At 41.1% G+C, this 117,585-nt stretch overlaps 1 protein-coding gene across 4 annotated transcripts; it reads right to left on the bottom strand.

Moving 5' to 3' along the window:
- Positions 1-2,766: 2,766 nt before the first annotated feature.
- Positions 2,767-117,077, bottom strand: stxbp5l (syntaxin binding protein 5L). 4 transcript variants are annotated; one of them, XM_053439368.1, is made up of 29 exons: positions 116,910-117,077; positions 97,226-97,323; positions 63,132-63,213; positions 58,548-58,648; positions 51,545-51,679; positions 43,555-43,618; positions 41,490-41,573; positions 40,216-40,339; positions 36,821-36,896; positions 35,963-36,117; positions 35,366-35,438; positions 34,324-34,471; positions 33,759-33,826; positions 33,555-33,595; positions 32,169-32,383; positions 31,832-32,001; positions 31,296-31,421; positions 29,673-29,824; positions 26,228-26,293; positions 21,349-21,369; positions 18,003-18,023; positions 16,005-16,073; positions 7,873-7,876; positions 7,261-7,496; positions 5,188-5,551; positions 4,755-4,920; positions 3,877-3,988; positions 3,467-3,687; positions 2,767-3,134 (listed from the first exon to the last, which is right to left on the bottom strand). In XM_053439368.1, the coding sequence occupies exons 1-29, from the start codon at positions 117,075-117,077 to the stop codon at positions 3,093-3,095; spliced, it is 3,402 nt and encodes a 1,133-aa protein (XP_053295343.1). In that variant the 3' UTR covers positions 2,767-3,092. The 4 variants fall into 4 exon arrangements, with proteins under 4 accessions (XP_053295343.1, XP_053295341.1, XP_053295344.1 ...); XM_053439366.1 differs by lacking the exons at positions 7,873-7,876; positions 16,005-16,073; positions 18,003-18,023; positions 21,349-21,369 and adding exons at positions 13,355-13,536; positions 27,475-27,543 and having other exon boundaries at positions 7,261-7,498; XM_053439369.1 differs by lacking the exons at positions 18,003-18,023; positions 21,349-21,369 and having other exon boundaries at positions 16,005-16,058.
- Between the last annotated feature and the right edge of the window lie 508 nt (positions 117,078-117,585).

The following is a 117,585-nucleotide window of genomic DNA, read 5'->3' as shown; positions in this document are numbered from 1 at the left end:
GTTCCATAATGTAATCTATTACAATAGATAACATTCATTTAGCTCATATGTCGTGTTAATGAAATCCTAATTTGAAAAATTCATTAAGCAGCAACTTCTTTACACCAACCAGGTGGATGCAAAATAACTTTTTCTACCCTTCAATATTTAGAAATAAAACTTCCTGTGCACTGCTGGTAAACAAGAAGATAAAAATCCCCACATGAAACACTGTGTTGCACTTTTCACACACATCTCTATTCATAGCGATCAGTGAAACTCAGCTCTCAGCCGTGTACATCAATCAATGTTTATTTCAGCTTTTGCATCAACATATTTTCAGTTCTTTTTTTTTTTGCCAAGTAATTTTCTAATACACTAGTATAATATCAATAAGAACAAAAAGTGGTAGAATCCATTTAAATAAGACAAACTTTGCTGCCATCATTGAGAAAACCAGAGAAATGTCTTTTTCAGGATACGACAGTGTGAAGAAGAACTACAGAGTCCCAGTGATTTAGACAGAGCCAGAATACCAGATACAGTACCAGCAGTAACAGGTACAACATATACAGAGAAAAATATCTCAAGAGTGTCTTCTTCTTTTTTTGTTTGTTTCACCTTTCACCCAAGATTGAACTGTACAGTCAATATAAAAAAACAAAAAACATACTAACAAAACACCCTGTCAGTAGAAGTCAGATTTTTTTCTTTTTTAAATCAATTTTCTTTTGGTTTTTGTGATTTTTGTTTTTATGTGTTTTCTCCGCCATAGACAGAACTGCACTGATCACGAATCTCATTGACGGACAGCGATAGAAGTGAAATGTATCATATCTGGTGTCAAGTTGAAGACATCTCATTCAATCAGGTCATGTGTAATGACTGAAATCCCAGAGGCTCTGCTTCTGGATTTCAGGCGAAAGCAAATGGGTTTGAAGGCCTTTTATTGAAGCCTCAGCTGACAGGAAGTAGACTGAAACGACGAGGCGGATTCGTCCAGGTCTGTTTTTCTTCTGAGTATAAGTGTCGCTGCGCGTTTTTAACGTGGGATTGACGTCAACAGGATCAAGACACAATGCGTCACACAGGTTAATGCTTGTGCGCATAAAGGCCTGAAGTGTGAGAGATAAGATATCAGTAATCCCCGTTCAGCTTTTCAGATCGATTCAAAATACAGACGAATACATGTAGTACAAAATATCCCCTTCAGTTAATGCTGTTTTAACATGTCGTGTGGCTACCCATTGACATGTACAACACAATCACAATATGATACACAACAATGTATCATGGAACATTTGTCGTTTTTCACATACAACAGCCCCCTGGTTGAGAGGCCTTTCACCATCAAATATAAGACTGTGACAAGAGGATATAGTCATCAAGAACAATATTGAACGGAAATGAAAAAATCTAACATTTCTGCCCTCGGTTGAAATTGTTGCAAATGTTTTACACATGTACATAGTTTCTTCACTGACTCAACATCTGAACAGCACTGGAAAAAAAACAAATAATACTCTAACTTCTCCTGAAACTCACGAGTGTTTAAACCGACGTGAGTCCAGGTCTGCGCTCCGTGTTCCCCGAGGACCAATCAGGTTCAACGCTGGGAGACGCACACGCCACCACTTTAAGGACCGAGGGAGAGATAGACAGGAGGGTGTCATTCATTTTTGATTGCTTTGGCAGAGAAAGAGTCTGCTTGAACACTTGTTGGCGCTCTTTCTCACTGTTACACACACACACACACACACTCACACACACAACCTAATGGCTCACTAAACTTGAACACCCGTCGAAGGCAGCTAATGACTCAAATGGCGAACGATTGACAACCCAAGAAATAATAAAAAAACACCCTCATATATATATATATTTAGAATTGTTTTTTTCACAAAGGAAAAAGGACTCTGATAAATGCCCTTATGGCCAAGAACTTTCTCTCATCCGCTCTGATCAACAGGAAACACATGTTGAATACTCACTAGTCTTTAGCTCTTTGTTTGTTTACAGTAAGGAGATTCACCCATCTTGTTTTTTTTTTCTTATGGCACGTGAATAGTACATATGTTGGTATAGATATAAACACACTGTGTCCAGAATACAGGTTAACTGTCTTTCAGCCGTCGCGTACGCCTCATATCAATCTGCTCTCTGCTCTTTTCATACAATTATAGTTGGGGAGCGATATATTCGTCATTATCGATTAATGCTTTTATTATGTAGCAGCAGCCATAAAGTGAAATTAAATGTGTGTGATCAGACAGTGCGCAGTTAAGTGTAAATACTACTGATTCGTGTTTGCACTGTGCAGCCCAGAGTAATTGGTTATAACAAAGTTGTAGCGCTATGCTAATCGTGTGTAGAGAAAGCTTAGTATGTGCATCTACATTGTGTCAAGTAATATTTGCTGAAACTGAGAACATAAAATTAAAATGAACCAAAGAGGAAAAATAATTAAAGGGAAAGGAACACAACTTTTGGCTTAATAGCAATGCAGGTATACATTTCCCTTTTTATATATATATATATATATTTTTTTTTTGTCAGTATTTCAAAAAATATAAAGTTTTTTATAGTTTCTGTTGTTGGCTTATATTATTAAATAAAACTTTTTTTGTATCTCCTGTTAAAGTAGCATGCTGCTTTTTAATATGGCAGTTGGATATTTTTAATAGTCATCCATTTTTGTTTCATGCATTTGTTGTTGGTTTCGTAACTTTTGAGTATCTACACAGTGAGGTCCAGAAAATCCAACCATACACACGCACACGCACACGCACACACACACACACACACACACACACACACACACACACACACACACACGCTTTGCCGGATATTCCCACTTTCTTCATTCCGTTAAATGTCGCCACCGTCTTTCTATCCCCATCACAGCGTGTCTAGACAAGGAACTCAGGAACTAGCCCGTCCCGGTCATTCAACAAGGTGACAGTGCCGCCAACATAGCCAGTCCACAAGCCGTAAAGACAAAGTCACTCTTGAGTCTCTCTTTTTGATTGCTCCCATCTGCAGAGGGAAAGTCCCTGTCCCGGCATAAAGCTCTCAGCAGTCTCAGGGCAGCTCCGCCCTCTGTCCTGCTGCTGTTAGAACTGGTACCACTTCTTGTCCTTGCACTTAAGCATCAGCTGTGAAAAGACAAAAAGGAAAAGGTTTGCGGGATGAAGAATAAACAAAACCTTGTCTGTTTCTGAAACAAACAAACATCAGTGGAGGAGTAAATGAAAGAGACTGTAATGGTGAACTGTCACGATCATTTAGGTTTTGAGGCATTAACCAATGATTATTAATGAAACGATTTAAAACTGATTAAAAAATGAGCGTAATTGAGAAAATTATCCTAAAACTTGTATCCTTATCAAGCTTCAGTATTCATAAACACATATTCAGACCAAGATTAATATCAAATTTGAAGATCATAAATATTTTGTCTATGAATTACTACCATAAAAGTGTTCACCTCATGAGCGTGTTTGGAGAAGCCCTCTGCACTGGACATCATGAGAGCGGTTCGGTCCTCCAGCTCCCCCAGTCTCTGTCCTCTTTCATCCAGAGCGATACGGGCCCGAGCCAGATCCCCCACGACTCCCCCCGCTGCCGCCTTCATGCCCTCCATCCCCCCCTGGCCAGGGATGTGCTGCGCCAGACTGCGGGACGCCTTCCCAGATGCTGCCTCACCGACTGTCAACAACACCAGGTAACAAAATAAAGAGAGAAAAGCGATGGTGAAATGTAAAGCACATTCACATAACCCTCAGATAATTACAGAGTTAACCCTTGAAAAGTTGAGACTTATTTTCTGGATGAATTAGCACACACGGAAATTAAGCACTTTACAATGAGAAAAATAGAAACAGGAAATAAACGCACAGAGCTCCTCTCTGTCGAAGGTGTTGGCGTTTCCTCCAAAGAAGCCCTTCAGGAAGCCTCTGTTCTGGGCCTCCGGCGTTTCTATTGGTGTAAACAGCTCTCCGAGCATTTCCTGCAAATAATGGACATGAACAAAATCGAAGAATTCTCAGCAATTGATAGTTTTTTATCAAAAAATCATTTCCAGTTGTGCACCAGGGACATAGCCCCAACATTTGTTGATCTATATCTATATATATATGTATAATAATGTTGTTCTTACTGTACATTGACAGTGAGAACTAGACCATAATGTGAGTAACCAACCACTGTTTGCCTGCAGGTGGCAGTATTGCAGCACAGCATCATTTTCACAGCTCCACTGACATATGTTATCATTAGTGAGAGTGCAGTGATGGTTGTTGAGAATAAACACCTCTAGGAATGTGATCGGGTTTATATACACACACACACACACACACACACACACACACACACACACACACACACACACACACACACACACACACACACACACACACACACACACACACACACACACACACACACACACACACACACACACAAACACACACACACACGGTACTTCAGACCACATATGACAAGTGTGACATTTCTCTTCAATAGCTGCTGTCAGCTCTGGGCTTTATAAACAGTGGGGACAAAGGCGTCTGCTTAATAACTGCACAAACACTTTTCTGAACTCAGAACCACAAAGTGAGATGACACAAATTGTCAAAGTGGATGCCCACACACTCTATCTGTACATAATGTCTTTAATAACACTAAAATCTGAGATGTTGCATGTCATAGAAACAGCACAGACACAAATACACACTCAAACCCACACACACACACACACCAACTGCAGTGCTGACCTGCAGGTTGTCACATATCTCCTGGCTGTAAGTAATTCTCTGGATCTCTGTCGGGGAGCTGAGATAGAGAGCCTGCCCCCCGTTGGTGAAGCAAAAGGTTCTTGCGATGCGCATGTCTGTCAGAGGCAGGTAGTTGACATCCATCAGCGGTCTTAGACTGGGGAGACTAGGCAAGAAGAAAGAGACCAGTAAGAAAACCTGCAGGAACATGCGTGTAATAAAAACTCTAGTCTGCACAGTGAACCACTCGCACAGCTAAATGTAGACAGCACGATAACAGAAATGTAATAGTTATGATTATCAAATCTAAATGAATCAAATATCAGGATGCAACACAAATCTGATAATGTGCGAAAAATAGTGGCACTGATTCAGGGCTTTCCTGTTTTCAGACCCCTTCAGTATTCTCACACTGTGGCAGCTGTCTTTGTACCTGAGTGTCATGACGTGACCGTTGGCACAGAAGCAGGCGAGGCACACGCTGTTACACGCCGACACCACGTCGGCGCGCAGCACAAACGACGACTCTGTGATGTTGTGGACGAAGAGGCAGGACTGTGAGGGCATCAGGAACACTTTGGCCTGCCTCTCGGAGCACACCACGGCCAGATGTCCGTCCCCGCAGGCGTCCTGGGACGACGACGGGGAAAAGTTGACCAGCTTGCGCCTCCGCGGTCGGTCGGGGTCCTCGGGGGCGTTGGGGTCCCGCCAGGCCTCGTAAGGGCTCTGGATGACCGCCCCCATGCAGTCCAAGAAGCCAAAGCGCAGCACTGAGCCCTTCAGCATCAGGACCGTTCCTGAGAGTGTTGGAGACGAGACGAGAGGAAAACATGAAACATGGGTTTGCATGAGACCAAAGTGTCCAAAGCCACAGCAGACAACTCTCACATATAAGTCCAGGATGCTAATGAAAGGTCACTTAATTCCATAGCAACCTAGTGTCTGAACTTCAGAGCATAATACTCATAATGCTGAGAATAATGAGTATGTATTATAAACTTGACTATTCCAAACCTCGAGTCACTTTTAAAGAATGGATTTGACTTGGATGTTTTTTCTTGCTTTTACTTATGTATATTTGATCAATTTTTTCTTTTAAATTTTGTTGTATTATGTTATCTGCTTTCTTAGATTTTGTATTATAAAATTTGCTGTCTTTTTAAATGAAAGTGCTTTTGCTTCTTGGCTTGTTTTGTTTTCTTGCTTTTATTTGTGCTCTTTGTAATGGCTGTTCAAAGGTGCTATATAAATAAAGTTATTAATATCATTATTAGAATAACATTGGTAACGTCACTTTGCATAAACGATGCAAGTTAAATACAAAATTTGTTGTCCCAGTACTTGTTTTCTACTTTTGTCTCCATAGTAATCCATTACTTTCACATAACACTAGAGTGTGCCGATATTATTCTAACAACACATAATTTGTTGCGTTGGAGAAGATTCACTCTCTCCAGAGGAAATCCCCAGCAGCACAGACTGAGCTCAACAATCCTCCCTTCTCAGCTCGCCAGTTTTTCAGGATCTATGACCTTCCAGTAAAAAGCTTGCTTCTTGCTCGCTCAGTCTCCAGAGAACAGCTGCTGCTTCAAAGGGCCTGGATTTTTTGGTTCAATTGATGTTTATACCCTGAGACGAGAGACCTTTTCCCTCACGCAGCGGGGCTCCTGGACCGCTGATGTGTTAATTCACTGGCTCAGTTTTGTTTAGTCGGAGTGCGAACACGTCGGAGCTGCAAAAATCCATCCTTGCTCTTGAGTGCAGAGTTTAGTCAATGTGAGACCATGCATGACAAATGCCCGTCAAGAGTTTCTCCATGACAACAAACTCCCCCTCTAATTGGGACTAATACCGTTTGAGACGCTTTCTAGTCTGAGCGGGACCCGGGGAGAGTTGAGCCTTCGAGTGCTGCTCGCACGGCGAAGCAGCACATTTCATTCCTGAGCAAATTGCCTGCTCTTATTCTAAAAGCCTTGTTTTGCATCAACACTGAGATGTCTCATTTGTCTGAGTGGATGTGTTGTGTCAAACATACAAGTGGTGTTGAAATGGGAGCCGGTGTTTTACTTCAGATCAGAGTCTTGTGGGTTTTTTAGTACACCATTTTATTATTTCTGAAGAACTCATCCACATCACATGAGGGGAAACAAGGAGAATACTAAAGGCTTATTACTGCACTGGGAACATGTTGGTTTGGTGCTGTTCTATTCGCTGTTTGATGGCAACACTAGAGGATTGAAAACCAATCAAATCCAGGATGCATTTTTACTGAGTACAGTTAACATTGACTAATATTTTCAATCTATCAAGTAAGGTCCAAAACATAAGTCACTTTGACTCGGTTTCTTAGGTGTGGTCAAAATGTGAGAATCTAATGCTGACAACTAAAACACCAGTGCACACCAGAAAAGTACTGATCCCTGTTGGTGCAAGAAAACTGCACAACTACATTTACTAAGAACCTGAGTAAGGTACATGACACCTCTGATGAAACCCTGGTACTTACCACAGGGGCCGATGGTGACCGCCTCCTCCATCCTCTCCTCCTGGTCAGTGGGAAGGGACATCGGGATGAGCACGACCACGCCCAGGCTGGTGCCCACCCACAGACACGGGGTCGGCAGGGCATCACTCTTGCGCCCGTAGGACTCTCCGAACTGCAGCGTGGTGATTGCCTCCTTGGTGTCCCGGTCGATGCTGGACACGCTGGAGCTGCGCGAGCGGCTGAAGGAGTTTTCACGACTCTCCGCAGCTGCCGGCGAAACACGGACCACAGGAGGAAACATGACATGAAGCGGTGAAGAGAGAAGGAAGGGAAAGAGAGGACAGAAGAAAGAGAAAATAGAGATTTATGGCAACAACGAGATGGACGAGGAAGACGGAGAGGTGATATGAGGGGATGACAAGTTAATTAGAAAAGGGTATTCTGCGTGTGAGGAGAGAGAGTGACAAGGAGTGCAACAGACAAGAACTCCTCCGTGTGTCGTGTAAAACACCGGAACAAACAGGGAAATGCCAACGAGAGGTGACACACGGAGAAGGGACGTGATCAAACATTACGAGGGTACGACAAGACGGAGACCTGATTTTCACATCACACGCCTGTGCACACACAAACACTTCTGTTGTCTCTAATTGAAACTGCTGGTTCTACTCACTGTTCAGTGGCCTGATGATACACACACTGACAGACAGACTCACACACACACACACACACACACGCAGGGGAATGCACACACTGCACGAAACCCAGAAAACGTCTTTAGCTCTATTTTAGTGCAGCCCATTCACGTCCACCATTGTGTACTTTAAAACTCCATCATAGAAGTATTTCTGTATCGCTGCTCTTCTGAATAATTCAAAGCCAGGCAACGTGGAGTACTGCCTTCCCCGGCAAGCAGAGTTTATGTAACAACAACTGCTGTGTGCCAAAAAAGTAAGCTGACTGCAAAACATACACTATACACTGACTGCTGCTGTATAAAGATGGCATCAGAGCCGCCCCTACAACTCAGGACGAGAGCACTTCTAGGCGTGTTTCAGACAGGACAGGGCCACGGGACGGACGTACTTGCTGACGGAGGGAAGGACATACTGACCGACGGGAGGGACGGACAAACGTGTAGCAGTCAGCAGGACAGCGGTTGATGGGTTTGTGGCCGAGGCCCCCTTACCTCTCTCATTCCAGCAGTAGGCGCTGGAGCTGTGGTGCTCGTCGTGGGAGTACATAGAGACTCCGTGCAACTGCTGTAGCATCGCCCTCCTCGATGCATAACCTATTCACCCCCCACCACAACATGAAACCCGTCGGACAAACCACAATCGCCCAGACCCAGAGAAATCAACACACACACACACACACACACGCGCATGGGTGCGCACACACAGCCACCCAGCCAAGAACCAGACATGATGGACAGCAGTACCAGAGGATGAAAGAAAGGGGAAGAGAGAAAGATGCAGCTGAGTGTGAGCTGAGAGATTCCTTGAAATATTAACAGAGACAGAAAGAGAGAGTGACTGAAAAAGAGGCTACGTTTCGTGTGGCCACACAACCTTTACACAAAAGAAAAACATCGTCTCACTAAACACCATCGCAACACCGTCTGCTCAACGCTGGCAGTCCCACATGGGGACCAGGGATAACGCACAGAGCTGTAGCAAGACAACCAACAATAGGGAAAAAGAAAAATCAAATTAACACAAAAGGGACATGAAAACTAAGATAAACACGTGTTTCTCGTTTAACACAGAATCAGATCAGCATCAATACATTCACATGGTTTTAGTGGTAAACTCTGGTATCGTGAGAACATGCTGCCGGCAGACACACAGACGAAATAGCCTTCTTCCGTGAGTCTCGGTAGCAACGACTCAGCTTTTGCCGTGTGTGTCACTGGGGTGCGTTTACGCTGTGTGACAGAGCCTGTGGGGGGGGCTGGCTAATGAAAGTCAGGCAGAGTGGTACACTGGCAGGACACAGGGCCCCCTGGGGTGGGGGCTGCTTCACAGGGAGCTAGAGAGCCAGGTGAGGCAGTGTCAGAGGGTGATAGGAAGAGACGGACAATGTGCCAGGTTTATGCTGTGGTACATGCACATACATCCACACACTTTGGAGAGACAGGGACACGGACACATGGAGACTGCTACTGAACGCCTGGTCATATCTATGTACCACCAATGACTGTGAATAGAGAATTGTGCCCCATTTTGTGTTAATTGTGCATTTAATTGGGAACTGACACATTTTTGATCTAAGAAAACAAGCTGCTCAAGTTGTTGAATGCAGCGATTCAACAGGGACTTCTTACATCACAATATCAGGTGTGTGGTTTCAGTTTTTTTGTTTTGTTTCGGTCGTGGGTGTGCGGAGGTGCAGAACAGAACATCCTTTGAAAGCCTCTTCAGCATCTGGCCAGGTAGTTACTGAGTCACCTTAAAACTGCAGAGCACAGACAAATATATTTGAGTTCTCCCTCTTTTACCTGTGAATCGTTATATCATGAGAAACCATTACCTATCATATTGTTTGTGAGTATATTTAAATCAAAGGCTACACTCCTTTCTTAACTTACACAAACACTATCTTACAGATGTTCCTGTTCTTCAACTACCACTTTATTACCATGTCCACAGGTGAATCTAATGTTATCATACCATAACATCTTCAATATTTAATCGGTGTGCAGCCAAACCAATAGAGGAGGGAGTGACGTGGATACTGTATATTCAGTTTCGCTTCCCCTGCCATTTCCCTCCTCTGTCTCCTCTCCTGGAATGCAGGCCTCATTACCATCGGCCTCACCTCTCGCACTGCTTGTTGACCTTTAATTATTCCAGTGATCCTGCTGGCTCTTCACTGTGGTAACCCAGTGCAACTGATAAACAACAGAGCCCAAGGGAGGCGCCAGTCAGTGAATATGCATCGGTCTGCTGAGAAATGAAATGAATGAATAGAAGCACATTAAAGCTTGTGCAGATAGTGGCTATTCTTGATTTTTTCAAATGATTTCCTCCCACGCTGTTTGTGAATCAGACATTTGACACAAAAGGTTGGGAAAGGTCAAAGATGGTTTTGATATAAGGAGCAGTTTAATTGGGTCCAATACCATATCATGGACTAAGAAGGCAAGACAATTTACCATTGTTTCATACCATGTGACATTCTGGAAACGGGTGACCACTATAAATCGATCAAAGCCAGAGCCACTCTCTCAAAGCTTCCTCAGCACATTTGAGCAGGAGGACAGATGCTACCACTCAGGCACACAGAGGTGAGGGTTGTCCTTATAGAGATGGTGACACTCTTCTTTAGTATTAGAGAGATTGTTTAATATCTGACAATGGATTCAGTGAATGTCTAAACGCAGGCATCCCGTAACACTATGTTGGTAGAGCCTATGGTTAATATAAGGTTTCCTAATAAATTAAAAAGTCTGTCAACCTGTTTTTAAGGATAATGTTCTATTGCCTTAAAACTTTGGAAAATAAATGTCTTCTATTGTCTGCATTGGTTGTGGCTGCTTCTGCAGCTGTAGCCCAGGCAGTGGCTTTAATAAAACATTCAGATTATGCTGATGTAACATTTTTTTCTCCCCTGGTTCCAGGTCAATGTGGTATAATGAGGCTGATGAAGATGGCAGAGGGGGTCTAATTGCAGTATTGGTGAAATAGTCATCTGTGACTCAACAAGCAACAGTGCACCTATCCGGATTATTTTTAGCATCAATATTCTACACCAGTTTCTTAGAACCATTTAAGATTTGTATAATCGAAAAAAAGGCCCAGATTAAAAACCTTTATAATTCTATAGCTCAAAACAGCCTGGACTAAAAGCAAATACTCACAGGACAGTGTGTGAGTGACCTTCTCCAGCCAGAGCTTTCCAGAAGTGGAATCTCCTTCAGAGCATTATATAAAAGCAGTACTGGTGGTACACCAGGTCCTAAACACAGCTCTGTAGATTGTGATAAATATGAGGATCACAAGACTTTGACTGACGTACATTTGTTCACAAGATGACATGAAGCTCAATTTCCTGCCTGTGGATTACTATCCCAAATGTTGCACATTAGAGCATTTAAATGTTTGGCCAATCATTGTGTGTCTGTCAGTCACTGGCCATTGTCTGCCGTCCCCACTTTTATTTCCATCCACTGTCAAAACAAAGGAAATCTACAAATTTGCAGCTACAATGTCAATAGATGTCTTGCAGCAATGTCTGAGGCCTGACAGTGACAGACTAAGTGCAAGATTTCATACTGTGTGATTAAATGTTCTTGCACATTACTGACAAGAGGCCATAATCTGTGTCGGTTCTCGGGTCAAAATCTTAAAATGACGCTGCCTAGAGTCATTTTATGTCTTTACTTGAAAGCACATTCATTTGTTGCCATTTTCACTGTCATTGAAAAGTGTTTTGCGGTTTAAACGAATTGAATATAAGACTTTTTCAGACTCCACATAAACCCTGAATACCTATGCATCACACACAGAGACAGAGGGACATATTTTCACACTCAAAACACACACACACGCAAATCTCCACACTTATCATGGGGAGATGTGGCCACTCGGGCATAATCCATTTCCAGGCAGTGCAAGTCAAAGACAGGGTGTGAAGAAAACGAGTTCAAATGGAGGCAAAAGAAAAGAAATGTCAGATCTGTCAATGAGAAATGCCAGAGTGCGAATCGTGCTCCAACAGTCATCTTTAACTACTTAATCACCTCTTTTATGTGTGTGCATGCTGAAAAGGGCCTTTTGAATGTCGGGGGAAAAAAATTGCATGATCACCTGCAATACAAAGAAACTGTATGTACTCACACAGAAGGACATGAACTAAAAGAAAAGTGATGAAAAGCCTCCCTTAGCTCAACGTTTTATGGGTTAGGAGAAGTCGGACAGTGTGGCCACACTACACGAACCTAACGTGAGCTCCGTTACTCATCAGAAGACTAAAACATCTACAATCTCTTTACGAGTCGAGGAGGAAATATGACAGAAACGAGGCTAAAATGTTACCTCATCACACTATATAACTGGATGGGGGTAATTTCTAACACCTCAGTGCTGCTTTTAGAGTTAAATACATGCAGAATTATGATGCAGAGGATTAAAAAAGAAAAACAGGCATTGAAGAAGTCAAAACAAATCAGTTAATACACTTGAAAATAGCACCAACCTTCAGGGCTGGGACATAGTCGACACAGGCAATCATGTTAAGAGTCACCATGCAAGAGCTGCGATGTTGTAAGGTGATGCTAATGCAAGTTGCAGAAAATATATATGTTTGAAGTAGCAAAGTGGCTCTCACACTGTTTAATGTGGAAGCAGCTGCTGTTAGTGTAAATGTAGAGCAGCTATGATCATCAGGTTCTCACTGTCAACATTCGCCTATTGCCTGATTTCCACTTATCTCAGTGGGCACACACATCCTCTACAGAGTTTAGTGACTGCCGATTGAAAATTGTTGTTAAATTGACCATTTAACAAACCCTGCCCCTCCTATTTACTGCCAAAAGACACCAAACTCTAAACTCTCTACACCAGTGGCTCCCAAACCCTTCAGCCTCCGACGTCTAAAATAAAGGTCACAGATTCTGACCCCTCTGCATCACAGAAGGTGACAGAAGCAGCTCCTGAATTGAGACACAGTCACTGGCACCAGGACGTGCCTTAAAGAGGTACAAGTATTTTAGATGTGCATTTTGAGAGAGAACATCTGGTAACGTTTCTTTAAAATGGCTTTTTTATATATACTCATTTGAACAACTAATTATTTCGCTTAACCGTCATTATTACCTCAGGGGTCATGTGGGGAAATAGAAAATAAGATGCTAATTTTTTATTTTTATATTTATATGTTTCCTCACCTCAGACTTTAATAAAAATTTTATTTAGCGATTAAAATGATGGTTAAAATATGCTGTTTCAAATTGTTTTTCAATTTTGCTGACTTGCATTAGCATATGCTTGCCTTGTGTTAACTATGTATCAGGCCTTAAACCACTTACCGCAGGGTGAGAGGAAGGCATGCACTTGTTGGGAGGGAGAACATGTTAGAGAGGTTTAGGGATGGGGGGGGAAGACAAGCACACACCTTCAGTGTGGGACACAGGCAAAGAGATCTCCATGCAAGCAGCAGACTGGGCCTTGCGGAAGGGCGGTCGGCCAGGGCCTCTGCGGGTAAGCCGTGGCCCCTCGGGACCCATTGGGACGCGAGGCTTCCCCGCCGAGCAGGGCTGGGAGGTGGGGCTAGTGCAATGTCCATTTACATGATCTGTAACAACGGCAAAGCATTAGCAAACAATACAAAGAGGAAAAGAGAGAAACTTTCATTCATATTCAAATCCACGACTGCAAAATCCACCATCACAGGTCACTTAGTCTGATAATGAGCGGCTTTAACTAAATAAGGGAGAAAACTGCTCATTTTACTTATTTATAATCCTGTTTTATCAGCTTAAAGGAAATATCACTCAGTCCGATTGGGGCGATTTATATCTAAAAAAAGCTAAATTATTACTTTAATACAATAGTACATCACATGACCTATGAAGATGGACATTTTTGCAGTGTCAGAGAAGCAAGCTGATGTTGAAGATCAGATTGTCAATAGGAAGATGGCGGAAGGTGAGAAAGGAGGAAAGAGTGAGTTGCAAAAGGTCGGAGAGCGGTTGGAAATCAGTATGAGCAGGAAGGAGAGAGAGATGCTGGGGGAAAAGGAAAGTGGGTACAATGTGGAGTGTCATATTGTAGTGCAGAGTCATCCAGTCTGGGCCAGGAGAGAGATATGAAAATCACAAGAAAACCGGCTTGTTTCAGATCCATTTTGTTTCTTTTCTCCTGTGTGAAAACCTTCTTTAGATGACCGGGAGCTTTACAGTATTTAACAACTTTGACAAAAAGCCTAAAGTGAAGTTCAAATAAATAAGACCGATTATACAAACTGCAATAAATATAATACTGTTTTTTAAATTAATTTAATTTAATTCAAGTTGTTAAGCTACATGATCAGTTACAGCCGATGCTGACAGGAAACGGTTGTTGCACTCTGGGATCGTTGCTCTGCATGGCCTCCGCTCAGGGACTGACTGTGGAAGCTTTGTCCTTACTTTGGTTTTAGAGTCAAACCTTGTCAATGAGACAAAGGAAAGCAGCACTATGAGGAGTGGCTGCACTTTGCGGTTCTTTGTTTCCTGCAGTTCAGTTGGCGTGTGAGGAAAACGCTGCCCTGACAGGTAATTACAGCTTCATGATACCAAACGCCACAAAGACTTTTAATGTCACTTCCTCTCAGTGACGAGTAAAAAAAAAAAAAAAGCTTCTCACTTATTTTTGGGATTATTACCTCTCCTCTCTCAACTTGTCCTGCATGGTTGATGCACAAATGACTCAGTTTCAAAGTGAAGATGAAAAGCTCCGGGGTGCCACCCAGTCCGCGTGCAACACGCAGTTTCACAGCAGGACGAGCCGAGGCAAAGCGGGGAATTGAAAACTGAGGTTAGTATCGGGCCGACTGATCGAGAGCTGCATGACGGCACCGCTGTGCCTCTGTATTGATGTTTTCTCACTCTGAATTTCAAACAGAGATGCGGCCACTCAGTCTTTTGCCACGAAATGTTCTGCAGGAAACTACATAGCAGAAAGAATGGCACTGTATCCTCCTACACATCACCCAACGCATGGACTACCACATACATCAAGACTGCACATACACCGACTCACACACGCACGCTAGCACATACACCAAGTAATATTCCAAATATTAGACAGATCCGACCCAAAAAATACCATATTCCTATTGAAGAGAAAAGATTAAAGATTAGATCAAGTATGATTAATGATAAAAAATAAGTATTTATATGTATTTCTATCCATTTTACACACAAAATACAATACTGAGACTTTGTTGTTTTAATCTCACAGGAAGCTTAAAATGTTCCTTTGTTGACGACACTAAATGTGAGATGAGGCAAACAAACTCGTTCTTCTCCATTTTTTTTATTACCTGGCTCATAAAAGATGTAAATAAAACAAAAACACAGTTTTTTAACTGTCACACACCAAAAGGTTATTGAATGAGTCAAAGGAAAGCACCAGCACATTTTGTGTAGAAGAAGCAGAAGTTTTTTTTTGAGGGGACAGCATGTATGACACTGCAGACGCAGAGAAAAGAGAAACCTGAGGTTGTGATGTATATGTGGCACTCATGTAGTTGATGTATGGGACAGTGGGGTGGGGTGGGAGGGGCACACTGTATCTGTAATGCAGATGATCCAGTCATAATGAAGAGACGGCTGTTTCAGAGAGAAATGATCCAGTTAAAGTGAAGGAAGGAGCGAGTGATCAAATCACTGTAGAGCAAGGCTGTCAATGGAGGAAAAGGTTGTGTAAAATCAGAGGATGGTCCAATCATGATAGAGCGATAGAAAGCCTCAGATTTAAACATGGGCATGAGCTTAGATTCACCTTTATAAACACTTGCAAAATGTAGACGGAACGAATACAGAAGATTGAAATCAAAATACATTAAAGGGGCACAATGGACGAACGAGTCAGGCCGACAGTCTCATGGGCTGCTTGAACAGGAGAGAGTGACAAGTAAACTGAAAAAAGGAAAGTTGGAGTAAGAAAACAAAACAAAAACAACTACTGCTACATAAAAGCCTAGAATACGTGAAAAAAGCAGAAAGTCGATGATTCAAAAGAAATCAAATGAAAACTGCTGGCTTTCGCCTACCGTACCAAGATCAGTCTTAAGATCTGTTGGCAGACTTAACTTTCTGCCGGGCCCCTTTACTGAAACAAAAGAATAGGAAACAAAGCACCAGTTAATCCTTTTAAATAAAAATAAAATAAATAAAAAAATAATCCACGGAGCCCCTGAAGTCCCAAAAGAGAATTTTTCTCGATAGCAAGTTCCCAAAAGATAATATCTGGTCCGCACAAGATGTAAAAAATATAATATTTTGGGACTCCAGGGGCTTCGTACTAATCTAAGACAAAGAATGAACCAAAAAATGTGCAAAAAGAAGAAAATAATCAAACCAAACTAAATGGAATTCAAATGGAATTCAAATGAAAATACAACCAGAACATGCAAATCGGTGCAGTTGCACACAGCAGGCGTATTTCAAAATGCATGCTCCATTGTTGTCCCAGGCCAGTGGAGGCAGCTATATCTACAAGATTAGTAACACCCAGGGAAATAAATGGCCCAGTGAATCATCCAGGCACTCGGTGCAGGATTTATTCTCTTACAACTTGTGGGCAGTGTCTCGTTGAGCTGCAACAAGACACTTGAATTTACCCTGGATGTTAAACTCCAGGCACTGCACACATTTCTGAATTATGATGAACATTAAATTCATTTACAAACTGAAATAGGTCTGCTTTGTGTTTTCTAAGGCCTGGGATGTCTGACACCGAAGCACAGACAAACAGTGTGACACCACACGGTGTCAAAAACCAGACACTGGAGGGAACAAAAGAACTTGTTGAAACATTTTGCAAGTATTTTGCAGTAAGTGGAGAACTGCAAAGGTCAGAGTTGAGATGTCATGATTCAGTTTCCCCTCTCGAAAAGAAGGCAATGCTTTATTGTTTCTTTGTGGAAGACACGGGATGGCATTCACATGCGACTGGTCCATAAAAAGACCACATGGAAAAACAGCATGACCATGAATTTGCCTTGTCTAGGATTTTAACAATTTTATTTTGTTTTGGATTTGGAAAATGCATCAAAGGAATCAGTGAAAATTCCTTTCAAAATAAATGTTGTCTCAGGTTTCAATCCTTCTGCCACAGAGGATGCGGGGCCGACTGGCGGAAATTATGAAACTATTTTTAATCTATTTTAATGTAATACAGCTCATTCCATTTATGCAGCTTATTTGCTGTGAAGGACCACGTAGTCAGCTCAGTATCAAAGGTCATTTTGAGGAAAGATATATTTCATTTATAACAAAGGAGGAAATTAGGGTGGTATGGTGCCCTAATTGAATTCCTCAATCAATGAACTTCTGTTTCCATTTTTTTCCAGGAACAAGTAAAGCTTTTCAGATTAGTGTTGCTAAGAAGATAATGGATGAGATGTGCATGTGTGCGTGCATGTGTGTGTGTGAGAGTGTGTGTGTGTGTGTGTGTGTGAGTGAGCGTGTGTTTGTGTGTTTTCTTCATAATGAACCATGGGGAGCAGATGCTGCTGCAAAGATATAAACTGTGCAGTGTTCGGGCTACAGTGACAGAGTAAATGTTCTCATAATAAACAAGTCTCAAACAGATGGTTCCTCTGTTTAACAGCTCAGTGGCCAAATTAACAATTCATAAAATGTTCATTGTGAATATGAAGAACACGCAGCCAACCACTGCATGTACCAGGATTCATGACCGTGGGTCTTAATGACGACATGCTCATTTATATCTGGTCAGTTGAGAAACAATAGTTCTGAAGGATTTCACCAATCTGTGTTGATAATAACATTATCACTACGATTTATGTGCATGGACAGTTTTAATTTGTGTAGAACATATGTAACACATCCATTTGTGACCTCAACACTCCATATGTTACTTCCTGATTTGTTCAAGTAGCGTTCGCAAAGGAAAACAATGGCAAAATGAAAACGTTATTTCCTGGCTGGGCAGTGGGTGGCACCTCTAAAGGTGATTTATGACGCTAAAGATGGACTGAGGCAGGATTGGTGGTTAAATGGTGTTTAAACATTTCTTTTGAATGTGCTGTTCTGGTTTGCTCATTTTCTCCTCTGTGCAAGGCCATGGCAGGTTAAAGTTATATGCAAGATGACAAGAATACCTTTGAAGATCAAACACACTGCAGGATTAGGAGGCAAAAATACGCCCCTCCGCCCCCGAGGTCCGTAGAAAAGGCTGATGAACTAAATTAGAGTAACATATAGAGTGCTGAGATCCAAAAAAGGCCTAATGTTTGGATTTGATCAGGCCACGACACTGATGTTGACGTACACAGCAAGCCGAGGTAATTTTTATCAGCACCACAGCTGGTCACTTAGTGGCCACCATGCAGTCGGTTAGAAATGAGACAGTGATGAATGTTAGCGCCGAGGACAACAAGATGAGATTGCAGGTTTATGGACACACAATCACAAAGACACAATTGGAGACAATCTGAGCACCACAGCCTGGTTAAGTAGCATATTGTCCTTGGGTGACAAAGATGTGTGGTTCCAGTGGAGGCCCGATGATTAACATCACAGAGAATGAAGCACAAGAGAGCAGATGTACCCAGCAGGAAAACAACCCCTTCCTCTTTCTAAGCCCGCCTGCCTTGCAGCATTGCTGAATGGTGAGGGATCCAAGGTCAAATCCCCAAACTGGCACATACAACACACATCACAACGTCTGCCCCCCCCCACACTGCAACCGGGGCAGAGAGACAACACAACACCAGCAGTTGTCTGCACAAAAGCATGGAAGACATTGACGAAACAGCAGCAGACAGTCAGTCACTAGAAACCCAGTCCCTGTCGGCTTGTTTACACTGCAAGCAACCTGCTAGATGGTTGATCTGTGCTGACCTATCAGGGTGTGAGATTGCATCTGTTAGGTGAAAGGCACTGACGACATCGACTAATTATGAAAAATGTGATGTTTTACTGTATTTTAAAGACGAAAACCCTTTTCCAATCTTTTATTTCATATCATGTTGGTTGTGTTAATTATATCAATATTACATAAAATTATATACTAAATGGCAGTAACTTCAGCTGCATATGTACATATGTGTGTTTTTCATGATTCCTACTGAAACCAAGTGAAAAACCAGCTTTGCTCTTGATCCCCAACGACCATGAAAGATTCTGCCGTAGCCCGGCTCTTTCAAAGCCACCAGTTTTATTTGAAATTACTAAAACGTCCCTACCTCTGTGCTTGTGTCGGGGAAGGAAAGGACTTCTGGTGTCTCTCTGATAGAGTTGCTCACAGTGTGGAAGCGGAGCTGGCATGCAAGGTGCAACACTGAACCAACTACCTGGCCAAAAACAACCCAATTATCCCAGCTCCCTCCCTCGTTTTGCCATAATAAAAAAAAAGCCACAAGCAGACGTCCACGAAGAGGCTGAGATCCCTGAGTCCTCCCTCCTCTTACCATTGTCCAGCAAGTAAAAGACTGGACTGCAGTGGCTGGCTCTCAGACTGGCCACAGGCTCGGGCAGCACGCGTGGGTCATTGTGAAGGGAGGTTGGGTATTGAACTAGAATAGGAGATCCAACAGAACAGACAGAGACGTTTCAGGGAAATGGGGGATAGAGACAGACAGAGCGGGTGAACTGGGGAAGATGAGAGTCTTGGGAGTTAACAGGAAGAAAAAACAGTTGAGAGGTTCTGAAAATAAAAAAGGTTAATAAGCAGCAGAAAAAAGGACAAAACTATTCAACCAGCAATATGTAGTCAAACGGGTTCACAACACAAGCACAACTAATACTAACACAAAGAACACTGCTAACCACTACTAGGGTGACTACTACAACTTATTACCACTAGTATCACATTTATAATCCCCACGAACGGTATCTTCACTACTTATTGTCTCCAACAGCTCCATTCAGCCCGTCAGTCCTCCAGACCTTAACATCACTTTTATTGCTACGAGTCAATTTTGCAAATCATTTTAACTTCCAAACACACACAGCCACCACCTCTACGTTTTACAGCCACTGTCAAATACCTGACACTTCATAAAGACAGATAAAGCGGATCCATCCACATCTTGCGGGAACACTAAATAATACAGCCAGGCAATTTATGGGGTAGTTTCCGACTATTCACTGTGTCACTCCTCTGAACGCAAAGTGTAATTCTGTTAGTTTTTCAGCCTTGGTTTGACAATTCAAGTCTCCTGAGCTGCGAGCTTGAGAAAGGTTAGTTTGCTTTTGTGTTGCATTCTGCCCCTCGTGAGCTGCAGCAGTGCTGGACAAACAAAGGAGCTATTCCTCTACTGGTACCCACTGTTTCAGCCTAATATGCTCAGGAGGGTTCTACATACTCTTGAAAGGCATGGAATACAGAAACCCTCCCTTCCATTACATTGACAGGAATTGACTTATCAAAATATCAAATTAATCAAGAACTTAATTGAACCTTGGATTGGCAATGAATCAACTATCTTTCTTGTACGAAACAAAATGAAATTAAAGGGAGAAAATACATCTTAAAACTGTGTCCTGCCTGTGGATGTATTAACTTGCCCTTTAAACTTAATGAGCACTGAAATAAGAAGTCTTCAGTCCAAAAACAATGTGTGCCTCTTTACTAAGGATCCTGTCAGTGTCTTTAATTGAGAAGTGAACTGTTGGCCAGCAAATCAAAACGAAGTTGTATTCAGACAGAGCTTTTCAAAGAATAATGTGGATACGCTGTCTGCTGTACTCGAGCGGGTCCCGGAGGTTGTGTATCAGCAGCTGTCGGCTCCTCTCCTGTAGCCACATGAGAACAGCAGCAGTCACTCTTAATCAGAAATACACCCCAAAGCCACCAGGAGGGTATCACACAAGCAGGCGATTTTGAGACTTTGAGGCTGCTACAGCTTCAACCCTCTGACATCGAAACAAACATATTCCTGTGGCGTTAAGCTTAAAACAGTGAGTCTCGAAGCAGTTTGTCTTTGTGTGGCTTTTCTTTTCAGGCAACCAATCAGATGGGTTAGCACTTTGCCGTAACTGAGAAAATGCAGAAGCTTGACCTCTCTCCGTGTCGGTCTTTCCTGACGTGATATCCCACTTCATCTAGAGACAGTGGGCTAATATATGCGTTAGGATTCCCTCAAATTTGTGTCTCAACACTTGAGGCTTTGGTCATATCAGAATTAGCATATCCCAGTAAGTTTGGTCTCATAATTAGGTTAAAATTATTTAATATGCTGCATATATAATATGTTTATGTGTACCAGAACTGGCTTATGAGTGAAATAATGTACGTGTAAAGGATTACATGACGTAACCGTCATACGGCATTAGAAGAACGATATAATTTTGTTGAGTTCTAACTTCTAACTTTGTATCATAGATGTACTTGTTATAGAAAAGGCACAAACAGGGTTTCATTATAACACCGTTGTGAGGCTTATTTGAACCTTATTCAAACTGAGTTGTGTAGTTGTGGATGCAATTGTGCAGCTTGCGTCAGTTCAGAACACTTACTTTCCCCCCCTACCCTTCCTCTCCTCATGTGCCCATTGCTAAATATATCCTGCTGGGTCAGGGACCCATCACAGCATCACAGCTTGTTAGTCCATCTCACAAGTGGGTTTTGGTCAAGTAAGCCCTGATACAGACACACATGGGATAAAGCTAAGGAAATGTAATTCATAATCCCGAACTAAAACAGCAGATTTCAGGAGACAGAAGAGAAGGCGACAGATTGGAGTGGAGGGAGACAGCTTCTGGCAGGAAAAGGACCAATTACCGGACCTAATGATGGAAGGAAGATAGAAAATAGGCAAGAAGAGGGAAGACGTGTTAAGAATAGGCGAGAGACGCCTGCGGTTATTGACACACGGGGTGAGTCAGGCCGCTGTGTGGCTGTCCTCTGTCTGGATGTGGCCTTGAAAAAGACACAGCACACCTGGTGTGCCAGGAACAGCCTCTAATGGCCACAGAGAAGAATGGAAGTTTATATTCAGCCAGAGGAAACAATCCGTGGACTCTTCACCTGTCAGCCAGAGCACAGGAGTGGTGCCTCATTTATCTGGAGCCATAACCACTTTAAATAAATTTACATCCCTCTTAACTTAACGTTGAATATTTCTAAGCTGTCACAAAATCCACAAACAAATCATACCAACGTCAACATTTTCATTTATATTGATTAAAGATCTGCCTCCATCCTCCCGCTCTAAGTAAATGTAACAGTGAATCAGACATTGTGTCGCACAGTAATCGTCCACATCCATCTGTCCACATCGCCTCCCTTCTTCCATCTCTCTAATTAGAAGATGTCAGGCCTGTTATGGGATAGAATGACCATGACCTAGTCAACATGACAATGCTGAAAGACTCAGCACGACAGCAGAGGACATCTTGCCCTGGTTCTGTTAGCCTCCTTAAGAGGCTCCAAACAGGGCTGGAGACTAAACATGTGAGAACACACATAACAGAGCTTTTTTTTTTTTTACAGACAGGTTTTTCTTTTGGTAGTTAGTCCTCACTCTTGTTGAGGATTAAGGACAGAGGATGTCTCACCTTGTTAAGCCCTATGAGACGAATATGGGCTGTACAGATACAATTTGTTTAATTGATTGAATTCTTAAGTAATGAATGGAGGGGCGTTGATGAGGACTTGCCACATCTGAGAGGCATCTATTCAAGGCAGAACCAGTTTATTTGTACAGCCCATCACTGTCAACAGCCCAAACTTCATAAACCTCAAAAAAGTGTAAGGAAAAGAAAGGGTACGATAAAGTAAGACACCTTTTGTCCTTAAAATCTGAAATTCAACAACACTGCTCATCTTCCTGTTGCACAGTCTTCCATCACGAGCAGCTGAATGTTATTAAAACCACCGTGATCGCTGAGTCATTGTTGAGTCACCCTTTGGAGCCTCCTGTGGATGCAGACATTGTTCTTGCTCTGCTGCTGGGCAGTACATTTTTTACTTATCTATCTGCCAATGAGGAACATTATAAAGTTTTATATTTTTCTGTGTGCACAAACTTTGCGGAGGCTTCAAAAGTTCACCAGACATATCAAAAAAGTTTGACTCAACATTTATAACACAATCTCTCAACTGCTATTGACTGACAATATGAAGTCTGTTGACATTTGACTACAAAACCTGGTTCTGTATATATAAAGAAAGGCTTAGTGCATTATAATATGTATACGTCCTTCTTTCTATCTAATTTCACAAAGCAGCAGCAAAGTAACCCTGACATCCTTCACCCCAGCCATCTCTCATCTTCCATTTTACCCTCCAGGATTAACCCACAAAGTTATCAGGCCACAAGAGATACACAGCAGATTTTTTTCTGAACATATCATCCTTGATATTTGTGATGTCTCTTCTTCCCATGCCAGTAATGCACAATGGCTTTGTAAAGAGATTAGCCACAAATCCTCTGCAGCAGACCGGGGTAGGCACCTTGTCTTCCAGCCCTGCCAGAAGCTGTGTTTAAGGTCTTTTAGATGTGTTTATGGTCTGTCACTGAGGCTCCTCACCTCCTCCTGGTGTCTGATAGGCATCCTGATCACATTTTCTTATATTGCTCTCCTTGTCCCTTACGGAGAATTGTCAAACGCCCCCTCCAGGAACTTTAGGAGGAAAGCATTCGTGTATCCCTGTGTCTCTGGAAATATGAATCATTTAAAGACTTGGAAACATTAAGTCCATGTGGACACAGTGTGATAAAGCAGCCTGGAGCCATGTGAGCAGCTCAGCACCTGTAAGGACAGAGGTGAAGCTCAGGTGCTTCACTGTTCCTTCAGAGCTCGTGGCCTGAACCCTATTCGATCCCAACAGTTTGTATTCTCTATAAATCACAACAAACCAATTTTGTATATTTGCGCACACAGCGGAATCATTATCATGCCTCAGCACTGACAGAGTGTGACACATAAATCTTATCACCAGGTAATTACATGTTATTATTCAAACATCAGCCGCTGTGTATCCCCGTTTGAGAGAACTGTACCTCTGCTTAGAAGAGTACATCTCCACCCGACTCCTTTTCCTAAGAACTCGGGTTAGTTGTATGTTTCCATAAAAACAAGGATAAACCAAGTTAATTATTAGAGGATTAGTTAATCAATTATTAGGATGACACACATGTTTCAGCTCTGTGTTGGGGCCGACTCGGAAACATGCACCTCACAGGTTTTATGGAGAAAGAGCAATTTGTGGGGTATTTTCAAAAGGTTTCTGGATATTAATAAACTACCACTGACATTTATCAACTGTTAAAAATTGTTCTGAACTGGAGGCAAACATTGCGTTATATCCCAAGTAAATCAAGTTGGTTTAAAATACCACTGAAAGTAAGATATAAAGCAGACAGACAGAAAGAGCCTTGAGAAAACAGCATGGCTGCTTGGCAGGGTCTTCAGCACAGATTTACACACACTGACACTCTCTCCATTTGACCTTTTAGTTCTGAATTTGCTGAAATAACGTGGTTTCCCACCACACGTACAAGTGCACCTGCTGGGAAATGTTCTCATTTCTCTCCGTTTCTCCTCCTATTATGCAAACACAAGGTGTCAACATTCTCTGAACAACCCGGCACTTTAAACTCTAATCTGCTGGATCCACTCACTCACAAGACAAGATATTCACAAGCCAGTCCTCTCAGCTTGTCTCTCACTCTTCGTCCAATCTAACATCACATCTCCGAAGGGTGATCCTGAAACCTGAAGCAAGTCACAAGATAACGAATACAACGTCTACTACAAGCATCGAGGGTATTTACATTGTTTGGTTCATCAAACCATTCCCCTCCAAGTAAGCATGTCTGTTTTATCATACATCCTCGAGCATCTAATGCTACATCAAGTCAAGCAATGCTACGCACCAACATGCCAGAAAATATTGAACTTAGAGCAGCGCACAAGAGCATTTCATGATATATTATGTATGACAAAAATACATATTTCAACAGCTTTGAGAAACTGTTCTGATCTCGTCTCAGACAGCTATTCAAGCCTTGATCTAGTAAAATGAAGCAGGTTACTGCCATCCTCTTATCAACTCTAGATTGTCACCCCAGCTCTCAGCTCATATTCTGACATTAGTTCAAAGTAAACATTTAATTGAGGCCTGTGTCATCCTTATAGAGGGTAACAGTCAACACCCACTTTAAGGGTTCTGGTTATGGTGAAGTAAATTTCTCATTTATTTTCTCCTTTGACGTTTCAAAAAATCCTAATGAAAAGACTTTCAAGGCCGACCAACTCGAATCAATCATGACCATAAAACCTTTGGTTCAAAGCCAACAAATTATTGGAAAACAGCAAGAAATGCGTGTACTGAGTGAAGGAACAACACATCCCATAAACCACCGCTAATGCCCAAGGTAGCCCTCACTCAACTACTCTCCAGTACATGACCTGACTTTAGATGCTTCCCCATCACTAAAAAACCTCAGCATGTCAACAAGGAAAATAATGATTGCTCTGTGGTAATGTTACGCTGAATCATCCCATCATGGCCGACATGCATTTGTAGTAAACATTTTAATGGTAACAGCAAGCTCCACCAATCAGAGACATAACTCCTACACCTGAGGATTATGGGTATTGTAGTACTTCTCCTTGACATCGCGAATAAACACCATATATTTGTAATAAGTTGATATCAAACGAACTGTAGCTTTTACAGGAGTTTATAACATCATTACACAATCTTGTAGCTTTGTGGTATAAGGTGGTATAGCTTGTGGGATAAACAAAATTACATCTGGAGCCACGTTGTTGAGCTCTCTTACTTTCTCTCCAAACCAAAGATTTAGTTAAGATCTATCCAGGTCCTACACAAAAGGGGCTGAACTTATCACTCAGTCCAAGAGTGGGATAAACGCCGAAGTGAGAAAGCCATAAAGAGAGAGGGAGAGCAGGAGGAAAGTGGAGAAATCATATAATCAATACACAACAGAGGAATAAAGTGAAAGCAGCTGGAAACCGGTACAAAAAGCATTGAACAGACCACAACATACTGCGACCAAACACAATCACTACATGTTCTCAATAACAACTTTCCATTTGAAGGGGTTTTCAGCAATTCTTGCAGGAGACATTCAGAAACATTGAACAACAGCTGCCATTTTCATCAAGTGAAGATGCTCTGGTGATGGGTGAGGTGTCCACGTGCTGGACAGTTTAGAGACGGTGTCTTCCCAGCCAAGCTCCAAAGTGCAATTCACATTTCCATTCAGGGGAGATGGACTTTGTAGTGGCTGGAATGTGTGTGTGTGTGTGTGTGAGTGTGTGTGAGTAGGTTACCTGAAGTGGGCGACTTGCTTCTCTCCATGTCAATGGATTGCTGGTTGTCAGAGAGTTCAGTAAGGCCTGCGGCAGCCAATGGCAGCCAGGAGGAGGAAGAGGTAGAGAACACAGAGTCTGTCAGGTTATTTCAATCGCGTCAATCGTTCACACTTTACAGGAGTCGGCTTGTTTGATGTCAGCCACATGGAGCCCCAAGAAAATACAGCAGTGCGCAGTTCATCATCTCTGATAACTTACATTCCCAGTATTCTATTATATTTCTTAAGGTATGATACCATGGGAATCATGTGTCTTCTGGGAGCAGAGTGGCTGAATCCGGATGTTACCTGCACTGCAGTCTAATGTATAAATGTATAAATCAGCTACTGTTGAATCTCCAATCAAGCTACTCAACTACAGAATTGAGTGTAAATATCATGATAAAGTGTCAAATACAATCAAACTACAAAACAGAACAAACATATATGATCATGCACCAAGCACAGGCCAGTAAAACAAAAAAACAACAACATCACAAATGCTGAAATATTACATTTCTGTGGGGAGTTTGAGCCGTGTTCATTTAGGCTTCATTAGCAGCCTCACTGAGTCGTCACACTTTGGAAAGTTTCCATTGATTCAATTATTTCCCCTTCAGTCAAAGTTTGCAGCAAAACTTCCTCATGCAGATTTCCCCTTCAATCATTGACACTGGCTTTGATGATTGAAGGCACCAGAAGTATGATCTTAACTTTACTGAAGAATACATTTAAAAAATATATTTGTAATCATCAATTCAAAATACATATTAAAGACCCAGTGGATGAACAAGGCTTTATTCACCCCACTGACTAACCTTCACCTAAAATATACATCATGTGGATCATATAATATTTATAATTGCCCCGAGATTCAAATGGAGTGGCTGTCTCTCTGCAGAGGACATACTGCTGGACATGACTGGAATAGGTCGGCTTTTTTTTATATAGAAAAGTACAGAAATGATATTCTGCTGTAAGACCAGGGACAACCACTTTCATTCCAATCATCTCCTTGGTTTGTCCTTTGGCTTTTAGTCCACATCATCCCTTCCCAATCTCTATAGCAGCCATTTCTATCAACCCTGTTGTCCTAGAACTGTATGTTCCAACAAAACACTGCCCCATCCTCCCCCATCCCTCCCGCACACACACACACACACACAAACACACACACACACACACACACACACAGAGCCCCCCCAGCCTCAGGAAGGCCTGACTTACTCTGATAGGATGTACGGATCCTTTTCTTTGAATCTGAATAAAAGTTAGACAGGCCACGCATGCTAAAGTCTGTCAGGCAGGCCCACATGCCCACACCAGCAGCCACAGAGTCGACATAAGGTGGGAGGAGGAGGAGGATGACAAGAGAGAACGAAGAGGAGTAAAAAGGAAGAGGTGTACAAGTGGGGTAGAAGGTAGAAATAATACAAAAGGAATGATGGAAAGAATTTGAAGTAAAGTGGGAGAGGATGGGTGGATGGGTGGATGGGTAAGGAAATTCGTTATAAAATTTTAGGATGTTGGGAAGGGAGGGGAGGAAAAGGGGAGGGAAAGGGGGGAGAGAAGAACACACAGGCTTAGAGTGGAAAAGAAAGTGAGAGCAAGCAGCAACCGCGTTAGTGTCAGGGGGAGGACAGACAAGATATACCCGCTAGTCCTGCAAACCCTGGTAACGCTGAAGTGATTGGTCATTTGGACAGGAAGTAAACTACTGTGTTATAAGGGAACATATGATTACTTACAATGTAGCATCAAAAGACACATAATAAGTAATTGGTTTACATTTCATTTTGTTCGTATGTTTTTCTCTAATACTATCCTGACATGTGCAGGCTGCATTAGACATTGGACTCATTAGACACTAGAGCAACACATCTAATGATCAATAATTGAGCATCATTCAATGAAATGAATGCATTACATCTAAATGACATATATATATAGAATACAAATACACATATTTGTGGTGATAACAGCTAAAAATGTTGTGTGAAGGACAGAAACCTATATTCTCACAAGTTGGAACGCACCGAAAAGAGAAGATGCCAGAAGCTTGAACGCGGATTAACAAGTGCTGCGCACTTCACTTTTCTCCTTTGACTGTGTTTTTTGAAGTTTTGTCTTCAGCAATTTATTATCTCCTGCACAGCGAGTGCTTGAGATCATAACACCACCACCTGTGGTGGAGAGAAAAGGGCACGGACGCCTGTTTGTATCTTCCCCTCAGTCTTGAAATTGATCTTAAAGAGCCAACGCGGAAAAACTTTCACAAAGGCGGACGTTGGGAACAATAAGTGCTGTGGTAGTCAATAAAGGCTCTAATGCAACACCGAAGTCTTGGCTCTGAAGTTCAAAGTCACCGATCCCTCCTTCGAACTTGATATTCCCCTTCACACTAACCCTGAGGACGTGTAAATCATTTTCACATACACTTTTGGGAATAATGTAATGAGTAAATGTCAGTACTTTAAATTGTTTAATAGACCTTAGACGTTTAAAATATTAAACAATTGGAGCTTCTCCTCCTTCACATCCAAAGGTTTTTCTGGGGTCAAATCAAAGTGTGGTTTCAGTGTGGCAGGGGTTGAATATATTTTAAGTAAGAGGCTGCCCCCGAGACAGGAGACCATCAGCAGCCAAGATAAGTAGCAGGAAAAAGGGAGGAAGGGGTCAGGAAGTACAACGAGACCTCTGTGGCTTGTCACTACAGCTCTATGCTCAAGCAGGACTAGAAACAGAAAGGACAGAGAAACCAAATGATAACATGCATAAAAATGCCGACGTGGAATGACACGCAGGCTGTTAACATGCACTTCATATCATAGTGCAGACCTGTGACAGGCACATGGCTTCTTCACTGAATGTTTGAGTCATTGTTTGTTAAATTGTGACAGAAAAAGAGCGAAGAGAGAAGAAAAAGAGTTGGACTGATGCAGACTCTTGAATACTGAGATACTGTCGGACTTTAATTAAAATAAGAAATAATGCCATGTCAGAATATATGATTAATATATATATACTGTAAATATATGTTGTATTTCAGTAAATGTAATCTGTAACTTTTCACCAACTTTGATTGAGTGAGGGGCCTGAGAGCGATGGTATTGATCAATTATACAAGGAAAGTAATTAGATCACCCTCCTCATTGATTTTGTGCAACTTAGGTAATTTGCCTGATCGATCAGTCGAGCCTTCGAAAGAAGAAGTGATACAGAGGAAGGACACAGAAGAAACGGAAGAAGAAACATCAGTGGAGGTAGAAAAAAGAGAGAGTGGACAGGAGGATAGAAAACAGTGGAGACAGTAAGATACAGCTGTCTGGATGTTACGGCTACATTTGTCGGTGTTAGTTGTGTACGTGCACATGAGTGGCAAGATCCCAGAGGTGTGTGTGTGTGTGTGTGTGTGTGTGTGTTACCTGAGGTGGACTGTCTGTTCCTGCGGGGGGAGCGGGTAAGGCGCTGGTAGGGGTCGGAGGCTCCGTACAGATCCAGTGTGGACATACACAACAGGATGGTTTTCTGCAAGTAGTCCACTATCGCAAGGCCGTTGCAGTTCCCGAACGCCAAACTGGACGTTCACAAACACAGCGAGGAGGCGCGTGCACATGCACAAACACACAAACACACAAACACATTTGCATTGACATTGTAGAGAAAGACATTTCGGCAGATTTATTTCACCAGGTTGTTCTCATTTGCAGATAAGAGGAGCAACGTGTAGCACAATCAAACACTGTGAAATTAACTGTGATATTTTCATGTAATTACTCCACCTCACATCGAGTGTCTTTATCCCACACTGCTCATGCTGCTGTTTTTGAATATTAATACTAGATTTCCAATAAGCTCGACTAACATCTGCCTCCCCACTCTGCTCCGGAGCCCCTGGCCTCACTGATCACAACAAACTCGTTAGCAGTTATTTTTCTACTCCTCTATTTAGTGTTTGGGCAAAAAAATTTCCAGCCGATCAGGTACTGACCAGAGTGAGAGGGTATTTACAACAAATTAATATCAGTGGCTTTTCAAAAACATAGTATTCTGAAAACATATAAAACAAGTAAGGAGAAAACTGCTCCGACCACAACTCAACACACATCTGTCTGAAGACATGATGAACTTGCAAAGGAAACAGCGGGCAAACCCCACCCGTTACCACTCTGTCAGTAAAACTACATGACACATTGTGGGAGCCCGACAACACAGCAAAGGTGACACAAACGGGAAACCTCAGCATTCATAGATGAATACATCTTTTGTGGGGTCACACTGACCTTGAACTGTAACTACCAAAAACTATTCAGTAAAATGTTTGTGTTCAATGTCTGTGCTAAATACATTAGAGAACATTCACAAGAATGCCAGATGCCTAAAACGCATGGACACAGGTGTGCAGAGGAATGAAAGAGAATAAAAGTAAATTTCTTCATTTCCATCCTAACTCTGATTGGCTTCAGAGAGAGGTTATAATGGCCCTGCTTAGGCCCTAACCCAGACCTAGTTAAATAATGTTCTAACCGTGTGCTTGGAATGTTAAGAGCAGGAACAAATAGATTGAATGTTGGGTTAAGCTTGTCTATCACAAGGTTGGCAACAACAACTATTCACGCTCACATTCATGCATCAACCTGCATGTCTTCAGGGTGGGTGGGGGGGGGATGCCAGATCCCCAGCAAAAACCTCAGGACACGGAGAAAAAACAAACTCCCCTTTCAGAAAGGCTCAATAGAAACCACTCCAGAAAGACGTGCCTCTTATAAAGACACACGCCAATGGAGGCACAGCTCGAGACAGACAGATGAGAACCTCATGGTCTCTGTCATGTTTCCACTGCCTGTTTGACTTCCAACAAAGCTGTTGTGACAGCGCTATGAAGCTGAACAACTGTCAGAGTACCAGCATTATCCACAATCAATTTGAGCAAGCACCTCTAAACTGCACAAAAGATTGCTGTTCTGAGTGGAGACTGATTGGTGCAATGGATTTTTTTTTAGGAATAAAAGCCTGACAGACAGACAGTCCAGCCTCCTGTGACTTACAGGCCATAGGCAGAGTTGATGTCCAGGGTGCTGATCTGCTGTGGAGGTTCTCCATCCACCCACAGCAGCTGGATGACCAGCTCTGCCTGGTAACCAGGGGGGACCCGAACCACCCGGTCTTTCACTCTGAAAAACAGACACATTATAGAAGAGAAATCAGAGAACTGTGGAACAGTATAGTACATGCTGAATAATCAAGTAATCAAACATTTCCATGTGCATTTGTGTCACTATGTAAAGAACCTTCTCGGGTTTGTCAAACATGTTTAATTCCATTATGGAAATTTACTGGAAAAGAGAATGTGGACAACTTATAGCTCAATGAATGGAAGTAAATATCAAAGTGCTGACTGACTATACATCTAGGACAAATGTTCACGTACAAAGATAAATACCAAGGACAACCAGAGACTGTAAAGTCACTCCAATCAGCCAATCACAACAAATTCTGAACCCGGTCAACCAAAACCTGATGGCAGAGCAGTACTGTTTTTATCTGATGCAGTGAACCGATGATGAGCATGAAGGGGTCTCACTTGAGGCAGGGGATGCTGTCTTTCACTCCCTCTGGTGTTCCACTGCTGGGGCTAGCTGGGTGTGGGGCCTGGGGAGAGTGGGAGCCGGGCTCTGGGAAGCAGGGATTGTTTTCATTCTCAGAGGGAGTGATGACATCATCAGACTCGCACTGCAGGCGTATGTCTAGACACTGGGGACAAAAAGAGACGCTGGATTAGTGAATGCTATTTAAATTAGATCACAAGGGTCAGTAGAAAAGTCACTGGAGACGTCAAAGCAGGAGTTGGCAACAACTACGATTTATGCACCAGATCGTCGGGATGCATTCCCTTTTGCTCTTAATGCGGCTTCACTCACCACTATCTGAGTGTTGGCCTCGTATTTGCTGAATCGATAGAGGATGATGTGAGCTGAGATGCCAACCACACAGAAGATGCGACTCTGAGGGCACCAGCTGACCATCTGAACCGCGAAAGGGTCTTCCTCCACCAGGTCGGCGGCCCGGCCCTCACCAGGCTTTGGCTTCTCAAACACTTTGGAGGTTTTCAACTTGTACAACATCTGCAACGTGACTGGTCAGAGACATTTGTGTGAGAAGGAATTGTAAATGGCAACATGCATGCACTGAGAAAGAAAACTTGACACCTACACAATATGTTGCCCAGTGAAACAGTGTGCTATTATTGCTGCAGATTCTGGCCTGAGTGAATAACCTACACCGAACAATGTCCAGAAGAAACTACTTCATAGGATGCATGTAGGTTTATTTTTACCGTAAAGTTTTTGGCTAAAGGGACTCTCTTTGGATATTCAAAAATGCAGTGCTGGAAGGCTCCTCCCTTTCCCTCACCCCCCACCACCACGATCATCGTGAGCTGATTGCTTTTTATGAATGTGTTAATGGATGTGATATTAAAACCAGAATTAATGTATTCTTTCAATGAACAGTCATATAATTTAGTTTTTGTCCTTTCAGTAAAATATTTTCACCAAGTACCTCTGTGGTTGGCAGAGCTGTATAAAAGGCATTGGGTGAGTAATGTGACTGACTGATTAATATGCATTTCAACCTCACACAAAAAGGGCAACAGCAGTGCAAATGGCAAAAATAGATGTCAAATAATAATGAGTAATACATTTAAACAACTTAAAATGTAAAAAAAAAAACTAAAACAGATTAAACATAAAATGCCTTCATTCTGCTCCTGTGGTGTCATCCAAGTTATCCATATCCATAAAGTTAGAATGCTAGGTAACTATGTCATGCTATCCAAACTATGCTTGTTTAGTTGTTGTAACTCGGAGGGTCACTTAAGATGAGGGTATGTCCGGGAGACGCTACTCACACTAAGCAATCAACCTATGTCAAGACGGCAAAACCAGATGTGATGCAATCAAAATAAATGTCATCCACCGACATCCCACAGGTCCACAGGGCACAAGATTGTGAGGAAACCACACATTTGCATGCTAGGTATTTATGATGTACCCATCTGTGAACATGATAATGGGCAATGTGCCTCGTCTGATGTGGAGCATCTCATATCACCACTGTGCCATTAATTACTGTTGATTTCAGAGCCCAAGGCAAATCTAAAATTACTCTCCATGGAACTTGTGAAGATATAGTGTATATCCAAGCATGCTGTGTGACAAAAGCCTGGGTCGAACAAAGTGCATCACTTCAGTTTAGCTCAGAGATGTTGAGATGGAGAGAAAGAAAAGTTTAGAGTAAGGACTTACTTGCAGATGCATCCCAAAACTTAATAGATCCGTCGGCATGCCTAAAAAAAGAGATATTAACACGTTAACTCAGGTCTTTTAGGCTTAATTAGTGCATATACTAAATTATCCTTAAGTGAAAACACAAATGCAGACACACTTTTTGGTTCCTAAGTGTTTGGACTTGTTATATACGGTTTATTTCTCTCAATATCTCTAACTCACCCTGTGAGGATGATTTCTGGGTAGGTGTTGGAGCCCAACGTCCACAGCCCTCCACTGATGGGCCATTCCTGACATGGACACAGACAGAATGTTCATTATTTTGAAAACCTGATAATCTTTTCTTTTTCTCATGCTGAGCCCTGTTCTTAAGATTTCATCCTATTCCAGAACACTCATATTTGAGACTGTTGCTGTACTTTTACAAAACACATGCTGTCATTTGCAAAAATTAAGTTGTGGGGTTAAACAATTGTTTATATGTAAATGATGACCAGTTATTTTCGTAAAGCTTAACAGCAGCTCAACTGAAAAGCTTTCATATTGCAGTCTAATATTGGAAAACCTTTAAAAAACACCTTTTTATATGATCTGTTTGCATTGAATGGGGAAGTTAAAAATAAAGCTGTTTTTCCAGCCCTGAAACATGCTCAAACATTTTAAGATAACGATATAGATTTATAACTATAAACAAAAGCCTGAATTTGTTTTTTAATATTACCAAAATAAACTAAATATGTGTGCAAGTATCATACGGCGTTATTCCCTTATAATTCCCCTCCCCTACCTTTTGACTGTAGCCAGTCTTCTTGTGTTTAGCTCCTATAGAGTAGAGGATGGGGATGATGTCGGGTGGACAGTCTGCAAAATAAGCTGTGCAGGTAACTGGAGACTCATGGACGTCCATGGGGTAAGGGTTCTCAAAGACTGGGAAGCTGCATCACACAGAACAAAGAGAAATGAAAGCTGAAGTTACAATGAAATAACAACAAGGAGATAATTGATCATTTTTTTAACGGACTGAAGTTTGGGGTGGACAGGTATTAATTTATCCACTTTGATTTTAAATCCCTTGATGTAAAATTCAACAAACCCAACATCACCTCTTTGCATGTGAGGCATTTTTTTTTAATGACTCTTATGTATCTGCAAGAAAACAAGTCTACGGCAAAAAAAACTCCCACCATGTAAATTACAACACAAGTATTAACTATTCCTTCATTAGTTAACTTTATAATTACTCGTATTAGCATAGATACTGAGCGTAAACTGTCTAAACTACACCCTCTCCGTGCAGGCCACCGACTTCCCAATAATAACCTATTTAAAAGCAATTAGCAGCTAATCAAAGGGCTGACCCGGTTGACAGTCTGGACATGTTAAAACTTCATTACGCCTTATCTGAAGATATTTATATCTTGCACCTTTAATTAGGTCACCCAATTAACTGGGTGACCTAATTTATAGGTAAGTGTTATGCTGCTATTTAAATGTATTCGCAAGTCTCAGGTGTTAATCCGTCAAACCTGCGTTTGTCACCTTTATCTTCATTCCATCCTATAATGATAAGAAGTTAATTTAACCGGATTAGTAGCATTTGCACCCTGATAGCAAAGTTGCATATATCAACTTTTCTGCCCTTTAAAACAGATCTGAATGACACTGTTAGCTGTTTGTCCCTTAATTTAGCTGTTGGCACAGGATCAGGTTCATGAGATGACAGGTTTACGTTGTGTTTTCCCTGAAGTGATACGAGGTCATGTCATGTCACATGCAACCGAGCTGCTGGCAGGTGTATTTACACTGTGCAGTATACATGAAGCACGTACTTGCTCTGTGTCAGATCCACAACAATCAGGTCCTTCTCCAGAAGCACCACCACTGCAGAAGGCTCCTGCACCTCTGTAAAACACAAAGCCAAACCGAAAAGGATTTTCAGGAAAATATTCTTGCCCAAGAAGTTTATTTTTGTGCCTTTGATGTAATGTTTATTTTAACATTTGACTCTTCTTGTATCGTTTATTAAATATGAGTCACAGAGGATCACAAATGGACAAACCAATCTTTGAAAAGCCCAGTTTGTTTTAAAGACATTAACAGAATACGGATTTCCTCCGAAAGCAACTAAAAATCGACTGTGTGCAGCAGAATATTTTTCATCTAGCAGACACGTTCGCCACACAACAGAAAGAATTTGACTTGTGTGTATGTGTACAACAGTGTTTTATGAGATGCACAAACAGGGGCTAACTTAAATTACAATGAGTTCACCTCCAAGTTCTTTTTATCAACTATTTTAACTATATTTATGGCTTTTTAGTGTTTACATGGGTTATTTCTGCTATTGGTCTCACAAACAAAATTCCAACCCCGACCGTTATATCAATATGGACACCAGCTGTGTCCTCGTCTTTGGACACACTCACCGTTGTTGTACGGAGTGTCGCAGAGCACCATGAACTCTACAATCGGATAGTCCATCTCCAGCACGGTGATGGCTTTGCCGTGCATGATGGTTAACGTCGGTCGCCGTCCTGCCTTGTCATACGAAAGTCCCCCGGAGAAGACAATAAAAGGCTCGCTGTCGTGGAAGCAGAACAGTGTGTTAGGAGGGGTTCCTCTCGGCCTGCATCAGTGTTAGTAGCTAAATCTGACTATTTAATAATGAAATAGAAAAGAGAATGCACTAATGAGTCAATTTAACTATTTGTGAGACACGCATGGGTCACACCAATTGAATTAAAAACTAAAAAACTAAATCTTTGACTCTATAGGCTACATGTCATTCAACACAATTGTAGGAAACACTTTCAATGTAACAGTGATAACGACCTCTGAAGGCTGAAATAAAGCGAATCCAGTGTGAAGTGAACTGAATCTGCATTGAATAAAAAACAAGAGTGTTATTATGTCCGTGCCGGTTCTGCAGGAGTTGTGTAAGTGATTCAAAAAAGAATCAACCAGCTGGAGACTGGTTTAAAACCTCAGTGTAATCATGTATAATTTTACCCCCCCTCCTCGGCCCGTGAGCACAATTTAAGAGACTATAATTATGAAATAATGCTTTGCCACAAAAACATTACTGCTTTTGCTGGTGATTATCACTGTCTGGGGTAACATTAGCAACATTCTCTTTAATTCACTAGATGATGAAAGAACCACAGGACAAAGAAAAACTTCCTAAGCACCAGAACTGTTCAAATCACAGATTTTTACTGTAATCAAACTTAGGACAAAATAAAAAACAGAAAATGTGGATATGAACGTCTGTTTGAGAAACACACCTGCTCTTTGAGGTTTTGTATTCCACTTTGAGGATGGGCTTGCAAGACTCCTTCCTCCCATCCCTCTGTATTTTACCTGAATTAGAGACAATAAACACAAATTGAAATACAGAAATGCTTGGTGCTGATGGCTCCACTTGGGAAATGCTCTCAGGAGCTTTCTAAGCTAAACAGGGAGAGCAATGCAGGAAACCCCCTTATACAAGAATGAGGTCAAAGCAAGACATTGAGTAGCATCCTAGACGTTTGACAGGTTAAGACTCTAAACGAGAAAGGTGGAGGCAAAACGACGACATCAGCAGTAAGAGGTAGTAATGCTATCGCAGGAGGGCATCATAGTTAAATGGTGTGTGACTGATTGGACTGTAATCATTTGGCTTTCAGCTGATTGAACTAACGCACAGTGTATTTTTACATAATTTTTTTGTGCAACCTCTCAGTTTGTTTTTTGTTTGACAATTTAATCCAACAAAAGAGCAAAAACTACAAAAGAGAGATTGGGAAATGCATTAGTCGACAACTTTTAACGTGTGTTCTTCTGATGACCCCTCCGCCCACAACCCTCCATTTCAAGCTAATCATTCTATTCTGCATCACTACATTAATGGCTTTATTATTTAATGGACATTGCACCACTCCAGGCTCACAGCCCTATCCTCCCCAGCCGTGATAATAAAGTAACAATAGTGACTAACAGTGTTTGTCTCATTATAAGTCACGATGACACAGTTCCAGAGAAACAGCCCCAAAATTGTTTTGTCCCTGTTCCCTCTATACTTTCTTATTATCATTCTGTAATATTTCAAATTCTTCTTCTCAGGAAACGTCTGAGTGGCAGACCAACATCAGAGTTAGCACATAACAGGCTGAGAGTTATTTTTTCAGCTGCTTCACACAGCGAAATGATTTCTTTTGATATGAAAGAGGAAGTCTCTCGACTGGAAGGCAGAGGGACCTTGGGTTTTTACCTCACGGTCAAAGTGCCCTGAACAAAAGCCCAGCGCCTTCTGAAAGCATGACTCTAAACTCCAAGGCTTCTCTCTGCTGCTGCGGTTGCTGCTTTAAAAAATGGAATGCAGCAATTTCAAATAAATTCCTCATGATAAACCAAGTGAATCTGAAAAAAAACACACATGTAATACAGTAATGAATTACGAATGAAGGAAATTACTTCAATACAAAAGCAATACAGAATCGCTTGGGATTGGCATTGCACATCTTTTACCAAACACTTGTTTGCTGAAACTAGAGTGTGGGCGGAGCAGTAATTTTCTTTCTGAACCTGAACCGAGGCTGAGAGGAAAAACACCCATTCGTTTTTGTGTGTCTTTAACCCGACCTGAGTCTGATGTTTTCCCAGACAGGAAGGTGCAGTCTGAAGAATCAAGTATCAGATTCTCCTCGTATTATCCTGTACCACTTATCGTCTATTATCAAATACATAAATATCAACCTTTTGTCTCTGTAATTGTGTTCTGCTATGAGAGTCCAACAAACATACATACTTTTCATGTTTTCTGAATTTCATTATAAACAAAAAATATTCAGCTTTATCCACACCAAGGCCTAATTCAAATTGTACATAGACTCCCCATGTGGACATTATTAAAAAATAATACAGTCATAGTTTTATTGTCAAGATGAAATCCAGCTTAGAAATGCCTCTAAAAGCAGTATAGTGTGATTTAATCAAGTAATGAGAAGCTGGATGAATTCCATAACTGACTGTTCTGTGGCTTGGTCAGAGTTATTGAAATAGTCTCAGGGGATAAAATGATTTCACGTTGTTGTTGTTGTTGTTTTTGTTGTTGTTGTTATTGAATAACCTACAGCTGGATGGACAGCAGGCCTCCTGTCTCTCTCCAGCTCACAGCACAACATCTGAGCACCACAACAGTGTCCAGCAAACAATACATGAACAAACATCCAAATCAATACAGATGTGAGCATAAAAGCATTTGTATCACAGGTGGGTTTTGGGGGCGTGGTGCTCAGACTACATTGTTTGACCACTTCATTTATTTAATACCAGAATAAAGGGAGATGACATGTTTACGGTTTAAGCTTCTTCTTCTTTTCCCAAGTCTAAATTCACCTCTGTTCACGCTCAGTTGCTTCTGTCGTTTTCCTTTATCTGTTATGTAAACAATCTGCTGGTATTTAACCAGGTCTTAGGGACTGCTGTTCCGTCCTCGACATTCCTCGCCCACATCCCCCCCTCTTGCCTCACTCTTTTGTGATCCTGCCCTGAGATCGCAGATCACAAGTCACAGCAGAGTTATTCACCACCAGATATCTGACAACATAAGAGTGGCCGGGAAGTGGGGAAACAAAGGGAAGATAAATTGGCAGAAGAGGATTCAGGATTAGGTTTAAAGAGGGAATCATTCAACCCACTATTCTCAACTCAGAGCCAGATTTGCTTTGTCATGCACTCTCGATGTGAAGACCCTTGGCAAAGAGCTTGGTGTGAATAATGTGGAGCTGATGGCTCTGCACAGCTGCACTGCACCACCAAGCCATGATAACCAGGAGTGACTCCAAGGATTTGATAATGGTAAACAGGCTGCATTTATAATTGCACTTATCTAGTTTGGATGATCATTTAAAGCGCTTCACAGAACTGCTAACCGCTCACATATTCACAAACACATTACACAATGTCTATCACAAAAGAGAGAAGGGGCAGTTCAGGATTCAGTGTCTTGCCCAAGAACACTTCGGCACGCAGAATGAAGGAATTGGGGATCAACCGACCCGCTCTAATTTCTGATCCACAGACAGTGCCAATGTCTATGATATAAAGCGTGATGTATGCCACAGGGACAAACCCCATTTACCAATTCATAAAAGTGGATAGTTTCATTGATGATTAAAGGGGAATTCTGATATTTTTTAACCTGTGGTCTACGTTTAGAAATGTGGGTGTTTAAATGGTGCTCACAAAAACTTTTGTAATCTGTCCAGTAGATCACCTCTCCTAGCAGCTACAGCATGGCAGCAATAATGTAATCATATGGGGCAACTGGGACAGTCCACAAAATGTCCACTATAAGTGTTTTATTACCACCAGTAAAAGGCTCACATTCACACGGCTCTGTGATCTTCTAATGAATGTACTTTCCCTTAAGTAGAAGTTTAGAAGTTTATATTTACATAACATACTTGTTTATGCCATATTGCTATTTGAATCTGAACCCATAGACAACTAGTTAACCATGAATTTGTTCTACAGTAGATTAATCAAATTTGAGATTTATCCTAAACGATGTGTCATTTCTGTCTGTTGTGTCCGTGAGCATCCCAGTGACCCAGTTTTTCCAGCTTGGGGAACATAAAGGCTCGATTCTGTGTAATAATAAAAAACGGTGTAGTGGTGTGGGTGTGAATCTCACCGTGAGGGAAGGTGACCTGGAATGGCTTGGTGGTGTTTCTGAGGTTCCACATGGTCAGGCTGCCGTCTGAGTGACTGCACATGAACTGCTTCCCTTCATGATGCCAGCTCACGGAGTGGATGGCCTGTGCCAACGACAGACATAAAACATTACTAAACCACAACAGCTTCTACTAACAGATCATTTCCTTCACTAACTGCGTAACTCTGAATTTGCTATGTTTTTTTTAAAAAGAAAATAAAAGGTTAACAACAGCAACAGAAGCAAAACAGAAAACCCAAATAAAATAAACAATAAAGTGCAATGCAATTCAAGGTTAACCAATATGAGCACAAGTTTAAAATATTGAAGCTTGGCCCTGCTGTCCTCGTCTTTGTTGTTTGGTTTGTACTCAGCTGAAGAGGTGTGACACAGAGATGCCATGCTACGCTGGAGGTGATGCACATGAGACCACCTTAATGACTGTGAGCAGGATGTGACTCTTCACGGGAGATGTGACAGGAGATGAGAGATGCAGAAGATCAGCGCTACGAGGCGAAATTGTCCAAGGGGCAAATTGGGTTTGAGGCCACAGAGGTTAAAAAAACAAACAGATTAAATCAGCAGATGTGTGTGTGTGTGTGTTTGACAGTCGTTGTGTATGTACCTGACAGTGTATGAGTGTGTGTGTGTGTGTGTGTGTGTGTGTGTGTGTGTGTGTGTGTGTGTGTGTGTGTGTGTGTGTTAGTATACTGTAATAGAAATACTGACTAGGAAAAAATTTGACGAATTTGAAGCTATTCAATTAAGACTAGTTTCATCTGCTTTTGGCTGTGTCATTTCACAATGTGCATTTTCACTGAGGCTTCTATACTGATATACTGATAAAGGAAGAGCAGGAAAATGTAGTCAGTATATACCTTATGCAGGTTAAGGTCACCCGAAAATGTTGTTTACACAGCAGTGTCTTATTCAGATTTGTGTCTTGATCAATTGGATATCTGATTTATTGTTGCAGATGGTCAGGTGGCCATTTAAAAGCGAACATCATCAAAAACAAAGGACAGAGTCTCGTTTTGCTCGGCCCTTCTAACTGGATGAAATGACAGCTATATTCTTCACCTGTTATTTCCTTTACTTGGAAATAACAAAAAAGGCAAGTCCTTGTTTCCACAGGATTCTCTAGTCATGGAAGGTTTGTAAATATTTACCTACATCGATCACGTACGTCCGTGTCAACATGATTCACTTTTGGACGACTATAAATTTTGAGTTGGTGATACCAGGAGACTCACCTCATCGTAGTAGATTCTGAAGTCAGCCTTCTTGCACCGGAGGTCCCATTGTACGACCGTCCCGCTCTCAAACCCTATAAGCAGCTTCAGAGGGGAGAGTGACAAGGAATGCGAGTAAGATATAAGAGCGGAGCATATTGACAACAGCAGCAATTCAATTCAAGTAATTTCACGATTTTCTTTGATGTGAAGAGACATTTTGGCTCTGACAACAAAAAAAATACAGTTTCTCAGATGGCTGCCTGTGAGACTTATGGTTTGTCAGCACTGGAAGTTCAGACCTCAAATATGTAGCACGGACCTTCTATACTGATTATTTAAACACATTTTTACATGCGCAGAAATACGTATATATACCTATTTCTAGTTCACATGGACAAATGCCTTGTTGCAAATAACGGATGAAAAAAGGCAACAGCAACAAGAAGAAAAACACCTGCACACAACATAGTTTCACACTCATGGGTTTGAAAGAGAGAGAAAAGGCAACCCAGTGTGATCACAGATCAGAGGAGAGAGATCGAGAGTAATGTTGGAGGAGATCAGCCTGCAAGACCGAGCGGAGGAAACAAATCCCCTGCTGAAAAGGAGACGTGTGTGAAATCTTAGACTAGAAGTAAGAGGGCAGGCGAGGTGGAGAAGGAAAACTAGTAACTCTCCTGACACCTTTAAGCTTTAAATCGGCATCACCTTTTAACATCAACAGTTACAATTGTAAACAAGCAGGGAGGATGAATGAAGATGTCCTGTGAACACATCCATAAAGAACACAAAGGGATTTGCATTATTCTCAAAGCAAGTTATGGATTACTTAGTTTTGATGACGAGGCTGCAGGAACAATTTAAATTCACATAAAGTCATAAAATCGCTAATCTAATTCACTTGTGGTTTCTAAAATGTTTATGGGTTATGCGATACAGCAGAAATGGAGCAACATCAATCACCCAAGTCATATTTGTGGTCACCTGAATTTTAGTTAATGTCTTTTTAACTTGGATATACTGATCCTTATATACAGAAAATGTTGGTACCAGGCCAGGGAGTCTGTACTATGTGTGAAATAACTTTTACAATGGATTTTTAACACATATTTTGAAATCCAACATTTTATTTTACAGTATCCTGAAATTCTCTGAGCTGTTTTGGGATTGTGAGGCTGAGCTACTGTAAGCAAAAGGTTCATCCATAATTTACAACAGTTAGTACGAGTGTATAGTCTCTTGTGGAGCAATGAAAATTTATTTGATATGAATTAATGTCGGTTCCCTGTTGTCAGACCCCAGTTGTAATTAGGAAGCTGGAGCTGTCGGCTTTGTATTGACCACAACTAAAAGTGAATAATAAGCAAAAGCAAAAGCTTTGAGAAATAAGAACTCTTTTAGAATCCTGTATCTATTCTTAGCCTTTAAGTTACATTAATACCATTTTCTTATGCTACCCATAGCACTTCTTCCTTTGTCCTGTGACTACAGTGTGCGAGAGCAGCTGCAAACTCCTCACTCGTCTTTATGTCTTCACAGCTTGTCAAGTCTGGTTTGACCCAAAGGCAGAAAAAATCCATTTGAGAAAAATCAATATGCTCTTCAACGACCTCTCTTTTTACAGCAACCTAAGCCTGACACCCTTCCTGCCAATCATGACCCTGAGAAACTCGACCGTCCTCAGAAGATATTACCTGCAAGTCCCTCGCACTTCAAATCATCTGCGTGTGTATGTGAAGACCACGAGGGACGGGGGAAATAACATGAAAGCAACAAGGAGAGATACTATAGAGCCATGGTGTGCGGCGGGAAGCCACTCAGAGGAGCTGAGAGAGTGAGAGGTGAGACTTGAAAAGGAAAGTGTAAGGAAATAGACAATAGGCAGAAGAAGGGATGGAAAAGCAGTGACAGCAGAAGGAGGTTGATTGACAGATGGAAGGGATTTGACTAAAGGCAAGAGTTAGCACAGGGAAATATGTTGGGGGGGGGGGGGCTCTATGTTGCAGAAAGTGATCAGGTTAAGAGTTGGTGCTCGAGGAGAACCAGGAGGTATCTGTGGTGTTTCTTTTATCTGCCTACTCACCTTGCCTTCATCCTTTGGGCTGTCGCTCAAATGAACCACGGGTCCTGGATGAGTTTTAGTTGCTCTGTGATGAGAGGGAGACATAAGAGAGCGATGAAAAAGACCCATAGCTCTTTGTTTGGAGAGAACGTGAAAGCAATGACTAATGAGCAATTTTAGAGTTTTACACTTTGAATACAAGTCACATTTCCCTGTTTGGTCCAAAAGCCTAGTGTATAACTTGCTGCAAGGTAAAATGACATTAACAAGCACTCTATAGAAGAGAATACTTGACTTTATCCAGGGAACAACGGCAACCAAATTTGTGTTCAATATGAATACACTCTGAATCAGGTGACCATGCCCCTCTTTAGCAGTGGTGGCTGGGACTCATTGATTGTGAGGACAACAGACACCAGTTGGAGATTCTGCTTACTGAGTCGAGCTCCACTAAACTCTGAATAAAAAAGGTGACCAGCTCTTTGTGCAGCAGTGGTGGTGGTGCAGCTTCAGGGTTCATTGCAGGTCACTTTTAGAGAAAGAAAGCTGCAGCCAGCCACACACCCAGCAGACATGGTTTAAAGTTGTTAAATAATTATTAAACTAAAAAGAGTCCCAGGTTGACAATTATATATAGAGAACACTTTTTTCCTCTGCACTGAAAAAGAACATTACACTGTGTTTTTCTTTGAAAAATCAGTGTGGCGCATGAGGAAATAAGGCTGCACACAGAGATAATTAGGAGCTGCACATAGACCTCAACCTCACTACACTCTCGAAACCCAGCAGTCGCTCAGATTTATTAAACGAATGAAAAGTCAAATCTACTTATGCTCTTATTTAAAATCTAAAAAAATCACTACCATGGCTCAGTCATAAAGTGTTCAACAAATTACTGTTCTAACTGCAATTACCAGACAAAGAGCTAAATATCAAGGGTGGGAGGGAACCGAGTACATTTACTCAAACACTGAACTAAAGCACAATTTTGAGGTAAGTCAGCTGTGGAGTTGACTTTTCACTCAAAATAAATCGTATATCTTCTGAAAGGCACACAGGGGAAAGTACATGTTCAACAACTTGATTGTCACCCGAGGGGGATAATTATGTCTTGAACCTGTATATGGTGTTTCAATTGAATTATAATACAATATATAATTATTAGAATAAAATAGACACAGAAGACAAAAAAATATTTCCAAATTGAACTCACACGGCCACATAATCTGTCAGTATCATAGGGGATTGTGACAAATGAGACTAATGCAGAAAAAAAGAGACGTCTTGCTTTTGAGTTGATCAAATGTTCTCCCAAAACTTACAGCATTAAAAAAAAACTATGGTTTTTCCAAGAACCACTTGGTCAGCGGCCAGCTTCACTGCAGCAACTCCAACAGCATAGTGACTTAAATGTGAGCTGATGTGGGAAGGTGAGGTAAAGTGTGACTGACACGTTCATAACTGGCCATTTAGTTATGCCTGCTGTGGCAGGGCGATTAAAACAACTCATTATCCTCGACAATCTGAGAAGCAAAATGCAAAGATCACCAAACCATCCATGACACAAAAGACCGGTCCAGTATCTGCAAAGCAACAACAGGTAAATCTGGCTGCACAAGCCGTCACAAATAACACATTCAGCTGATGCCCAAATTCTGATGTAACAGGCATATGCTTGTTTGACCCTAGACAATAAGTTGTACATGAACAAACACGCACACACACACTAAATATGAAGTTGTCAAATAGAAAATATTTCCAGCAGCTATTGAGTTTTGGATACAGCGGATTTGACCAGGGGCAAATACTTGCTATTGCATAAGTAAGGTTGTTTTCCTTGGTTAATGAAAGTCATCACTCTGTGGAGGAGAATATGTGAATCGAGGTGAGTTCCTGACTGACTCAGTGACTCCTGATAATGTTGCCTTTCAGTTGACAAGGCCAGTTTTTGAAAAGCACACATTTCAAATCAGGATGTTAGAAGAAAATTACTATTTTACTCTTGAATAGAGCGTTTAAACAGGAAAAACAGATTTAGTCACTTTAAAACACATTACATCACTTTAAAGTTGAGTTGCTTCCATCTCAATAACAAACTTGAACAATGAATTTGCCAAAAGCACTTTCCAGAATTAAGCTGAGTTTCTCCATGCATTCTCCATGCTATAGACTTTATTCAAACTTTAAATGGATCTCATATATTAAACTTAAATTAGTTTACTGATAAAATCTGTAGTTTTCATGTTAATTTTTGGTTTTTATAATGGATGTGCTGCATCAAGAGACTCCACCAAAACTGAGATGGAGCATCATTGAAAAGCCTCTGAGAGCTTCTCTACATAAACCAGCGGGATCTGGAGCTGGTCACAGCCAAGGACATCATGAAGTCCTACTTTGTCCAGATGGATATATAATGGCAGATGTCCTCTGTCTCTCCTCTGTCCCCACTGCCTCTGTGGTTGTTGGTTTACAAATCTGAGGAATTGCTAGTTGGGACGTTGAATGCCAGAAAAGTATCTACAAGCATCATCAAGCCAAAATGTTACTGCTGCTACTATTGAAGTGCGAAAGCTTCATTTACAATACTGTCCCTGCACTAGTCAACAAATAATCTCAGAGACAAAGGTAAACAACATTATCTGTTGTGTAACTAGGAATAAAAAAAAAAAAAAAAGACGTATTTCCCTTTTGCACAGATGAATGCTTTATAGATTAATAGACGAAACTCAGATTGCTCAAATTAAACCATTATTTTAACTGCAGCTTCCAGGAGGCAGAACATGTTATGATACAATTGAGGGTTATAAGGGAATAACACACACACACACACACACACACACACACACACACACACACACACAAATGCACAGACACCTTGAGCTGAAGCGGAGCCAGTGGAGCCATGGCAACCAATCACAGGAGAGACAAAATAATCGATGTGACAGATTAGGGAGGAGGAAGACAAGGCAGGAAAAGCATGTCAGCTGCAGAGATGTCAAGTACGTGACATGTTTGAATTGCATAGTGAGTAATATTCAGGTGGCATCACATGCAGAGGCTTGATACAACATTGTGATGTCTCCTGTACATCTCCATCTGTTGTAGAGGTAGAATGAGATGTCAGAAGGTAATGCAATGTCTAAACATACAAACGTATTGTGTGGTTGTAGATCTATTTATTTACAAAAAGTTTTTGATACAAAATATTCGGTAGATGGACTGTATTTATATAGTATTTTTACAGTCTCATCGGCCAGTCCAACTGGTTTACAGAACAAGTTGCAGTCACCCACTCGCACACACAATGATACACCATTCACACACTGTCAGCACAGCCTTCAGGTATTTCGGGCTCAGTATCTTGTCCAAAGACAATTTGTAATACAGGCAGGAGGTGCTGGGGATTGAACCCCCGACATTCTGGTTAGTACATAATCCTCTCTGCCACCTCCATAGAGACAGCCATTAAACTGACTCAACGCTAATGTAAACAGTTTATTGCTAATCTCATAATTCCTCTATGATAGTCTTTTGTTTGGTTGGGCAGAAACGCGTAGAGTCAAATGTGCATCTACAGCATCTCCGTGCTCCTGATATTAGTTTTTGGTGATGTGAATCCATGAACAGACATTTCCGTTTCCTAAATCTGGTCATGTGTAATTGTAGAACTTTAACCATCTGCTGACCTGGAGTCAGTAAGTCTCGGCTCAGATAATGTTGAGGTATTCAGGAGAAGACATGCACCGCGGAGGAAAAGGAAGAAAGGAGAAATGATGAAATCAAAACACCCACGTTTTTGCTTATAGAACACAGCTCAGACACTCAGCTGCATCCTGAGCTAGCCTTTTCATTGGCTCTTTCTCAGCCCATAGTCTTACCCATAATCCTTTTCACCTAGTGTAAAAAGAGACAAAGACATTTCAAACAAGCAGCCAGCATTTTCCTATTTTTTGACTCGTTTTCATGTTTTTCCTTTGCTGCAAAAGTCAACCCTATAGCACCATGGAGCGTGGATGCTGTTCCCGTCCTTTATTTCCAGTGAAGATTAACTGTGCATTCAGCCCAGGAGACTATGTTTCTGAAGAGTCAGAGAGACGGAAATAATGAAATAAGACTGTGTAGGGAAAAATGATTTGCTTTTGCTATTATATAACAAATACTGTCACTTCTATGTATATAATCATGCTGTTTCTGCAGTTAAATGTGAAGAAAGAAACATTTACAATAAAGGTTCTTATTGGCTGTCCTGCATGGCACTCTATCATGCCGGGGGTTGGAGTTTTCTTGTCGCAGATGACTGGGAGTTTTGAGTGTCATTGGTGGACGTGACTGTTTAATGAACCCGTAAATTTTGTCTGTGTGTTAATGTTTACAAATGAACTCATTGGCATACTGACACTGAGTGAAAACTAAGAGCGAGCCGGCCAGTGCACAGAGATCGGGTCAGTGCTTGGAAGGAGACACCACCGAGAAGATCATCAATCTCTTCCTCTTACCTGCAGCCGCAAAGTTACCCTCTGCGTCCTCATGGGCAAACGTACCTTGGAAGCCTTAGACAAGCCTTAAATCATCAGATCCCAGAGAATGCCTTGCAGAGACATAATGTAATTTAAGGAATCCAACACTCCCATTTCTAAACCACCAATCAGAGGCAGGAGGAGAGTTTGACCAAGTTTCAATCACTGCTAGAGCACAGCTTAGTAGAAATGGAGGAGGTGTCTGGAAGTTGTATTAGTTTGAAATATCTTTCTCTCTCGCCTCTATTTTTGATTTTCTACCGACTGTAGCTTTACGAATAGCAGGGGGACAACGCACTATGTATTGAATTTATATTCCACTATAATTCACGTTGTTCACGTATCATAAATGCTGACAATACTTTTATTATGTCTGTTGTTTCATGTTTGCATGGACAGAGCACTTTAATCCCAAGTAATTCAGGTGTCAACTGCCAACCATATATTCTGCAATATTTCTTTGCTTTGGTAAAAATTAAGAAAGACATTTCATTCAGTTTTGTTTGTATGATGTTCACATGAACATATATTGTATCTAGTGTCCACCAAAGACTGAGGTGGAGTGGAAACAGAGTTCTCTATAGCATTAGAGTGTTGACATTAATGACTTAGAATGACCACACTGCTAAAATCTGTTTCAGAAACACTGCAAGCTTTTCTTTAACATCTCCTCAGCCTGAGGACCTGCCATTGAGACATGTTGACTGCAGTTTTCGTGACTGTGTCTCCATAGCGACTTCAGCTCAGTGACAGTGCCATCTCTGATCTGATCCTCCATTCTTGTAGCAGCTACTTCACAGGCTATTCACCCAACCTGCCACATCGGCACAGGCCCTGCAGCCTTAATATAGAGAGAGACTTACAGGTACTTGTCACATGCATGTTATATTCCACATTTACCAAGACAATAAACTATTATTAACCTTATACTTATGCTTTGGGGTTTCTTAACATAACTACAGAAAAACAAGGACAATGTGTGAATGTATGTGAACATTTGTCAGACCCTAACAATCCATTCATTTGCATATGTTTAAAGTTATCTATAGGGTTTCTAATGCCATGTGTTTCCATGTACGGCCTGTATCTGCATAGCTCATTTGCATTTTAACACTACTTATTCATTGAAAAGAGGTTGGAACAGGAGGACGCTGAGAGCTTCTTCTTGATTTGACAATCTCAGTGGAAGAAAGCGCCAAACATAGCAATGTTGACTATGGCTGACATGATGCCAGGCGTAAACATAATTCTGTTCATCAGAGGGATCTGTGAAGTGCAGCAGGATGCGCGCAACGCTGCTGTGTTTTCTTCCATATCCCCCTTGCCGCTAATTTTTTATATCTCATTGTAGAATTAATCTCCGGAAGATGAAATTGTGCATTAAATATGTTGCGAACCCATTTGAATTTCAATGAGAGCCACGGCCCTCCTGTTTGGGAACATTGGCCCCAGTTGAACTGTCGCTATAATTGATTCTTTTTCCAGAGAGCATACTTTGGTTTGTGTTCAATTAATGCATCTGTGAACGGCTGGCACACAAACAAACGCTGGGATGGCGCACACACACACACACACAGACACACACACACACAAACACACACACACAAGTGCACACACAGATGCACACACTCACTAAATGACTCTCACTCTGCTGTTGGTAAACAGTGCACAGAGTAGATAATTTCTCCTTTGCACACTAGACGTTCCACCTCAGAAATAACGGAGTCCCCACTCATCCCTATTCATTCATGTTTGGTAGAAAACGTCCCCAGCCAAACTGGAAACTCTGAAACTCCCCAGTCGCTGTGTGTGTTGATGAGAGAAGATTCTCTCTATACTAGTTCAACTTCTCGTGAACTCCACTTCAGAAAGGTACATGTACAGAGTGCTGACGGTTAGAAAATATAGAATACATTATACATTGTTCTCCAATCTCAAAAAGAACAAAATATAGATTGTTCATAATTAGGGTTGCAACATTCCGGGAATATTCAAAGTTGGAAACTGTCCATGGGAATATACGGGATTTAACGGGAATTAACAGGAATAAACTAGAAATGTTGTGGGTAATTTAAACTAACTGTATTTACCTTGTCATATACAGACATAAATATAAACATTTAGTTTTGTCATAGGCTAATGTGAGCCCTGAGGAAACTTTGGGCACTTGATATGCGTCTGCATCTTTGTGTCATTCTTAACAAGACACAAATGCAAATTTACTGGAAATTTTCCGCCCCTTTGCCAACTTCATCCACCTCTTTGTCTGAAATGTGATTTTATATACAATTGTTTTCTAGATGCATCTCTTCTACACAGTAACTTCACGCACTGTGTTGTGCTGCTGCTCTCTTCCAATTGTATTCCCATTTGCCAGTCTAAGTCTTTTAACAATTTCAGAGTACAAATTTAAGACTAAAGGAGAGCCTTAGCAGGACTGGTTATGTTTATGAAACAAAAATAATAATGATTTTACTTACATGTAATAATATCCTTAAATGTTAATGAAGCAGTGGTTTTTTTATGGCTGGAAGCAGGATTGAAAAACACATTTTTCAAATAACGAAGTACGAATGCCAACATATCACTGAAAATTCCTGTCACACATTTTTAGACTTCTTAAGAAACTTAGGAAATTCTGATCATAAGATGCAAAGTAAAATGGAGAGTCCTCCGTACAGCAAGAAATAAACAAACCAAAATGCTCTGCTCAAATCTCAAACACTTTTTTGGCCTCTGAGACTCAAGCAGTGATTGGCAGACAGACCTCCCACACAGAAACACCAGTGTTGTGACTGCTCTCCCCAGTTTGGGCTGTCACAAGGCAACAAGCTGGTTCGCTATGAAAGTGACTTGTGACTGACACTGCAGCAGGGGACTTGTCAGGCTAACACCACATGCACAGCGTGTAGGTGGGTGAAACCAAAAGAAACAAACAGGCCTTCAACAGAGCTGCGCCCCATTTATTCACTTGACGGTGCCATTCATTTTCAATCTGCAGCATTATTACAGCGAAACAAACAATCCACATATTCACCTAATGCTAAACCAATGAAATCCCTCTGGTGATTGCGTCTCTCCATATTATCACATGGTGTTAGGCCCCAAAGAACTGACAATCTTCAGTGTCTGCAATTACACATTGTGTAAACCATTTACATCTGAGGTTTAAACCAGGAAATAATGATATATGACATTTCAAGTGGCTGAAAACTACATGATACCAACAAAGGTGCCACTTGTTGAGTTTTTATGATTCTTGAGACAAGTAAACTTTCTGTTTGTCACCACAGATGAATCATAGTTTAGAGAAAAGGCATCAGCAGCAGACCAATTTAACTGCCACTCAATATTTCACTGTCCATGTACTGTATGAACCAGTGCCGTCCGCAGCACCACCACCAGAACCATTACATTAGAAAGCATATTTGTCATCACCATAGCTGCTACCACTGGTTCGCTGATCTCCAGCACTTTGAGCGTTAGCTACTCACAGTTCTATGGCCTTGTTCCACATGATGACGTATCCGGACAAAACGAAGGACTCGATGTTGACCATGTGTGTGTTGCCGCGCTCCGTCCCCACGTACAGCCATTTGCTCTGAAAGGGAAGGTGGCAAAACGTGACCCTGGAGAACAAGAAACAAAGGAGAAGAGAGACCGGGTGTTAGAACATCGATATAAAGTCATTAATTCAGTTTGACTGATGGGAGTGATAACACAGTTTATTCTCACTCTTTTGTACATATGCACATTAGGGTAAACCCGACATTTTGCGATTATAATGAGGATAATTCATTAGTTATTATTATATGTGTCTTTACAACAATCAATCAGTGGAATAAAATGGAAAACTGGTTTTATCTAAGGGTGTATATTTCCTGTTAAGAAAAAAAAGATTTAAAACCTAATGTCAATTCTAATCACAATTGGATGAAGTTAGCCACGCTGCTATTTCAATCAGCAAAGAAGAATAACAGTAAACGGGATTTTTTTATGAGAGGACGGATTATACGCATCATGACAAGGCACAGGGGAGAAGGCTGCTGAAGTAACACTGGGTAAGACAGAAAGTTTCTCAGTAATTCTCGGGTGAACACAGTTCCAGGTCTCAGCTTTCAGATAATGGGTCATGGTCAGATTTAGGATAACATTTCTGGGGCTTTTTAGGTCCGGGCACAGATGTATTGGACCTGTGAAGAAGGAGGCTTCATGGCTTAAGTCAAAAATAGGCCTACAGTGATACAACACAACAGAACCAGTTACCTGTTTTACTGTGGTTAATCAATGTTTTAGCCATAATGTATCCTACAATAGGATCGAGGAAAATTAAATAGAGCAATTATTCCTTCTAGAGTAAAACAATGATGAAACATGGAGTCATTTGCTCTTCTTTCTTTTTAATATTTACACAGACTTTCTTCTGGTGACTCAACAGAATCCAAGTGATGAAACAATCATTGGCTCAGAGACAGATATTTAATGACACTGTTATTGTAGAACACACACTGCTCAGCGGGGATGTAACCGTTCTCCAACCTTCAGCATCGTCTCTTCAGTGCACTTGACAGACTGTAACTACGTCCCATCAGCTTAATTGTAATAATTGTCTTTCTCAACAGAAGTCATGGCCTGACTCATTCATGGATATCCAGGGAAAGTGGCCTGACTCATTCTGTCACGGTTTAATTTAGCACTCAGCAGGAAGGTGGAAAATCGCTTTCCTTCCACAATGCAGAAGCTGGTGTATAGGACTGATCGCCTGCATTTGCTCCTCCTGCGCTTTATGTTGCCACTCCTGCTCCTCTCTTGTCAGAGAACTCTTGCACTCAGCCTGTAAGCTCACCCTAAGCCGGTATAAATAGTTATTTTAAGAGCCCTTCAAAACAACTGCCAGAAGTGGAAGAAGCCTGAACTTTTTCTGTGTGCGGTTACATTTCCCTGTAACCTGCAGACGTACTGTATGCACCACAGGCTGAACTGGTACGCTGTTCCACACATAATCACTACCCCTCCGTACTCAAAGCTTTAAATAGCATCGAATCTTAATTATTGAATGCAGTATTTCTCCCCGCACAGTCCTCATTTTGCATATGTATGAATTCTCAATTGTACCTCATGTGAGCATCACTCTAGGCAATAAGGATATAGCCTAAATGTAGAAGCTTACTATAACCATACCTGAGTGATTGCATGTCTGCTCAAGCTTTTTGCACTGAAAAATACACAGACCATGTTTAAAACATATGAATTTAACAGCCTCAAACAATTTATTAAATAATTTTCTATGACTTCTCTGAGATCTTTTGGGATCGGATGTTTTTTCCCAAAGCCCCAAAGCCCCAAAGCCAACGACCCAGTAAGTGGCAGGATTAGAAGATGGAAGACAAACGAGACAGCAGACAATTCAATAAGGATTCCGGTGGCTCAGGGAGATGACAACATTCAAACTGGTGCTGGTGGCGGGGATGTGCTTCATGAGGAAGAAAGTCTTTTGCAACATGCATTTATATTCGAGAAGCTTTATGATCAATGTTTGAGGATTATTATGTGTTTAACACAAAATATCTTCAAACTACCTTCGGCGATCTGGATAAATATATCTATTCAGTGAGCAACAATAAAATGTATCGATGCAAAAGTGAGTGGGGATCAACCGATTGTGTGGAATTATTTTGGATTTAGGAAAGACGAGATAAGACACTCCTCCACAAGCCATTTTGTATAAAATTTCCAAAGACAAGGGATCTTACAATAGATTTAAATACAGATTAAGTCAAGACTGAACAAAACTAAAAAATAAATCATATTGATGTGGCCTTTTGTGATTTGATATAGATGTAACCAATTTTGGAAAATGGGCATTATAATATTGTTTCACATTGATCAAATATTGATCGTGTGATATCAGAAAAATAGTGTATCGTTGCCCGAAGAATAACGTATCCTGTTGAAACTGCCTATTTATACCCTTACAAACTTTCCAACACGTAGTATCCCTACAAGTCCTGATTTTTCTTCCTGTGAAAATATCAAAGAAAAGTCAAGGCTTTAAAGAACAAAACCTCTCTTTAATGAAGAAGCAATGAGAAAATGAAAAAGGCATGGGGGGAGTGAGTAGAGGCGAACACAGAGCTGTAGTAAAATATAAGGTCTGGACTCCAGACAGTCGGACCAGGCTTATAATAATCAATCAAAGAGGACAGGAAGAGACGTGGGTTTAGCCTCCAGCTGACCAGCCATCTCCAAACCAGCTGAGGAGCAAATATCCTTTATTAGCTAAACAGATGTAGGGATTAATTGAATTGCTGATATGGTCGAGGGAGCGGGCGACCTGGCCATCTGCTCTGCACGAGACACGACACCACTGTTTAAGGAATTCTGCAACGGCTACCTAACAATATCCGAGCCGTCATGTTGGATAGAATCAAAACCACAGATGCTTACATTAGCTCAACTGTCTCCTTTCATTGTCCTCAAAGCTGCAGGGAGTGTGTGATGCTTCATGTGTTGTGATGTGCTTTTTTGTTTGCTGTGAAAGTCTTCAGATTCCTTTCGACGTGACAAGCGAGGAGGGCCGGCGGCCTCGCGATGCTGACTGACAGTCATCCCAAAACAATTCTCCTGTTCAATTTCCTGTGATTCACACATTATTCAGGGCTTGTGTGGAGGTGGTAGGGTGCTAATTGTGTGAGGTCCAACCTGGAGAGACAGAGCTAAATGGAAAATCACTGGCCAGCCTCTGATGGATGACTCATGATGCCCTCCTTCTTCATTATCTTCAAGCATGATTCACTGCTCTGCAACCGGGAGTGAACGGCGCTAACTTCTACCTCACTGCACCACGAGACAGGTAGAAGGAACCGGAAGAACGGTTGAATCAAAACAATATCCCTAAGGTTCATGTGATTGCGTGGCCATGCTACAGAGTGAGAATCACAGTGATGGGTACAGCTGCAGGGTCTGTGAATAAATCTCAGATGGACAGGTTTAAACAGGCTATGGTGTGATGATTTCTCTAAACATTAACGTGTTACTTTTCTGCTAACTTCTGTCTAAAGTGTCCCTCCCTGAAAATTATTAAATTTTAATAGAGGCAAAGCTGAGACACGCCAAGAGTTCTGGAGCAGAAAAAGAAAGACATAAGGTATATGAAGGCATCCTGCTTCCAGAGTTTCCTGGCAGCCAAGACCACAATGTCCTCATCAAAATTACACAGGCATTTGTATTCATATTTGTGACATTAAAAAAAGCATTAATGAAAAAACACAATTAAAAGTGCAGCGCAGAAGTGATTGCACTGTCTGCAATACAAACACTAAAGTGAGCAGCTGCTTTTAGATATGAAGAATTCTTCAATATTTGGAATGAATTTGATAGAATTCCTTGAAATGTCAGTAGTTGTTGTCACTGCATTACAGAGACAGTGTGTTCCTTCCCTGACCTGCAGACAGTACGTGGATTTAACAAGCCCCTGGTGGAGTTTTATGATGCTGTTCCCTTTTTTTACTGAAGGACAGAGATTTCTCCGTCTCCTGGAGGAAGTTCATTGCCGTCTCGGGATGGAAAGTTGAGAGAAAACATGACCAGTGACTCAGATGAGGTCCTTGACTTAAGTTGAGTTCCGCTGTGATGAGTACTCATCAGAATTAACACTGGCATCGACCCTGATGTTCTGTGATTTTATAAATGTACCATAATAAATATTTTTGTAAAAGAAAATACATGTGCTTTGCAATTCATGTGCACAGTTTATATTTTAACTTCAATCAAAATTCTCAGTTATTCATTTAAGGCTCTTGACCATGAGAAAGGTGCACTCAAAGAAATTTGAGTAGGATGAAAATGCAAAAAGAAAAAACACATCAATCACATCTGTTCAATGAATTTAGTCAAAGCAGCATTTATTATAGGAGGAATTTAGAGTGTGAAATACTTGAACAGGAAGTTGATGGAATGATTAGTGTTTGAACTTTCCCTAGTTTTGCTCTGAATGCATCTTATATAACTTTGCTTTCATTGTGTATGAAGGTTGCCTCCTTTAATTTCCATCAACATGTTTCTGAACTTTCTTAGCCTCAATGGCAAAGAGAATGATGGTGCAGCTATTCTTTTAAAAGAAGCTTAATTTGACATCAAAATTATTATTTTACTTTGTTGTTATTTAATTGTCATTAAATTTGATTTAAATGAATAGAGTTTATTTTGACTGCAGTTATAACTAAAGGAACTTACTTTTATTGTCCTGTTGATATGATTATTGACAATGAAAGTGTGCTCTGGATAGTTACACAACTACAGTGGACGCCCCTTGGATTAAACCAAATGTGTTGTTTTAAACAACTGGGCTTCTTCTGTGTATGGCCACGCCGACGCAAGGGGAAACGTTTCAAAAACCGAATGTCAACATTAGACGCCTTTGTTTGCTATAACAGTTAAATGGTGAAGATCAGAGCCCGAGCTGTCACTGCCCGGGAAAAAGCAAAGAGCCCAAACCTTGCTTATGACAACATCTCAGAGGCTGCTACTCAGGGGAGAAGAGGAGATGGCCTCAAGCAGCGAGTGAGACATGTGATAGACTGAAGGAGGCAGCTGGCGGAGGGTGTGTCATGTCCTCCTCATCCAGCCGGTGAGGAGGTGTGACACAAGGATCAAGAGAGAGAGCGAGTGAGAGAGAGAGAGAGAGAGAGATAGAGAGAGAGAGAGAGAGAGAGAGAGAGAGAGAGAGAGAGAGAGAGAGAGAGAGAGAGAGATCAAGGACGTCATATCTGGACAATAGAGGGCGCTGGGAGTTGATGAAAGTTTTCCAAGTTGGAGAAAATGTAATGATCATTGACACTTTTAGAGCATTAGAAAAAATATTACTAACAGAGAGGGAGAGACGGAAATTGCCAATTTCCCAAGCACACTCAGGGTCTTTTCACCTTCAGTCAAACTCACTGGGTCAAGAATTCTGCAGTGATCAGGTTCATCCCAGTTTATTGAGCAATTGTGGAACTCTATGGTGCGGATGTGGCTGTCAGGTAAAAGCACCAGAGCAAAAACAGCCTGTCCTTCAACCTTCAAGCCCCTCAATTGGTGTCAGATATAGAAACAGACACAAAACAGAGGTTCTCTGTCATTTGAGATGTTCAAATTAAGCACATCTACCATCACACCCAGTCTGACTGGGCTTCCATAACCAACATCAAATATTCCACCAGCTCTCTCTAATGATGCCAGGTTACAGCAACCATGTGGAAGGTGAGTGATGTGGCAACATCTCGAAGGCGAAGGATTCGGTTTTCTAATAACCACTCAGAAATAATCTATCACTGCCGGTGGTGGTGTGGATGGAGGAGATGTCTCACAAGTTCAATTGAGTCAGAAGATGAGGTTTCTCAGGTTTATCAAAGAGGGTAAAAAAGGTTCAGTGTCAAAGGGAGGAGAGGGAGGAGAGGGAGGAGAGGGAGGAGGGGGAAGGGAGGGAGGAGGCCTCGTCTTCTCGACACAGACAGAGCTGATTAAATGTGTTTCTGGCCACTGCCGATGATGCTGCTGAGAGATGGTCCAGTTAAATAAAGCTCGGCTCAGATAAATGTAATTTGAAATCAGGTTGCATGGCGGACATGAGGAGAATCTCCACACATATCATTCATTATAATCTTAAACAGGACCACACTACAAGATTAGAAAATGATGGCTAATCACACACCACAGGATGATATTATTATATTATTGGCTCAGAGGAAACAACACACCACCTCATCCCTCTCATGTGTCCTCATAGGGAAGGTGGATATTAGCGAAGAGCAACAACTTGCTCTTATATTTGAAAAAGGAGAAGGCAGAATGAGTGTGGATGAGAAAATGATCGAAGGCACGTGGTCAGCATGAGATATTTATCTTTCCTTCAGGTGACACTTCAACCGTCAGTTATAATATCTGTTAACTGTAACGCAGTTGCTGACGTTCTCCTCAGAATGTTCGTCAGCCGCTCGCGTCACTCTGTCTCTTTCGTTGGCTGCTGTGATTCAGCTCGGAAACGACGCACTGTAAATCCTAAATATGAGTTTGATGAGTATCGCGGAGGCTCCCGATTATTCTGCCGGCAGCTGGGGAGGTTCAAGAGAGGCTCTGGAACCCCTCACACTACCAGATAATCTGGACCGAACATCAGTACCAACCAAGATAAGAGTCCTGGGGGTACAGATCAGGTTTACATTGGCCTGAAATGTCTGTAATGTGAGCCCAGTTCAGGGCTTTCTAAGCCCTTTTTACAGCTGCCATTGTGTCAAGATGCTGAAGATGAGTGGAAGCAGAATACAGTGTCATGTGCAGCTCAGCCCTGACTGCCTGACCCTGTGGAAATTGTTGTGCATGATGTTGGGCTCTAGAATCACGTAAAAAATGGAGATTATATTCTTCTCGGGCAATCGCATCCAGTTTTCACCGTCAGAGGTGTGTGGTGTGTGTCTGTACACTGTACGTGTGCGTCCTACCTAGCGGAATGCTTACCTCTCTCGGTTGAACTTGAGTGAATGCAGGATAGCCGGCCGCCTCTGACGCAGATTCCACAAGTGTAGCGTGTCATCTGCACAGGCTGTGACCAACGCTCCCTGGAGGAGAAAAAACAGGAAGTATCAGTAGTGAATCATTGCAGGGACACGGATATCACCTTGCCTTTTGGAATAAAGTCCTGTGGTCCTGGTTGATGAGATTGTGGAAGATTACACAAAATGCCGAAAACATATGAGATTTAAGGTGAAGGGCACCAAGGACAAGCACATGCAAATAACATGAGGTATACACAGTCTCATAAACACATAAAAGCAGAACAGAATAAGTAAAAAATATCTCAATAATATTGTATATAATTCTGTATTACTGCAAAGCGTCTTACCCTGAATTAAACCTGAGAGGAAGTTTTCAAATGTCATCAGCTGGTTGCAACCCTGCTTCTGAGGGCAGCTAATTGTAATTACAGTGAAATTCCCAATGCGGGTTCGCTACCAGAGCGTCAATGTTAAGACTGGAGCCCAGGGAGAATTAGCTTTAGATTACAAACTTAATCATGGGATTAAAGACTTTACAACATAAGAGTATTTCACAGAATGTTTTCCCTCCGTTAAAAAAACATAACATTTGCTTAAGGGGTGATTATCAGGATGATTATAAAACTTTAGACGGGGAAATGTAGCGTAGGGAGGACGTTTTGTGGACCATTATTATCCGTGGAGAAATGTTCCATTATTCCCTGTAATTACCATCAGACACCAAAGTCTTGTATTTGCACTCTGTGGTAAAAAGTCTTCATCTGACTGAATCTCTTTACAAAAACCTGTCTAACCCCCATTATGAATGAGTGACCTTAACTTTCCCTTGATTCATCTGATTGTCACACTTAACAAAAGCTTATTTTCATAGTGAGCTTGTAAGATCATAATTTATATTGGTAGAATGATTGATGAAGATATGATATTTGTCTCCACTGAGTACAAGTACGAGGTAAAAATATTTATAAGACTTGTGTGTTTGTGTGAAAGCCTCTTCAAGCAACCAGTAATCATCAGCTAGTGTTCATCACCATGCAGCAGAACCAAACCTCAGAATTATTACATTCTACATTATAAAATGTATTTTAAATATTACACTTCTCTTAAGATTATATAGAGGATATTCAATTCAATACATTTATACCTCATTCTGCTCCATCTGCTGGTCTCAGACCAGCAGATGGAGCAAACTATTTTAAAAGGGAAGTGTAATGGAAGCATTGGGTTGCCAGGTGTGATTGGGTGGCAAGTGGTTTTCATTGGTCATGGGTCAGGTCGGAGGTCCCATCAGTTGAATTTTGCTAAGGGCCCCAGTGAGTTGAGGATCACCTCTGGGTAACTGCTCCACCACCTCTCCCCCCTGGACCCTGGTAAGTCTGTATCTGACCTTATATGTTTTGCACCAGGTCCACAGCTCCATTATGGTGAACTTGTGTTGACGGCTTGATGGCAGCCAGGTGCAGCTATAGTACACAGGTAAAATGGCAGAGGCCAGGGCCAAAGGAAAATAACTCTATATAAACCATTTGGAAGAATAGGTACCATGTATTTATGTTGGTGAATCAACATTTCATGTTTGGCTGAACCATCTTCAATAGCTCTCATTAAACACTCATCGCATCAGAAAATCTATAATTGATTAATTAACCAATTGATCATTACGTGTTCTGATGTAAAGTTAATTCTTAAGAAGGGTCCCTGAGCTGAGGGAAGAAATTGATTAAACCTCTTCAAACCTGAAAGAAAAGCTATGAAAATCCGATTTTAACACAGAATAAGAGGCTTAATAAATTATAAGGAATGAAATGTGTGTTTCTCGTTAAAACAAATTATTAATGGTGCCGATGTAATAACATTTGCACATTTTCTTTGTTTCAAGAATTGTTGAGGGAAATTGGCTTTGTTAATAATATGCAATAAAAGAGTTTACCCTGCAATTTTAAACCATTAATCAATGTACCTCTTCAGAGGACTAGGAAGTCTGAATGCTCCACAGATGAATCACCGACACTGGTCTCTGTTATGCACCTCATTAACGCAGCAGATGGCAAAGAGTTCCTGAATCATAATTTCTGTTCCCCATCATCAATTTTAAAGCAGCAACATTATGCAGTGTTTTGATGTTGGTTTGACGGTGTAGTGTGTGGACTGTATAGACCGATGAAAACAAATGGTTTTTGGTATAAATAGAAACAATAACCTGTCGCGTTTATTTGCAAACAGATGCTGAAATGAGGTCTGATCACGTCCCCCCACACACATGTGCAAATATCAGTTGTTGGACTGACAGTGGCACATTGGAAAATGCTTGCCCACCACCCTACCGTAGAAGAGACACACTCTTGATGCATGAAACAGTTACATACCAGGAATGGGTTAAATCTAAGTGAATGTCAAGAGGCTGGTTTGAAAAACATAAGTCGAACATTAGCAGGGAGGCTGACGGCCCACACAGTGAATTCAAGAGGACACTGACACGCAGCACAGCTATTAGTCGACAGGTCAAACAATGAGAAGACCTATAGTAATCACTGTGAGGGCCTGTTGATATACAGGACACAAACACAAAAGCATTTATTATGCTGAATCCCACTCATTTCACAATGAAGGGCAAAAATGAATGAGTAAATATGCAGAAACTAGAATGGCACTCAGCTGAGGAGGAGATCAACACAAGGTGAAGGGTAAAAAAAAGGACTCCATACAGGTTTAGCAGCTCACAGCTGTTGCTACACATTATATACGTTGTTGTTTTTAATTTGTTGTGAATATTCTCTGGAAAATGGGTGAAAGTAGTTTTTGTGTAGTCCTACTAACAGACAAACAGTATTGAAAACATAACCTTCTTGGCAGAGGTATTAAAACACATGCACACAGAGAACAGTGTCTTCACACATGTACTTGAGCCTCCACACACATACTCAAAGTAAGTACCTGACACAGAGAATCACACACACACACACACACACACACACACACACACACACACACCTCTTCAGGCCCATACACATCCATTTGCCTCAGACAGACACATCACAAGTAGGCCAATGAGCGATGGAGAAGTGGGCTGAAAGAGCCAGTGGGCATAAAAGAAAAAAACTGAGTGGTGCTACGCAAAAAACATCGAGAGGCAGGAGGAGCAAATGGATTAAAGAAGAATAAAGGATAAAGAGAAACACAGAGTGGAGTGAACCGCGTGACTAAGCTCCTGCTCTTTAACACCACGACCTGTATCTCTTCCGCTAGCACACCTACAGAATTCTGTTAGTAAACAAAACATGGAATCGAACCACGGCACACATGAGTAAGCTTCTGTTAAAGGCCTAAAAGATCCACTGCCATGTGTCAGCCCCCAAAGCCAAATCAGACAGCGAGGAAAAACTGTTTTAAAGACATGGAGGAAACATATCTTTGAGTGAGTAATGATCATAATGATAATTTAAATGGTTCATTACAGAGTGCTTTGTCTCCTGCTGTCATCAGCTCCTCCACATTAAACAACAGAGAGTTTCAGAAAGACGACTGGGGGGACAAATTTTGTAAACCCAAATATGTCAATATGTACTTTCAAACACAGTCGAAACCACTGAATTGGAAACCAAATCTGCAGTCGAGAACCAAAAACAACGGTGGGAAAGTAAATAAATCATTTATGGGGCCCACGGTGCACCAGGGTTACACCGTCAGGATCTTCATTTCTCTCGTATTCGCACACATCAAGTTATCTCCAACGGGCAAACTGCTCCTCTCCGTGATACAACTGGAGTGGTTGGATCATTTCATCCTCAGCGGCCTTGATTTCTGGGTTATGTAACGTGACAAACCGAACATGGACCAAATTAAGCTTCAGTCACATTTTCTGATTTAATATTTAACATGGTGAAGATGTTGCTGTTTAACTCAGCAGGAAAAAAAATAATTACACTTGCACGCCTCAAACAGAGAACAGGGATTATTGTGACCATGGCTATAGTTTTAGAATATATATAAAAATATAGAACCCACTGAAACTCGTCTTGTTTGCTAGAGAGACTGGACTTTGACAGTTTGCAAGCAGCAAGGTCTGTAGGCTCAGGAGACAGGAGAGCAGGGGTAAGGTGCCAGGCAACAGTGGGAAGGAGCGGGTACAAGATGAGGCTGTGCTCTGACGCTCACATAATGCTCAGTAAACATTGCTGGTGAATTTGACTCAAGCTTCTTTTTTTTTTTCGCACAATAACAAGTGAGTAAACCACAATATAAAACGATGCATATACACTATGTTGTATTCGGTAAGTTAGGTAAAAAGGTGTTTAACCCTCAAAACAGCCCTGATTGTGACAAAGCCAAATCTGCGATTATTTATTATCAACAAATCCCATGAAGTAAAAAGTAACGATAAATGCACAATTAATTAATTTTACTCATGAGCAATGCCTGAGTAGCTTCAGACATAATTCCTCTCTCATATTCACACAAATAATTCAACTCCCCCCATTTAAAAAAAGGTAATTGCCTTCATCGTTATAACAATCAAGAAAACACAAAAAGGATGAAATGCTCTTACCTCATTGATGAGGAACACCAGTTGAAGAACAGCTGCTCCGGTCTCGTGCTGACAGTAGCAGTCCACCCCAGGTCGTCCCAGTCTGATGACATCACAGAGTCAAGGAAATGTGTACAGAGGTGCACTATGGGTACATCACACAGCATGGTCAAAAACAGAGCCTATTTTAATGGGGCAGTGATGGTGGTGTATCGTAAGACAACATCAAGGCAACACTTGGAGAGCATTACTGGTTCTACATTACTCTGTGATGGATATGACCTGTTACTAAGTCCATTGCATTTTTTGCACAGTATTTCTATCAGTCTTAATATTGGAGACATCTCTCAGTGTGATGCAACAACGAACAGCAACACAACCACCAGTGATCACTATTTGAATCACTACATCTCATCAGTGTGAGCAAGACTGAACATTCCGACCTTCAGGTGAGGTTCACTGCACAGCTGTATCATCACTACCTTCACATTATCTAGTTGCATCTAATAAACCGGGCATAGTGTGTATAAACAAGACACATAATGTAAGCAGCCATGCAAAACGTGTTGTCACCGATTGTGCTAATACCAGGCCCAGTCCTGTTTCAAAAGAAATAATCTGACATTTGGCATTATTAAAAAAAAACAGCTGATCAGATGTACTGTGAATAAAGAGTTTCTTATTTGGTTTGGCAGAAATATAAACCAAAAGAAAACTCCAGAGCAGATTCCTGAGCTAAGAAATGTGAGCAGTGCTTATCACATATGTTGCAAAGAGCAGAGGAGTTTAATTACTTGTGTTAGAGGGCGAATAAATAAGTCAAGTTCACACCACTACGTGACACATTCAGAATGTGAGAATATCTGTACATGATTCTCACCGGATATGCATATAGGTTTCCTATCTAATAAACATATGGGCAAAATGGCCTGGAATCCCTGGGAAGGAATTTGAAATGAAAAACATTTAACACTGAGCAGCTATGTGTGATTGTTGGTAACATGGACCAACATGATTTGAGTCTGTCGAGCGCCCACACAGTGAACACCCATGCTGACAGACACAGTATTTACTGAACATGTACAGGAATAATCCTGTGATCAGCAAATAAATCTACATGCGGTTCGTTGAGGAGACAAGTTACCAGAGGAAGCTAAATCCCCAAGCACATCCACCAGAGCAGGTGGGAATCAGCGGGAGGGGGAAATGACACAACGTGAAAACAGAGCCGGTTGGATCCGGTACAGGAGCGGTTATTTAAACACTATCGCAGAATTCACTAGAGCGGCCGTCACCGCGTGAGGTTCGGCACCTTGTTGCAGAGTGGCAACCTGTTAGCTCGTTAATTTTCTTCTGTTAATTAGCTTTCAATTAATCTTTTTGCATGGAAAGCTAACACATTGATACAAATCTGTCATCAGTATGTGGTGTCAATATCATTAACTAAAACCAGGTCATATAAAGTGTATGATTATATTCATAACGGTCTGTGTGTCAGTTTTTTTTTTATTCAATTACATTTATGTCATAACTTGGTTTGTAATTATTATAAAATAATACCAACAATATTATTTGCCGCAAACAATCAGGAGGATATGATTTTATAATAATCCATCCATACCTCATCATTTCAAGAATCGGACAGTAGCTATATCGGGATTTCATGGAGTCTGAAAATGTAATAAAGCTCCAAACCAAAGCTCATGATGTGTCTGGTTTGCCCTTCTCCCTCCAGAGATTTCTGTCCACCTCACTTAACATCAGTACCTTTCAACACCTTCCAGAATGCTGAGGGCAAGGTGTAACGTGTACGAAGAGCAATGAAGTAAATGTTGCGTTGTCAGTGAGAGACAAATAGAAAAACCTGCAAGTGAGTAAAAAAGGTTGAGTTATAATGAAAAATACGAGAAATAATCGATTGCAGGAGGCTTCAGTGCAACAGTTTACCTGCTGTAGGATTCTAGTGTGGGCACAAATTCATGCAGTAATCATTAATTAGAATAAATCTATCACTAAAGGATGAACACACAGAGTTTGGATTTCCAACATGCAACTCTGGTAGAGTTCAGTGATGTTTCATGTATGGCCAATAAGTCAGGTAGGACTCTATGAGAAACCCGGCTGATTGATAGTATGCAGAGCAAGCACATCTCAATTCAGTTTCACAATGTACTCTGAAAACCAACAGGGCAGAAAGGTCTCGTCTTGCTAGAATGAATCATCACATCTACAGCAGCAGCAGCCACAGACTCTGATACGGTGAATTGTCGAAGCAAGCTGCAGATCTCAGGTGCACCGAGGAGGAAAGACTCAAACAGTTCATGATTCAAAATGCTGCTTGTGGCCGTCGGTGAAAGATACATTTTCTTTCAAAGTATTCTCCTAATTTTTAACAAATACACAAATAAACAAGTAGGCAAATGGATTTCTTATGGCTGCATTTCTCAATTGTAATTCCAGGTTTGTAATGGCAAAAAACAGGGGGGGAAAGCACCAGGTGGAGAATATATCTGGAGTTAATACATAGTTATATTAGATTTTTACAAGGCCAATTTAGGACTTATTCTATAAAAGAAACAGGCTTAATTTAGTTCTGGTGCAAATTTGATCAACATGAAGGCTTTCATACGCAATCAAAATTGGTTTGTGTGTGTGTCTCTGTTTGTGCCTGTGGCTGTATGCTGCCTTTACCATATATATATATATATAAAGTAAAAGGGCTGCACAGCTGCGGCTCAGGGGTTAGGATACCTAAAATACTTCTCTATATTCTTATCATGTGCTAGTGCAAACATGCACACACATTTTGTCACATTACAGTCAACACCTACATGCAGCTGTCTTTGTCACATTTCAGCCGGTTGAGGTTTTCTTAAGATTGCCTCGAGCTGATGTTTAGTGGTGTTTTCATTTCTTTGATTCTACCAAATCCAGCCCGTCACGACACCAAACAGAATCCCATTCTGCCCTGGGGAAGTGGTGCTGCTCATAGAGATTATTATAACTTCTTGTATTCTAATTTCCATGGTGGTTAAACATCTGTCATTCTGACACTTGCTATGTTATAGTAAAAACTTAAAAAGTTCCTTTCTTATCTTTCAACTTCCTCTGATGAAATCCCAAGAGAATGCAGGCAGAGACCAAAAGTCCAGATGAATGTTTCGAGAACACTTTTTGAGCATCACTGGAAAAAGAAAGCGGTCAAAGAGGAATCCCCCAAATTATTTCTAGCCCCTTCTCTCTGTCAACTCTTTTCCATTCCCACTCAGAATTACAAACAGGGGAAACACTGCCCATCTAGTCAGTCTGTATGTCTCTCTCCTGTGAATACCCACACAGCTGGTGTCTGAAATAAATACAAGTCCGACGTGGCTGCTTGTGAGTGTTCACAGTGTGAGTGAGGCTTGCTGCAGTGGGATAGACTGTAACTAAACAATTATATAGGTTTCACAGGGGCTTTATGTTGTGTAAGTGTACAGAAGTGTAATGTTCTGCATACGCTAATGCAGTGTTCACTTTCACAATCAATGATTTGAAAGAAGATATATAAACAGATGGGAATTCCCCATGTATTATGGTCTGAGCTGTAATATTTGTAGTAGCTGATGATCACAAAGAGAAACTGGTGAGTGTGTGTTTCTAGATCTGAGGTTATTTTCTGTTTCATATCTTACACAGCTGGAAGTCAAGTTTACATTAACATTTAACCAACAAACAGCTCTTGTTGCTTGATAGAGTTGGCTCCAGGCTCCAAACATATCACTGTTTTTGTTTCTGGTTTTATTTATTAACCACCGAGTGTCTCAAACCATCCTGGACCTTACATGGAGTAAACCATTTGGGACATCTCTGCATCATGACAGGTACAGATATCTCTAAAGGTTAACACTCTCTAATCCAAGGCGGGCCCCATTACCAGAGATCAATTCATTAATTTCCAAATACAGGCACCTATGCCAAAAATAAGGGTTGAGGTTAGACTTCAAGTGCTGCTTTGACAAATGCTCATTCGTAGATCACTCTAGGTTCAAATTCATCCAACATAATACCTGTAAGAGGCTGTAGTTTGTCTACTTGCCACTTTAAGATAACTTCTGTGTAGCAGCTTTGCTAAATGGGCTAAAATAAAAACAATTTTCAATAAATTATTTTTGGACTGTGGAAAAACAATCAAATTAGTGTCAAACATGAAGCTGAAGCAGAAAACAATAGGCTCCAATCACAAGGCTGTGTTTATCTCAGCAGGGAGGGCAACACATGCAGTAAGTCCACTGCTGGAAACAATGGCCACAGATCTTGTTTGTTTTGCAGTAAGAAGAAGCAAAGACAACAGAGGAAGGAGCTGGGAGGCCAAGATTTTAATTGCATCACCGCGCGTTTGACGAAAATTGCACAGGGCCTTAATTACCTGTGTAAATATTCAAGCCAAAATGAATACGATAAGAAAAGACCAATCAGCTACTGTCAGTGGTAAATCAACATTAACACTGACGGAGGTACATCGATGTTTTTAGAACATACACTATGACTAAACACAGGAAAGTCCTCTACTTCCATTCAGTATACAAAGGGACGCACATACAAAGCAGGGACTGCAACTTGTGTTGCTGTTAATTCAACTGAAATCGTTCTTTGTCCTCTGCTATAATGCCTCATTGGTCTCCTGCATCCTTTCACAGTCTCATACTAGATGTGAATATGCCTTGTTACTCACAATCACGAGAAGGAACAATGCATCATGAGCTCCTTTTCTTTACATTTCATTAACTCTCAGAAAAAGCTTGTTTTTTTCCAGGTGTGAGCATCCCTGCTCTCTGTGCAATAAACCGCCAGCTGATTCTTTAGAGAGGAATAAATTGAGATTTGGACACGCACTAGGTGTTTTGCGTCATTACTGACAAATGTATTGTTACAAGTCTAATTTTCACATTTATCAAATGTGACACATTGCAAGGTGAGAATGGTAACACAAAATAGTCATACAGGAAACGGAAACTATATAGCCCATACATCTCACACACATAGTAAATATAGTGCGTCATATAGTAAATGGGCAGTGACTTCCAACACAGCCAATCGGATGTAAGCTAACGTGGACAAAAAAAGTGAGGCCTGCTCTACTGAAGTTAGAGAAGTTAACATTCCATCAAACCAGGCCAAACTTGCGATACAAAACACAATGGTGGATTCCTCTTCCAAAAGCCTTTGGCTCTCATGAGATTTAAAGGTTCAGTGTGTAGAATTTAGTGACATCTAGTGGTGGAGTTGCATGTTGCAGCTGTTTGAAGTTAATAATAATTTTGAGGATAAATCGGCCTCACTGTTAATGGCTGCATGCCAAGTAAGAAGACAACATTGAATGGTGTAGACGACTTGGTGAACCGACTGCAACACCTTTCAGACACACACCACCAAACATGATCCCTATCTTCAGTAGAGTTACTTTCATTTAAAAAATAACACTCGCTTTGTCTTGTAGTGGACAACACATCCAAATAATTTAAGAGCAGTCTATTATCAGACAGGCACGGAGAACGGTGGCAGATCCAACACGTTCCAGCTTTTACCTCCTGATAGAAGATTCAGGATTCCTGAGGGAGGGCCGCCTCTGTCCATTAAGCTTCTCAACCGTGACATGTAAAGGCCGTGAGTGTTGTGCAATGATACGTTATGAAATGTACATGCTGACCACGTAGGTTGTGCAATTTGTCACCATACTTACTTCACAGGTATGTACGTGTTAAACAAATTGTTGTACTGTAAATTTGTCGTATGATTTCTACTATATGAATTTATGCTACTTGATAGGCTATGTATGATGAATTAGCTTATATATGATGCATGACTTATCTTCTGTGGAACAGCAGGACTTAAGGATAAACAGCAATGTCCTTAAGTGTGTGTGTGTGTGTGTGTGTGTGCATGTGTGTGTGTTTGTGTGTGTGTAGTAGTATAAATATATATAAACACACATCGAACGTGGACAGGATGGACAGTAGCAGCCCAGTTTTCTTGTATCCAACAAGCCGTGAATCATTTCATTGAAGCCCACAGTCTGTACTGACCTGTATCCTGACAAACATATAAAAGCCTCGAATACGTGAATAACCCACACAAATGCTGATCACGATGACTAATGGAGTTAACGGAAAAAATATCTCTTAACACCTCGTTAATACCATATTTAATTACATGGTGGCACTAACTGAATCAGATAAATGAGTCAGCAACATTACATAATAGACCTTCTAGGACAATTTGGGTTGAATCTGTAACAATGCACCAGACCAGCAGAGCCAGATGTATTATGAAGATGAACGTAGCTGGACCACATAGCCAGTCAGTAGCAATGTGCCAAATCACTTCAAACTCTCCTGTCAATGCCAAATCATGTACGACTTATCTTAGAAAAAAATTTGAAGGTCTGGGCCATTCACGCCGCCACGCCCCCCTGCCCTGGAGCGGACTGTTGACAGTGGGCCTCAATCGCGTCGCTCAGGGCGGGGGGGCATAGCAGCGTTCTTAGGGACAGCTGGCAGGTCAGGGGTGAGTTGGGCTCCACATAGTGTCTAAACTGAGAAGTACAATACAGTGGGCCATAGTCCATTACATTACCATTCATTTAGCTGACGCTTATATCCAAAGCAATTTACAATCAGTGCATTCAAGGGCGTGGGTTCAAACCCAGAACAACAAGAATCAAGAAAGTACAATTTCTTCAAAAATAGAGCAAAACTACAAAGTGCTATAAGTAAGTACCATTTAAGTGCGACTAAATTGTTAGTTTAAAAAAAACGAGTATTTAATAATTTCTTTTTTTAAATTCAAATTTTTTTTCAGGCGGGCCAATTTAAAATGGATGGCGGGCCGCAGATGGCTTATAGTTTGGACACCCCTGGTCTAATGACACATGGAGCATTTGATGAACACATGCACGGTGATCATGTTCGAGTGTGTGTGTCCATGTGGGGAGGATACTGTGCTCTGTGTGTATATGACTCTCACATGATCTCAGACATCATCTTCTACACAACTGAAAATGATGATAAACATAAAACACTTATATGGTGTGTCAGTCATTAGCATGTTACTAGGTGTTCCCTGCGAGGGCTGCATAATGACTCCCCTCCACTTATGTTGTGTCTCCCTCTGGACCAACTAGCAGCCAAAAACAAACTATCTTTTTCCAGAGTTCCAATAAATTTTGACAGGCAACCAATTTTTATGTGTAAAATTATTCTCACGGATTCCGCATTCTGGTCAAAATAAATATAAGGTCACCATCGGAATAGCATGTTCGAAGGTGTGTTTTTGTCGTGGATAAATTCAACTGCTAAATTAATTATTCTGTGATTGTGGTTGTTCGAGCCGAGAGATGTGTATGTGTGTATTCTGGGTATTAATCCTGTTGAAGTAACAGTGTTTATAAACACATATCACATTATAGACCTTGTCTTGTTTTGTCTGTCAACATGAATCTGGATTCAATGTTAAAACTGGATTAACAGTGGATTGACCTCTTCTGAAGTCTCACAACTTTACATACTGTCACTGACATATCATGAGTTTTTCAGCATTGCCTACTCATAATAAACATTATAAGAGTTGGGCCAGGGTCTTCTGTTTGGAGTTTGCATGTTTTGGGTCTTCGCTGGTTTCCTCACTTAGTCCAGAAATATGCGGAACGGAGTTAGGGTTAATTGGAGAGTCTAAATTGACTGTAGGTGTGAGCGTGAATGGTTGTTTGTCTTTGACCTGTCCAGGGTGCCTCTCACCCAATATCAGCTGGGATTGGCTCCAGCCCCCCTGCAACCCTCAAAGTAGAAGTGAGATAGATACCTACAACATTTCTCTGTTTTGTATCGTTGACTTGAGCAGAGCTGTAAGTTTGTCATTTTATTTTCTGTGTGTGTATGACTGACAGATGGTCACCCGCTTGTCACACCTCAGCTCCACACACTTTTTTTCACCGTGACTTTCTGTGGTGAACTGGAATCCAGGTTTCAATTTGCCTCAGAAACCTCAGGTTGAAATTTCACACCTACGACCATGTTTTTCTTCAAGCAGTGGTAGTAATGCTAGGGCTGGGTTCTGGATCAAAGTGCTGACCTTTGAATTCATTCTTGACTACAGCCGTGCAAATTCTGGAAATCAAACTGTGGGTTCCTCTTAAATTGACCCCAATTGTTTCTCAATCCAAATGGTCTGCTATCCACTCATCCGCCATCTTGTTCTCTTCATCCACACTCAAAGATCTCTGCTTAATGCTGAATGAATCTTGTCCTGCCCATTTCACTTTCCGTGTGTGTGTGTGTGTGAGTCTCTTAGTGTAGTGTGCGTCCGCGTGTTTGTGAGAGGGGTGTGTAAAATAACTGTTTTCTGTGTGTTTAATAATGCTGGTGGAGCAGTGGGGACACAGCTTGGCAATTTAGCTTTGAGCATAAACATCTCACAGCGGAGTCGAAACAGAAAACAAGGTGTGTGCGCAGAGAGTGTGTAATTGTGTGTCTCTGTGTGTAACTGCGTGATGGTGCTCTACACAGCTCTGTGAAGAACGATAATTTCTTACCGGCAGAGTCGGCTTAATCTCTGACTTGCAGGTAAGGCTGTAGACACAAGTCTCTAATGTGTACAGATAACATATTTTACAAAGATAGTTCATTATTTACTGCAGGTACTGGTTTTGTTTGTAACATGTAGAGTCAAGTCTTGCTGACATTTTCAATTCCTCCACTGTTTATTTTTGACCTATGGGAGAAAGTGTTAACTGTGGCATGGAAGCAACTTCTTTCAAAGCAGAAGGGGTTTTCCTTTGTATTAAGTGAAAGCTACTGCCAACGAGGAAGAGAAGCTGACGACTGAAACCTTGTTCTGTTATGTATCATTTAAAATGTTACCTCCATCAAGGAAGGTTATGTTTTCATCCATGCCCATTTGTCTGTCGGCTGGTTGGTTTGTCAGCAGAAATACGTAAAAACAATTGAACAGATCTCCACAAATTTGAAGGCAGCATGGGACATGGACTAGGAACAGAATTCTTTTTTCTTTTCACTTCACCAATCCAAGGGAATAATCTGTGGGTCTTGCCTGCGTATTTAAGGAACTGAGTGTGTGCAATTTTGTGAAGCCTGATTGATTTTATGGGACTGTTGACCTTGGTAGAGTTATGCGCTCTACTGAGTGTCATTCTAGTTAAAAAAAGGAGTGTGTGAATGTCTACATAATTAACAATCCAGAACACTCAGTCAATCATTTCACATGTGATTTACTGCGAAAAAAAATTCTGTCATACTAGAAAGGCCTTTATTAATAAGGACGTCACCCTTTAAATGCATCTCTTCATACATGTGGTGGGAGCAGTGAGAGAGGGCATTTGTCTTGCTCAGGCCACCATAATTTTAATATATGTGCATGTAATTGGCTATTTGACTATTTCACATCATTGTGATTAAAATGCTGAAGCACATCTTCTTCCTGTGGATCTCCTCTCTCATTCCAAGGACACCCAGGCCACAATCTGTGTTCACAAAAAATTACAGCTGATTGTCATTGGCTAAGACTGAAATACATTGTATTAATATATGTTTCCTTTTGCAGTTGGCCGATGAATTTCCCATACTGCCCTTTAATATCCTTTATTAAGCTTGGGGTTATTTATTAATCCACTGTGACCATAATGATGATTCTTTTCCTAGTCTATTATTTGCATTTTCATTGCATTTAAATCGAATTTAGTTTCCTTTTATTATCTTTGAACTGTTCCTATACAGTATTGGCTGCACTTTGTAAATCACATTGAATCCCTTCTATTACATGTCATTACCACACATTTCGTATCATAACAAAGTCAATTAATACTCTACAATAATAGCTGCAGGTTAACATCACACAAATGTACAGCATACAAAAATACTCATTCCCACAGATTCTCAAAGCCTCATTTAAAAACACTTACAAATCCTCTTACAAATAAGGTGTTATACTTTTCAATTTAAGAATGCATCTCCAATTGCAAGTATATTGTGATGATGAAAATGTGCTAGTGAAATAGAGCTGGACTGAGCACAACATTTTCAACAATAATTGCTTCTGTTAACTGTCATAAACTGTAGATCTTTGTAAAGAGAACGTGTGTCTGGTAACATTATGTTCGGAATACACCACATGATAGTACATCCAAACACAACCTCTGCCCGTGGAGCTGTGTGTTAATATCCTTTTGCTGTCTACAACGTGGAAACTATTTCAACTTGTAGAAGCACAAGAAAAATATCGAAACACCCATGTAGTCGACACGAACAAGACCCAATCCATTTGTCCATCCATCCATCCATCCACTTATCCTTTTTGAGGGTCACGAGAAGACCTGCAGAAAATCCAGCTGACAGTGGGCGAGAGGCGGGGTACCCTCTGGACACCGGGCTGACATAAAGAAACAAACACACCTACTGCCAACGTAAACACTCCAATTACCCTTACCCCAATCTACATGTTTTTAGACTTTGGGAGGAAGCTGGAGTACTCAGAGATAACCTAATAATTTCCACACAGAAATATTCCTGTGGATTCAGGATTCAAACCTTTTTGCTGTGAGGCAACAGTGCTAACCACCTCACCACAGTGCAAGTATGATACAGTCACGTGTAAAGTACGGTTATGGCAGAAAGAAGACATGGTAGAAAACTATGAGTTTGAAAGATGATTCATCTGGTGTCAGTCAGGAGGAGCAGGGCGCAGGCACCTTGTCTGTGAGACACCTGTTGATTACAACTCTATAACTGAATGTGACCTGAAACTGTGAAAAACTATATTCATTCTCCAAAACCATGGTTTGTGCTGGGAGGTTGTCATACGAACCCCTCGCTCTCCGAATTTGAGCTCGACCTTTAAATGCTATCTTAACAGAATAGGGCCTAATTCCTATTCTGCTCTGGCAAAGCCATTATTGTTGGTATCAAATTTGACATTTCTGTAAAAAAACTTTAAATGCCAGAACCACAGACTCTATTTAAAGACCACCACTTTACTTCTATGAACATGAGCAAATAAATATGTATTTATTTTTTAAATAAAGCTACGTGTTATAATGCTACAGGGGTGCTATTGCTAGACTGCTGTTTTTTACCTTACTGCATGCATGACAATCAGGTATAAGCAATTACACACACGTGCCTGGAGTTACACACCATTTGTTTGCTCTTGGCTGCATCTCAGTGTGCAGCTCAGTGAGTAATTAACCTGCAGATAACCTGCTTTGAGGCAATAAAATTGGTGTTCTAGTAACTGAGAACATGTCTGCAGTACAGAGACTTTTACAGGTCAGAGAGGGAAGGGACTGCAAATGCACCAGCCTGAGGTTTGTCTTGTAAAGCAGTGAGGAAGAGAATTTTGAAACGCCCGGGGCGACTCTGTCCTCAAAATAACAATGTAAAAAGTGGCACTTCTCGAACTGAGGACGACTAAAGCTAGTATGAGGTCAATTTTAACTTGAAACTTTGGTATCAAAAGAACCACTGCTACAGACATTAATGCAAACAGATGTGGTTGAACGTAATGTTTTTCCCATTGTTAGTATTTACATAGATAAAACTTGTGTTAGTTTAATTCAAGAATCCTTGACTTAGTGGGATCTTAGAATTACTAACATATTGCTTTGCCCACTCATATTAGCCAAACTGTGCCCCTGTGCATGTGCAGGTCCATTTCAAGCCTGTATATGTTATTGTTTTCTGTACAGGAACCACATGGAATCTAAAAAATGAAATGTCTTGTTGCCCAATCATTCTTGATAGCACAGACGAGCAGACAAGTTTCATGAATCAGTTTCCCCATTTTTACACATCCATGAATCCAGGCTTGTCCAAAACAGCTGTTACAGTAAGTGGTCAGGGCATTGTAGTAATATAATAATCAAATATTGTATGTTGTTGTATTTTGGATTTCTGCTTATTTCATTGCTATTTCTATGTGACCATTAGTCCAATTAGACACTTATTTTATGATACAGTGTCACACAATATTTGAGAAATGTGAATTCAGTTTAAGAGCAGATTCTATGCCCTTTTCGTGAGGGAAACCAACATCTCCATGTTTAAAGGCTAAATCAATGGCCTTCTTAGGGAACATATAATTAGAGGCTGTGGGCCTTTTCCTCCAACTGCCAAGATGTACAGTAAAGGACAGAGCAGCCAATAAGGAATCAATGTGCCAAGTTAAAAATGAATGGTCAGATGCTGATGTCGGCACCTGCTGAGCAGCTCAAACACGGGAGGTGATCGAATGGAAAGCCTTCGGACAAATTTAGAGCGTCAGCGCAGTTAGACTTTTGGTACATGTCTGTCTCGATCAATCACAGTGAAGAAGCAAATTAGAAAACAGTGTGGATGAACTATGTTTCCAACACACACAGGCACTTTTATTTTGTAGCCCAAATTTTGGTCCATTACTCGGGACCAGGGTCTGAGGCTCCCTTCATGCCTGTCGTTTGGGTTTAGACGATAGGAAAGTGCCTTAAGTTAATATATATTAAATTAGATTGGTGCTCAAACAAAAGCCTGGCTACCTTCATCAGCCTGTTTCTGGAAAAAACAACTGTGATAGAATGTAATCAGGAGAATGTTAAATCTGTGTTTTTCTACATAATTAAGGTTAGTCTCAGTATGAAGCTAATTATAACTTCTGGCTCGTATGCATTCGAACAAATGAAAACATATATGTCACAGTGTACAAGCATGGCCCCCGAAATCGTATGTATACATGTATCACTCCCCCACACATTTGCATCCACACATCAGCTAATCTTAGTCTCCATGCACTGCGGATTATATTTGACTATTTGCATTTTTAACATGTAAGTGGCAGCAAGAGACCTCTGAGCAGTGTTTTAAAAGGTATTAAAGAAATATACATTTTCTGCTTACAGGCAGAAAGATTATAGATATTAGCTAACATTAGCTTTTTAAAACCTTGCTTGAGCTTTTTGTAATACCTAAGCACATCACAACAGTGCCAGCCCCAAAATGTAAGTGAGCTTATGTCTATATTAAATCCTCCTCTTCTCTCGCTCCCTCATCCTAATTTGTGAAGAAAACCAGGAAGACTTGTGCCTGTGTGTGCATTTTACAATGATCTCTCTTCCATTTGTTTTTTTCGTTCAACCTGGCTTCTTTCATCCTCAATTTAGCTGTTTGCCACAACCCCTTCCATTCCTGTCTGCAACCCGACCCCCTCCATCCTTGTCTTTCTTTACATTTCCGTTCATTTAACTGTTTACAATAGCCATCATTAGCTCGCCCTCTCGTGCTCCTACTGTCACCCCTGTTCCTCTCTCTCTCCCCACAGTATCTCTGCCTCGATCGGGAGGCATTGAGGCACGCAGAGAAGCAGGCTGGGCTGAGCTGTGGGTCATAATGACGGTGCTAGTTTCTATAAAAAGCCTGGCAGGTAGCTGAATCGATAGCTCCTGTTGTCAAATCACACGTTACCCAGAGAGAGCGACAGAGGATCTTGAGATTCTGCTTGCTGCTGCAATGTGGGCACTCTGCGTGTTTACGCGTGTGATTCTGGAATGCTGGTGCGAGTACCGTGGTGGGCTCGGGCACAGCAGGACCTTGTATTAGCTGCACTTAATTCTTTGGAGCAGAAAATCTGTCTGGGCCTGTCATTGTAGTACTCGACAAACAGCTCAGTCCTGCTCCTCCGAGGCCTGGAACACACACACCCATGTGACAGATAATTTCAAACAAGCCCAGTTAAGAGTTGCATTTTTCTACAGCTTACTACTGGTCATATCATGTATTTATATATGTCCTGTGTATATGTAACTGTTTAGCTGCACTTGTTTACTGTTCTGCAGTGCTAATAGAAGGACAAAGGAAATATTTGCCCTCAGGTTAGCTTGTCTGCCTGTCTAGTTTTGTTTGAGTTCAAATTGAGGGCAGAAAACCACGTGTGATCGTCTGTGCTTGATTCAAGAGCTGATTTGTTGAAGAGGTCCGTGGTGCTTTTATATGGAAAAGCTAATCGTGAGACCATGACTTATTTGATTATCATCAGCCATCAAAATAACCCCACCCCATAGTCATTAAATTATTATAAGCTGAGTCAGTAAATATTAACAAAAATATTAGTGTTTCTTCAGCATCTAAAAAAGACAAAACTTATATTCAGTAACAACTTCTAAGCCTGGGATCAAAAATACTGTGTTGTTTCACGTACATTTTTGTAGGATGAGATCTGAGATCAGGAGTGGGTCTTTGCATGTTACGTTTCTATTCAACAGTCACAGCATGAAAACACGCACTATCCCTCCATCCCCTCCTAATGGCCTGTTATTTCAGGGATCCAATTTTCCTGTGATTGGTTCACTGATGAGCCAAACCTTTGCCGGTGCATACTGATGATCGCTTTGGGTGTCAAAACTCCTGTCTCTCTCCAGTGCTGAGTATCAACCAGAATATGCATCGTCTTTGCACTTGTCCAACTGTAGCCCGGCTCCAGGGCTGAGCGGCACAGATGGAGCTCGCTGCGACGCTCACCACAGCTCTGGCTCATCCAGTCAGATGCTGTTTTCATCAGAACAATTATCTTTATAAACTGTATGTGTGTCATCTCTGTGTGTCTTGGATGTTGCTCTCATGTGGATGACGCTGTCTCTGTTTCCCTGAATTGTGTGCACACCTGTCTGGTGTTGTTGGTGTGTTGTTTAGTCATACCATGAAGTCTAGAAGCATAAAAGCAGTTTTAAAGAGATACGTCTCATTTAAATGTGTCTTTTGAGCTGTAAACTACAATATATGATGGACTTTTTGAGTAAACACATTAATCCTGGTTTTAATATCACATGTATGACCAGATCTATAAAAACAAATCTACATTTATGAGACACCAGCAACCAAAATGAAACTCGTAAACCGCCACATTGTCACTATTTAGAGATGTCCCCCATCCTCTTCTGCCCCCTCCCCATGTCCTCAGACACAGCCTCTTCAGCTGTCTCACACATACACACACACACACACACATTTGTGACAGAAAGGTCATATGAGGTGCTTGGCTTCTTGCCTCCAGAGTTTCCTGACGGCCAAGACCGCGGTCGTTCTGAGTCGTTTGAACATCTGGCTGCGACAACCCTCTGTGCCAGTGGACTGAGCGGCTCAGTGCCTCCGCTCTCCTCAGACAGGTTTTGCATCAGCCCTGGTTGTCTCAGCACCAGCTGCCTGTGTAGGTGGTTCAAATGGCTCGGGACAACGGTGGCATGGGCAAAAAGCCCTGCACTTCATACGACTGTAATCAATGACCTTTCTGTTGCCAAAGTGTGTGTGTGTGTGCTGCTACTGGAATGACTCATAGCTAGACAACCTAGATAACTTGGCTTCAGCCAGCGTGTGTGGTGGGTGAAGTAGCATTACTATTTTTCCTGTTTTGACTATTAAGTGTATGTAAATTCCAGTTTTGTCCTGCCACAGTTGTTATTCTTATGCGGCACAAGCAGTTTTACGAGTCTTGAGTTGTAACTTCTCCTTTAGATGCAGCACATCCAAATAAGCTCAACTATTCTGTCAGTGTGAGGCAAATGGTGCGGGGGGGGGGGGACTGGGTTTGAACACACCGAGAGACACAATCGAGAGCGCCCCATACAGCATGGGTGACATTAAGTGTTCTGTGGGACTCATCGAGTGCTTTTAAGAGTCAGATGTGAGACATTGAGGGGGAGAAAACACGAGTCCTCATGGGAGACAAGTGCATACTTATGTCAGTGTGTGTACTTGTGTGTGACTGGCACTTTGAATACAAGACATGGCAGCTCACTTACTTCACATCATATGTGATATGTGTTAATATAAACCATATTGATACTATATATCATTTTATACAATAATATTGTCTTTTGCACACACTGTCTACATATTCTCACACTCATAGTATATTATATTATCTATTGTATAGTCAAATACTTATATTTATACCTCTACTATATATCATATCATATTATATCATACTCTTTGTATATTATTTGTATATATAAGTCTATATACACATATTTATACATGTGTACATGTTATTATTATTATTATTATATTTACTATTATTATTATTATATATACTGTTGCTGCAATTATTATTATTACTATATACTGCTATTATATTGGTATAATTACTATCATATATAAATATATATTATGTTATATTTATATACTATATATACTGTACTATTTTTATATACTGTCTAACAATAACATTACCAGCATATCATCAGTACTATTACCATCATCTTGCCACTGCACCTTATTTACCTATTTATCTTGTGTTTCTGTTTTTATTCTTTCTACCTCAATATTTTAATTTTTATTCTATTGTATTGTATTTTATTGTATTCAAATGTACCGGCTGCTATGACGACTTAATCTCCCTTCGGGGATGAATAAAGTAGTCTATCTATCTATCTATCTATCTATCTATCTATCTATCTATCTATCTATCTCATGATAGGAAAGAATCATTGTACTGTTCACCACAGAAGCTTAGACATGGCTGCTCGTATGGAAACGCAGTGATACACAGATGTTTATCTCGGACCGTTCATGTTTAAATATATGTAAACTACATAATCACCCTATCTGGCTTCACATGCACACATGTGTACAAACCATACAACAAGGGTCATCTTTGCCAGCTATTTACTGCACACATTTCCAATAGTGACACATTATTACTTGGCCCATGATGGTGATTGCTTAAGGCAGTCGCCCAAGCACAGCAGTCCTCCCACACACACGTTGCCAACCAACCATGTGTAACAAGGTTATAATATGCTATCTGTAGTATCCTTACACTCTGCTCTGGTGTCTACGGTCTGATGTGGATGATGTGTGAACATGTTCTTCATCGGATCACGTAAAAGAAAAAAAAAAGTGTCAAATGACATTGACAGCCTCGCAAGGATTTGTACAACCTATATTTGGAAAGATTTCACATTAACAGATTTAGACAGTGAATCCAGAAACACTGCTTGTCATAAGACTCCGCCCAACCAGACATCATGAAAGTGTACTCAATGGCTTATGTATGTATATCTATAGATAGGCCTATCTATACATATTAGAAATGAGAGGTTCGGCTCTGACGACATCCGGATCCACACGTATGCATGACTCATCCGCTCAACACCCACTCCAAGGAATTCTTTTCTCCAATTTAGAGACCTGCACCGGCACGAACATTCCACTTCACCTCTACTGGTGATAATATTTTAACATATTGCACTTAAGAAGGATGGTTTCAATTAAAGACCATTTCTTTTTTATATATTTATGAATAACTCGTGGCCAATTCAAGCAGTTCTTTACTGATAAGACCTGTGGAGCTGAACTGAAGAAGCCTCTTGGATGAGAGATGAAACGTTTCACTTAACCACATGATGTTGCGTCTATAATGAGCTTTAGTTTGACACACACTGTCTGCACTGACTCTGATTGAGGCCGCACTGTTGTAGAAACTTTGTAATAACTAGTCAATAAAACCATATGGACCTATTTTCGAGCGCCATGGCCCAGGGATGTGACTGTGCACATTTGGTAGTTTGGTGACGGATGTTTCTGGTGCATCTGGAAACAGGGAGAGATGGAGATGTAGTGGGTGTGCTGTTGATGCCCTACTTTCTGCATTATCCTGTGAAATCCAAAGTCTGATTCCCTCTCGCTTTGTCCTCCCCTATTCCTCTCCCCCCCATTGTCTCTATCTCTTTATCTGTATCTTTTAGGAGCTGCTTTGAAGTGTAAACTGTATGGGTGACAAATGGTGAGTCACAATGTGGGAAGATAAATCAGCCCAACTCTTCGACGCTGCCGAGAACCTATCGCTCGATCCGACGTCTTTCTCTCCTCCTTTCTGTGCAGGTGTCCCTGTGTTCACCCTTGGGTCCACACATGTACACATATACACATATACACCCACATCAATTGCTGGCTTATTCTTGGAGGTGAGCAACCTTTTCTAAAGAGCTTACACAACCTCTTCCAACCTTTCCCGCCTTTTCACTCACTCGTAGGCGCTCTCTCTCACACACACACACACACACACGTCATGTTTGGATGCATGGCTACACATACACAAATAAGAGACTAGATTGCTGCTGTGACTATGATTCATGCACCCCAGACATTACAAATGTTTAGAACAAGAGACTAAATATCGTATTTAAATGGAAGGGAGTGAGAGGAATGGAAGGATAAGACAAAGTGGATAAATGTTTTGCATTGTGTTCATGCTCGCGGAATTATCAAATCCAATCTAATCCCTTAACAACACAGTAGCACACAATTTCCCTTTAAAGGGAATTCACTCTGAATTACAGGTCCTCTGCTGCTCGGCCCACTCCGGTTGCACCAACCACACCTTTGTTTTGCTATCTTGCTTCCCGGTTAAATCCCCTTCTGTTTCTTTTCTGCATCTCGCTCACTCACAGCCTGATCCTGCAGTATCCTCTTATCTGTCTCTGGGAATTTGTTTCTCCCAGGTCTGGCCTTTTTATCATTCCGCCTCATCTTTCAGGGGCCAAAAGAGCAGATAAAAGAGCCCCCTATCGGCCCAAGCACGAGACAAGAAAGCCAGCGGAAATAGCAGCAATTGGCATTTGTTCTTGCCTATCTACACTCTGCTCTGAGGCATGACCGGCAAGGAAGGAGGTTCTGTTATATACGTACGTTATATAAATCACCATCTTCAAAAGGCAGCACATACACTGGTAGTAGAAAAGACAATTAACCTAACCAAGCTCTATACATGTGATTATATATGTTTTTTCTTTATATGTACCATTATCTATAATAGCGTTTATGGTTGTATTAATCTCAATTAAATAAAATGTTCACATCTTAGGAAACATTCCCACTTTATTTCTGTACACATTGGCTGATATATCGGTAAAGTTTTGAGTCCCTAATGTCAGTATCGGCAAATCAACATTTGTCGGGCTCTGATAAAAAACACAGTTGACCTTATTTGGTTGTTTATCATTGATGTTTGTTTGTTTGTCTGTCAGCAAAAACTTTACCTTTCGCAAGGCGCATGGTCAAATGTATTTACTTCTCCCACACCACCTCCGCCTACTGCTCCAACAATACAGGTGTGGAGGTGTAGGTGTAGGCCAAAAGAGAATTGTGGGAGGAGTCCTACACCAAATCACAGAGGTTCTCCAGAGGCCGTATGTTCCCCGAGACACAGCCACATTTCAAAGATCAAATCATCGAGCAATTTGATTAAAACCCCTCAAAATGATGCTCCACCTACTCAATGTGTTAATCTATTTGACTAGAGAATAGTCACATTACAGAAGGTAAAGATTCTCAAGCAAAAATGTTACTGGAGCTTTCAAATAATGTAATAATAAAAATGCAATACTTCTGTGTCAAAACCAAATCGTATGAAACAGGTTGCACAGATGTTGTTTTCTGATTATATCTGGCAAGTTTCAAAGCCACCCACCATATCCTGTGGAAAGTAGAGGAAAACAATGTATTTACTTGTCTATCAGAAAGTTATGACTTGAAACTGCAGACTATGTCCTTGACAGTCTTCATTCACTTTTCAAATGAATTTATTTAATATGTGCATAATTTGTCAACTGTAGCCTCCGCTGCCTCCTCCAATGATGGCCCTTCACTCCCCCTCACTACTGCAGGATTTCTCATCTCTCCGTTTCTCTCACGAGTCTCACAAAAGGTGAGCAAGAGAGAGCTGCATCCTTCTCTGGCACCTGCAGTCAATTTTGGCCATATACCACAAAAACAAAGAAGGAGAAGGAAAAACATGAAAAATGCAACAACAATAGTCCCTTTGTCTTCACAAGCAGATGTCTAGACAAAGAACTGCTGGACAGCTCGATGGCTGAGTGCACTCGTCCCGGGCGACGATGTGAGGAATCAAATTAAAAAAGGGAGGCAGCTGGCTTCGGCAAAGCCCTTTGGCCAGGGTCTAGTGTTCCGGTGACAGACGGGATGAATTGATGAGATGTGATGGGCTTTGCTGCACTGTTTCAACTTGTGACACTGATGACGGTCACGACACCTTTTTCTGTGCTCACCGGGGACACATGTTTTGCATTATCTCCATTAAGGATATGAAATGGAACAGTGTAATATGTTCTGAGTGAATGTGTCGTTAAAAAATAAAAAACAAAGGACTCTCTGCTGCTGATTCATATCCATCTTTTGTCTTTTCTCCAGCAGCTGGGTCCGTGTCACATACTCCACTAAAACCAATGATTTGTGAGGGTTATGTTTAGCGAGGTTTGCACATGTTAGGCATTATAATATTAGCTGTAAAATCAAGCAAGTAACTCGTGCGTTTGATTTCCTCTTTTATGTGACATATGAAACAGATGGCCGAGCATATCTGGACTGTCCACGTGAGACAGCGTAGCCAGAGTAGCCATGGCAACATCACGAAAGTCAACCTCTCCATTGGTGAAGTACTTCATGGCCGTTCAACCCTCTCACACAGCACTGAACACGTCTCCTGCATGATTGTGACGCTTGATAGAAAGTTCTCTTAGTGGATAATGCTTTGTAAAGTGGAAGCACCCGGTGGCAGTTTGATTATCTGGGACAATGGAGCTCAGCGCTGTCCCCTGTGGCTGATCGGGTGATACAGTGCCTTGCATAAGTATTCACCCCCCTTGGACTTTTTCCCATTATGTACTGTTACTAACTGGAATTCAAATAGACTTAAATAAACTTTTTCCCGTTTGATCAACAAAACATGCATAGTACTTTGGAGGTGCAAAATAAATTTTATTGTGACACAAACAATAATGAGAACAAAAAAGTTGACATCTGTTGGGTGCACAAGTATTCACCCCCCTGTGTCAATACTTGGTAGAACCCCCTTTCACTGCAATTACAGCTGCAAGTCTTTTGGGGTATGTCTCTACCAGCTTTGCACATCTAGAGATGGAAAGGTTTGTCCATTCTTCTTGGCAAAAAAGATGAAGCTCAGTCAGATTGGATGGAGACCGTCTGTGAACCGCAATCTTCAAGTCTTGCCATAGATTCTCTATTGGATTGAGGTCTGGGCTTTGACTGGGCCATTTTAAGACATTAACATTCTTTAATCCAAACCATTCCTTTGTAGCTCTGGCTGTATGTTTAGGGTCATTGTCCTGCTGGAAGATGAACCTCCGCCCCAGTCTCAAGTCTTTTGCAGACTGCATCAGATTTTCTTCAAGGATTTCCCTGTATTTGGCTCCATCCATCTTTCCCTCTATTCTGACCAGTTTCCCTGTACCTGCTGAAGAGAAGCATCCCCACAGCATGATGCTACCACCACCATGTTTCACTGTTGGGATGGTGTGCTCAGGGTGATGGGCAGTGTTGGGTTTTCGCCACACATAGCGTTTTGCATTGAGGCCAAAAAGTTCAATTTTGGTCTCATCTGACCAGAGCACCTTCTTCCACATGTTTGCTGTGTCTCCCACATGGCTTCTGGCAAACTCCAAACGGGATTTTTTATGGATCCCTTTCAACAATGGCTTTCTTCTTGCCACTCTTCCATAAAGGCCAGATTTGTGGAGTAGACGACTAATAGTTGTCCTGTGGACAGATTCTCCCACCTCAGCTGTGGATCTCTGCAACTCCTCCAGAGTAACCATGGGCCTCCTGGTTGCTTCTCTGATTAATTTTCTCCTTGTCCGACTCTTCAGTTTGGGTGGACGGCCTCCTCTTGGTAGGTTTGCGGTTGTGCCATATTCTTTCCCTTTTCTTATGATGGATTTTATGGTGCTCAGAGAGATGTTCAAAGCTCTGGATATTTTTTTATAACCTAACCCTGCTTCATATTTCTCCACAACTTTATCCCTGACCTGTTTGGTGAGCTCCTTGGTCTTCATGATGCTGTTTGTTCAGTAATGATCTCCAACAAACTCTGAGTCCGTCACAGAACAGGTGTATTTATACTGAGATTAAATTGCAGACAGGTGGACCCTATTTACTAATTATGTGACTTGCAAATGTGAATCTACTCTTCCCCAGATCATTGTTTGGTACCAACAATACCGGCTGCTTGCAGAAATGTATTCAACGTTTTACACCTCGTGTTTTTACCTTGAACTAACTATGTCTCTCTGTGCCTTAGGATCATCCCCTGCGTATGTGTTTGTCTGCTCGACTGTCCACCCACTCAGCTTGCTCTTCACCACTGGCCTACAGCTTCCCTCAATCCCCTATCTCACCTGTCAGCTCGTCTGCCTTTATTCTCTGCTCGGCCAGCTGCCCTTTGACCCAGCCTTCACTCCCCACTCAGCTCAGCCCTTGTTTACCTTTGCCCTCCACTTTTGCCTGCTGGAACCCTCACTCTGCCATTCACCATACATTACAAGAGCTCGGAGCAAGAAACTCTTTAAGCTCATCATTATTTGAGTTGTCTAATTATTACAACTGTATTAAAAAGGAAGCCCAAATGAAAATAAATGATAAATGGTAATTTCTGTTGTTATGCAAGAGCACCTGCTGCTTTGTGCAACAATACAAATCTAGTATCAGCAGAACTGCATATACAAGTGATAAATAAATAACCTTATAGTTTAAAACAACCAGCTTCTGAAAATAAAACCTTATGCATTAAGTTCATGGTGAAATTAAAGAAATATTGAATGTGAGACTTACCACTTATTGTGAATGCTAGCCAAATTTGCTTCGGTATGCATATGGATGTACCTGTGTGACAAACAAGGCCGCTGTGCTATGTCAGAGGTTGGAGCTAATAAGTTACGACAGACCAACAAGGCCAAACACATTTAATGGGTGCTGATGATTGCATCCTGCTTTTTAAATAAGACTGAAGGTCCACAGCATCCTGCAATCAATCCTGCAGCACTCAGTGGTTTAATGGTGCATTCAGGACAAGTCAGAAAAAGTCATGTGTAGATGAACAAGTCATTAGAAAATATAACGATGCATTATGTAGAGTAAACAATAGAAGCTAGACCTCCTTGTGCTCGGTAGCATGGTAAGTACATGCATGCATACGGTGATAATCATAGACTGCTACAGAATAAGCATAAAACCTGCATGACGCATGAATAATTTATGGTCTTTTTAGTATATGGAGAATTTCCTGCTTAATAAAGACACAATTTAAAAGCTCAGGGATTGTTGGAACTCAGTATCTCTATGGTGACGGCAGAAGGAGAAAAAAAGGAAAAACGTGAATAAATGAGTGAATGAAGGTAACTAATGCAGATACTTCGACACAGGTGCACTCCATACTGCAATTAAGCAATACACATTCAATCAGCCTCTGTGGCGTTTACAGTAGAAAAACGCAGAGCAGGCGGATTTCGTATATCGGCAAGAAGGAGGAGATCTGAGTGACTTTGGAAGAGGGTTCACTGTTGGCAGGGGCTTCAGTCACAAAGATGCTCAATCAGCTGGTGTTTCAAAAAGAACAATGAGGCTTTTGTTTTGGAAAGAAATCAAATATGTGTAAAGCTCTATGCGAAAGGCCTTAATAAATAGGGTCATACATAATGGATGAAAGGTCACATTGGAAGATTGTGACGCTCAAATTTAAGGAGCAACTTTTACGTAGGTGACTGAAAATGACAAATATGAAACTGTCTATCATCAGTTACACAGGGAGGGATGCTATCGTAGGCCTGCAGTGATGGACCAATCAGTACAAAGATGAATCCACACTTTAGAGTTCAGAAGTGAAAAAAACACAGAGACTGGTCACAAGAGATGTGGAAAAAAAGAGTCCCTTCTGAATATATACTCAAAAAGTGTTTTAGTATTTTGCTGGGATGGTTTGGGTCCACTATATCATGACCAACAAGACCACTTGTGATCGGGTCTCACTTCACCGCTCTGTGCAAATAAACATGACATTTGTGTTGGTGAACACCAAATGATGTTATTGTTACCCAGGCTGAGTTTACTGAGTGTCCAGTGACACTGTTTGTGTGATTCTGTCTCTCTCTGTGATAGTCAGAGATAGAGAGAGAGAGAGAGAGGGAGAGAGCAGAGTGAAAAGGGGATGAATAAGATAATTAATGCTCTTCAGCTACTAAGAAAGATTTTACTCATTTCAAAGAAGTATTGAACATTATGTGGTGAAATCAATGTTGGAAATCAATGTTTAAACCGTGTTTGCTGAATCAGGGTGCGTGTGTGTCTGCCTGTCAACGCAAGAGAGAGAAAAGTGAGCGAGCAGAGTCAGGATGGACTGACTATATATTTTAATTAATATAATGTTAGTTTTTGGTTTAATTTATACAATTGGTTCACCCCAGACTCCCCTATCTGAACTGTACACACGGGTAGTGATCCAGAAAGCCACCCTGATCAATGAAGAATCATTTCACCTTCTCCAGCCTTCCTTCAAGTTCCAAGTCCCTCTGGTGTGAAAAAAAACATTGACTACAAATCCTCCCTTACCTCTGCAATAACCACCCTCAACAATTATAAATAGACACTGCAATTCAAGCTGTTTTTAACAAGTCCCTTCTCATGTGTGCTATGGGTTTTTAAATGTTAATCGTATGCATGTTGAGCTTTGTTTTTAAATATGTTCTGTGTGATGTCAATGTGAATTATGTGTGTATTGTTTAGCCCTGTCAAAAAGAGAATTACTGTCACTGTCTATCCATCCATCTATGCATCTATCTCTCATCGGAATAGAAAGCATGCATGATATGTGATGAAATAAACAAGACAGGAGTTGCACTTGTCTATGTGTATGTGAAATGGCAACTCCTGTTGAACAGTCCAACAGGACATCAGTTTATTGTAATTTTGTAGCCACTCATATTTGGAGAAATCTTGCTCAAAAGAAAAGGTGAGTAGAGCACATTTAAAAGCATGAAACATTTCATTCTGAAGCCTTAAATAGTTTGGTTTTAAAATGTTAACGTTATACATTTTGTGTGAGTTATAAATAAGTGTGTGCAGGATGTGGAACACACACATGGATGACTCTACATTTGCATCACTTACAGGAGTAGCATGGCAACCTCCTTAAATTCACAGGACTTAAAAGGGAGAGGAGTCCGTGAAAAGCTATAGCTCATTATCGTTCTTAATACTTCTTGACTTTTCAATTCCAGACACAGATCTAACGCTCCAATTTCCCTCTGTGTTGCAATGCACACGGTTTCCCACGTGACATCACTGGGTTTTGAGATAAGAATACGGAGCTGCTCTTTGTCTCCTCTCTCTGTCTCCCCCCCCCCCCGCCCCCATAATTCGCTCTCTCACTTCCACTGCCGCTGCCGAGATGAGATTGTGCACCTCTTCGCTGTCACGTGGCGTAAACACAAGTCCCAACAAGCCTAGTCATTTAATTCAAAGGGACATGTAATCTGATCTAATTAAAGACGAACAGAGTACTTGCACCATTGCATTGGCAGCAGAGCCAAATGCATTTACAGAATTTTCTTTTTTAGGGGTTTGCAATGATAATGGCTTGAGCGCCATCCAGCCAGATCGTGGCTTTATTTGCATACTTTCCACGAAAACTTAAGTGTAAATGTTATAGTGAAGAGGGAAGAAGTAGTTCCTTTTAAGTATATCCAGTCCTCGCGGCGGGAAAATAATCTATTATCATACATCTTGGGTGTGACACCAGCAGCGACAACAGGGGAACACTGTCCTCTTTAAATGTTGATGTCTGGAGTAATTTTTTTTTGGATGAAAACACAGAGAGAGGATTGGTCGTAAAGGACGGTTTCATGGGAAATTCACACAATCCTTCCTGGAAATGTGAAATTGTTTCCAATCCAGCCATCTCCAATCTTTCACTTGGTTCACACTGGATGAGAAACTGTGTAGAATTGGTTGGAAACAAGAGTGCGATGAATGTGTGGTGATTTCCCAACAGTCTAATGGTGGTCGCACAGGTTTAGCCAGTGCATCTGGCGTGCATGACTGCGGTCGACAAAGCGTTACACTCCAATCATCGAGTGCAGATAGATCACAGACCTGTCGTTATTCAGCTGAAAGGGGAATGACTTACAGTAAGGCTCCTGTGAAAATACCTTTCCAGCACAGAGCCCTGCTTCCTGTTACACCTTACGCTGCACTTTGACCGCGTGAAAAGAGACTCTCTTTTTTAGGTACATTCATTTCATTCTTTCTCTCTTTCAGCACCTTGCGCTCTCTACCCACTCGAGGTAACCACCTTGTATGTTGGGATATTGATGGCTCAGATGTATGCATGGACATGTGCACATATAAACGTAGGCAGGCGTGCTGACGCATACAGGACTCTTTTTACATTTCCTTTCGCTTCCACTTCACGCTCCTCTCAGCTGGAGGGTACAGCGCAGTGCAGTCGACGGGATGCTTCTGATGTCAGAGTCCCTAGTATGATGTTTCTCCACAAAACATCAGTAAGGCCTGATCTGTTTGGATGTAACTGTTACAGCCTCATGAGCCACAGGGCTGATGAGTAACACATCTCAGCGACACGGCCCCTTTACTCAAATACAGAATACTATTTTATTTACCCAACAAGTCCTCATATCTAAACGTCAAAGTGGGCTTATTTCTGGTGTGGTGCCAAAATCTTTGTTTAAAAAACACATTGAAGGAAAAGGAAACTTCAGGTCACTTTCTCTCCAGCAGTTTGCTTTCTGCCAAACTCCCTTTGACTTTTGACTTTTCAGTGTCAATGATCTCAAGGTAAAATAATCACAGAAGCTCTCAGCGACCTTTTTGCGGTAAAGGTTAGCGAGCAGTCTTAACACATCAGATAAAATCAAAGGTCAGGCTTCCAGCTCCCCACCAAGACAACACCCATTTTCTAGAGAGCAAAAAAAAGAAAGAATTATGACAACTTTCTCGTATTGTGTTTTACCGAATGTGCTTAAATATATATATATATATATGTATATATCTGTATATGCATATTTCAATAAACTTAAAGTACTACACAAGATTATTGAGTCAGAGTCTAAAAACAAACAGCTGGATTTGTGCAGTGGATGAGATTTGAAGCAGCTCTCATGTTCAGAGAGTAGGTTGAGTGTTCTGAAATCGTTTTGCTCTCCTATGATGCTTCATGTAGAATTGGTGTAAGGGTAAGTTCACATTGTCCTCAAACAAAAGCCTGTTATCTTTGCTTTACAACTCTGGTTGAACTGAGAAAGGCTCCTGTTCAGTGGTTATACATTGTGAACTGTATCATTTAGTAGTGGATGGACTGTGAATGTAAACCACTGGCATTTCCTGGACTATTCGCAGTGCTGCTATAAATAGTCAGCTGACCTTTCATTACTCATCCACCTCGCCATCCCCATCAGAGTGGACGAAGGACCGGCGAGCAAAGAAAACAAGGAGGACGAGGAGGATGAGGATGAAGAAGAGGAGAAAGTAAAAGCACAGACAACAGTTTCGAGCACGAGAGCAGGAAATTTGGAGACAAAGGTCTGACTATCTATATATGTGTGTGCAAATAAACAAAAATTTGTCAGTTTATTAGCTACAACTATAGCTAAATGATAGCTAACGATGATAACAATAATAGAGTGATAAAAATGTTTTGATTCAACTGTAAGATTTCTTCACATGATGTAATCTGTGTTGTGTGTTATATGAATATTGTATCACTTGTAACACACCGCAGTACACTATCACTGTGCCTTTAGTACTTTTCTGCATATTTCACTACACCCGGTATCCTAATTTACACGAGAACACAGAAGAAGACGACAGGGCTTCTCCTCTTCCAGCTGCTCTTTAACACTTCACCGGCCTGCACACGACATTAAGGCAATCAACCTCAACTGAAACTATTTTCACACGTTGAGTAAGACACAGACGGAAGAATCCTCCTCCCCTCCGCATTCAACTGCTTTGTGTAATATTTTGACAGAGATGCTTTTACACTGAAATTAAAATACTTTGAGGGATATAATTTACCAGTTTGTGCAGTGCATTTGGCTCTATGTGCCAAAAGGGATTGCGTTTCGGCAAAAACCAGCAAAGTGGTCATATTCAAGCACAATCAAAGTGAATGTTTTCACATCTTTAATTGAATTAAACAAAGAAGCGAAGAGTAAGTAAAAGAAAACCCTTCACACCGTTTGGTAAAGCAAAACCACTGCAAAGGAGGCAGCAGCACACGAGTCAGTATGTGAGCAGTCTCATTGATCTGTAGCAATTACTTTTAGAAAAACAATCACAAATTACAGTCGACCATATTGATTTTTTTTCACATATATATATATGAAGTAATAGAGCAGACTGCTTAACGTAACATGAAGCCATATCCTTAGATGACCCATGGGAAGAGTCCGAGGTTGTCAATGAGGGAAGTATATTCCTTTGGCAGTGAGGCACATAGAAAGCAAAGCAGAACAGGTTGGTGGGTTAACAGTCTCACGGAAGAAGAGGAAATAGAAAAGGAAAGTGAGAATGTGAAGAAAACAAGAAAGTAATGGGGGGAAAAAAGGAGGACGGACCGAAAATGGAAAAACATGATCCAAGACGAGTTAGAACGGAGACTTTTAGACAATGATCGAGAACAGAATCAAATCCAACAGATACTTTCATTTTGCCCACAACCTTTTTTATAGCCAGGACTAAACAGGCAAAGTGTTAAATGACCGACAGACACCAAAAAACTGCAATGTATCATGGGGCCTTGTTGCTTCCCTGTCCCCCTCTAAATGGCACAGCGCTATAAATGAGATCATTATATAGCTGGAGGGAAATTTTTTAGTTTTCCAACTAAACCAAAAATACCAGCGCTAATGGAGCCCCGCGGAAGCATGGCAACTAATTAAAAGAGGGTGAGGCCAAAAGGCAAACTGAGATCTCTAAAACACGAGGGTTAGCAGCTTGTGGATCCAGGCCATTAGTAAAAACAAGTTAAGAGGACATGCTACTATATCAGCAGTAAGATATGTATATTATCTTCTGCTATATTCATATTATAAAGAGCTTAACAGAAGAGGTTTTAAGTGGTCTTGGTGGTAGGATGTACTGTATAGGAATAAACCAGGATGTAGAGGAGAGGACCCAACATGGAAGAAAATGATATGAGCAGGTTAAAAAGGTTCTTACATAATCTGGTTTGAAACTTTGTTGAACTGTGCAGGTGAGGGTTACTGGATCACGTTCAGATTAACTTTAACATGCCTGAGAAAAAGAAACTGCCTCCTTACCTACAACTTGACTTGATGTCACTTTATGAAATAACTTAAGACACTAAAGATATAAAACCCTATCAAGAATCTGACTTTTTTGACAGGAAATTAATAATCAATGTTGTTTCAAGTCAATTTAGTTGTTCCTGGATCTCAAAGGTAAAAATATGCACCTTTATATTTTTTTCAAAGCATTTAAATCACTGTGGTATATACAAAATATGTTCAGGAGTAGATGTTGTCAAGGTTTTTAGTAACAATTCATGGACATTCGTCATTTCTAATTAAAGCAATAAGTATTTACCTAATCATTTTTTCAAATAATGCTCGAGTTGCAGTCCTAATTCTCTCCATAAAGCACTGATTAAAGTTAAATTAATTTTCTGCGCTTCTTTCTAATTCAAATTACCTTCTATACACACACACACACTGCTTTTCCTTTAATCCTGAGGTGAACTGCAGGGTAGAGACCCATTAATTCAATGAATGTGAACCCTGCAAAGGTAGACTAAGGATGAGTGAGGTGTGGCTACGAAGAGCTTAATATTGCTGCTTCATCTTTATTGCTGCTTCAGCACTTTCGCCTGCTCACTTCCGACGCCAATCCAAACTGCTCTTAGTTCACAAACAGAGGGCTGCAAATCCTGGTCTGAGTAATTCAATCAAGACTGAATCACTGGGCAGGACCGTACATGTCTCCTTGTGATTGTATGCTTGTGCTCATATCCATGGAAGCGGGGGTGTTGATAATGAGCTCAAGTTTGGAGATTTTACGGCAACAATGGTGGTGGGAACTATGGAAATAGAGCCTGGTGTGGGCTCCCCACACTTAATCTGAGGAGCCTCTTGATTGAGGCACCGGCAGCCTCCTGCAGGAGCTGAGTGACTGATGGAAGAGTCATTATGTTTGCAGGCCCACTCACACAGTCAGCAAAGACAGTGACACAGTGTGACAACAATGAAGGCCTAATTGATGACTATCTGATGTTATAGTTTGTTTCACTGGCACTGCAAAGCTGCCCTGTCACACACACACACACAGGCAGTAAGACTGCTTGATTGATAATGCACTAACAGTTGCTCTGTGTTTACACAGTCGCCTCCTCCCATTGCCTGCTCATGCTCCATTGGGCAGATTAGGTTTGCTAATTGCTTGCTGCCGGTCACTCGGCTGTGGTGAGGAGAAAATGTATCCCTGAAAGTAAAAGCTGCAGTCATCTCTTCACCCAGCGGTAATCTGAGGAGGGTTAGCTAATTTATGTCAAATTCTCAGCACTGTCGTTAAAATGTCTGCCAGGCTAAAGGCTCGACAGGGCCTTGAGTTGATGGAAGACAACGTGCAAGATCAGTTTAAGTGAAGTCTATTTCACATCATGAGATAGTATGGATCAGCGTCAAATATAAGACATGTATTTTATTATGAATGTGTATGTATGTATGTTTAGGGTCAACTCAAAAACGAACTGACAGTCTGCAGAGTTGTTATAGTCAAATGGCAGTGAAGCTTAATCATTTCTATTTAAGTGTATTTTCAAGCACCAGACATCCTACTCTATTTGTACTATATTTCTTGCTGTATTTAATTTTATTCTGTATTTATTCTGTATTTTACATGAACAGATGCTATGTTTTTATGGGGGGTTATGTGTTTTGTTTATTTTCTTCTTATGTGTTAAGTTGTAATTGTTGTCTCGTCGTGGGCATGAGTTAAATTGGTGTTTTTCTGCTCTTGCACAATATTATGAATCAGATCAAAATTATTAAAACATGAGAATGAAACCCTTACATAACAAAATATATGGATCATGGATAATACAATACCACTACAAGTTGGTAAAATATACTTTTGAATTGTCGTCCAGGCCTACTCTCCCCTCCAAAAAATAAAGAAATACACAGTCGTTAATGTTAAGTGCATGTGCTATAAACAATTTTACAGGAAGACTCTTTCTGTCCTCTTCCTCCTTCCTATCAGTGGTTTCCCATTTCTCTTTCCATCACTCACTCTTGTTCCGTTGCTATGAGAAGTAACTTTCCATCAGTCTCTGGACAATTCTATTACTACTTTCACTGCAGCAACACACAAACCAATAACGGATATAAAGACATTTTTGTACAGAGATGATTGACAATATTGACACAGGTAGAAGGCACACATGGATGCACACTCAGCAAGTAGACAAACAGGTTTTAGGCACACACACACACACACAAAACAAAATAAAAAATAAAATTCTCTCTCTGTTCTACGTGCTCTCTCTCTCCAAAATCTCAGCATATCTTGGTCATCTCGTCCCAGCCAGAGGGAGGAGTGTCCTCGGAGTCCACTGCAGAGATCCTCATTGCCAAGCCACTGCACCACCCTGATGACATTGTCACTATGCACCATTCAACAGAGCAGCACAAGTCCTTCTGCGACTGCCTCAGCTGTTCATGGTGGGACATCAGGAACAAAGCAATTGCACAACAGTCAGTAAGCTAATGTACTGTAAGTGTTTCTTGATGATTATGAGGGGTTGAGGTTCCTCCCACTGCAGAAGCATGAGATGCAGCTTAAAAGAAGTGATTCATCAATGAGGGAACGCAAACTGAGTGTATAACCTATTACAAAAAAGACTAAAGGGATTTTATGACTTCTTGCTAATTTGTACCAGGAACAGATTGCGTAGAGGGAGGGGAGACAGGAACAGAGAGATCTGATGGGGAAATCGAAAGACTCACTGCTGCCGTTTCAACCAAAGATGATGGCCTTGTTATGTATTGAAGCATTGTGTTGGCAAATTGTATACCGAATGACATTTATGTGAATTTCTTTATCTGTGCAAAGAGGTCTGATCATATACGTAATCACCATGTTCCTTCTAGACGATGCTATGACAGCTGAAGCTCAGGAGGGTTGTCCTTTAACTGCGCCTGACGGCTGAACTGCTGGTTTGTAGATGAGTATCTTGTTCGCTACATGTAGGGAATGAAACTTTTTTCTGACAAGGCAACAGGACTCCACTGCAAACTCAGATATATTGATCCCTCCTCTGCCTGTATTGACACACATGTCCCGCTTAACTACACACCACAGGCTGGAAAGCAGCGCGTCCCACAGAGAGCCCACGTAACGGCCGTCCCACACAGTCGATCAGAAGTGTCATCCACATGTTTCACTTTAAGCCCTGGGAGATGAAAACAGATTACAGGGGACAAAATATATATATTTTCCTGACAGATAATGACGTGTTACCACAGCGGTTCAGGTATCGGCTCGGTGACGGCAGACAAACAGACGAGAGGGAGACAACGCTCTAACTTTAAATTGCTTGTTTTTACACCCTGCTCCACCCTGGAGAGACTAGGTGAGGAAAATAAAAATCCGGTGATATATCCGTTAAAGGCGGCGCTTGCAGCAGTTGAGAATGAAAGCAAAAGCCAAGACTTGCTAGTCCACGGCTTATGGAGTAGAAATAGAGCATGAGGAAATTCCTGCAATGACTCCAGCTATGTTCAGTGCCAATACAGCTGCAAAGACAGTGACATAGCCAGGAGAAAAGCAACCGGAAAGCTACAGCGGAAAAAAGAAAACGAAGAGAGACCGAGACCTTGACAGAAGATGACAGGCGGATGTTCAAAGCCCGGGTAAGAAAAGGATGACTAGAAAGGTGAATTGAATAAATACAAGCAGAAAATAGAGGAAAAACGTGGTGCTCTAGCAGGCAATCCAGTATGAGGAAGAATGAGAGCACAGCTAAATAGATTTGTGTGGTTTATATGAGTGCATGCACCTGAAAGAGAAAGTCATTGATGGGCCACACGGGAGCAGAGGAAGGTGTGTGTGCAGCATGTCAATACAAATGCTCAAAAAACCAAGGGCATCAATTCATCTGAAATATCAGCCTTGCTTTACAGTCAGGCATTCAGTAGAGAGATATAGAGATAGATAGAGAACAGAAAAGGATTGAGAAAAAAGGGGGAATGATGGATATCAATAAATACACTCAGACGAGTTTATCGTGTAATCAAGTCACATTCTTATCCCATTTCATCAGCTATTCCGTGTGTCATCAAACACATTAGTGCACTTTTACCCTGCTCCCGAACATTCAGCCGCCTGCTCTCCATTGCGTTTCACTTTCACATATTCAAAGAACGTCACATCTGCCTCTAACACCCTTCTCTCTGATTTCCTGTTGGTTTCAGCATAGAGATCATTCAGTCTACCCATGCTCTACCCCAGCAGGACCTGCAGTGCAGCTGCCGTAGCATCGATAATTGTTTGTTGCCTCAGTCCCTGGTTCCCTAAAGGGACACCGGGAATCTCGGGTATTTATGAGAGAGTAACGTCCTACCTGGGTTGCACTTACACGTCCTCTCTCCCAGCCCTGTGACCTGGTGACCCAGGGGACGGGCTGTGGGACGGACGGTTCTGCGCCTGCGACATGACAGCCGAGCAATCATTTTGTGACAGGACGGAAAGAGGGATGAGAATTAGGAGTGGAAGAGGAGGAGGGAAGGGGATGGAGGAGGGGGAGGCCCTGTCTGGAGACTGTACTGCAATGCCAAAGGTTTGTGTAGGAGACAAACTAATTCTGTTAGGATAATTGTAAGTCTGCCTGATACGATTTTCATTTTTATATAACATGTGTTAAAATGTTACGCTGTTTATTTATAACTTAATAACTTCCCTGCCTAAGGAAGACAACCATGAAACCCCAGATGGGATAATGTATGATTTAAAACTATTTTATATTATTATTATTACTATTATTTATATTTCCAAGGTACATACATTTGGGCATACATTATTAACATTAGCACTAACCTTAACTATGATGGATCATGTCTCCTTGTGCAGTAATAAAAAGGGGCAAAGGCCAAGGGATGCATTTAGAATAATATCATAAAAATGTGTTAATGTACATTATATGTGTCTCCAGACTGGATGAGGGAAGGGAGTGAGCCGATGAGGAGTAAAGGATACATCCGTACGCCTCCAGTTCTTGTTCCGATGGCCAGGATCTTCTGCACGGGGTCAAAGGCCAAGGCTGTGGGCTGGTAAGGGAAACCATGCCGCACCGTCTACAAGGAAAAAGACACAGGGCACTATTTAATTAAACCAGAGCAACATTCTTTTTTGATGATTTAATCATTTAATGATTTGTCCTCCAACATTCCACTTTGTGTGTGAATTTGTTAAACTGCAACCTTTTATCTGTTAAAACAATTTAGGACTTAACCCTGTGAAATGGTAAATGTAACAAGACATATTCATTTTTACTTGACATTTTCATGCTTCTGTGATTGCTGAGGTGACATGGATTCCACATCCATATTCTTGTAAAGACATCATCACTATTATTAGCTGTATTGTCACAACATTCATCAATACACTCACAAAGATGCATCAGAAATCAAATTGACTGTTACTTCTCCTGTTGATCAAACATAAATACAATAAGACAAATTGCTGCTTCTTACCATGTTACATTGCATTGTTTGTTATATTTATGTTATTGTTGCTTCTGTATTTAACAGAGAACTGGTCTCAACATTCATATGCCAAGGCTTGATTACACAAAAGAACAGTGACTGACACACACACACACACACACACACACACACTCTCTCTCTCTCTCTCTCTCTCTCTGAGATGCGCTGCAGCTGTCTGCCATTAGTCATGTTAAATTTCCCAGCAGAGCTCACTTGCAGTTATCTGCTCTGGAGCGTTATTGAAGACATGGACATTACCAATGTAATGGAAATGTGACCACATGATATTACTGTTTTACTAGCAAACTATCCAGTAGAAGAAGAAAAAAGAGATTCTAGCACTATGTGACAACACTACAGCTAAAGTAAACATCACAAATAAATAATGTATGACTACCCATTACAGCATGATAAGATGAGGTTATTTGGATTACTTAGAACTCTTCTCAGGACTTTGTCTGTAGGTAAACATATTGTCTGTAGGTAAACATGTTGTCTGTTGGTAAACATGTTGTTGTTCATGTTGTTTACTCTCAACTTGCACTGCTCACATTCAACCTGAGCAAAGATCAACAAAGCTACAGCTGAAAACGCGAGTGTGTGTGTGGACCCCTGTATTGACAAAGCCTGCTCGATATTATTATTCAAAATGATATTATTTAATATCGTCTTTTATTTATTTATTAATTCATTAGTTGTTTTAATATTGTTTAATATAATATTGAATCTGTAAAATTCAATAACAGGCTGGTCAATAATAACCCCCAGCGCTCGTCTCTTCACCAGCAGCAACACCTTTGTCTGGCTGCCTGAACGGTTCTCACAGGGTTTTGTGTGCTCACACAACAGAGGCATGAATTCACAAAGATAATATGAGAGGCTGTGGATGAATTAGATGGGTATGAAACGCAAAGAGAATCAAATCACTCAGCGGTGATCACAGTGGACAGCTGAAAATGAGAAACAACACAGACGCACTGTGAATCACACCTAACCCAACTATGGATGCACGCCTGTGTGTGTGCCCGCTTTGCACATGTTTCCTATTCATATACGGTAAACACCAGCTTCTGTGTGAGAGTTTAAATGTTTATTAGCACGTGTTTCATATTCATGGGCTCATTATGATGATGCATTACATGTTATATTTAGGGTCAGTAGGACTGTGTGTATTTACTGCTGTAGCGCACCAGTTAAAAGCACATGACCATGAGATGCACACATAACTGTCACATCACTAATACATACACAGCAGGGTTCTACTGCTTCATTTAGGCCAAATAGTGCCTTGCTTACAAATGGAGTAGCAAATAATAACACCGAAGATGTCTGAGTACAAATATGACGATTTACCAGTTGGCATCACTGATATATTTAAAATGAATAATTGTATTACTCTGTATTCTGTAAGCTACACACAGCAATTGCTGAAATTAAACTGCTATTTCCCCCCCAATAATGCAGTTACGGTCTTGCTCCTGATTAGATACAGCAGAGGACGCTTATTAGCAATCTGTGACTGGATTGCTGTTCTATCATTTGTAACGCTGTAATGCTTCTTAATCTGTTTCTCTTTTACTAAAGTGGAACGAGCTGGATTTTAAAGGGACCAAACAACAAGCTCTAAAATGTTTTTGTTTTTTTTATAATACTCGAGAGTTGAAACTATCCCAAAAATATATATACTATATGTTATGTTGCCTTTTAAGTACACTGAATAAATGTATTATACGAATGTAAACAATTTCTGGGTTCTCCCCTTGGATCCACACCAAAAATGAATGGGTTCCTCCATGATACATATTGCCTCCCTCCACCAAGTTGTGTGGTTCTCTGTCCAGAACAAATTAACAAATGAACAGAGGCAACAATGCAGGAAATGCAAATGACAGTGGCTTATAACATTAAGACATGGATCATGACCACCAATGCACCAACACAACATATATCCTCGTGCTTTATATGGAATTAAGATGCTTTATTTTGGAAAGGTGGGAAATGAAGCCAGAAACCAAATGATGCAACAAGATTATAGGGTTGAAGAAAAGGAACTTAAACACTTAAATAAAGAGGAACGGTAATATATGCTTCAGACAGCGGGGAGAGATCTTCAGATACAGGCAATGCTGTTTTACACTGACATAAAATTGATTGAAAAACCCAAGCGCATCAGGAAATGAGTCTGACATGACAGAAAGTGATAAGAGTAGGTCAGGCTCATTCATACACAACACACGTATATAAGGGCCATGCACACACAAAGCTAAGAAACACACACACACACACACTGAGATGCTGGGCTACAGCAGAGCCACTCCCCATATACATAAAAGACAGCCAAGAAGTGGATGAGGGATACATTTACTCTTGTGGATCTCAGAGCAGCTCATACATATTTTAGGGACAAAGCCATAAACCTATTTTTCCCTCTTTTAGTGTGTATTTTCAAATACATGTGCATGTGTGCACGGAAGATTCACACACACTTCCATCCTCTATCCCTCTATCTGCCTATCGTTTGTCTGACTATACAATAACAATAACACAACTTCACATCAATGCAGCGTTACATAGATTAAATAAGAAATGATAATTATGGATTAGGTAGCTGTTTGTGAATAAAGCTCATCAATTTATGTGATCAACATGATGAATAAAGAAGGAGGAATTACTAAATATATATTCATGCTGGTGAATCAGCCAAGATATACATTTTTAAATAATACAGTCAGCTCTGCAGGATTTGTGAACCTGCTGCTAAAGGATCTGCGTTATGGCCGCCAGAAGCTGCATTACATCAACTCCTCTCTCAATCTACCTCCTCCCATCTCCTCATTCTCTGTTGTGTTGTCTTCTCCCCTGCACACACACAAAGCCAGTCTTTATGCACAGAAGCCACAATGCTCAATCTGATGAACTACAGACACCCCCACCCCCCTCCAAAGACCAATACCACCTCATGTCACCCTCCTTCCTCTCTCTCCACACAGCATTCAGCTGTAGAGCAGGTTTAGATCCCTGGTGCTATAAATAGCACGTAGCACCCGTGTCTGTCTGCCACAGCCAGGAAACTGAGCAGCATCTCCCAACACAGATCAACTCAGTGAAACACAGCGTTTCATTCTTATGTGTGTGTGATTACAGTAACATTTACTCTGATATAAAAGTACAGCACATAAACAATTAGTTAATGAGGTTAAGCTTATTCTGTGTTAGGATTATCTTAAACATTTACCAATGCAAGAGGTGTACATCGGTCACTTGTATCTAGAGTAGTGTAAGATACTGTTTATCACATAGCAAGATCACTTAAGGTTAACTGCGTTGAGCTAAAGTAGCATCCACATACCGGTACCTACTATTTTTCTACTAATTCTGTATCTCTATCTTAGAAACTCTTATCTCTCCATCTCTAATGAGCTACACTGAGACAGGTAGCGTGCGAGTTGAATCTGGTCCAACTGATTCACTGCTGCAGCCCTTCAATGTGGCTCATGGCAGAGCATCACTGCAGGTGCTCTGTAGATACTGAGACACGTGAGTAATGTACTGAGCAGACTCTACAGTGTGGCCTTGATGGTTCTTGCATACGTTCATCTACACAACAAAATCACAAGGAAAGAGCTGAGCATATGGACCAGGAATAAACGAAGGAACGGATGTGGACAGTATGGTGAATAATGCATAGTAAGAAAACTGTTTGTGGATGCCGAAAGAATGTAAAATAAAAATGGAACTGATAGAGAGAAACGTACTGAATAGGGGTAAGAGTAAAATATATCCTGCATCGGATTTAATCTCTATTGTTTAGGAGGTTTTATGATGAATAAATCATTTCAGTTATCAGACCACTTCCTTGTTTCTTTTATATCACTACTGTAAGAACTCGGCAAATCATGCGTCAGATTGTTCTGCCTAGGAGGACGTATACACTTTATTGAGGGCCGTTCTTCTTCTGAATGCTTCTTAATGGTGTTCACGTCGGCATCTTAATATATCTGATGTGAAATATATGCAGGTCTGCTGCATTATTAGCCCTAACAGATACGGTCAGAATGTAAAGAGAAGTGTTCTTGTGTATTAGCTGACAAACACAATATTATATCAGCATTAAACCCAAGATCCTTTTCAACCTTCACAAGTATAGTTTCACAGATTCAAAATACAACAAATTCTAAATTGTTAAGTCTGCCCTGCAATTAAAACAGCAATGTCTTCCAAATAAAAACCTTAAAATGCTGTCATCACTATTATTGTAGCCTCTGCACTTCATCAGCAGGACTACAGAAAAAGTACTTTCTCCATTTGAACCAAACATGGTGGTGGGATGGGGGAGTGCACCAATTAAATTCTGTTTCAGTATTTTATCACTTTCCTTCGTGTATGGATCTGGATGTAAAGAAAAGGCATTTTAATGGTGTGGAGATCTATGAGTTTGTGCAGATACTGCTGAATCTGCATTACACGTAGTTGCACTTCCCCCCGATAAATTCCCGAAATCTCACTCTTACCGTCCTTTAATGTTTCCATAACCGCTCATCCGATCGGCTTCAAAACTTGGCAGGTATATTAATGAGGACTAGGGGAATTGGGGCGTTGACTTCTAATGCTGCCTGCAGCTGGAACTGGTGAGCTTGTGGTTATGATGTGGAAAGTCGTGTACACTGTGTGATTGGCGTTAGGGGTTAACTCAGGAGAATAGTGCTGCTAGGCAATGATGGCGTGAATACTGATTCAACATTATGTTGTTAGCTAAGAAATCACATCTCGTGGACACAGAGTTTTCAGAAGATTTGAGGCACAGGGTCCTGTATATGACAGCAGGGGGTCTTGATAAAGACTCTTCCTGTAAGCGTGGTAAACCTGAGCGTTTAAAGTGTTTTGGTTGAGGAGGCGTCAAGAGCACAAAGAGATCGCACAGCAAAAGCAGCACGTCTTTAAAATCTGAAATGTGAGTGGTAAAACACATCATTTGGATTCAGTTGGACAAAAGACAGCAGTTAGGGAAAGAGACTGACACATATAATACTATATCATAATATTACACACAAGGGGGATTTAAATGGCCATTTACTAACAGAGCGCAAACCATTTAGAAAACTATTCAAAACCGATTTCTGTGAATGCTGCCAAACAGGGCTTTTCCCCAGCAGACATTTTGACAGTAATTTGTCACAATTTGAATCCATAATAAAATCAGTAGTTTCAGGAAGGATTCTGGTATTGAGCATGACACCTCACACAGGAACATGGAACACAGCCATCATCAGTTATTTACTTGTCCTTCAGTGACATGTCAGATAATCTGGCCCAAGTTTCCCATATGTATTTTATTTTTGAGTATAAAGTCATAATTTTTTCTAGTTGGATATGACCACAAACACGGAGCCACACTTAGATGTTATGGAAAAAGTGGTCTTCCCAAAGTGGCAACTGGTAATTAATTAAATTTAAAAAAATAATATTATTGTACTCACTGTTATTTCTAATGATGTTGAAACGTGATGCGTCACTAACCTTTATATTTCTCTGCAGATGTCATTGAGCGAGTTGTTGTCATCAAGGTGCAGGTGTGAGCTATTGTTAGCTTAGCTTAGCTCTTTTAGTTTTACCAAACGTTAAGCCTACATTTAACACTCAGCCTACCTATAACTTTTACTCTCTGCACCATATTAGTGATGAAGTAGTTCAAAAAACAGTTATTTTCAAGAAAGGGTTTTGTTTTCCTTCGTTGGCAGCAAAACTTTGACCAGTGGATCATTTCACACTTCAGTCTGGGCTCCGCGAGCAGAAAGGACGGCGGGTTGGGAAACTATCGCGAGACTTGAACCACACGCTGCAGGAACGTGACTATTGACTGTGGATTCTATTCTAACATGCGCCACTTTTTTTTATATTTACGGTAGTCGTATTTTAAGCTGCGCATCTTGTTGGTCTTTACGGTAGTAACTCCTGGCAGCACACGGTACAGTTCACTTCTCTCAGTGAACAAGAGGAAGTGGGAAGAAAGAGAAAAGGTAAAGCTGTTAAGTTGTTAATATTTGTTGGGATTGTTTATCTAAAATGTTGTTAAGACAAAATAAGAAAAGGGGAAACTCAAATTTTTTCCCTAAAATGAGTCACTATATTTTAAGATGCCTTTTTTTAAGCTCTTTAGTTTATTTTTACATGCAAACCTTACTTTACTTGAAATGCAAAAAGAAAATGTAATTATTATTTTACTTATTTGAATTATCCGGTCAAATGAATGTAAACATATTCATTTTAAGCCAGAGTATTCATGTTACATTTAAAATTATATAATTGAAACCAAAAACCTGACAAAAGGACAACTGTGACATATTGAATCCAGGCCTGTGTGTCTCTGAGTGAATCTGACCGACATGTGTGTGTGTGACCAATATTAAAAATTCAAACGGGAGTGTTTCAGTGTTGCCATGACAATGATGGCAAATCAACCCTTAACTAGCTAACTGTCCTCTGCCGGTTGAAGGACTCTGCATATCTGCCCATAACTCTCTCAACTGCTGATGGTGGAGCAAGTGCTTTATAAATGAAAGACATTTGTACATAAATAGCACCCAGGCATCCAGGATCTGTGAACCCAGTGAGAAGCTAAGATGTGTTTATCGCTCCTAATAGGTGTGCAGAGGGAGCTTTGTGAACACATCATCCATACAGTTCGCCTTAGTGTGTGTTGGATCTTCCCTGTGTGCATACAAATTCTCCCTCTGCATCACTCAGGTGTATGAGCTACTTCTCCCCAAGGCTAAATGTCAGGATGAGAGACAGTAGTGCAGAGGAAAGTAGAAAATTCCAGTCACATTCATCCAGTTCAATTTCCTCTACGGACTCAGATTCTCCCGAAAAACCAACAGAGTTACACGTGGCTTCCACCGATCTCTGTTTGAAGGGAGATATTTTGAGGTTGATCTAAAATTCCTTTGATCTTGACGGGAGCTAACCCGAAAAATAAAAACGAATAAAGAGGCATAGCTGAACGTGGGTAGGAGTGAAGACGTTAAGGGGAGAGGAGATCAGGGGGGGGTTCTGAATGTGTGAAACCAGTTGGAAACACACACAGTGGTTACACAACACAGCACGACGTCATTCATTTCTTATCAGACACATTCTTGGCTCTATTTTCCACCCAAGGATTTATCCGTTTTTGTTTGGATGCCCATCGGGTCTACCTCGGGTCCAGGGTGTTCTTTTGTGTTCCATGAAATTTCGAAATGCAAATTCAGGATTCGTTTCAATCCAATACATGTACCATGTTCAAACATGCAGGAGCGAATAGATGTGTCCTCTACGGTCGGCGTAGGCTGTAGCCTCCAGTCATTTGGTTGAGGTTTCAAACATCTTGGTTTTATCTGTTACATTAAAAAACATCAGTCCTGAATAAGATATGTAAAATTTGAATATTTAGTCCTTAATGGTGTTATGTAGCTGGTTTATTATGGAACCTGATATGAGGAAAAAAATGTTAATTAAGCTTCAGGAATGACATAACAGCTGTTACGCATGAACAAGATTACTGCAGTATTTGATAGAAAGGAGTAATCTCTGTCTTTGGAAGCTATGTTTGGCTCTTCCAAAGTTGAGGACTTGTTTTTATGTTATAGCGACTTGTTGGCTTAAACCAGCTGTGACTATCATCATCATCATCATCTGAGCTCAGATGCCTCACCACAGCCGTCCCAGCCAATGCATCATGGAATTTCATTGGAAAAGGTTCCCCACCCCTGATTAACAGGATACGTCACACAGTAATATTTACAAAAATTAAGTTATGGATACAGCTGCATATCAAGCACTGACCGTTTGTTTGTCTGCACCATTCACACAGACAGTGGAAAAGCTCCAGACATCCTATGTGCAAGAAGTAAATAATCCATTGCCTAATAGAGCGACAATATGGCGGCTTGCAGCGAGAACAACCCCTCTTCCAAGCAGCTGTTACGCCAGCTAACAGGATCCTTCTCTAGTGTTTCCAGATGTCAAGTGTAAGATAAGATCTCTGATCATTTTACAGCTTCTTCGTTCCAGAAGTGAGACACTGGCAGCGAGTTCTACACCATGTGGGAAAGATGCCAGCTGCCCTCAAATGGCAAAGGCATGCGCAAAGGTCTCAGCGTCTGTGCATCACATGCAAACTTAGATGGTGCAAAGTAGGTTCTGTGAATATTTTATGTTTCCCAAATGCATCCCTGTCAAATTCAGGGTCAAGGTCGGGACAATCACACTGTCAGGTCCTGTATATACTGGAAGAAACCCTTAGTAGAGATTTGTAGAGGTCGTGGCCTTACTTCTGCTGTAAATGTGACACGAATTATACATAGGATGAATGGTTAAGTGCCACGAGGTAACATTGGCTTTTAAAGCTGGCAGTAGAAGAAAAGGGGGGAGGGTGCAGTAAGAAAAGATTTATAGATCTCTGGAAATGTGCTCAGGCCTTTATTTCTGTACCACTCATACCTCAACTTAACTAAATGATTATGGAATAAGGAGGAGAAGCTTCGCCATTTCAAAAACCACATTACGGTTGGATTCATAAAAGGTGTTTGACCCGAACAGGACAAAAACGATGGGACTTCACATTGTGTGAAAATTCTCAGGCAAAATGATGTGCATTACCTGTTGGTCTGAAAACACAGGCTGGTCATTTAAAGAATGTTGAAAACTACCATGACAGAGGGTCCAAATGAAAATGTGCTGGCTCCTGGAGCTCATTTCATCAACAGAGAATACAAGGAAAAATACACTCTCATTCTTTCATTAACAGGGGATTTGAGACGCCACAGAATTGAATGCTTGGCCTCCATGTTAAAGATAGAAATTGAACATATATAACATGTAGGGTGTGTTAGTAGCATGCAAGCAGGACTATGATATCAAAAACTACCTCTGATGTCTTATTCCAGTGTTTTCGCTCATGAATAGAGTGACTCAAGATTTCCACTGTGTGATTGTTTAGCACACTGAAAGCAAAAGGATTCGGGGACTTTGATTCATCACTGAGGCTGGGCCTGATCTAATAAGCACTATGTGCTCACCACACACACATACACACACACACACACACACACACACACACACACAAACAAACAGACACAGAGAACAGCACACAAATGAGCACAGGGTGAGAATGCTGTGTGAGAGATTGGAAGTATGAAAACGAATGAATGAGCCTGGATAAGCCTCTCTCCCTGCTGAGTGTAGTGGGGTCATTAGAATCAAAGCTGCAGACAGTACGTGGGTCCAGAGGAAGTGGGGGGGAGAGACATGTTTGTATGTTTGCTGCTGTGTCCATCTTTGCATTTATATTACATTTGAATTACTGTATGATTGTTTCTATCTGAGGGGCTGTTTATGTTCATATAACCACACACACACACACACCTGAACATAGGGAGATACTGCACAGACAGGTGCAACATGCTGTTGTTTCATATCTGGCAACATTTGACAAAAACAGCTAAAGGAAGTGTTGTCAGGCCTGGATGTGCAAGACGGCTCCCCCAATCTGAATGTGTTATAAATAGACACAAACACAACATGCATCATGTATGTTGTGGAAGCATTTTGTTACTGCACAACACTGCTGGATATCAAAGGCTCTGATGCTAGACTTAAAGTGTGTGGATATGGGAAGCTTCTTTCAATAAGAGAAAGGATGAAGGGAATAAGGTGCAGGCAAAGCTATAGGTGGAGAAAAGCTTGAGCTCCTGTTGCTGCAGCAGCGAAAGAGCAGGATAATGAAGAAGGCGGCTCTTGAAGACGAGCTAGTAATTTACATATGTTTATAGCTACAGTATAGAAATACAATATGCCAGTTCAATATGTAAATCCTCTAAAGTAAGACTTTTTCCACGGTACACCAGTCTGTGATGACGTTTACATGGACAGCAATATACTGACAATTAACCTCATTCTGTATACGATATTATTATTATTTATTTCTGATTTTTAAATGAGTTGCTACAACATATCCCATTCATATTCCTGTTTACATGTTACAGAGCAGAGAGTTTTCATTTTAGTTTAATCTGATATTGGTTTGTGTGCTCACATAATTGGATGGATCTGTTAATATCATATCAAAGAGATTGAAAATAATAGTCAAATTATCACATCAAGAAAATGAGATTCAGAGAGATAGTTGGCATATGCTTGCATAATTTTTACGAGCAGGACAGGGGAGGAGAGAAGCGGACATGATGAGTCGCCAAGTGTGACTGGAGATGTGAGGAAGAGGAGACTATCAGACACACGGATATGACACAGAGTTAATGCAGTTTGTCATAGTTCTCATCACACAGTGGAAGCAGAAGCCATGAGACCAGCGGCAGTCGGTTTTTAGAAATTGAACAAGGCTTCGGCATCATGCAATAGCAGAGGACAACTTCATTAACATCAAGGATCTTATTTTTTTCATAGGTTTTTGCTCCTACAGTAGAAAAGAAATGAAATTGATAGAGGTAAGTGTGGATATAGATCGATATCATGGTGTGAAAGCTCAGTGCCTGAAGTCTTTTGGTAGAGCACAGAGAAATATCTGACTCTCTGCATGGGCTAAATCCTCAATCTTTCAAGGTTTCCAACAACAATCAGGCATGTGTCCCTATAGATGCAATCATGAACCTAAAATCCACATTTTTATTTTATGTTACTCTAAAGCAATCTTTTCTGTTTGTGTGTGGAGGAGGAGGTTGTGATTCTATGCCCATGTCGTGCCGTCTTGCAAGCCACGGAGTCAGAGACCAGCCATGTGTGGATGTAGCGTGGATGTGGTTTAACCTTTCTGACCACAGCAGCAGGCATGTCAGTGAGCCTGTAATGGCATCAGCATCGTGCCTCCAGGCTTGAGGGGAAAAAGGTAGGAGGAGCGAACAAAGTGTAGTCACATCACAACACTGATGTTATGATGTGATATCACTGTGCCCCCCCCCCCCCCCCCCCCCCTCTTTTCAACTGTTTGGTTTTCAAAGTAAATGTTTGGATGGGACAGAAAAGAACACATTCAATAATGGTGCAGATCCGCATCAGGGGGCAGAAGCAGAAATTCTTCATCCCTTTTTTTTAAATATTTGAATTAATTAATATATCTTGATCAAAAAATCTGGCACTTGAAGAGGACTGATATCTGTGAGTAGGTGCAAGTTGGTGCAGGATTATTATATTGGAGGGGTGGAAGTTTGCTTTTTAATGGGTGTCATTCTAGTTGTCAAATGGTTTGAATAGAAACAGTTAACTTGAAACTGGTCATCCTTAGTATTTAGATTTAGGTGGTCAGTGTGCAGACTGCATCTCAAGGCACGATGGGTAAAATGCTGAAACAGAATCCACTCAAGAGTTATTTGTCAGTTAAGTAGAACTCCATCATAAATGAATGATTGAATTATTAATGCTTTATCACCTCCGCCAAGGAGGTTAGGGGACTGATATGTGAAGTTGTGTGATGTGGTTCAGATCCGAATTCAAATCTAGATATAGTGAATTTAAAATGTTGATTAATTGTTGGCCCTTGTTAGCAGTTTTCACTCTGAGTGCCATTCACGTACAAAGTTTAGTCTCACAATATATTTACCTGTACTCTTGATGTTAAGTGTCCAAAACAATTGGAGAAATGTTTACAAAGGATACAAATGATGATTGCTGTCAAACTTGCTATCTCATGTTACACAAGGCAGAGTGTATTTATGAGATGAATCACATTTATAGGCTCAACATAGCAGCTGTCAGTCCGGCCTCCACATACAAAGAAAAGTTTTTAATTTCGATTATTAAACTTAAATGATTAAAGAAGACCAACATTCATATGAGGTCGAGGCACAGGAAATAAATTGCCTCTTCAATATGCTGTCTCCTTCTTATTGAATGCACCGCTGCGTGGCTTCTTCTGAGTCCTTTATAACTGAATTATGAAAAGAAAAAATGTCAAAGAAGAACCTTGAATCCTATAACAAGCTGCACTTCTGTTATAAAATAGATAAATACTTTTTTTTTTTTAAACTCAACTCCAGCTTCTACATCCAGCCTTTAGATACTTTAAGAGCCACATCAAGCAGATGAGGTTTGTCAAGTGCCTGAGAGAAGCTCTTAAGAGCAGATGGATCCAATAACCACTCAGAGGTAGGGAAGAAACCCCAATGTTGGTTTAAAGCTTTGCAGCAGTGCAGCTCCGAGTGGATTGTTTTCCATAATCAGGTTTAAACTCAGCGCTCTGAGTTTTGCACTAAAACATTGTGTCTGCATCGTTTTTGCTCAGATTTTCTCCCACAGTCGGTGAACAGAGGGGGACACATTTATCCAAATATGCAAAACGGAAATGAACATTTCTCTACAAGAAGCCTCATGAAGGACAGATGGAAGAACAGCCGATGGTAGGAGTTACATTTGTTCAGAACTGCAGAACATCTAGGGCATGTATGCATTTCCTTTTTATGAACACTCCCAAAAAATGTGTATTTGTCCCAAAACTCGAAAATCAAGGTAGCTATGGAAACATGAAACATAATGATCCACTCATTGTGTTTAAATATTGTTATTTGTTACATGTTATTTTGGGGAAGTTTTCCTCACTCTAGTTGAGGGTTAAGTGGAGAGGATGTTGCACCTTGTCAAGCCCAGTGAGGCAGATTGTGATTTGTGAATATGGGCTATACAAATTAAATTTGATTGATTGGTTGATTAAAAATATAATAGTTTTTTTTTTCATATATTAATGGCTGGAGTTAAAACTCAAACCTTGTTACCTCCATCAGGTCTTTTTAATGTGTTTATCTGCAGCAGCATTAAAAAAAACCCACAGGACACATTTCCACAAAACCTGGTGGAATGATGAGTTGTGGGTCAGAGAAGAACACTTAACACTGCGATATGGTGTTTTTAAATTGGTATTTACTGAGTGTTTGTAATCTGGTGCAGATCCACATCAAATCCAGATCTATTAAAAATGTTAATGTGGTGCCATGAGAGGACTTGTTGGGCCTTGGTGGAGGTTTGAGCTCTGTGAATGCTAATGAAGAAGATACAATTTAATTAAACACAAATTCAGGTCTCAACAGGAGCTTCATATCACACAAAACAATACGTTCCTGTAGTGGTTGATCACATACTGAAAAACAAATGAAGACTGACTTCCTCAGAGAGTCGGAGTGATGGAGAACTGGGTGAAATGAAGGGCTGTTTGAAAAGCTCTCTCTCTCTCCAGTGTATTTGTACAGCATTAGGAGAGGCAGTGCAGTCTGCCGTCACCTACAGACCGAATGGACAAAGCTTTATGAAAGCCCACACAAAATCAAACAGAAGCTATTTCTATTGGCTCGCTCTGTCTCTCTCTCTCTCTCTCTCTCTCTCTCTCTCACACACACACACACACACACACACACACACACACACACACACACACACAGACACTGTAGTTGATAATTCCGTACACACAGGATGGTTGCTGCACACCGAGCGCACAGTATACAGCTTACTGAACGTTTCTTCCTCCTTTTCCCCCGTGACATCAACTCCTCCTTAATTGATCCCACACTGTGGCTTCTGACAGGCAGCCGACACATGGTAATGTGAGACTAGCTGGAAGTCGACCCACTGAGTCATCACACCCATGGAGAGCTCATGGGCTTCGCTGCGGAGGGGGTGAGGTGATGTCATCGCTACGAGCCCACGTATCATTCTGTCGGAGGAGAGAGATGAGCCCTGGTTGGGGGGGGGGCACTTGACCTCTGAACTGCATCTATGAGTTTAATAGATGGACTGAAATGTTGAAACTCTTACTGCTCATCTAAATATGGCTCAAATCAGCTTTTCTTCATTAGTATAAAACTAATCCGATCCTCCAAATGGACATAGAAACTATATTTATCAAGAGGAAACCTAATTTGAAACGTGATTGTGCTGGTGTTGTGGGTAATCATGTTCCCTCCTCTGAAATGAATCACTTATTAGAATGAGGGGAGATGTGAACGGGGACAAGATCTCTCCCTCGTCCACCTTTTAACAAGCTCAGGATGCAGAGATATTAAAAAACTATTAAAAAACTCATGAATCACGGTAATTTGCTGCAATGATCAGGGACCAGTACAAGTATTCCTCTCTCTCCTCTTACACTCATGTTTATTCATTGCGTACAGATGCATTGAAACAGTACTTATGGTGCTCACACGTTTTTAAAGGTTTGGTGGCCATGCAGCTTTGTTGATTCTTCCTTTCTTTCTTGCCCAGGTTGCTTCTGAGATGCTGCGACATGTTTACTCATGTGTGATCACAAATATCGAGTCGCAGATTATACTCCTGAACGGTGACGGATCCTGGAGGGCTGCGACTACTTCTGCATCCATTTAAGTCAAGTGCTCATCTGTCGGAATCACTTTGTATTTTTTACATCAGCTAACAAATGTCTGCGACCAAAACTATATTCATAAATTCCGGGTAATGGAGTTGGAGCCATGCTCTTCACAGCGGCCACACAGAAACCATCACTTTCCATTAATTATAATTCTACAGCTAGACGCGGGGTGATGGGGTTCAGGAAACAGGAAGCGGCACATGCAATATGGATGAAGTCACTTGAGCTTTAGAATTTGCACAACACAAATTACAGTCATTTTGACAGACAGCGGCAGTGATTAGCATTAAACGCGAGGCTGTCAGGGATTTTCAACTTTAAAAAACGGGCTAGAAAGCTTCCATTTCTATATATATATATATATAGGATCTATAGGATATACTTAGATACTCCAGTCCTGCTTTACTACCTCTCTGAAGACTTTTATATTTTACCTTTAATGTTTTTGAGGAAAATTACACAAAAACAACTGATCGGATTTTAACGAAACTTTGTAGGATGTGGTGTGTGTCGCAAAAGAACAAATTAAATATCGGTGCAAATCCAGGATATTTTTAAACTTTCATTAACAATGCAAGTTGGGTAGTTTTGCAATATTTGTTGATTCCCAAGGGAATAATTCATGGAACTTGATGCAAAACATATAAATACAAATCTGGCACATTTAGGGAACTGATATTTATGAGTGTGTGAAATCTGTTGCCGCTTGAGTGAATTTAAGGACACCACCTTGGCGAAGGTGTGCAGTGCCCTTCAAGTTTTATGATCTTGTTTACTTGCAATAACAATAATCCTTTTTGGCCACATGGGGCAGAGGAAACTTAATATTGAGACGTTATCAAGTTTGTGATCGATATGATAAACCTGTTGGCAAACAGTTGCCCATTTACACATCCAGCAGCGATATAAGCATTCATCTGTAACCGTGCTAATTCCTCCAGTAATTCAAGGGTTATACTGCAAAGTTTGTAGCTGCAGAGGCAAATCATAATAATCTCTATTATCCCAACAATCAACCACTACTTACAAAGAAATTATAATATTACAGCCATTGTAAACCTCTGAATATGTATTTTGAAGTTTAAAAGTCAAACTGGGTGATAACAGTTATCATTGTCCAGCAATTTTCTCCATTTTCCAAAGACTTGCTAACATGTCCTTACCACAGTAAAACCAGATGAATAAATAGAACAGGAATGTTCAGAAAGACAATCATGCTCCAAACTTTGTGTGCTGCCATTTTCCAGAAGTGCTCCACTCGTTGGACATGTGGAAATTGAACAGGACGACCAAGACAAGCGACGTGTTCCTGGATTCACACCGTGCTGATGATAGCTGTCAGTAGCAATTTAGAGGAGGCATGAAAGAATGCACCTGGCTGGCTAGGACTCGGTTTACACGACTCCTTGTTCTACTCGTCTCTATGAATATGGCTGTAACGTTTTGTGCTCATTGTCCCAAATAATCCTGAAGCAGGTAGGATCTGAACATCTACAGGAACCATCTGTTTGATTGCGGCAGATACAGAATACACAGATGCTATTTTTACAACCTTCTTCCACAGAAATCAAATCTACAAAAAACACTCTAAAAGGCAAAACATCAAAGTTGGCTAAAGATGGTGAATAAAACTGAAACACCAGTAGCACCAGACTACAGCAAACACAGAGACTAAATATACAAGGGAGGCAGAGAACATTGAAGACATCAGGTGAAACTCATTAGGAAGAGGTGCAGACGATCACAGGGGCAGGAAACAGGATAAAGACAGAAAATAAAGCAAGAGAGAAACAGAAAGAAAAATGTTTCAAAGTAAAACAAGAAAGCAAAAAGGGCAAACAAACACAAACCCCTAAAATCTGAAAGCCCAAACACAGATATTGAGTTCAGAACATCAAAAGGTCCAAACACAAAAAGGTAAAAATCGGATCAGAAAAAGAGATGGAGACATGAGTGCAGCTCTGTTGCTGACCTATCCTGGACTTTGGTCTTTTTGCAGAAGATGTTGTCTGAGAAAAATACGTTTAGCAGAATGAAAATCTCCAGTTAAAGCTGCAGTAGTGGATCTGCTGTTGCTCTGTAGTCTCTCTGTGTATTCACGTATCTGAACTTTTACACACAGAAAGTACACAATGAAAAACAATAAAGTTTGTAAAAGTTACAATAAATCATTCACTTAAAATCCACTGAAAGACATTGATCTGTTTGCTGACTGGTTGACCTGTGGGACCATTTTTTTTGCAGAGACTCTGCTTTGTGCATTTAGAAAACTAATGGTGATGGCATCCTCCCATTCTTCCTCTCTATGGGTTTGTCTTGTTGTATTGTGGTTTTAGCCAAAGGCAAAGTGCTGTTTCTATTCTGTTTTCTTTTTTTTTAGAGTTTGATATCCTATTCATGTTTTTGAGTTTTGTCTAGGGGCTATTATAGTCTAAAATGAAAGCTGTAAACAGATTTGAAGTAAAGGGAACACGTTATGATGCATTATGGTAAATAAGTAGAGTTTGCTGGTTGATAGCATAAAGAAAAGGGCTGTTTGTAGAGCATCACCCTGAACTAGCGTAAGTGCTTTCAGAAAAGGCATGTCAGTGAATAATAAGCTTTCAACCTCATTCTGTCTTCCTCCCAACTCTACTTGAATACACTGACAGAGTTGCATGATGGAGATGGGTATATAATTTGTATACGCTTTGTTTTCACACAACTCAATATGTGTACGATAAAATAACAGCAATTTAAAGGTTGGGGATGATTCTCATCGTCCCGCTGTAAACTTGAGATGAATTAATTCAGTTGGTATCCAACAGATGCAACTTGATCTCTCGCCCTTTTCCCTTTTTTTTCACTTCCTCAGTCTGAGAGAGATTTCATCATTTTCACTTCGGTATTGTGGTTACGCCGTTTTGCTTTGAACTGTGAGCACAAAAAAATCCTGTATAATCCAAACACAATGAGCTGTTGTATCTTCCCACACTGCACAGCGAGGACAGAAGCCGTGGCTAACTTAAAAAGTTCTCCAAGATGCCAAACACACAAATGTACATCCCCATTGGACAGTGTGTCTAATTGAAAAAGTATTTGCGGCTCTGAGGTAAAAATGGCAAATTCAGTTGATTGTACTGTATTTGTATAAAATAAAATGGGATCTCTTTGTGCTCTGAATGAAGTTAGAGGCTGTGCATTTGGTTTACTTTCAGGAAATACACAGATTAATGCTCACTCACACGAATGGTGCAGCTTTGCTGTCACTTCCTCCCTCTCCCTCTGTGGCTGTCTCTCACTTCCTTTCACACACACAAACACAGCCACACAAAAGCCGAAATTCAACCTGCACCTGCACAGACTCAAATCAAAAGAAAGAAGCTGAGGAGACGTGGGATGTAGGGCACATTTGCACATTCATGGCTTTTTCATGAGAGGTTTATTTTTCAGAAACAACCGTGCATTAAGCCTCTCACTGAGGAGGAGTGGCTTCCTGCATGGGACAAGGAAATCATGCTGCTCTTTTTTCCAGCACTTTCTCCTCCCTGCCCTGCCTGTCTGCTGAGGGAGCTCTGCAGCATCCCTTTCAGCTCGTGAAACAACTCCTTCCTCCTCACTCCCCTCCTCCCCCAGCTCCTCCATACAGAAACACACACACACACACACACACACACACACACACACACACACACACACACACACACACACACACACACACACGCACACACACACACTCCACCAGTATCACTCAGCCCAATAATGAACCAGCTCCAACAAACAACCCACTTTCTCTCTGGTTTCTTAATAAATTATTCACGGACGTATCCAAAATTTAACCCCCGTTTCTTTAAGGGGCGAGGAATAATCACTGCAGTCAGCTCCAAAAATTGCGTCCAGGAAAGGGCTGCAATGGGCGGCAGAGGCTGCTATAAATACTCCCACCACCCTGCACCCCCACCTTCCCCCAGTCTCTCTCTCTCTCTCCGTATCTCTCTCTCCCTTCTTCTCAGTGAAAAAGCACATCAGCTAGGACAGTATACTGCAGGGTCCCTCTCCGCTGGCTCTTGCTCTGCACTTTTTTTTATTTTTTTCATAATGCAAGGGAGGGACACAGTTATGTCATTGCTCCTACACTATTTGTGTCGGCCTGCTGATGCAACGACGAGGAGGAGGAGGAGGAGGAGGAGGCTGCTATTCATTGACTTCCTTCGGATTGTTTGTATCACATGTGTGTGAGGCTGCTGCAGCCCTGATGACGGGGCACATACACTGTAGCTATATACTGACTGCACATACTGGTGGAGTTGTACAGCCAAAACACATACACACACAGACACATGCACGCACACACACGAGCACAGCAAGCTCTACCAGCTGTGCACACATGTCCGTGGGGGAAAGAGCTTTATGTAGATGAACGACGGGTGACTAATGGAATAACTACAGTTCTTTACAGTTAAGGCCCTAAAACTAAAAACTAAAACAAAAAAGAAACTAAGACTGACAGGAATATAATATAATCCTGTTTTTATGTGTGTTTTCTGCTATTTGGAAAATGATTCGCTTTGACTCCCAGGAGGAGGCCGAAAACGAGGAGCTGTCCATGGTGCTGAACTTCCGGTGTAAACAGAGAACAGCAGGCCACCAAATCTAACGCATCAGCAGCCGAACTCACTCCACATTCAACTTTTATGACCTCCTTCTCCATTAGCACCTGCAGACACAATTCTATGCACAAGCTGTATACATGTGGAAGAAAGGGATGTGGTAAAATCGTAATACACGGTGTTGCGTGCTGTTTACGTCCCGAAACTGTTCTTCATGTACCCACCTTGCACAGCTGAAAGTTTTCCGACACTAGCGTCTCCTGCACGTCGATCTCCTTAGGTGTCGGCGCCGAGGTGGGAGTCCCCGCCGCGCTGCCGCTCGATGGGGACCCGATAGTCCCACCCGGAGAGGAGGTGGTCAAGCCGTCAAGCACCTTCCGAAACTTCTTCATTTTCTTTTATATAGCCGGTATGTCACGTTTCGGGTTGATGGGAGAGGGAATCAAAACCACTCTGCTTCTTCCTTTGTTTCCCACAGAGTTCCTAGTCTCCTCTCGGATACAAACTGGATTAGGTAGCTGTGTAAAGAAAGCAAAAAGGAAAACGTCGCCTCCCGCAGCAGTAGCGGGGTAGAAGGACCACCCTCGATCTCTCGCTTAGGTGCGATTTAAAAAGTCACACAGGCACCTCATCTTGCTCTCTGAGAAATGAATGCGTCGGATCCACTCTGATCTCCGGGATTACAGCCAATGTTGCGGATGCAGGTCGCCTATCTCATCTCCGAGCACGCGCTGACGGCTACTGAGACCGTTCAACTTCATCGTTCGTCTGCATCCTGGAGCAGCCTGACATCCAAACCTGGGCTCCGAGGAAAACCCAACACTGAAACATAACCGAGGGGCCGAGCGAAAAGAGAGAGAAAGAGAAAAGAGTAATAGAAAAAACAAACTTGGGAGGAGG

The sequence above is a fragment of the Pleuronectes platessa genome, chromosome 14 (assembly GCF_947347685.1).
Source record: "Pleuronectes platessa chromosome 14, fPlePla1.1, whole genome shotgun sequence".
In the NCBI taxonomy this organism is placed as follows: domain Eukaryota; kingdom Metazoa; phylum Chordata; class Actinopteri; order Pleuronectiformes; family Pleuronectidae; genus Pleuronectes; species Pleuronectes platessa.
Note: the sequence above shows the minus strand (reverse complement) of the source record. Positions and strands in the feature narration are given on the sequence as shown.

Excerpts from the sequence above, each read along its gene's own strand:
- stxbp5l (XM_053439366.1), bottom strand. The coding sequence starts at position 117,077 with ATGAAGAAGTTTCGGAAGGTGCTTGACGGCTTGACCACCTCCTCTCCG. Across the intron at positions 58,649-63,131 it reads TGGTGTTCCTCATCAATGAG|GGAGCGTTGGTCACAGCCTG; the intron begins GTAAGAGCATTT and ends TTTCTCCTCCAG. Across the intron at positions 7,499-13,354 it reads CTGTGTCCCACACTGAAGGT|AGTCGTGAAAACTCCTTCAG; the intron begins GTGTGCTTGTCT and ends GCAGCTGCGGAG.